At 43.6% G+C, this 122087-nt stretch overlaps 3 protein-coding genes across 7 annotated transcripts; 2 read left to right on the top strand and 1 right to left on the bottom strand.

Moving 5' to 3' along the window:
* The first annotated feature begins 10544 nt into the window (after positions 1-10544).
* LOC110537558 (rab GTPase-binding effector protein 1) lies at positions 10545-41653 on the top strand. Of its 4 annotated transcripts, none has more exons than XM_021623687.2 (20): positions 10545-10718; positions 12395-12523; positions 14565-14789; positions 15141-15304; positions 15594-15713; positions 16001-16136; positions 16289-16467; positions 20444-20551; positions 32949-33251; positions 33369-33521; positions 34943-35047; positions 35338-35454; positions 35689-35787; positions 36175-36315; positions 37307-37496; positions 38098-38109; positions 38805-38860; positions 39685-39783; positions 39893-40009; positions 40754-41653. In XM_021623687.2, the coding sequence occupies exons 1-20, from the start codon at positions 10673-10675 to the stop codon at positions 40853-40855; spliced, it is 2601 nt and encodes an 866-aa protein (XP_021479362.2). In that variant the 5' UTR covers positions 10545-10672; the 3' UTR covers positions 40856-41653. The 4 variants fall into 4 exon arrangements, with proteins under 4 accessions (XP_021479362.2, XP_021479363.2, XP_036793407.1 ...); XM_021623689.2 differs by having other exon boundaries at positions 10546-10718; positions 14586-14789; XM_021623688.2 differs by lacking the exon at positions 38098-38109.
* Positions 41654-53835: 12182 nt separating this feature from the next.
* Positions 53836-75850, bottom strand: nup88 (nucleoporin 88). Of its 2 annotated transcripts, XM_021623690.2 has the most exons (17): positions 75575-75850; positions 68985-69154; positions 68471-68596; positions 67998-68084; positions 67721-67897; positions 66429-66615; positions 66072-66222; positions 65793-65891; positions 65590-65677; positions 63732-63836; positions 63049-63201; positions 62647-62772; positions 56028-56093; positions 55316-55396; positions 54995-55121; positions 54782-54900; positions 53836-54141 (listed from the first exon to the last, which is right to left on the bottom strand). In XM_021623690.2, exons 1-17 carry the CDS (start codon positions 75836-75838, stop codon positions 54078-54080), a joined length of 2190 nt encoding a protein of 729 aa, XP_021479365.1. In that variant the 5' UTR covers positions 75839-75850; the 3' UTR covers positions 53836-54077. The 2 variants fall into 2 exon arrangements, 1 of the variants encoding a protein (XP_021479365.1); XR_005034970.1 differs by lacking the exons at positions 53836-54141; positions 54782-54900; positions 54995-55121; positions 55316-55396 and adding an exon at positions 55415-55864 and having other exon boundaries at positions 55931-56093.
* Positions 75851-76574: 724 nt separating this feature from the next.
* Positions 76575-118731, top strand: vps37d (VPS37D subunit of ESCRT-I). Its single transcript, XM_021623691.2, has 4 exons — positions 76575-76835; positions 88957-89128; positions 115320-115402; positions 117725-118731. Exons 1-4 carry the CDS (start codon positions 76713-76715, stop codon positions 118256-118258), a joined length of 912 nt encoding a protein of 303 aa, XP_021479366.1. The 5' UTR covers positions 76575-76712; the 3' UTR covers positions 118259-118731.
* Positions 118732-122087: the final 3356 nt, after the last annotated feature.

A 122087-nucleotide genomic window follows, 5' to 3' on the forward strand; every position in this document is an offset into this window, starting at 1 on the left:
CGATGACACCGATAATATAGAGCTGGCTGGGTTTTTCGTGCATCGGCAGGACAGAGCAGCTACGTTTGTAAGACGAGGGGCGGGGCTGTGTGTTTGTTTGTCAATAACTGCTGGTGTACGATGTTGAATATTAAAGAAGTCTCAAGGTATTGCTTGCCTGAGGTAGAGTACCTGATGATAAGCTGTAGACCACACTATCTACCAAGAGAGTTCTTATCTATATTATTTGTAGCCGTCTATTCACCACCACAAACCAAATCTGGAACTATGACTGCACGCAACGAGCTGTATAAGGCCATAACCAAACAAGAAAATGCTCATCCAGAAGCGGCGCTCCTAGAGGCCCGGGGACGTTAATGCAGGCAAACTTAAATCTGTTTGACCTCATTTCTACAAGCATGTCACATGTGCAACCAGGGGGGGGGGAAAAAACTCTAGACCACCTTTTTCTACACACAGGGACGCATACAAAGCTCTCCCTTGCCCTTCATTTGGCAAATCTGACCATAATCCTATCCTCTTGATTCCTGCTTACAAACAAAAACTGAACCAGTATGTACCAGTGACTCACTCAATATGGAAGTGGTCAGATGATGCGGATGCTACGCTACAGGACTGTTTTGATAGCACAGACTGGAATGTGTTCTGTGATTCATCCAATGGCAATGAGGAGTATACCACCTCAGTTGTCCCCACAGTGACCGTACGTACATATCCCAACCAGAAGCCACAGGCAACATCAGCACCGAGCTAAAGGCTACAGCTGCCGCTTTCAAAGAGTGGGACACTAATCCGGACACTTCGAAGAAATCCTGCTATGCCCTCAGACGAACCATCAAACAGGCAAAGCGTCAATACAGGACTAAGATTGAATCCTACTACACCGGCTCTGATGCTCGTCGGATGTGGCAGGGCTTGCAAACTATTATGGGCTACAAAGGGAACCATAGCCATGAGCTACCCGGTGACGCGAGCCTAACAGACAAGCCTTTTATGCTCGATTTGAGGCAAGCAAGAATGCGAAGGTAACCTACCTAGCACTCACGTCGGTAGCCATGAAGTGCTTTGAAAGGCTGATCATGGCTCACATTAACACCATTATCCCAAAACCCCAGACCCACTCCAATTCGCATACCAACAGATCCATAGATAAATCGCACTTCACACTGCCCTTTCCCACCTGGACAAAAGGAACACCTATGTGAGAACGCTGTTCATTGACTACAGCTCAGCGTTCAACACCATAGTGCCCACAAAGCTCATCACTAAGCTAAGGACCCTGGGACTAAACACCTCCCTCTGCAACTGGATCCTGGACATCCTGGCGGGCCACCCCCAGGTGGGGAGGGAAGGCAACAACACATCTGCCACTCTGATCCTTAATAACGGGGCCCCTCAGGGGTGCATGCTTAGTCCCCTCCTGTACTCCTGTTCACCCACAACTGCATGGCCAGGCACGACTCCAACACCATCATTAAGATTTCAGACGACACAACAGTGGTATGCCTGATCACCAAAAACGATGAGACAGCCTATAAGGAGGAGGTCAGAGACATGGCAGTGTGGTGCCAGGACAACAACCTTTCCCTCAATGTGAGCAAGACAAAGGAGATGATCGTGGACTACAGGAAAAGGAGGGCCGAACAGGCCCCCATTAACATCGACGGGGCTGTAGTGAAGCAGGTCGAGAGTTTCAAGTTCCTTGTTATTCATATCACCAACAAACTGTCATGGTCCAAACGCACCAAGACAGTCATGAAGATGGCACAACAACACCTTTTCCCCCTCAAGAGACTGAAAAGATTTGGCATGGGTCCCCAGATCCTCAAAAATTTCTTCAGTTGCACGATTGAGAGCATCCTGACACGTCGAAAAATCGCCTGGTATGGCAACTGCTTGGCATCTGACCATAAGATGCTATAGAGGGTAGTGCGTATGGCTCAATACATCACTGGGGCCAAGCTTCCAGCCATCCAGGACCTATATACTAGACAGTCACCAAAGTCATAGACTGTTCTCTCTGCTACTACACGGCAAGCGGTACCGGAGCTTTTACGCAGCAGCGTAAAAAAGGGGGGTGGGGGGGCACACAATGCAAATAGTCCGGGTAGCCATTTGATTGCCTGTTCAGGAGTCTTGTCCTAGACTTGGCACTCATGTACCGCTTGCCATGCGGTAGTAGAGAGAAAAGTCTCTGACTGGGGTGGCTGGGGTCTTTGACAATTTTTAGGGCCTTCCTCTGACAATGCCTGGTGTAGAGGTTCTGGATGGCCGGCGGTTTAGCCCCAGTGATGTACTGGGCCATACGCACTACCCTCTGTAGTGCCTTATGGTCAGAGGCCGAGCAAATACCGTACCAGGCAGTGATGCAACTAGTCAGGATGCTCTCGATGTTGCAGCTGTAGAACCTTTTGAGGATCTCAGGACCCATGCCAAATCCATTTAGTTTCCTTAGGAGGAATAAGCTTTGTCGTGCCCTCTTCACGACTGTTTTGGTGTGTTTGGACCATTCTAGTTTGTTTTTGATGTGTACACCAAGGAACTTGAAGCTCTCAACCTGCTTCACTACAGCCCCGTCGATGAGAATGTGCTCGGTCCTCCTTTTCCTGTATTCCACAATCATCTCCTTAGTCTTGGTTACGTTGAGGGATAGGTTGTTATTCTGGCACCACCCGGCCAGGTCTCTGACCTCCTCCCCTGTGTCCGGCACATGTGACAAATAACATTTGTTTTTATTTGAAAGTATGTGAACACCCCTTCAAATGAATGAATCCGGCTATTTCAGCCGCACCCGTTGCTGACAGGTGTATAAAATCGAGCACACTACCATGCAATCTCAGTAGACAAACATTGGCAGTAGAATGGCCTTACTGAAGAGCTCAGTGACTTTCAACGTGGCACTGTCATAGGATGCCACCTTTCCAACAAGTCATTTCATCACATTTCTGCCCTGCTAGAGCTGCCCCAGTCAACTGTAAGTGTTGTTATTGTGAAGTGGAATCGTCTCGGAGCAACAACGGCTCAGCCGCAAAGTGGTAGGCCACAAAATCTCACAGAATGGGACCGCGAGTGCTGAAACGGGTAGCTCGTAAAAACTGTCTGTCCTCTGTTGCAACACTCACTACCGAGCTCCACACCCCCTCTGGAAGCAATGTCTGCACAAAAACTGTTCGTCGGGAACTTCATGAAATGGGATTCCATGGCCGAGCAGCCGCACACAAGCCTAAGATCACCATGCACAATGCCAAGCATCGGCTGGAGTGGTTTAAAGCTCGCCGCCATTGGACTCTGGAGCAGTGGAAATGCGTTCTCTGGAGTGATGAATCACACGTCACCATTTGGTAGTCTGATGGACAAATCTGGGTTTGGCTAATACCAGGAGAACGCTACCTGCCCGAATGCATCGCGCCAACTGTAAAGTTTGGAGGAGGAAGATTAATGGTCTGGGGCTGTTTTTCATGATTCGGACTAGGCCCATTAGTTCCAGTGAAGGAATGCTACATCATAGAATGACATTCTAGACGATTCTGTGCATCCAACTTTGTGGCAACAGTTTGGGGAAGGCCCTTTCCTATTTCAGCATGACAATGCCCCCTGTGCAGAATGCGAGGTTAATGCAGAAATGGTTTGTCTAGATCGGTGTTGAAAAGCTTGACAAGCCTGCTCAGAGCCCTGACCTCAACCCCACTGAACACCTTAGGGATGAATTGGAATGCCGACTGCCAGGCCTAATCGCCCAACATCAGTGCCCTCACTAATGCTCTTGTGGCTGAATGGAAGTAAGTCACCGCAGCAATGTTCCAACATCCAGTGGAAAGGCTTCCCAGAATAGTGGAGGCTGTTATGGCAGCAAAGAGGGGACCATCTCCATATTAATGCCCATGATTTTGGAATGAAATGTTCGACGAGCACATACTTTTGGTAATATAGTGTAGGTTGACTCTCAATGTGTTATTATTTTGGGTGAAAGCACCACATACTAAATGAAATCATGACATCTAGAATATGATCTCTAGGCTGATATACGTACACCCAGTGTAGATCCCAGTTAAGCTACTATTATCATCGTTACCATCATCATGCAACTCCTCCGTTATGTTCCATTAGTGTTCACACATGCGTAGTGAGCTGTTTCTCCAGATTGTGAAATGTTGTCTGGAGGCTGGTAGAGCTTTGTGAGTCGACATGACATGGCGGCAAATTCAAGATACAAGAACCATTTGAACAGTTTGCTATTACAGAGGATGAAGGAGCGGAAAGAGCGTGGAGATGTGGAAATGGACAGTGAGGAAAAAAGAAAGGAGCTGAGTGTCGAGGGAACTGGTGTGGTGAGGAAAATTGGCAAAAATAAAAAATCTACTCCTGTAGAAATTGAACCTAACGAGAGTGAGGATGAATTACCTGCGGTGGCAGGTGCGCTGAAGACCACGAGTTAGAACCGGCGCTCTGCACCACATACTTCGGGACTTGCTTTGTTTTCCAGAGCAGGGTGTGATCACTGGAGTGGCATTAAGTGTTGAGGAGGATGAACTGTTTGATGCGTTTCAGGCCCGGTGGAGCGTGTGGTGAAACAGAGAAGACGGTCTGTCCTGCTGTTTTGAAACAAGCTTGGCAATGTGCGGGGGCACCGGTTAGTTGAGATAATTGAGGTAATATGTACATGTAGGTAGAGTTAAAGGGACTATAAACAGAGTAGCAGCAGCGTAAAATAGGGGTCTGGGTAGCCCTTTGATTAACTGTTCAGGAGTCTTATGGCTTGGGGATAGAAGCTGTTTAGAAGCCTTTTGCAGTAGCAGAGAGAACAGTTTTGGACTAGGGTGGCTGGAGTCTTCGACAATGTTTTGGGCCTTCGTCTGACACCGCCGGATATAGAGGTCCTGGACAGCAGGAAGCTGGGCCTCAGTGATGTCGGAATCCAAGCAGTTGCCATACCAGGCAGTGATGCAACCAGTCAGGATGCTCTCGATGGTGCAATTGTAGAACATTTTGAGGACCTGAGGACCCATGCCAAATCTTTTCTGTCTCCTGGGGGAGAATAGGCTTTGTTGTGCCCTCTTCACGACTGTCTTAGTGTGTTTGGACCATGATAGTTTGTTAGTGATGTGGACACCAAGGAACTTGAAGCTCTCAACCTGTTCCAATACAGCCTCGTCGATGAGAATGGGGGCGTGCTCTGTCCTCCTTTTCCCGTAGCCCACAATCATCTCCGTCGTCTTGATCAAGTTGAGGGAAAGGTTGTTGTCCTGGCACCCCACAACCAGGTCTCTGACCTCCTCCCTATAGGCTTTATCATTGGTGATCAGGCCTACCACTGTTCTGTCATCGGCAAACTTGATGATGGTGTTGGATTCGTGCCTGGCCATGCAGTCATGAGTGAACAGGGAGTACAGGAGGGGACTGAGCATGCACCCCTGAGGGGCCCCCATGTTGAGGATCAGAGTGGCGGATGTGTTGTTACCTACCCTTACCACCTGGGGGTGGCCTGTCAGGATTTTCAGGATCCACTTGCAGAGGGAGGTGTTTAGTCCCAGGGTCCTTAGCTTAGTGATGAGCTTTGTGGGCACTATGGTGTTGAACGCTGAGCTGCAGTCATTTAGTAGCATTCTAACGTTTTCCTTTTGTCCAGGTGGGAAAGGTCAGTGTTGAGTGCAATAGAGATTGCATCATCTGTGGACGTGTTGGGGCGGTGTTCTTGGGCACAGGGACTATGGTGGTCTGCTTGAAACATGTTGGTATTACAGACTATGGGACAGGTTGAAAATGTCACTGAAGACACTTGCCAGTTTATCAGCACATGCTCGGAGTACACGTCCTGGTAATCTGTCTGACCCTGTGGCCTTGTAAATGTTGACCTGTTTAAAGGTCTTATGGAGAGCGTGATCACACAGTCGTCCGGAACAGCTGGTGCTCTCATGCATGTTTCAGTGTTACTTGCCTCGAATCGAGCATATAAGTAATTTCGCTCCTCTGGTAGGCTTGTGTCACTGGGCAGCTCGTGGCTGTGCTTCCCTTTGTAATCTGTACTATCCAATGAGTGTCGGAGCCGGTGTAGTACGATTCAATCTTAGTCCTGTGTTTACGCTTTGCCTGTTTGATGGTTCGTCAGAGGGCATAGCGTAATTTCTTATAAGCTTCGGGTAAGAGTACAGCTCATTGAAAGCGACAGCTCTAACCTTTAGCTCAGTGCGGATGTTGCCTGTAATCCATGGCTTCTGGTTGGAGTATGTACGTACGGTCACTGTGGGGACGACGTCATCGATGTTCTTATTGATGAAGCCAGTGACTAATGTGGTGTACTCCTGAATGCCATTGGAATAATCCCGGAACATATTCCAGTCTGTACTAGCAAACAGTAGCTGTAGCTTCATCTGTAGTTGCTTCATCTGTCAACTTTCTTATTGACCGAGTCCTTGGTGCTTCCTGCTTTAGTTTTTGCTTGTAAGCAGGAATCAGGAGGATTTAATTCTGGTCAGATTTGACAAATGGAGGGCAAGGGAGAGCTTTGTACGCATCTCTATGTGTGGAGTAAAGGTGGTCTAGAGTTTTTTTCCCCTCTGGTTGCACATTTAACATGCTGATAGAAATGTGGTATAACTGATTTGAGTTTCCCTGCATTAAAGTCCCCGGTCACTAGGAGCGCTGCCCCTGGATGAGCGTTTTCCTGTTTGCTTAATGCCATATACAGCTCATTGAGTGCGGTCTTAGTGCCAGCATCGGTCTGCGGTGGTATATGTACAGCTCTGAAAAATATAGATGATAACTCTCTTGGTAAACAGTGTGGTCTTCAGCTTATCATGAGATGCTCACCTGAGGTAGAGTAAAACCTATCCTGCCGAAAAAGCTTACAACCCGCCAGCTGCATGTTAATATTGTCATTGTTCAGCAAAGACTCGGTGAAACAGAAGATGTTACAGTTTTTAATGTCCCGTTGGTAGGATATACGTGCTTGTAGTTCGTCTATTTTATTATTGATTTATTGTACGTTGGCTAATAGTACCGATGGTGAAGGTAGATTACCCTCCCGGCGATGGATCCTTACAGGGCACCCGGACCGTCGTTCATGGTGTCTGGAGTAAATCCTTCCCGCCCGACTCGTTGAAGAAAATAATTCCTCCAGTACGGGGGAGTAAACACTGCCCTGATATCAAGAAGCTCTTTTCAGTCATAAGCCATGGTGGCAGAATCATTATGTACAAAATAAGTTACAAATAATGCGAAAGAACATACACAATAGCACAATTGGTTACAGGATCGTAAAACCGCGGCCAACTCTTTCGGCGCCATTACTGTGTCAGTTATCCAGTTATCCTGTGAGGACGTTTGTACCAAACCCATTACAGCGTTTTAAGTGCCAAACTTATGGTCATGTTGCAGCAGTGTGTTGGAAGGAGATTTTTATATGTGAAGTGTACAGGAGGGCATGAGACAAATGAATGTGTAGTGTTGAGGGAAAAAGATGTGTGTGTTAACTGCAGGGGAACCCATGGTGCTGGAGATCAGAAGTGTCTGATGAAAGAAAGGCAGGTCGAGGTTGCCAGGATCAGAGTAGAACAGAAGGTGTCCTTTGCTGAGGCAATCAAGAGAGTAATAAAGGAAGATGGGTCCAGGGCGAGGGATCCTAAGAAGCTCCCTGTGAGTAGGTTGTGGCCAATATAGAGTGATAGGAATACTGTGTTTCAGTAAGGTTGGCTTCTTAGCGTTCATAGCCACGGTTATTTACTGTACCACAGAAATAGAACGTAAATCACAGAGAATAAATGTTGTGGTGGCAGGGAAGTACTTGGGTGTACGAGATTTTACTGCAGAGGAGTTACAAGGTGTGTTAAACGATAGTGTTCTGGCTGCTGGCCTGATGTTGGATCAGATAGGGCCAAGTAGTTGAATAGTGGTGAGGTTTTAATGGGTGTAGGGTTAGTTGGTAGGGCAATTTTTTTTCCCTTTTCCGCATCCTTTTGCCCCTCTCTTTCGTGTCACGAAGTGTGAGGAATTCACACTCCAGAACAGTAGGTGGAAACCAATGATGTGTATTAACTCTGAATGACTGACAGGGGCTGCTGTATTTAACCTACTGCACAGCCAGTTTGGTAATCTTGTACTAAAAATATTTAGAAATCCATTTATTAATGTCTACATTTGCCTTTGACACATGTATTATATCACAGACACCTTAATGCATACTTTAAATTATATTATGCGAGTAAAACATGAAAATATATTTATTTCCTTAAAGTTATTTATTTATTTAGGTTCTAATGTTACTGTCCCCACTTCAAGAACAAAATACTACAATTAATTTAATTGTGTCCTTGAAACATTTAATTGAAATATTGTAGAATTCCATTCATTCGTATGGAGGACTGCTCATACTCGGGAGTGCCAATATGGCCGACCGGTGGCTTCGAAGCCTCTCAATGGCCAATACATAGCATCAGCAATCCAGGGTTTATATACATAATTGGCGGAAACACAGGAGCCTCACAATCCAGTACAGTAGGTAGATCAATATCAATTTCTTGTTTTGCTCTTAGGAACAGGGCACAATTGAAAGGAGTGTTTTCTGGGGTAGCATTCATTATGTTATGCAATTGAAGTTGAAGATTCCGTGTGTTTGTGATGCCTGCCATTTGGTGCATGGCAGACCCAGTGGAGAGCGTGGTGAAACAGAGGAGTCACTGTCAGTCCCTTTGAGTGTTGAGTCAGTCTCTACCCAACAAAGTCATGTAAGGATATATTAGTTATCCTGTTAGAGCTTTTGTGCCGAATCCACTGCATTGTTCCATGGTCATGTTGCAGCAGTATATAGGAAGGAGATATGGGAAGTGTGCAGGAAGGCATGGGACATAGGATTGTGTAGTTTCGGTGGATAAAGTTGTGTATGTCAATTGTAGGGGTGCCCATGTTGCTGGAGATGGGAAGTGTCCGGTGCGAGAGAGGCAGGTTTAAGTGACCAGAGTCAGAGTAGAGCAGAAGATTGTCATATGCTGAGGCAGTGAAGACATTAGAGGAGGATGGTTCCACCTTTCAGTTGGTTGCGATCCACCAATACAAATGTAAAGAAGAGCTGTTTCTTGTACTGGCTATACAAGTACTTAGTAGTGGGGATGTTTGTGTTGTAGCTTCAATGAGCAAGGCAGAGGCAAAAGGCCTGATATGAACAGTGATGGTGCAAAGATGGCGGGAGCAGTGGAATATAGATACTAAGGGCAGTCATTTATTTCAAGTACAGAGGAAGTCTGGGAGGGGAGTTCGGCAGGAAAGGACAGAAGAGGGGAGGCGGGGACACAGCCGGTCACTTGAATAATTTACCTACTTATTTATAGATTCTCATTTAGCTCTCTTGTAGCTTTGTCAACTATGTGTGTGTTTTCTATACCTGTTCACACTTCCTCTCTGTAGGCTTTACAGACACTCCCCACCCCTTGGCTGCAATTCTTCTAATTTAGTGTACCCTGCAAGCACAACCCATGTGGAATTCCGGGTCTTTGGCAGCATTTGGAACTGCCTATTTGCTGTCAAGAACATCAAGTTCATCTCAGCCTATGCTGCCTTTCAGTACCTTGACGTTTTGGCCCTGACGGAGACATGGATCACCCCAGAGAACACTGCTACTCCAGCTGCTCTTTCTTCATTTAACTATGTTTTCTCTCATAGTCCGAGAACACCTGGTTGTCATGGTCGTTGCAAAGCTTCTAGTCGAAGCTCGCATCCACTACAAGACCATGGTGCTTACCTATGGAACAGCAAGAGGAACTGTCCCTCCCTACCTTCAGGCTATGCTCAAACCCTACACCCAAACCTGAGCACCCTGTTCTGCCACCTCAGGTCTCTTGGCCCTCCCACCCCTACGGGAAGGCAGCTCCCGCTCAGCCCAGTCCCAACTTTTTACTGTACTGGCACCCCAATGGTGGAACCAGCTTCCGCCTGAAGCTAGGACAGCAGAATCCCTGCCCATCTTCCGAAAACATACCTCTTCAAACAATATCTTAAATAATCCACATCACCTCAAAAATAAATAATAAAAATTAACCCGGACTTGCACTTGACCCCCCCCCCCCCCCATTCTAGCTCTGACTCTATTGATAGCTATGTTACTGAGGAAGAAAATGTACTTTCTACGCCTGTGCTATGTGGTTGTCCCACCTAGCTATCTTAAGATGAATGCACTAACTGTAAGTCGCTCTGGATAAGAGTGTCTGCTAAATACTATAATGTAAATGTAAAATGAATAAGACTTTAAATGTGATTGGAAAGCATCCAACAGGAATATGATTATTGCAAGGAAACAGAGACAGTGGGGCATGTGTTGATACCGTGTGGGCAGTATGAGAGGCTGAGATCTAGTATAAGGGAGAAGGAGATACAGTCAATTTTATATTGAGTATGTTGAATATAGTATATTGAGTAGAACGTCATTCGATACAGTCGCAAATATGTTTTTAAGAGAAACAGGGCTGGCTGGTAGGATTTAGTTTCACCCTGTCGCTGGCACACTGCAGTGCAGTAGGTGGCAGTAATGCACCATAACGTTGTATGTCAACCGCCGAAGAAGAAAAAGAGCTGTTTCTCCAATTATGTTGCCTTCCATGTAGCAGGCAGCCTGTTTTCTTGGACACTTCTATCTAGTTTTCTCCTACACCAAGCTGGTTATAGCATTTCCACCTCCCTGGAAACCATGGCCGAACAGGCCACGGAATCCGCCCGGCAGCCCCAGCACGACGGTAAAGCTTGTTCTTTTTTGGAAGTATATGATGTGGTGACGTTTCGAGCTAATCCCGATACTATAAGCGGCCTGTGAATCTTCGGTTTAGCTAGCACCAACCTTACCTATACTTGGCCATTATTTCACAATGGATGTATATAATACATAGCGAGCTTCACGGGCACCAAACTAGATGTGCATACTTTGTTAGAAAATACATGCATCGTTACATTTTGCGCGATAAGAATGGCATATGATTGCTGACCCATCTGTCTGGATCTATTTTAGCCACAGACGACGCTTACTAGATAGTCGAACTGTGTTGATGCTAACTACGTTAGCTAGCTAGCTGTCATTGTTGTTTTGCAGCGCTTGACAGGGTATGCGAGTTATTCGACGGAGTGGAAGTTGGATAGTGGTGGTTATATTTGTACATGTAGCAAACGTTTTAGAAAACAGTTTTTATTGACGCATGAATATTCAGTCATTTAGTTCTCCATCCCCTGCCCTGGTTTGCAAAATGTAGCGTCTAGCCCTAAAGTTATACAGGTAACGGTTTGGGGACGGGCCAATGTGTGACGTTTTGCTCCAGATTAGTTTAGTTCACTAGCAAGCTAGTAACGTTAGCCACACTTCACAGATAAATTATAAGCCAACATGTCTTTATACATTGAGCCTATGATTGAATTGAAAGGATTATTTTCTCTAACTAGCTACACCAAATCTGGTAATGGAGATAATGAAATCTGTCACGACAATGCCGGTGTTTACATGAATTTGCGCATGTGCCCGGTGATTTCAACGGTAGTACCGACGCTCTAAAAAGTCGGATAAATAATACTTTACAGTGGATATTTTGTCTAAAATTCCAACCCACTGAAGGACCAACCCCAGACAATCGGTAGATTTAAGTTCAAATGCAATTTTATTTAACATTCAAGCATGCTTTCCAAGTCATATTGATTTCTTAGGAAACCTACGTTTATGCTCTCCATAACGACTGAGATTGGTCTGTTGTCTTTTTGAGTAGTGAGTTGGGCTATGCATTATTAAGAATGGGGAAAAACTGTACAGTATGTAGCCTAAAGCTAGTTGGACAGATGGGCCTATACCTCAAGTAGGCCTAAAGCCCCAAATCATCAAAGATTGGAACTTGCAACTAGTGTACTTTCTGCGCTGGAAATTGACTCTAAGAAGTAGGCTATATAACCATTATGTTGGACACCAGGGAAGTTACTTTTCAGGCACCCCATGTTGTTTTATGTATAAACTTGAATCTCTGAACAACTTGGAAAACCTCGAGTTTGTTCTTTGGTAGGCTCATGTCATAGATCTTTGTTTAGTTTGCGTGTCTTAATGGTCAAACCTTTTGCTGGCACTGTCAGTATGCCAATACAGTCATTAATAGATCTTGCCCCTAGAATGCTGCTTTGTATTTTGTACTGCACAGGTGTCATCCTTTTTGATTGGCTACAATTAGTGAGATTGATTTGCTCTTTGTCCACCAGCAGTGCTTATTGTTGAAGTGAAGACCAAATTACCCTCCCACTCAGTCCTGCCTGGGCAATACTTGTTTTGACCAGATTCCCCCTTAAAATAAATAACATCCCCTCTTTCAGGCTGCTGGTTGTAAAGAGAAATACCTTTTTATTTCTGGAAGTTTCTTTAGTGTTCCTGTTTTGTCCTCTTCCTTAGTGGTGCTCCAGCAGCGAATGGCAGCCCTGGAGCAGGAGAGAGCAGAGTTCTTCAAGCTCAAACAACAACTGGAGTCTGAGTTCAACCAGAAACGGGCCAAGTTCAAAGAGCTCTACATGTCCAAAGAAGGTGACTGTTCAATGTAGGGGTGTGACCTGAATTGGGGATCATTAACATTTAGAAAAAAAACTTAATTGAAACACCCCTTAGCCTACAATTTCCATTTCCCTGCAGAAGTCTAACATAATAAAAACATCCCCATCAAAAGCTGTCTTTTTAAGCTAGAGATATATATTTTCTTGCATGGGTTGCTTCTCAATCCACTGCATCCACTGATATCTCCCTTCCGCATCTGTGGTAGAAGGAAGAAGAAAAAAAAACTTAACCCGACTCAACCTTCCTGCTCCTGCTGGCTTTCAGCTGATTCTGCTCTTCTGAAGTTGCTGGTAGTAGGCTACACGAGGAGGTAGTAGGCTACACGAGGAGGTAGTAGGCTACACGAGGAGGTAGTAGGCTACACGAGGAGGTAGTAGGCTACACGAGGAGGTAGTAGGCTACACGAGGAGGTAGTAGGCTACACGAGGAGGTAGTAGGCTACACGAGGAGGTAGTAGGCTACACGAGGAGTCGGCAACCTTTCTCATGTTGAAAAAAAATATTCTGATCTGCGTGCCATTATGGTATTTATATGCACATTTTTGTGGAACAGTTTAATTTCATTTGAATAAAGTTTAGGTACTGTATCTCAATCATTGTCATGTGGTTAATCAAAATTCTATCCAAATTAAAATGATACAAACCTAAAAAGTAACTTAATGCCAACTATTTAAAAATAGCCTACATAAAGGCAACAAATAAAAACATTGCAGCCTGCAGGTAGAAAATATTCAGATTTTAATAAAATAATCCTATAAATCACATTGGCTACGCATGGCGTGTCTGCAACAAACTTGAAACATTCTTTCAACTTGGGTCTGGCCTGAAGCTTGTGCTAACAAACTTGCAACATTGTATAAAATATTCTGGGCCCTCAGAATTTCCAGCTCCAGTGAGCTCGGGACATACACAGCTGTAGGCTATTTGCTCAAGGGATAAGTTTCCACTGGATCAGAGCATGACATTTTTTCCTTTCTCGCAGAGAGGGTATCGAAAGATTTTTCAAATACATTGAAATATTGACATTCTAAATGGATGTAAAAATAGACTTTGTTTTCTTGCTGTTTGTGGGGAAAAAAGCACCACAGCTCATTAGTCGTGGTGCGTTAAACCAATCAGAAATACTATCAGATCCTCTAATGAGAACATTTTATATGCCTACTTTTGCGTGCAGGCCAGGTAGCCTATAGGCCTACTTCTATGCGTAATCAGGTGCGTGTCCTTATTCAACATTGACAGGAGCGAGCGCACCAAACAAAAAACAATAACTAAATTGACAGCTTGTAAATGGAATGAAATAACCCAAAACTTGTTTCTCACAAGTGTAGCATAGGTTGTGCACTCTGCAAACTACATGTCAACTCTGAGAATGAATAAATGAGGAATAATAATATATTGAATGCATTAACAGAAATGACCCTAACCAAACACATTGCCTATTAGAAGTGATAGGAAATAATGTATATCACCAGTATTATATTTACCGTTATGTAATGGAAAATTGACAGACACTAACAGTCAAACGCAAACAATTTGCATGTTATGAAACAATGAATGTGCACCGCTTGTTTGGAGAGAGATGTGCATCTTAGCCACACTCTCCTTCTTGGACTGCCATCCCCACGGCCTTTGCAATGGAGATGAGCGCTATTTGGTCGGTAGTCAGAACTGTATTTCCCCCTAGCGGTCATATGCAGGACCATATCTGAGTTGTGATTTCACGTCACTTTATTATTTTTTTTACCAGATTTTTTAAAACGTTTGATCATTGAACTAGGGATGTTGACTATCATGCCATTTTGCTAATTGTAAACTCCCAACTAATTGTAAACTTCATGAATATGGAAGAGGGAAAGGGGGATACCTAGTCAGTTGTACAACTGAAATGTCTTCCGCATTTAATTCAACCCCTCTGATTCAGAGAGGTCCACGACATCCACGTCTTCGGCGCCCGGGCCCTGGTCTCCTGGAATATATCCGGCCTTATCATGGGGTAACTCTTGTATTTTCCTCAGTTCCTCAATTTTCTTCCCCAGAGGAGCTGAAGAGCCAGGCAGCGTCTCTGGAGGGGGCCCAGTCGGAGCTGAGTCGTGTCCAGGCCCAGCTGGAACAGGCCCAGGCAGACATGGAGAACATCAAGGCAGTGGCCACTGTGTCAGAGAGCACCAAGCAGGAGGCCGTTGACCAGGTCAAGGGACAGTGGCAGGAGGAGGTGACCTCCCTACAGGCCATCATGAAAGGTAGCTAGGCGAACTCTACTTTGCCTCCTCTGGCTCTCATTTTGCCATTCAGTATCTAGTTGGTGACACTGTTGGAAGACTTTCAGAAAAGCTGTAACCCATGTAACATTTAGTCTAGTCTAGGCCTTCATAAAAGGCAGTCATTCATTCTGTTACAGCCTTGATGACGTATCATCTTAGCCTGACATGCAGACATTAAAATAGAATAGGATTACAATTCTGTGGCTAAATAAGTTGAGTTGAAGAGTTAAGCAGTGATAAGCCTGGTTGCAAATGAACTGCTACGCTTTACACTGAGGATCAGTTTCAACACAGTACCAGTCAATGCTCACCTCCCCCCCCTCCCCTCAGACACAGTGCGTGAGTACGAGGTGCAGTTCCACCAGCGCCTGGAGCAGGAGCGTGCTCAATGGAACCAGTACAGGGAGGCGGTGGAGAGGGAGATGGGCGAGCTGAGACACCGCCTCTCAGAGGGTGGCCAGGAGGAAGAGAACTTGGAGAACGACATGAAAAAGGTAGGCTGGTTTCACACCTGGGGTGGGGGGGGGGGTCATCAGAGTACATGTATCCTTTTGTCAGGGTTGGGGTCAATTCCATTTCAATTCAGGAAGGAAACAGAAATACCAATTCCAAATCAATTTTCTTATAGAGAAGCGTTGACAAGAATTATAATTTTAGATTACTTCCTGAATTGACTGAATTCAAATGGAATTGAGCACTTTTGTTTTAGATTTGACTTATTTGTCTGTTTTGATTCAAGGTCAATAGAGTTGGACTTGATTTGAATGTCTTTTTTCCCCCAAGGCTCAGGAAGGTGCAGAGAAGCTGCGGTCGGTGGTGATGCCCATGGAGCAGGAGATGGCAGCTCTGAAAGCCAAGCTGACAATGGCAGAGGATAGGGTAAAGGAGCTGGAAGCCTCAAAGGTTAGTCAACGGGGACTGGAAAGGAAAATGGATGCTGTGGAAGTTAGACTTTTACAATACAAAAACTCCATGATGCTAATTTTATCAACAAAACAATGTTATCCATCCAAAATGTCAATTGAGGTATGGGTTATATCCTTTGCAAAGGAACATGTTTTTGTGTTGATTATTTATGACATTTATAGGGAAAACTGTCTGAAGTGATACAGAGGGGGGAAAAAATGTCTAAAAATGTCTTACAGTTGAAATATGTCATATGAGTTAGATGACAAATTTTCATTCTGTAGGTAAAGGAGCTCAATCATGTCCTGGAAGCAGAGAAATCCTGCCGCACAGACCTGGAGATGTACGTGGCGGTGCTCAACACTCAGAAGTCTGTCCTTCAGGAGGATGCAGAGAAACTACGTAAAGAGCTCCATGAAGGTGACTCACTTGTAAAGCTTTATTCAAATGCATGCTGTAAAACTTTAGGAAAAAAGATGAGACTTCAATACAAGAGTACAGCACAGTATTCTTTCTCTACCTCCACTTCTCTCAATCTCCCTCCCCATTTTCTAAATATCATATTTTCTTAGTTTGTCATCTGCTGGAGCTGGAGCGGCAGCAGCACAACCAGCTGAAGCACACGTGGCAGCGGGCCAACGACCAGTTCCTGGAGTCCCAGAGGCTGCTGATGAGGGACATGCAGAGGATCGAGAACGTGCTCTCCTCCGAGCAGCTCCGCCAGGTGGAGGAGATCAAGAAGAGGGACCAGGTACACACACTAACGATAAATTACCATTATTTTTTTTACAGAAGTGCTAGAGCTGGGTGATATGGACTTAGTCATATTGTGATGAATGTAACTATTTTGCTTGATTACAAATACAACGATAAAACAAAATGTCTTTATGGACAGTTATTTTACATTACCGGCAGAGCTCTAGACAAAATGCTTTCAGTGCCAAGTAAGAACTGATGGTAGCCTATGTTGAAAAAGTAAGCTATTTCATCTAACATATCTAGGGAATGCATGATTTTACATTTTGAAGGGCAACCTGGCAAAATAAAATCCAGAAATATCAGATTTATTTTGGGATCTTCAGAGAATTTGCTGACATCTTGCTCCCGAGTGGCGCAGTGGTCTAAGGCACTGCATCTCAGTGCAAGAGGTATCACTACAGTTCCTGGTTTGAATCCAGGCTGTATCACATCCTGCCGTGATTGGGAGTCCCATAAGGCGGCACACAATTGGCCTCGCCCGGGGTATGCCATCATTGTAAATAAGAATTTGTTCTTAATGGACTTAACTAGGTTAAATAAAGTAAGCTACAGTGGCAAGAAAAAGTATGTGAACCTGTTGGAATTATCTGGATTTCTACATAAATTGGTTATAAAATTTGATCTGACCTTCCTCTAAGTCACAACAATATTTACACAGTGTGCTTAAACTAATAACGCACAAACAATATGTTTTCATGTCTTTATTGAACATACTGTGTAAACTTTCACAGTGTAGGGTGTAAAAAGTATGTGAACCCTTGGATTTAATAACTGGTTACCCACCTTAGGCAGCAATAAACTCAACCAAACAGTCAGGAGGAATTTTGGACCATTCCTCTTTACAAAACTGTTCCAGTTGAGCAGTATTCTTAGGATGTCTGGTGTTAACCGCTCAAGGTCATGATACAGCATTTTAAATTGGGTTGAGGTCAGGACTCTGACTGGGCCAGTCCAGAAAGCGTATTGTCTTCTGGTGAAGCCATTCTGTTGTTGATTTCCTTCTGTGTTTTGGGTCGTTGTCCTGTTGCATCACCCACTTTGGCGGACAGATAGCCTTACATTCTCCTGCAAAATGTCTTGATAAACTTGGGAAATCATTTTTCCGTTAATGATAGCAAGCTGTCCAGGCCCTAAAGCAGCCCCAACCATGATGCTCCCTACACCATACTTTACAGTTGGTTTTGATGTTGGTGTGCTGTGCCTTTTTTTTCTCCACACATAGTATTGTGTTCCTTCCAAACAATTAAACTTTAGTTTAATCTGTCCACAGAATATTTTGCCAGTAGCGCTGTGGAACATCCAGGTGCTCTTTCGCTAACTTCAGACGTGCAGCAATGTTTTTTTTGGACAGCAGTGGCATCTTCCGTGGGATCCTCCCATAAAACACCATTCTTGTTTAGTGTTTTACATATCGTAGACTTGTCAGAGATGTTAGCATGTTTCAGAGATTTCTGTAAGTCTAGCTGACGCGCTAGGATTCTTCTTAACCTCATTGAGCATTCTCCGCTGTGCTTTTGCAGTCATCTTTGCAGGACAGCCACTCCTAGGGAGAGTAGCAACAGTGCTGAGCTTTCTCCATTTATAGACCATATGTCTTACTGTGGACTGATGAACATCAAGGCTTTGAGATATTTTTGTAACCCTTTCCAGCTTTATACAAATCAACAATTCTTAGATCTTCTGAGACCTCTTTTGTTTGAGGCATGGTTCACATCAGGCAATGCTTCTTGTGAATCGCAAATTCTAAATTTTGTGAGTGTTTTATAGGGCAGGGCAGCTCTAACCAACATCTCCAATCTCGTCTCATTGATTGGACTCCAGGTTAGCTGACCCCTGACTCCAATTAGCTTTTGGAAAAGTTAGCAGCCTAGGGGTTCACATACTTTTGTGTGAATGTTTAAACGTAGTTTATTTTTGTCTAACACACAAATTATTGTAAACACACTGTCGTGTCGTTGTGACAAATATGACACATTTATGCAGAAATCCAGGTAATTCCAAAGGGTTCACATACTTTTTCTTGCCACTATATTATTCCCCACCTCAAAACACTTAGCTAGATTGCTAACTCTGAATCCAATATTGCTGCTATATTGATTGATTTATCAGTAAATGTAAACTCATGTCCTACAACAACTTTCTAGACCTAGGCTACTTGATGTAGGTCGTTTTTCCTAGCCACCATGCTAATGCATTGCTTGCTCTTTGGGGTTTTACGCTGGGTTTCTGTGTAAGCACTTTGTGACAACTACTGATGCTTGGGATTTATAAATAAATTAGATGTAGTCCTATTAACTGCAAATGGCGCGTTTGTCCCTGATCCACTCCAAGAGTGTTTATTCACTATGTAAATAAACACCCTTGCACAGAATAACTTTTGCGGCTCCACCATCTTTTTATTTTGATAGAGGTTAGGTTTTCCAGTTTAGCCTTCTGGCCTACTCTACGTGACATAGGAAAGGTACCTGAAGTTGAAACGGGGTGGAACACCATGGAATCGTCTGGTGAAGGAGAGGTAAAGTATGAGGAACTAGGAGCCCGACCAAGGGGCCAAACACAACCAGAACCGTTTGAGCTACCAGTTGAACCAGCAGATAGTCATAAAAGACCAGCTGACTGAAGGAGCAGTTAGGGTACCAGAACCACACCCAACCATGGTAGCCCTTTTCCAGCAACTTTTCACCTGCCTTGAGAGGAGGGATGAATTCACTGATTTGCGGTGCGCCATCCCACCGCTGCCACCATATGTCATGTAGAGTAGGCCAGAAGGCTAAACTGGAAAACCTAACCTCTATCAAAATAAAAAGATGGCGGAGCCGCAAAAGTTATTCTGTGCAAGGGTGTTTATTTACATAGTGATTCCAGAAGAAAAACAACAGTACTGCCTTCAAAAGTATACCTGATGGGGACAGCTTAAAACAATGCTGCCCCATCCACAGCTCAATCCAAAATGCCTTCCTCAATGAACTGAAAGAGAGGCTCCTTTTGTAGGGGTAGCCCCACCCATCAGAACAATTAACACTAATTAATTAAGCAGTTACCTATTCAAACCAACATTTTCCATTCAACTTAACATACTAAAGTATATACATTGCAACATATTTTTTATGAAACAATATCCCAATATAACATTTACAAAATCATATCCCTACTGACATGGTGTCTTTTAATATGCCCATTTACATTAACGAGCCATTTGGGACAGGCACTACAAAGTCAGCCCGATTCCCTTAGCTCTGGTCCTTATCAAGCATACCCGGAAGCTACAGTGATGGAGAGAGGAACAGAACCAAACCAACAAAGTGCTCATCCATAACATTGATGAGTATAATAAACATTGCTTACATTAAACATGAAAGCTTATCTGTATGTTCTTTATACCATAACCGGGTTATTGATGGGAGGTAAGTGTGAAATGTATGTACTAAGATGGGGACGTTAACTTATGTGTCGACCCACATTATTAACGTAGCTGATAATGGAGCAGGGAGGCGTGATGAGGGTGTGTGTGCGTGTTAGTGTACCAAATGCTGCCTGGGGCCTGTGACGGACTTCTCCGTCACAGTGCCATGAACTCCATATTAAGAGGTAAGAAATAAATGATATACTCCCAGAATGCTGTGACTTATCAGACGTACAATAAATGCTTCAGTAAGAGGAAGGCAATGTTGTTGTATGTCATTTTAGGTTTATCATCCCAGGTTTAACTCACACCCAGAGTCAGAGGGGTGTGTGTGTGTGTGGTGTGGGGGGGTTGACCGTGCAAGGGTGAATCAGACGGTACATGAGAAATAGAGTAAATACTGTGTCAGCTTGACAGTGTACTGACATTTATCAACAGGATATTGTGCACTTATGGGAATGCAAGCCAGTTGATAAGGTAGAAAGACCCTGTCAAAGTGTAACATTGTTTACAAGTCGTATTTACATGCTCAGACTATTTATTGACATTGTTTGCTTCCCCCCAGGAGGAGGATGATAATGAAAGGATCATCCAGGCTAAGGAGCAAAACGAGGAGGACGGGACAGAAACCGAACCTTTAGAAGACTCATTTCTTGGGCTCAGTACTGAAGAGGTAGGGGGATATGACGTCACCAACACCTTACCGAGAGCACATTACTCCAGACGCACACGATTCTCTGAGGTCAACCGCTCCATAAAACATTCTCGTTCATATTGTATATTTGACCCACCACCTGGATTCCGTCCTATGCAACAAAATCTGAAATAGTGTTTTTTACATTGTATAAAAGTAGATGGGCTACAAAATGGTATACTGAACAGAAATGTAAACGCAACAATTTCAAAGATTTTACTGAGTTACAGTTCATATAAGGAAATCAATTTCATCTATGGATTTCACATGACTGGGAATATAGATATGCATCTCTTGGTCACAGGTGGATAGCTTTAAAAAAACATGTATCTGGTGTGACCACAATTTGCCTCATGCAGTGTGACACATCTCCTTTGCATAGAGTTGATTAGGCTGTTGATTGTGGCCTGTGGAATGTTGTCCCACTCCTCTTTAATGGCTGTGCGAAGTTGCTGGATATTGTCGGGAACTGGAATGCGCTGTCATACACGTCGATCCAGAGCATCCTACACATGCTCAATGTGTGACATATCTGGTAAGTATGCAGGCCATGGAAGAACTGGGACATTTTCAGCTTTCAGGAATTGTATACAGATCCTTACGACATGGGGCTGTGCATAATCATGGTACAACATGAGGTAATGGCAGTGGATGAATGGCACGACAATGTGCCTTAGGATCTCGTCACGGTATCTCTGTGCATTCAAATGTCCATTGATAAAATGCAATTGTGTTCGTTGTCTGTAGTTTATGCCTGCCCATACTATAACCCCACCTCCAACATGGGGCACTCTGTTCACAACATTGACATCCGCAAACCACTCGCCCACACAACACCATACACGCGGTCTGTGGTTGAGAGGCCGGTTGGACGTACTGCCAAATTCTCTAAAACGACGTTGGAGGCGGTTTATGGTAGAGAAATTAACATTCATTTCTCTGGCAACAACTCTGGTGGAAATTCCTGCAGTCAGCATGCCAATTGCACACTCCCTCAAATCTTGAGACATCTGTGGCATTGGAGTTGTCACAATTGCACATTTTAGTGGCCTTTTATTGTCCCCAGCACAAGGTGTACCTGTGTAATGATCTTGGAGTTTAATCAGCTTCTTGATATGCCACACCTGTCAGGTAGATGGGTTATCTTGGCAAAGGATAAATGCTCACTAACAGGGATGGAAACATTTGTGCTCAATTTGAGAAAAGCTTTTTGTGCGTATTGAACATTTCTGGGATCTTTTATTTCAGCTCATGAAACATGGGACCAACACTTTACATGTTGCGTTTTTATATTTTTGTTCAGTATATATCATACACTGCAGTTGAGAAACAATGAAAGTAATTCTGCTTTTAAAGTTGATAAACATCTAACCCCACTTTTGATAAAATAGCCCGTGAATGTTTTGGTACAGCTACATGAAGTAGTCACCTGGAATCAGTTTCATTTTTATCAAAAGTGGGGTGTGCCTTCGTAAAATTACGAATTTGTGGAATTTCTTTCCTTAATGCGTTTGAGCCAATCTGTTGTGTTGTGACAAGGTAGGGGTGGTATACAGATAGTCCTATTTGGTAAATATTATGGCAAGAACAGCTCAAATGAGCAAAGAGAAATGACTGTGCCATTATTACTTTGACTGACTTATGTCTTAATGTGGAACATTTCATTAACTTTGACCGTTTCTTCAAGTGCAGTCGCAAAAAAACATCAAGCTCTATGATGAAACTAGTTCTCATGAGGACTGCCACAGGAAAGGAAGACCCAGAGTTACCTCTGCTGCAGAGGATAAGTTCATTAGTTACCAGCCTCAGAAATTGCAGCCCCCCAAAAATGCTTCAGAGTTCAAATAACAGACACATCTCAACATCACCGGTTCAGACGAGACTGAGTGAATTAGTCCTTCATGGTCGAATTGCTGCATAGAAACCACTACTAAAGTACACCAATAAGAAGAGACTTGCTTGTGCCAAGAAACGCAAGCAATGGACATTAGACTTGTGGACATCTGTCCTTTGGTCCGATGAGTCTAAATTTGAGATTTTTGGTTCCAACCGCTGTCTTTGTGAGACGCAGAGTAGGTGAATGGATGATCTCCACATGTGTGGTTCCCACCGTGAAGCATGGATGAGGAGGTGTGGGGTGCTTTGCTGGTGATGCTGTCTGTGATTTATTTAGAATTCAAGGGACATTTAACCAGCATGCTACCACAGCATTCTGCAGCGATAAACCATCCCATCTAGTTTGCGTTTAGTGGGATTATCATTTGTTTTTCAACTGGACAAGGTGCTATTTCATAGTTTTAATATCTTCACTATTATTCTACAATGTAAATAATAGTAAAAATAAAGAAATGAATGAGTAGGTGTGTCCAAGCTTTTGACTGGTAATGTATGTGATTGATGATGGTGTCAATATTGGAGAGGTTGGCCAGAACCTTGGGCAGGAGGGAGTTGATGTCATGGACACGGGCTCCTGGGTGTCAGTGGCTCTTGGTCCGTCAACACAGACTGTAGGCAGGCCAAAATCTCTCACCATCAAGATGCCCACAATGATGGTGGTTGTGATGGAATCCAATGAAGGAAGAGGGGGAGCAGGATGGGAATGCCTCGGGCAGGGCGGATGAAGGCTTCGAGCCAAGCTAGCCAGACTTTTCGCACCCGCAACAGCAGATGGTGTCGGAAACCCCAGCAAGTTGGAAGATGGCCCGAAACCCTTCAGCAGGTCACAGACTCAAGACAGAGCTGTTTTGGCTGTGAGGGAGGGTGCCACAGGGAGGCCGCGGGCTGGTGGTATACTCCCAGGATCCATGCTGACTCCCGGGGCTGGTAGGTCCGTCTCAAGTGGGCCAAAGCTGTTTGATAGCTGGATCGGGTAGATGAAGGGGGGCCAGACTGCCTCCCCGATCTCCTACGCCTTGCGAGTGTCCAGTCTCCTATGGGCTGCAAAATTGAGCTTGACATCTGTCTGTTGGCTTGGGACAGATCACTGCCACCCGACTCATTGACAGCTTTGCAATAGGAGGCATTTATAACTGCGATTGGGTTTGCTTGGGCTACAGTGAGTTCGGTGTACTTAGAAAGCAGATTATCCTTTTCTCGGAGCCGGAGGATCTCTTCCTCTAAGCCTCTTGGTGGTGCATTTAGGGCAGACAAATCCTTGTTAATTCGTCAGTTTGACCTTATCTTCATCTTGTGATTGTGTGGAAATCATCTCACACCTAAAGCATTGGTGCCCAGCTGTGGATAACAAACACCGGTGAGCTAGCACTGCTAGCGTTAGCTTGCTCAGTTTTTATGAATGCTAGCAGCTAACTGCTACTTAACACTAGAACCGCCTGGCCTTTCAGCATATAAGTACCCGCTAGAGAACGTTGCTGGGCGTCTCCTTTAGCATATGCATCAGATGCATATCAACTTACAAGGTGCGCAAACACGCTTGATAAATAGTCTGTATTGTAAAGGATGAATTGCATAAAGGAACATTTGTGGAAATATATAGATAGGTTTTGTATAGTTCTAAGTCCTAGAAAAAAACCTAGGCCTCTAACACATGTTTGTTTCCCTTACACGAAAAACATTTGTGTAATCCATTTGATCAACTTTATTTATATTTATTTTATTTTTAATTCCTTTTTCTCCCCAGTTTCGTGGTATCCAATTGTCTCATCGTTGCAACTCCCGTATGGACTCGATAGAGGCAACGGTTGAGAACCGTGCGTCCTCCGAAACACAACCCAACCAAGCTGCACTGCTTCTTGACACAATACCCACTTAACCCGGAAGCCAGCTGCACCAATGTGTCGGAGGAAACACCGTGCACCTGGCGACCGTGTCAGCGTACACTGCGGCCGGCCCGCCACAGGAGTCCCTAGTGTGCGAACCCTCCCCTAACCCGGACTACGCTGGGCCAATTGTGCGCCGCCCCGTGGGTCTCCCGGTCGCGGCAGAGCCTGGACTCAAACCCAGTATCTCTAGTGGCACAGCTAGCACTGCGGAGCAGGGTGCCTTAGACCACTGTGCCACTCGGGAGGCCCTTTGATCAACTTTATTTGTAGATTTGATTAGTAATAGATATATTGTAATTCATTAAAGGCCTGTTACAGCTTATTTTGACGAAGTAGAAACTAAAAAGATGATAATATAACCAGCCAGGTGCGCAAGTGAAATGATTTGCTGTATTCCTAAACAAAAGTACCAGTGCATTGACAATTGTAAAGAATGAATTTCATAAAGATATATTAATGACAAGATACAATCAACAAATGACTTTTTTTTTTATCAGACACTGTATTGTGCCCTTATACACCGGCTCTTACGCATGTTTCAATCTCGTCTTCTCTTTATGCTTCGGGTCCACAGTCAGCACACAGCTTCGGGGCTGCCGACGTGTGCACCTGCCGACGTGACATTTTCGTATTTTTCTAGAGTGGTAGCTGTGGTGCTTGGGGAAGAGGGAGAGCAGGACCTGCTGCCTGCTTGGCGGCCTGCTTGGCGGCTGTAGTTTCTTTCTTGGTGTTCATGTGGTTCTCACGAAGCTCACATGCCAGATCCATGATGAAGTCTCTCCAGCTGACTGTCTTGTTAAGGCATTGCTTGTACAACATGTGCACGTTGATAACAGCCATGTCGAGCACTTTGTAGAACACTGCTACAGGCCAGCGGCTAGTATCTTCTTTTACAGAGTACAGTCTTGCCATCTTGTCGAGTGCATCCACACCAACCTATTGCATAGAATATAATATAGGTTATAATTATATGGAATAATATTAATGTAATAAAAGGAGATAATATTTGGTGTTTGGCAAATGGAAAGGCTATCTGTATATGGCAGATGGCAACAGTGGGATGCAAGGTGCTGAGGATCCAAACACTTTAGTTCATTATATATCTGTACACCACAAGTGTTGCTTTACCACTCTCTCTCACTGATGTACAGTACAGCTCCGCTGGTATGTTTTGCAATTAACTTGTCTGCCAGGGAAATTGATGTGAAGAAGTTGTCCATGGTCACCTTTCTGCCTTTGCCCATTTTGTAAGGCTCCCAGTTTTAAAACCACAGTCTGTCACTCACCCGCTGGCATGGTTTAATCTTTCCCGTAAAACGGCACTGAGCTTTTGTTGAGAACAGTTGTTCATCAACCTTTACGTTCTCTCCTGGCTTGTAAGAAGCAAAGAAATCCGTCACGACTTTTCAAGGTGTCTGAGACGGCAACAAACTTGTCTGTCTGCACGCGTATTGGTGATGTCTCCTTGTCATCGTGACACAAGTGTTGCATAATCTGTCTTTAAGCAGTTGTGTGGCATGGTCTCTGGGAAAAAGTCCACCCTATACCTATCAGACCAAAATGACTCCACATCATGCTCTTTCCGCTGTATGCTCTACGGACATACAAGAGTGTTATAAATGTTTTGAGTTCATTGATAGACATGTCCTAGGTACGGTTTCCTTTTCTGTGCGCATAAGCGACGGCACAATCTACAATGTGCTGCAACATCTGCATGTCACAATCAAAAACATGTTGAGTGCACTGGCAATTTGTGTCTTTGCGTGAGGTGTAAGGCCTACTCTCTGAGAATATTCTGCACTCTTGTCACACTTTCCACCCAAACCGTGCCATCCCTCCCAGACTCCTGTCTCACCGTGGCAGTTGAAGTCAGAATCGGATGAAGACTCTTCATCAACGTTGATTTCAAGCTCAATATCCGATCCTCCATCTGACTCCAACTCATCTAAATGAGCTAAGTTAATTTGTTACGTGCGCCGAATACAACAGGTGTACTGTAGACCTTACAGTGAAATGCTTACTTACAGGCTTTATCCAACAGTGCAAAAAAGGTTTTAGGTGAACAATAGGTAAATAAGTAATAATAAGTAAAGAAATAAACACAACAGTGAAAAATAACAGTAGCGAGGCTAGTTAGTCGGACTGATTTGAGGTAGTATGTACATGTAGATATGGTTAAAGTGACTATGCATATATGATAAACAGAGTAGCAGCAGTGTAAAAGAGGGGTGGGGGGGGGCACACTGCAAATACACTGCTCAAAAAAATAAAGGGAACACTAAAATAACACATCCTAGATCTGAATGAATGAAATATTCTTATTAAATACTTTTTTCTTTACATAGTTGAATGTGCTGACAACAAAATCACACAAATTATCAATGGAAATTAAATTTATCAACCCATGGAGGTCTGGATTTGGAGTCACACTCAAAATTAAAGTGGAAAACTACACTACAGGCTGATCCAACTTTAATGTAATGTCCTTAAAACAAGTCAAAATGAGGCTCAGTAGTATGTGTGGCCTCCACGTACCTGTATAACCTCCCTACAACGCCTGGGCATGCTCCTGATGAGGTGGCGGATGGTCTCCTCCCAGACCTGGACTAAAGCATCCGCCAACTCTGGGGAATGGGCGGGCCAGTCCATAGCATCAATGCCTTCCTCTTGCAGGAACTGCTGACAAACTCCAGCCACATGAGGTCTAGCATTGTCTTGCATTAGGAGGAACACAGGGCCAACCAGCATATGGTCTCACAAGGGGTCTGAGGATCTCATCTCGGTACCTAATGGCAGTCAGGCTACCTCTGGCGAGCACATGGAGGGCTGTGCGGCCCCCCAAAGAAATGCCACCCCACACCATGACTGACCCACCGCCAAACCGGTCATGCTGGAGGATGTTGCAGGCAGCAGAACGTTCTCCACGGCGTCTCCAGACTCTGTCACGTCTGTCACGTGCTCAGTGTGAACCTGCTTTCATCTGTGAAGAGCACAGGGCGCCAGTGGCGAATATGCCAATCTTGGTGTTCTCTGGCAAATGACAAATGTTCTGCACAGTGTTGGGCTGTAAGCACAACCCCCACCTGTGGACGTCAGGCCCTCATGCCACCCTCATGGAGTCTGTTTCTGACCGTTTGAGCAGACACATGCACATTTGTGGCCTGCTGTAGGTCATTTTGCAGGCCTCCGGCAGTGCAAAAAGGCGGAGGTAGCGGTCCTGCTGCTGGGTTGTTGCCCTCCTACGGCCTCCTCCACGTCTCCTGATGTACTGGCCGGTCTCCTGGTAGCGCCTCCATGCTCTGGACACTACGCTGACAGACACAGCAAACCTTCTTGCCACAGCTCGCATTGATGTGCCATCCTGGATGAGCTGCACTACCTGAGCCACTTGTGTGGGTAGTAGACTCCGTCTCATGCTACCACTAGAGTGAAAGCACCGCCAGCATTCAAAAGTGACCAAAACATCAGCCAGGAAGCATAGGAACTGAGAAGTGGTCTGTGGTCACCTCCTGCAGAACCACTCCTTTATTGGGGGTGTCTTCCTAATTGCCTATAATTTCCACCTGTTGTCTATTCCATTTGCACAACAGCATGTGCAATTTATTGTCAATCAGCGTTGCTTCCTAAATGGACAGTTTGATTTCACAGAAGTGGGATTGACTTGGAGTTACATTGTGTTGTTTAAGTGTTCTCTTTATTTTTTTGAGCAGTGTAGTTTGGGTAGCCATTTGATTTCCTGTTCAGGAGTCTTATGGCTTGGGGGTAAAAACTGTTGAAGCCTTTTTGTCCTAGACTTGGCACTCCGGTACCGCTTGCCATGCGGTAGTAGAGAGAACAGTCTATGACTGGGGTGGCTGGGGTCTTTGATAATTTTTAGAGCCTTCCTCTGACACCGCCTGGCTAGAGGTCCTGGATGGCAGGCAGCTTAGCCCCAGTGATGTACTGGGCCGTACGCACTACCCTCTGTAGTGCCTTGCGGCCGGAGGCTGAGCAATTGCCGTACCAGGCAGTGATGCAACCAACATGCTCTCAATGTTGCAGCTGTAGAACCTTTTGAGGATCTCAGGACCCATGCCAAATCTTTTTAGTTTCCTGAGGGGGAATTTGTCGTGCTCTCTTCACGACTGTCTTGGTGTGTCTGCAACATTTGCAATGCTGTCAGTTCATCCATTAATTTGGTTCGGCTTGCCATTGTGAACATTGTATGTTGTACTCAGTCTCTAATTTGACTCCTGAGGGGAGTCAATAAGCTATTTTAAGTTTGTTACTAGTTTTTTGCTATGTAGCCAGAGCAATGAGGCCTCGCAAGTGTTCATGTGCTGTAGGCATTGACAGCACGTATATTTTCGTTAAGTGGATTTTGGAAATGGTTGCACCTCTTGAATTGTGAGAATTATTTGACAAAGGTAAGTGTCAGAAACGGCAGAATGTGCTCATTCTGATACTATATAGAAATCACAATCTTTTACCTGCATCTGACTCTGAAGGACGATTTGATGAAGTGGTGGTCTTTTCCCTGCGTCTGTCAATTACAAAATGCACCCATCCCTTCATGTACAATTTGACAAATAATAATAATAATAATTTAATCAGATTACATTGTTTGTTTCCTGCTCAGCAACTTGGATAGAGTCAAGGGTCGCGGACGGTTACGACAGAGCCTGGGCGTGAACCCAGAGTCTCTGGTGGCACAGCTGGCGTTGCAGTACAGCGCGCTTAACCACTGCACCACCCGGGAGGCCCTTACAATACATTTTATTTGTAATAGTTATTTTTATGGGACTGTTTTATTTACTGTATTTTTACGAAGTAAAAGAGAATGGTATCAACCCGCAAGGCACATGGTCAAATTAACATAAGCGCCAATAATGATAAATGGGCATTACACAAACTCATCACACTATTGTTCTAAATTAAATTGACCTCTTCGCCCTCATCATTCAGTTAAGCCTAATTTACATTTTGATTGTGAAGTAACTTGCACAAGTATCGCCCATTCCATCCATTGGCCATTAATTCAGTGGGCATCGTTTGCGTCCCTTCGCTCATCAACTTCATCAACTCGGATTGTCAAGGATATGTTTTGCATTATTCTAAATGCCTACTACAACATGTAGTATTTTATTGTTTCCGTTACAATAAATGTGATTAGTAATAGTTAACGTAAATAAAAGTCCCATAACAGCGTATTTTCATAAAGTAAGAGGTAATAGAGAATATCAACCTGCAAGGACATGTGGGCAAATTATTTGCTGCTGATAAATAGGCATAACACACACACACATTACACTGTCTTTCTAAATTCAATCAACCACTTCAACATCCTTATCATTCAGTTAAGCCTTATTTAAATTCCATTGTTAAGGTGTGCAATTATCCTCCATATGTCATTCAGTGTGGGGTGGGACTCATTAGTGCCAACATCCTACTGTGCATTGTCTGGGCGTTTTAAGTTGGGAATAGGTGTGAAAAAATGCTCAATACTTTTCTGTTTGCTCATTTGTCAGAATTTTGAAATCACAATGTAAAATACAAACATTTAGATAGTCAGGGAAGGTGAAGGACATTGCCTTTTGGGGGGGATATTTTTTTTATTTACAAAGGTCAGAGGCCATTGTCGTTTGATTATGGCGGTTCCAGTGTTAACAGTAATCCAGCGCACAAACTTGCAGTCCCAGCCATGAAAGCTAACCGTGTTGTGGAATCTGTAGCAATAAGAACTTGAGCTATGATTTTAAACTATTTAATGAACTATTTCATTAAAACAACAAACCGAGTATAGATAGTACGTCAGAGTGTGCAACAGAACGTCTGTTGCGTGATGACGTACAAAGAGAGAGAACTGAGGACTGGAGTGGCCATAAACTCAGGATATTAACTCCACGTCTTCACAATGACTTCTCTGTGACGGTAGAATGTTCACTTTTCCACCTAATCCTCTGTGACAAGCATGGTCAATTGTGGTCTGAAATGCTATCTCCTTAAGTGGCTTGGAGAATTCCTGACATAAGTATTCAAGAAATTGGTCTAAAGCATGTTAAAGCACTATTCTCTGCTGACAATACACTTTTAATTTCCAATCTTGACACTGCAGTTTTGCCATCGCTCAACCACAGCACATCCCCACTTTTTCTCTCCCTCTTCTCTCTTTCTGTGTTTAAACAGCCACCCGAAGAACCAAAATTGTATTTTTTCTATATCCTATATATTTTTCTGACTGTCCAGCAACAGGTGCTGTATAGATTACAATATAATTTTTCTGACTGTTTGGAACAATGTAAACAACAATAAATCAAATATAAGGTTACCAGAGAGTCTGTAAGGTTTTTTGCTAAGCCTTTATTACAGCAAAGACTAAACAGTCACATTCATTAATGCAATTTCAGAAATAAAACTGTTTATATATTATTTAAGCTAATTGGTCAAGGCTCACTTTATTTCAACTAAAATGCTTGATTGCATTTCATGAATGATTAATTGATACAGTAGCCTATATACAATGCATTCGGAAAGTATTCAGACCACTTTACTTTTTCCACATGTTACGTTACAGCCTTATTCTAAAATGGATTTAAAAAATAATGTCCTCATCAATATATTTTTTACATGGAACTTTTAACTAGGCAAGTCAATTAAGAAAAAATTCTTATTTACAATGACGGCCAAACCCGGACGACGCTGGGCCAATGTGCGCCTCCCTATGGGACTCCCAATCATGGCCGGATGTGATACAGCCTGGATTCAAACCAGGTACTATAGTGACACCTCTTGCACTGAGATGCAGCGCCTTAGGTTGCTGCGTCACTGTTACACGCATTACCCGTAGTGACAAAACGAAAACGGGTGTTTTTAGACATTTTTGCAAATGTATTAAATACATACTTTATTTACATAAGTATTCAGACCGTTGGCTATGAAACTCAAAATTGAGCTTAGGTGCATCCTGTTTCCATTGATCATCCTTGATGTTTCCACAACTTGATTGGAGTCCACCTGTGATAAATTCAATTGATTAAACATGATTTGGAAAGGCACACTCCTAAGGTTCTACAGTTGACAGTGCATTTCAGTTCAAAAACCAAGTCATGAGGACGAAGGAATTGTCCGAGACGACAGGATTTTGGCGAGGCACAGATCTCGGAATGGTACAAAACATTTCTGCAGCATTGGAGGTCCCCAAGAACACAGTGGTCTCCACCATCCTTAAATGGAAGAAGTTTGGAACCACCAAGATTCTTCCTAGAGCTGGCCTTGGTCAGCGAGGTGACCAAGAACTCGATGGTCACTCTGACAGAGCTCTAGAGTTCCTCTGTGGAGATGGGAGAAACTTACAGAAGGACAACCATCTCTGCAGTACTCCACCAATCAGTCCTTTCAGGCCAGACAAAGCCACTCCTCAGTAAAAGGCACATGACAGCCCACTTGGAGTTTGCCAAAAGGCACCAAAAGAACTCTGATGAAACTAAGACTGAACTCTTTGGTCTGAATGCCAAGCGTCACATCTGGAGGAAACCTGGCACCATTCCTACAGTGAACCATGGTGGCAGCATCATGCTGTGGGATGTTTTTCAGTGCAGGGACTTGGAGACTAGTCAGGTTTGAGGAAAAGATGAACAGAGCAAAGTACAGAGAGATCCTTGATGAAAACCTGCTCCAGAGAGCTCAGGACCTCAGACTGGGACGAAGGTTCACCTTCTAACAGGACAACGACCCTAAGCACACAGCCAAGACAACACAGGAGTGGTTTCGGTACAAGTCTCTGAATGTCTGAGTGGCCAAACTGCCTCTGGAAGCAACGTCAGCACAATAAATGTTCGTCGGGTGCTTCATGAAATGGCTTTCCATAGCCGAGCAGCCACACACGCCTATGATCATCATGCACAATGCCAAGTGTCGGCTGGAGTGGTATAAAGCTCGCCGCCATTGGACTCTGGAGCAGTGGAAACGCATTCTCTGGAATGATGGAGGAATTATGGTCTGGGACTATTTTTCATGGTTTGGGCTAGGCCCTTTAGTTTCAGTGAGGGGAAATATTAACGCTACAGCATACAATGATATTCTAGAAGATTCTGTGGCAACAGTTTGGGGAAGGCCCTTTCCTGTTTCAGCATGACGATACAGAAATGGTTTGTCGATCGTTGTGGAAGAACTTGACTAGCCTGCACAGAACGCCAACTGCGAGCCAGGCCTAATCTCCCAACATCAGTGCCACGACCTCACTAATGCTCATGTGACTGACTGGAAGCAAGTCCCCGCAGCAATATTCCAACATCTAGTGAAAAGCCTTCCTATAAGAGTGGAGGCTGTTATAGTAGGAAAGGGGGGACCAACTCCATATTAATGCCCATGATTTTAGAATGAGATGTTCGACGTGCAGATGTCCACATACTTTTTGTCATGTAGTGTATGTAGGTGGAAATCAAGATCAGATTCCATGTGCTTTTTTTGCTGTTTACACATTAGGGAATAGTTCAGATAGTAATCAGATATGCAAAAGATCTGAATTGGGCTTCCAGTGTAAATGCAGCCTGAGGTGTTACTCATCTACCTCTCGTCATTACAACCACTCACTTACTCCCTCTTTTCTCCTCCAGCACCACAGTGCCCACGGGTCCATGTACTCCTTAGACACAGACCTGGTGGCAGGGGGCCCCTTGGACTCTTACAAAGACTGCCTGCGGAGGGTCCAGTCCACAGACAGCCTGGGTTCCTCTCCTGGTCTCCAGGGCCTGGGGGGCCACAACCATAAGGCTAAGTCGGTCAGCCATCTGGACGAGTCCGACTTTGGGCCCCTGGTGGGGGCGGACTGCGGGGCCTCTGAGGGCCTGGCGGGCTTTGGGGACACACTATCGGTCAGCTCCATCCAGCTGACGGCCGGCCACTTCCTCCTCACCAAGGTCTTAAATCAACCTTTATTATACTTTAATTTATTGCGTCTGTAAAATGTATAGTTTTTTTTTTCATGCAGTTTTAAGTAATAATTTGAGTAATTTAAATAATTTGATATAATCCAGGACCAGGAGAAGGCCATCAAGGCCATGACACCGGAGCAGGAGGAGACGGCCTCGCTGATTTCCAGCATTTCTCACGCCCCCGACACTGCCTTCCTTTCCCCATCAGGCTACCGGTTGGTCAGCGACCAGGAGTGGAACCTGCTACAGCAAGAGGTCAGACAGTTTTCATAGTGTTTTGGTTCATTAAAATTTTATGATATTTTTGTTGGGCTTTGTTTTCCAGTTCGATATTGTACTCTAAACCTTGTTTACATGGTAACAGTTGTTGGCTTGTAATTCCATAATCACATTGGTTCAAAATCACCACTAAGTACCACTTATTACCAAGCAGGGTTTCCGTTAGGAAAATGTGGTCCCGAGTATTTGACAGGCAGTGTTTTAATTGACCGGGTATTTGAGAAATTTACCGGACCATATGCATTGGGTGCTTAACCTGATTAGGGCGTCCGCTCACAGTGCTCAGAATGACAGAAATCCCATTTAAATTATGGTAATTCATATTAACAGAACATACCCACCTAGACAAAAGGAACACCTATGTGAGAATGCTGTTCATTGACTACGGCTCAGCGTTCAACACCATTGTTCCCTCTAAACTCATCACTAATCTGAGGACCCTGGGATTAAACACCTCCCTCTGCAACTGGATCCTGTACTTTCTAACAGGCTGCCCCCAGGTGGTGAGGGTAGGCAACAATACGTCCTCCACGCTGACCCTCAACACTGGGGCCCCTCAGGGGTGTGTACTTAGTCCCCGCCTGTACTCCCTGTTCACCCACAATCCCCCCCCCCCAAAAAAATCACATTGTGCACAAGACGGTAGGCTACGGCGCAAATGTTTGTTCCATAATGCAATTAGCTGGAAAACTCTCAAAAGCCAACTGCACATGTGAGCGGTTTGTGACAGAGAGAAAAATATCTATTTGAAATTTAGAGGGGAGATCTAATATGCAACAACCAGCATGGGTTGCTAATATGACTAGGATTGTGCTTTGGGCTACTGGACAATGAAAGAAAGTTTATATAAAATGATTGCTTTCATGGATATGTTCTGATTTTGGCTAGGCTGCTTTGAAGCAAGGTAAGACTTGACTCATATGTAGTAAAAACATTTGCTGTTTGAGATGCAGCAGCAGCTCTTGCGCTGTCTGACAGATTTTATGCTCAAAGGTACCATGTGTATGCTGCACACGTGCCAATTTCATTCCCCTAAATTCTGCAATTAATCTATAGTCCGATAAGCATGACCAGTCAAATGTATTTCCATCAATGAATAGGCAAAAAATCATTATTTTGTCTCCTGGACAATTTGTCTAGCGCCGATTTGATTAATCAGCTCTTCAATTTTTTTGTCGGCCAAAAGCCGGCTATTACCGGCTAACGGAAAAATACAATGTAGGCTAAGTGTTGAAATGGTACTGTAGAATAAAGTAAACAATCTTCACACTGCTATGAAATGTGTACAGTTTAGTCTGCACTCATGGACAGCCCACAGTTTCTATATACATCTTTCTCCTAGACGTATTTACCATGTGGTATTCCTCCTAAGTGGTTTCTTGGCCGTCTGTCACTAGGTGAAGAACGCAGGGAGGAAGTTGGGCCGGCGGTGTGACATGTGCTCCAACTACGAGAAACAGCTGCAAGTCATCCAGGGCCAGGAGGCAGAGACACGTGATCAGGTAACTCCCTCCCTGAGACACTCCATTACAGTTGGACTTTCTGAAATCTTTACTAAATGCCAAGGATACTTAAAGAGAAGGTAAATCTCAAAATCAAAGTCCTTTATTAGAGATTATAGATAAATGTGATCTTTAGTCTTTCCATATTCAATGGCATATGTTGTGTGGCTATATGAATTCGAATAAATATGTCGACAAGAATCCTAAATGAATAGAAAATATTTGCACCATCTGATTTAGTGTGTTAACTGGTGCCGATCTCTCCCATTCATTTCTCTGATACTTCTCAGGTAAAGAAGCTCCAGGTGATGCTGCGGCAGGCCAACGACCAGCTGGAGAGAACCCTGAGTGAAAAACAGGAGCTGGAGGACTCTGTGAAAAAGGGAAACGAGGAAACCACTGCCAAGGTCTGTCCTGATTACACACACATACGCACAATTCCGAGTTCTTATGCAAAAAGCGTAAAGTAATCTTTATGCATAGCTCTTACGTTGTTTGAGTAGTTAGTTATGATCTTCAAAGAATGTACAATGCTCCCTGTTGGAATGTGGATAAATCAGCATACATCATTCCTTTTCTGTAGATTGTATGTTTGCTCAGTTATCCCTTGGAGCCTGCTGATTTCTTTCTTTGTGTCTCAGGTCGCTGCTCTCATGCAGAGAGTCCACGAGTCGGAGTTGCTGCTCAACACACTACAGGAGGCCTTCAGTCAGGCCAAGAGGAACACACAGGAACAGATGGTGAGCAGCACGTCTCTACTACACCTTCTCAATATAGCCTTTGTTTGGCCCTCCAGTGTCTTAATAATGTCTGTCTATGCCAGAAAGACTGTGTAAAAAAAGATGGCAGCCAAAGCATTTGGACATTCCATCACTGCATGTGCCTTTGATTTAGTGATGCAACTGGCTTTTTTCTGGAATTAAGGAGGATGTTTCTCCTGCCAAAGAGATAGAGCTGGTGGAAATGTGATGGAGTGTTCTGCCAGATGGCAGACGTTTGGCCTCTATTTGCCAGTGAATCACACCTGAAGACTGTGGTCGGCAGTTCCATTTTACAGTACATTGAATCATCAGGAGGAAAGAGGGTGATGACATGATTTGATGGAGTGCTGTTTTTGCCATAACCAGGCAGTGCTGATGCAGTCTAGGGAGCAGGTGGCAGACGAACTGAGCAGACTGCAGAGGGACAACGACAGCCTAACAGGCAAACACAGACTCCACTTATCTCTCCAGCAGCAGGAGGACTTCAAACTACCCACCACGGTGCAAGTACGAGACAATCATTCACAGCCACCGTTTTGAGAATTGCTCTCAGGCGCATCTCAATACTGTAAACCATAGCCCTCGATTTGTTTTGTATGTATTTTGTCACACACATTCATAGATTTACAGAATGTCTCTTGACATCTGAATAATAAACATGAGTTCATTTCAAGAACCATCCAGGCTCTTAATTTCCCCCCAATGCTTACATACCATGCTTTCTTAGCATTGACAAAGAAGAAAACCACAGTAATATTCAAGAGGTAAATCCAAGACAGATAATGTAGTGTATATTTTAAGCCTAGATTTAGCTTTGTCATATTCTAAGACTTTGGTTGCGTTCCAGATGCACTGATTCTGCACACATTATAGGAGTGTCATGTTGATGTGGTTTCTGAGATGTTAAATACTTCTCCTAGAATTGTAAAGGTCTAGTAATGTTAGCAGACCTGCACAGAATCTGTCTTTTAGAAATGAAACAATCCACTTGTCTGACCAGGTAATATATCACTGACTTTGTTTGATGTACTAGGGCCCTTCAGGGGTGTTAAAGATTCTATAGTGTATTTCTTGACCGCTTTGACATGAACAAGTCTTTAGATTGAATCCAAACCTTGATGAAAGTGCGGTAGCTAAACCCTCGTAACCACCTAACTGATTATTTTTTCCCCATCCCATATAAACTCATATTGCCGTATTCAATTACTTAAAATAGATTTTAAAATGAGGAATAGAAATAGGAATACGTTGGCGTAAATGAAGAAAACAACAATCTTGGAAGAACAGAGTAACCAGTATAAAAGGGGTGGAAGCAACTGAAATGTATGAGTAAATCATCACCATACACTTCTCCACACGCACAGTCCTCAGAAGCAGACTACCATCTCTGGTTCACACCATCGAGCTATTTACATGCCCATCAGGTAATTCTTTCACCATTTATACCTAGTGTGACTCACTTAAATTGGTACGTGCAACTATTTCTGCTGCCCTCTAGGAACTACAACCACTGGTGCTGCAATTGCGGGAGGACATAGTTGCGGTGCGCACGGCTGCAGACCACCTAGAAGAGAAGCTGAAGGCGGAGATCCTGTTCCTGAAGGAGCAGCTCCAAGCAGAGCAGTGCTTCAAAGAGAACCTGGAGGACACACTACAGATGGAGATAGAGGGCTACAAAGAGGAGAAAGGTGAGGCTCCCCTTCCCATTCCCGAGGCTTGACACAAGGATAGGTCAGAGAAGGGTGAGAAGAACCATGGATGTATATTTGGCATTCACGAAAAGTTACTTAGTTGCGCTATAATCGTCATGCTCATTAATCAAGATATCTATTGATTCATGTGCCAGATTTACCAAAAGTTTAATTTTGATCTGTATTTACTGGGCCGGTGTAATGGTTATCTATGGCTCTGAGTTGAGATGTCTGGACACCCAATGAGGAAACTGTAGGTGCAGAGAGTGAATACGAGCAATAAAGAAAATCTTCGAAGTTGCATTTTCCAAGAGCCAAAGATGCTAAATATCACCGTTAGCTCAAACTTGTATGACTTAGTTGTGTCATTAGTACACATCTGAGTAGAGTTAAGGGATAAAACGTGCTGAGCAAGTGTTCAGCTTCACGGCCCCATAATGGAACTCTTCAGCGCAACTGAACTCTGCTTTTCCTTTGAACTTCATAAAAGACCCTGGCTTTCACATTTTCTGAAGATGTTTTTCCCCCTCCTTTCCTTTGTACCCTCTCAAACCTGTCTTTTTCTCCTGTCCTTTTTTCTCGGTTGGTGATTGTTCAGACATCTTGGAAGGTATGAAAAACACTGTCTGACGAACCTACTGAGGCTGTTTGTGTGTGTTAATGCTGTAAATGTTGGACTAATGACTGTAGGACACAGAAACTCACTCGCTGCAGTAATTTTTCTGAACATGTTGCATGCCAAATTGGTATAGGATTTTTTTATATTATGGATGTCACAGCACATACATTTTAGTAATTTGGCAGATGCTCTTATCCAAAGCGACTTACAGGTGCGATTCGGGTTAAGTACCTTGCTCAATGTCTTAGCCATTCACATCGCTCTTCTTAGTCAGCATGGGTATGATAAAATAACATGCCTCACTGCTAGTAATACCATTCATGTGGCATCACAGCTTTGTTTTTGTCTATTTTGTTTTCAGAAATGTTCAAATGAAATACACTGCTTAAAGTGCAGTGCAGAAAACCCATGTTCTGCAATGGCTGAATTCTGGCCCAAGTTATCAACACTTCCTTGATTGCTCTTTGTGTCAGTCGAATAGTTTGGAGGAGCACTGTGTTTGCTTGCTTAGTAGCCCACACATCACTCCCCTTGGCAAACCGTGCTGATTCATTATTCATGAGTGATGAGTCATTTGCCAGGAACCACATTAGAATGCTAGAACGCATGTCTGAGGTTGATGTTCTGATTTACCATCATAATGGCACTGTAATAAGCCTTCTATCTCTTTTCTCTCCTTCCGCCAGCATCATTCTCGAGTCTGAAAACCGAGCTGGAGCGCGTGAAAGATGAGAAAGAACAGGTAAATGAACTGTAGGGAGTCTGCATGTGAATTCAGATTTCCTTGAGTGTCTGCCTTCAATAACATGATCCCAGTTTAGGCCTAAAATCACTGGCTTGTTAGAGTAGTAGTTGCTGTTTTGAAATGTGTGGAATAAGGTGAACAAATGTAGGTGTGAGTGATTTTTATTTACCATCACCAATGTGTCAATGTGAATAACTCCTGGCCAATATCAGTGGTCACTGACTATAGATGTGTAGAGCTACAAGGTGTGTAGGCTTTGGCTCAAGCCTTATATGTACACAACTGAATTAACGAAGGTCTTGATGTTTAGTTGAATTTGACGTTTGAGTTCTGAGCTGGAACAAAAGCCTGTGCACCTAACTCTACCAGGACCAGGGTTGGAGGCCACTGGCTTAACGTTGTTTTGCAATGCAGACTGTTTGTAGCCTTGTTGGCGTGCAGACCATGTGACACAGCAAGAGGATCGGTGCCCCACTGGTCTGGACAGGTGGCAGTTATAATTCCATATTCCACTCTTTTCGAGAGTGGACGCATTGATTGGTTCTCTTAAATGTTTTTTTTTTTTCCTGGGGGGTTGGATTTGAAAATCCAACACTTGTAATGGAGGGAGGCGGATCTCGGGGACTGTGTGGATGTCCATGTGGGTGTTTGAGTGAGAAAGACCGAGGAGAACCACTAAGGCACAGCCCCTTTCATTATCGACGCATCGTGCTGACATCTAGCAGCCTCCTCAGAATTAAGTCAGGAGGACTTCAAGTTTGGTACTAGACTATTTGTGCCAGTAGTTATTAATAAGCCTGATTGATGTGCTAATTTCCCAGCTGGAGAGCAGCTTGGCAGAGACGAGCAAGACATTAGCGAGTGTCCAGGGTCTGAAGAGCAGTCTGGAGGAGCAGCTCAGAGATCTCACCACAACCAAGGTCAGAGGTTAAAACTGGCCACTGCTGTTCCTTTCTCACCTATCTGTGATAAGTCTCAACATCCTGTGGGAGTAGTGATACTGTGTGTGTCTCTGTGTGTGGGGGGCAGACTTCCCTGGAGGCTCAGGCTTTGGATGAGAAAGACAAAGCACAGCGCTTGCAGACAGAGCTGGACGTCAGTGAGCAGGTGCAGAGGGACTTTGTCAAGCTCTCCCAGAACCTCCAGGTACGGACCGCAATGCCGCCTGGTTACCATGGCAACCAGTTTGAGATCGCAAACTGGTTACTTAAGTTTTTTGTCTTCAGACTAGTGTTTAACATTCATAGATATAGGACAGCAAATACACCTCCAATTATGTATTATAGGTTATGTATGACCATTCCGCTTCCATTGGTAAGCAATGCATGCCTTCCCCTAGAAATAGATGAGCACTTACTTACTTGTAAAATGCGTAAAAGTATTTGATCAGGATTTTTTATTTAGATCTTAGACATAACTTTGTATTTGACAAAAACTGATCTTTACCTTGTCTGACCTTACATTTGATAGGTCCGCATGATCGTGGTGTTACTATGGCAATGGTACTCCAACTGCTAAAGTACACCTCTTACCATGGCAACCATATTCCTCCCCGGCAACCATATACAGCACCTCATTGGTGCTTTTAAGACTATTTGATAGTGGCTTATTTTACCCTATCTCTGATGTGCTGCCCCTGATATGTGAGATGTAACCTACATGGCTCTATGTGTATTTCTAGATCCAGGGTATACGAGGCCTGGAGCCTGCTGGTTTTCTGTTCTACCTGATAATTAATTCCACCCACCTGTTGTCCAAGTTCTAAATCTGTCCCTGATTAGAGGGGAACAATGGAAAAAACACAGTGGAACTGGCTTAGAGATCCACAGTTGAGTTTGAGGGTTCTAGGTTATCTGGTAAATTCAATCATGCAATCACTCTTCCCCTCAGGTCCAGTTGGAGCGGATCAGACAGACTGACTCTCTCGACCGTATCCGAGCCATCCTCAACAACACCAATTTAACTGACATCAGCCAGCTCCCAGAGACATGATACCCATTGCTGAAGAAACTGCATTCCCCCTCCTCCCACTCTATCTCACTGGCCTAATGAAATTCTCCTACCCCCCCAAATGGAAGGGCTCAGGATGGATAAGAGCGGTGTGGGTGTTTTTTAAAATAAAGCCTAAATCCAAGGTGGAGGATGAAAAAATACATTGTTTGTACAGGAGGATTTGGAGCATACCAAGGCAGGAGTGAACACTACTACTAAGAGGTTGCAAATAACTAAATGACTGTTTCCTGCAGAGTGGCAATTCCTGCCTGTTTATCTGTCCTGTGTTTTTACTGTAGATATTGGACTGACCATACTAGCCCAACCAAAGGAGGCGTTTGTAGCCTTCTAAGGCACTTTCTTCTACAACAGGGATCATCAACTTGATTCAGCCACGGGACAATTTTTTTCTTGAGTGGATGGTCAGGAGGTCGGAACATAATTACAAATAATTGTAGACGGCAAATTGACCACAAGAAGCCTAAACAGATATTTGACTAAAACAATCATTTAAAACCTTGCTTAAGTTTTTATACCATCACATAGATCTCTCTGTGTCGGAATACTTTGGAACATAGTTCAAAAATTAAAATCACTTGGAGCTTATTTGTTGGCATTTTTACACTATTTTATTTCCAACAAATATAATCACCACTGGCCAAATTTGGCCTGTGGGCCGCCAGTTGGGGAACCCTGAACTCCAACTTCTTTCAGGTAATGGGAACAAATGGATCCACAAAATTTCTGCCATGTCTGCAAGTGGTTAATAAAATGCTCCCACTGTTTCTCACTCACACACCCTTGGGTTTACTCTCTTTCTCTCTCCATGCTTTTGTAGTTCATTTTCACCCTGTTGGGCCTATGGCAAAGACTTAATGAAGGAGATTCATAGAAATATGTGTACATAATAATGTAAACAGAATATACACAGTATTAGGTAAACCACCCTTTCACAAAAATGGTTCACTCCTACAGACTGAGTCATGTGGCCATCTATATAAAGCAGGCAGCGGGTATCGGGGCATTCATTCAGTTACTGTCCGATTGAATGTTCGAATGAGCTAAATGACTGACCAATGCGACTTTGAGCGTGATGATCGCCAGGCGCGCCCATTACAGTATCTCAAACTGTCAGCCCCCCCCCCCCCCCACACACACACACACACACACAAACAGGCAAATAACGGCGCAGTTCAACAGTGGTGTGCAGACGGCATCTCGGAACGCACAACTCGTCGGTCCTTGTCACGGATGGGCTATTGCAGCACACCACCACACCGGGTTCCACTCCTATCAGCTAAAAACAAGACGCAGCAACTCCAGTAGGCACGCGATCACTGGACAATTGAGGAATGGAAAACATTGCAGTGTCCAACGAATCCCGGTCCCTGATACGTCATGCAAGATTTGACATAAGCAGCATGAATCCATGGCCCCATCCCGCCTGGTGTCAACGGTACAGGCTGCTGGTGTAATGGTGTAGGGCAGGTATTCCCAAACTGGGGTATGCGCAATGCCATCCGGGGTACAGCAAATAAAAGTGATTCAAATGTTGTTTTTAAATGTGGATTATTTTCTTCACATTTTCAAACATCCATTTACATTTTCGAACAGGACTATACGTTTGGGTGAGGTTTTTTTTTCTCGCCTGAGTAGCCTCGCTTCACTGCCAAATATAAAATTAAACCATCTAGTGTTCAGCGAAATAACACATTGTCAAATGCAGGTAGCCTAGTCAAATAATTAACATCCAATCACATGAACCGTTACACTCACGGGAATTCCACAACGGTCCGTATGTAGCCAAATGTAGCTGCTGCTCATTCCGTTTGCTCGAAAATTGATTAATGGTTAAAATAAGTAAGGCCGGTGTCCATAGAGACACATACCAGTTCTACAGGTAGTACTGCTACCACTACCAGCAGTAGTGCACCTGGCGACTACACAAGTTGTTCTGCTTCCACGAGCACATCCAATGCTAGCATCAGTAATTCTACATTTGTTGTTAGCCCAGCTAGCATGGACACTGACAGTTGTGAATCTGATGAAGCCGAAGAGCTACTGCCACCTTACCCCGGAAAGCACCGAACAACAGACAGTGTCGTTGAACCATCAAAGATGCGCAAATATGATGACTACATTGATTTGGGGTTCACTTATATTGGGAGTAGTGCCTTTCCTCAGTACCTTTGCACATATAACACACTGGCTATCTCACAACTAGATGAAACCTCCACTCTTGAGCAGACATTTAGAAACAAAACATGCCAATTTCAAAAATAAGATACAGGAGTTTTTTGAGCCAGAATTAAGACGACTTTCGAGTAGTAAGACATGTATAAAAGCAACAGATACCATTAATAAGAAGGGGCTAGAAGTGTAATATGGTGAGCTACTGTGTGGCTAGGACAGTCAAGCACCATACTATGGTGAAGGACTTCATTCTTCCTGCTACCGCAGATATGGCTGGGACAATGCTGGGGAAAAGGCCCAAAAAACTATACAGACAATGTCTTCATCAAACAACACTGTTTATCGACGCATCAGTGACAGGGCAGGAGATGTTTTGAAACAATTACTGCTTCACATACAAGCCAGTGAATTTGATGCGTTACAGCTGGATGAGTCAACAGAAGTGGCGGGCCTTTCACAGCTCCTGGTATATGTCTGTTATGTTTATGGGGGTTCCATTAAGGAAACCAGGACAACAGGAGAGGATCATTTTAAAGTACTGGGCAGCTTTGTGACATCAAATGGACTTTGGTGGTCAAAATGTGTTGGCATCTGTACTGATGACACAAAAGCCATGACAGGGAGACATAGGGGAGTGGTAACGTGCGTGCAAGCAGTTGCTCCCAATGCCACTTGGGTACACTGCAGCATCTACCGAGAGGCTCTTGCTGCCAAGGGAATGACTGACAGCATAAAAGAGCAAGGCCCCTGAACTCTTGTGTATTTTCTGTATTATGCAATGATTTGGGCAGCAACCATGTAGTGCTTTTTACTACATACAGAAGTGAGCTGGTTATCAAGGGGCAAAGTATTGACATGTTTTTTTTTAATTGAGAGATGAGCTTTAAGTTTTCTTTACTGACCATAATTTTCACTTGTCTGACTGCTTGCATGATGAGTTTCTCACACGACTGGCCTATCTGGGTGATGTTTTTCCTCGCCTGAATGATCTGAATCTAGGATTACAGGGACTCTCCAACAATATTCAATGTGCGGGACAAAATTGAAGTTGGTGCCCTTCTCTGCATTAACAAGGACAACACAGGTCTTATCATCATTGTATGTTTTGTGTGCAAATTAACTCAAGCTTACGGACAATGCCAAATGTGATATAGCGAAGCACCTGAGTGAGTTGGGTGTGCAATTACCCAGGTACTTTCCCGAACGGATGACAAACAACTGGATTAGTTATTCCTTTCATGCCCTGTCTCCAGTCCACTTACCGATATCTGAACAAGAGAGCCTCATCAAAATTGCAACAAGCGGTTCTGTGAAAATGTAATTTAATCAGAAGCTACTGCCAGATTTCTGGATTGGGCTGTGCTCAGAGTATCCTGCCTTGGAAAATCGTGCTGTTAAGACACTGATGCCCTTTGCAACCACGTACCTATGTGAGACTGGACTTTTGGCCCTCACTAGCATGAAACTAAGTACAGGCACAGACTGTGGAAAATGATTTAAGACTGAGACTCCAATACAACCCAACATTGCAGAGGTATGTGCATCCTTTCAAGCACACCCTTCTCATTAACCTGTGGCGAGTTATTCACAATTTTCAATTAACAAAAAATGGTTTATATGTAAGATGGTTAAATAAAGAGCAAAATTATTATTTGTGCCCTGGTCCTATAAGAGCTGTTTGTCACTTCCCACGAGCCGGGTTGTGACAACTCACACCCATTCTTGTGTTTAATAAATGTATCATATAGTGTGTGTGTGTGACCGGCTTACAAGGATAGCAAAAAGTATTATTTGAGAGTGCACTGACCCTGGTGCTAGAGGGGGTACGCAGCTGGAGGTTGAATGTTTGAAGGGGTACGGGACTATAAAAAGTTTGGGAACCCCTGGTGTAGGGAATATTTTCCTGGCACATGTTAGGTATCTTTGATATCAATTGAGCAATGTTTCCATGCCCCAAAGAATTCTGGCTGTTCTGGGGACAAAGGGGGGGGGGGGGGGGGGGTCTGACCTGGTACTAGAGGGGTGTACTTAATAAACTGAGGGGTGTACCTAATAAACTGTATGTAAACCCAGCAACAAAAAAAAAATATCATCTCACGATCAACTGCATTTATTTTCAGCAAACTTAACGTGTAAATATTTGTATGAACATAAGATTCAACAACTGAGACAAACTGAACAAGTTCCACAGAAATTGAATAATGTGTTCCTGAACAACGGCGGGGGTCAAAATCAAAAGTAAGTCAGTATCTGGTGTGGCCACCAGCTGCATTAAGTACTGCAGTGCATCTCCTCATGGACTGCACCAGATTTGCCCGTTCTTGCTGTGAGATGTTACCCCACTCTTCCACCAAGGCACCAGTAAGTGCCCAGACATTTCTGGGGGGAATGGCTGTAGCCCTCACCCTCCAATCCAACAGATCCCAGACATGCTCAATGGGATTGAGATCCGGGCTCTTCGCTGGCACTGGCAGAACATTGACATTCCTGTCTTGTAGGAAATCATGCACAGAACAAGCAGTATGGCTGGTGGCATTGTCGTGCTGTCATGTTAGGATGAGCCTGCAGGAAGGGTACCACATGAGGGAGGAGGAGGTCTTCCCTGTAACGCACAGCGTTGAGATTGAGCTTGTCATTGCAGGCAGTCTGATGCTGTAACACACCGCCCCATGACAGACCCTCCACCTCCAAATCGATCCCGCTCCAGAGTACAGGCCTTGGTGTAACGCTCATTTTGATAAATTCACATCCGTCCACCCCTAGTGAGACAAAACCACGACTTGTCAGTGAAGAAGAGCACTTTTTGCCAGTCCTGTATGGTCCAGCGACGGTGGGTTTGTGCCCATAGGCGACGTTGTTGCCGGTGCTGTCTGGTGAGGACCTGCCTTACAACAGGCCTACAAGTCCTCAGTCCTGGCCCTCTCAGCCTATTGTGGATAGTCTGAGCACTGTTAGAGGGATTATGCATTCCTGGTGTAACTCGGGCAGTTGTTGCCATCCTGTACCTTTCCCGCAGGTGTGATGTTCGGATATACCAATCCTGTGCAGGTGTTGTTACACGTGGTCTGCCACTGTGAGGACGATCAACTGTCCGTCCTGTCTCCCTGTAGCGCTGTCTTATGTGCCTCACATTAAGGACATTGCAATTTATTGCCCTTGCCACATCTACAGTCCTCATGCCTCCTTGCAGCATGCCTAAGGCACGTTCATGCAGATGAGCAGAGACCCTGGGCATCTTTCTTTGGGTGTTTTTCAGAGTCAGTAGAAAGGCCTCTTTAGTGTCCTAAGTTTTCATAACTGTGACCTTAATTGCCTACCGTCTGTAAGCTGTTAGTGGACCGTTCCACAGGTGCATGTTCATGAATTGTTTATGGTTCATTGAACAAGCATGGGAAAGTGTTTAAACCCTTTACAATGAAGATCTGTGAAGTTATTTGGATACATTTCTTGGAATGCCATTATAGTTGAGGCCAGTAGGCCGTCGTTGTAAAATAAGAATTTGTTCTTAACGGACTTGCCTAGTTTAAATTTAAAAAACTATGTATATACGTTTCTATGTTTACACATATACAGTACTAGTCAAAAGTTTGGACACACCTACTCATTCAAGGGTTTTTCTTTGTTTTTACTATTTTCTACATTGTAGAATAATAGTGAAGACATCAAAACTATGAAATAACACACATGGAATCATGTAGTAACAAAAGTGTTGAACAAATTAAAATATATTTTATATTTGAAATTCTTCAACGTAGCCACCCTTTGCCTTGATGAAAGCTTTGCACACTCTTGGCATTCTCTCAACCAGCTTCATCTGGAATGCTTTTCCATCAGTCTTGAAGGAGTTCCCACATATGCTGAGCACTTGTTGGCTGCTTTTCCTTCAACTCATCCCAAACTACCTCAATTGGGTTGAGGTTGGGTGATTGCAGGCCAGGTCATCTAATGCAGCACTGTCGTTTCTATTTGCTTAATTGAGCTGTTCTTGCCATAATATGGACTTGTTTTTTTGTTTTACCAAATAGGGCTATCTTCTGTATACCACACCTATCTTGTCACAACACAACTGATTGGCTCAAATGCATTAGGAAGCAAAGAAATTCCACATTAACTTTTAACAACACACACCAATGCCAAGTGTGCAAATCTGTAATCAAGGCGAAGGGTGGCTACTTTGAAAACGTTCAAATATATTTTTGATTTAACACTTTTTGCGTTACAATATGATTCCATGTGTAATTTCATACTTTTGATGTCTTCACTATTATTCTACAATGTAGAAAATAGTGAAAATAAAAACCTTTGAATGAGTAGGTGCCTAAACGTTTGACTGGTACTGTATATGTTATACATATACACATACATACATATTTCGTTGTTTTATTTAACCTTTATTTAACTAGGCAAGTCCGTTTAGAACAAATTCTTATTTTATATTGACGGCCTACCGGCCTCAACTGTTATGGCATTCCAAGAAATGAATGAGGGCAGGGTAACAACTTCAATGCAATATATATATACACACACATACATACATACATACATACATACATACATACATACATACATACATACATACATACAATACCATTTCAATAAAACAGCTACAGCTCCAATACTATGGTCTCTTACCCCATGCCTGCATCCAGTAGTAGTTCTGATCTGCCTCAGCCTGTGGTCTCTGATTTGTAGAATGGAAGGAGGGCCAAACATACTTGATTGGTTTGTAGGCTGTATCCCAATAGTATGAAATAGGTTCATTTTGCTTTACTAGTCTCCTTTTCTTTAGGACCTCAGGCAGGTGAAATGACTGGTGCCTTGCGAAAGTATTCGGCACCCTTGAACTTTGCGACCTTTTGCCACATTTCAGGCTTCAAACATAAAGATATAAAACTGTATTTTTTTGTGAAGAATCAACAACAAGTGGGACACAATCATGAAGTGGAATGACATTTATTGGATATTTCAAACTTTTTTAACAAATCAAAAACTGAAATATTGGGCGTGCAAAATTATTCAGCCCCTTTACTTTCAGTGCAGCAAACTCTCTCCAGAAGTTCAGTGTGGATCTCTAAATGATCCAATGTTGACCTAAATGACTAATGATGATAAATACAATCCACCTGTATGTAATCAAGTCTCCGTATAAATGCACCTGCACTGTGATAGTCTCAGAGGTCCGTTAAAAGCGCAGAGAGCATCATGAAGAACAAGGAACACACCAGGCAGGTCCGAGATACTGTTGTGAAGAAGTTTAAAGCCGGATTTGGATACAAAAAGATTTCCCAAGCTTTAAACATCCCAAGGAGCACTGTGCAAGCGATAATATTGAAATGGAAGGAGTATCAGACCACTGCAAATCTACCAAGACCTGGCCGTCCCTCTAAACTTTCAGCTCATACAAGGAGAAGACTGATCAGAGATGCAGCCAAGAGGCCCATGATCACTCTGGATGAACTGCAGAGATCTACAGCTGAGGTGGGAGACTCTGTCCATAGGACAACAATCAGTCATATATTGCACAAATCTGGCCTTTATGGAAGAGTGGCAAGAAGAAAGCCATTTCTTAAAGATATCCATAAAAAGTGTTGTTTAAAGTTTGCCACAAGCCACCTGGGAGACACACCAAACATGTGGAAGAAGGTGCTCTGGTCAGATGAAACCAAAATTGAACTTTTTGGCAACAATGCAAAACGTTATGTTTGGCGTAAAAGCAACACAGCTGAACACACCATCCCCACTGTCAAACATGGTGGTGGCAGCATCATGGTTTGGGCCTGCTTTTCTTCAGCAGGGACAGGGAAGATGGTTAAAATTGATGGGAAGATGGATGGAGCCAAATACAGGACCATTCTGGAAGAAAACCTGATGGAGTCTGCAAAAGACCTGAGACTGGGACAGAGATTTGTCTTCCAGCAAGACAATGATCCAAAACATAAAGCAACATCTACAATGGAATGGTTCAAAAATAAACATATCCAGGTGTTAGAATGGCCAAGTCAAAGTCCAGAACTGTATCCAATCGAGAATCTGTGGAAAGAAAACTGAAAACTGCTGTTCACAAATGCTCTCCATCCAACCTCACTGAGCTCGAGCTGTTTTGCAAGGAGGAATGGGAAATAATTTCAGTCTCTCGATGTGCAAAACTGATAGAGACATACCCCAAGCGACTTACAGCTGTAATTGCAGCAAAAGGTGGCGCTACAAAGTATTAACTTAAGGGGACTGAATAATTTTGCACGCCCAATTTTTCAGTTTTTGATTTGTTAAAAAAGTTTGAAATATCCAATAAATGTCATTCCACTTCATGATTGTGTCCCACTTGTTGTTGATTCTTCACAAAAAAATACAGTTTTATATCTTTATGTTTGAAGCCTGAAATGTGGCAAAAGGTCGCAAAGTTCAAGGTGGCCGAATACTTTCGCAAGGCACTGTATGTACAAAACATATTGCTCACGTCTATACATTTGTGGGAACCGTTTAGGACTATTGAGACACAGCCATAGGGACAGTAATGACCAATTATCACAATGGAATGGACAGGGTTGGGGAGTAACGGATTACAAAAAATGAAATGTAATCCATTACCAGCTAAAATTGTACTCAACGTTACAGATACTTCTGAAAAACTATATAATTACTTCAACCATTACTTTTACATTCAGAAAGGATGTTTGCAAAAAAAAAACGATACTTCTCTGTTTACTCAATGACATTCAAATCAGCATCTAAAAAAGCCACAAGCTTTAAGTTTGTTCCACGTGAGCGAGTTTGACCACAAGGCAGATACCCCTTTAATGACACACCAAATGTGTTTGATGGATCGTGGAAAAAGAACAGGAATAGGCTTTTGTAGGCTACAGTCCAAGCTATGTCTTCCAATAGTGCGACTGCTGTCGGCATCCAAAGATTATCCAACTTGAATAAATCAAATCAAATTTGATTTGTCACATACACTCGCATTAACATCTGCTAACCATGTGTAACGAAATGCTTGTGCTTTTAGTTCCGACAATGCAGTAATAACCAACGAGTAATCTAACCTAACAATTTCACAACTACTACCTTATACACACAAGTGTAAAGGGATGAAGAATATGTACATAAAGATATATGAATGAGTGATGGTACAGAACGGCATAGGCAATATGCAGTAGATGGTATAGAGTACAGTATATACATATGAGATGAGTAATGTAGGGTATGTAAACATATAAAAGTGGCATTGTTTAAAGTGGCTAGTGATACATTTTTTACATCAATTTTTCCATTATTAAAGTGGCTGGAGTTGAGTCAGTATGTTGGCAGCAGCCACTCAATGTTAGTGGTGGCTGTTTAACAGTCTGATGGCCTTGAGATAGAAGCTGTTTTTCAGTCTCTCGGTCCCAGCTTTGATGCACCTGTACTGACGTCGCCTTCTGGATGATTGCGGGGTGAACAGGCAGTGGCTCGGGTCGTTGTTGTCCTTGATGATCTTTATGGCCTTCCTGTGACATCGGGTGGTGTAGGTGTCCTGGAGGGCAGGTAGTTTGCCCCCCCGGTGATGCGTTGTGCAGACGCTGTCTGTGTGGGTGGACCAATTTGTCCGTGATGTGTACGCCGAGGAACTTAACTTACCACCCTCTCCACTACTGTCCCGTCGATGTGGATAGGGGGGTGCTCCCTCTGCTGTTTCCTGAAGTCCACCATCATCTCCTTTGTTTTGTTGACGTTGAGTGTGAGGTTATTTTCCTGACACCACACTCCAATAAACGCTCGGAGGTAAGGATGACAACAGTGGTGTAGTCCGGCGATACGGAAATCACTTCATATATCTACATAGATCATTGATGTGAATCACTCCTGCTCTCTCATTAAGCTATTTATGCCTTACGGAGTGTGGTTGCAGATGTCTGTTCACAAATCTAAATGTGTATTTGAATCCAATAAGAGTTGAATTCAATTAGCTTAAGCTGCCGATCAATCAATGTTTTTGAAATCAATGGACAGCCAACCCATAAAGTAAAATGTAACATCCATGGCCAGCTAAAGAGGCATTATCATTGATTTATCCTGCAATAGATGTGGTTCAATTGGTAACATACATTGTCTTCTAATGCCTCTTAATAAAGGGACAGTAATGGAATTTAATCCGATTGTTACAGAGTTTGGGTAATCCAAAAGTTACGTTACTGATTACAATTTGACAGGTAACTAGTAACTAACAGATTACATTTAGAAAGTAACCTACCCAACCCTGGGAATGGGTAATCCGTAGAACTAACTGACTTCTGAAGGGTGGATTTTTAAATGGTCAGGATCACTGTTGACAATATTCCTTTTGACATTTTCAGTGCGTCTTTTTGTGCGACAGGCCTGGATGTTAATAGTAAATTGTTTTTGAAAATATAGTCTGACTTGTTTCTCTTGCAAAAAATGATTCTCGCTACTTGATATTTTGTATTTCAGTTCACATGTATAGTTTTGTTCTGGCTGCATCACTAGTCACCAATACTCTTGCAACCTCAAGTCATTTGAGGGGGGCAATGACATAATTAGTCTTTCTGTAAAGTCTGTCCACATTGAACATTATCTGATTCACCAACACTGTCACTAGTTTCATGGAGTTTCTGGCACATAACTTCTTGAGCACCTTCTGACGTTTCTCTAATATCAGTGGATAAAACATAACCGCTCACCTCTACTAGGGAATAGAGAAGGCATCTTGGTCCGCTTAAGTGTAGGTGTCACATCTCAGTGGAAATTATGAATAGTGTGAAAAATCAGTTGGCTCATCATGGTTGTATCCTACTTTGAGTTTTACTTTGTTTCCAAGGAACTGGTTGAGTACTCTTCCTGTTGGTTTCATGTCCCTTGGACAGAACGGTCAAATCATTGACAAATGATCACTGGGCATGGATGGAAGATGGAATTTTTGGATCAGAATGAATATGGTTTTGGCAATGAGGGTTATGATCATTACCAATAGCAAAAACTGTACAAAAAGGTCAGTCCCTGGCATCATAAAAGCTAGTTCAGCAGCATAGCACATTTTCAACATGGGTTGTTCAAGGAATCTCAACAGGCAGTTAACGTCAAAGAATGGTTGGCTTTGGAGAAGAAAAAGCTTATACATTTTGATCTACTTAACAGACTTTTCCAAAAATGTAATGCACCGTGAAGAACTATTTGCATTTGAATGTTTCAGCTCATTTCTCTAGTCAGTTTTAAATGCTGGTAGTTAAGATCTCTGTAGGTAAAATGCTTTATCACTCATAGGCTGATGTGACTGGGGTTCTTAGGGTGATTCTATGGAAACTCTTTAGACATTGATGTATTGCTTTTAATTGTTGTAAAACAATACCTAGAAAAATATTTCCTGCTGCTTAATCTTGGTTGAACATTGTTGTATTAATGTGTTTAAGAATACGTTGGAGCTCATTGATTATTTGACTTGCATGTACTACAATATCAACTCAAGACATTTAGATGTATCAAAGAATTCTGCTATGTTTTGTCCATCTAATAGTTTGAGGATATAGTTTGAGGATATGAGTAAGGAAGCCAGATGAACTTGTACTGAAAGATAAATGAATGTTTATTGCTTGTAAAAAAAAAAAGGGATTCCGTGTAATATTTTTAAATTCACTTCACTCCCTGAAAGTTTGATCTGGCACAGTAGGACTTCTATACTGTGCGTGTGTTGGATATCCATCAAGAGACCTCTTGCATTGGGTTGGTGTGTTCGTGACAATGTTCCCCATTTGGTAGTGACAGCAGAAATTGAACCAAATTACCCAGAAAAGGGTTGATTCATATAAAGACATTGTATTGGTCACATGCGCCGGATACAACAGGTGTAGACTTTAAAGCTTAAGTGTCTAAGCCATGTATTCTTAACTCCTTCACTACCGCATGCTCACAGCACATTTATTTGTAAAGCATTGAATTCTTAACAGTCGGACTTAAAAGACGTTGGGGTTCTATCATTTTTATAGAATAACTCGCCTACCCTTCCCTTGGATAGTGCTACTGTGTGTAATTGTCTCAAACAACCCCTTTATTTGGGCTGGCCATAAACAAGGCCGTGGCTTTCATTTTAGGATTTCACTGTGGTGTAATGTTGCCTGCAGAACAGTAATATTGTGAGGAATCTAAAGTAAATCATGAGTTCTCTGCATGCTTCTGCTAGGCCCCCCTTCACAAAAGTCTATACAGTACTGTGTATTTCTGTATTATCTAATAAATCAAATTGTACTTTATGGTATGCGTGACTGTCCCTCAAAAACAATGCTTTGATGGAGGGCAATCCTCAAAGGCTCTTAGAAGCTATAAAACAAATGGCATTTCCGATACTAAAATAAATGGGAAATGCATCTTGGGCAGAAAGCTCATCCACCCAAGGGTCGAAGATGGGTATGCTATGGAAAACGAGTATTAGGGCTAGATTCAATCTTGACCTTGAAGATCATAGCGCAATTTAAAAAAGGTCATTTCCCATTGACCCGACATATGCAGTATTTACTGTGAATGCAGTCTCCACAAATGCAGGATCATTGCTTTTAAATTCAAATCGTGCTATTTAGCGGATTGAATCTCCCTTTGTTTTAAGACCATGAATAGATTTAGCTGGTCTAACCTATGCATCAAAAGGTATGGCGATGCATGGTTCATGTCACACTGACGGAGGAGTAAATCACACGACAGATTAACTGAGATAAGGATCCATTGTCTAATGGTGACACTGAAGAACATCTCCACCAAGGCCCGTATGCAGAGCTAACTGTTCATGCAGTTAAAATAGGCAGTACTGTACACACATTTTATTCTCCAGATAGACAAACATACATAGTGTATAAAACCTTGGTGATTTTCTCATTTCAACTACTGGTTCCAAAAATGTGACTGGCAGACACAATGACTAGCCTTATAAGACAGACTATTTTAGCAAGCGTTGACTGAATATTCACAATAGCGCTTCATTATTATTATTTTGGTTGTTTGGAAAGCAGTGGTACAGCTGTGGATGAAAGATGGCTCCCTTAACGGCTCAGACACTGAAATGGTTCTTGATGTCCTTGATCTGTTTCATCATTTCTCCTATGTGCTCTCCCCTGGAAGAGAGAAGGAAACAAGGCTGTCAGGAAAGAACACTGCAAGTGTTACGGATGTCGCCTCTTCGGCTCCTAGATAACTTGAACTTGGGTACTCTGCTTGGCTAACACGTGACCGCCCGCAAACATTCAAACGGTTTGAAAGCTACAAATTGGATGGCTCAATCAATCTAGCTGTGGAGTGCGCTTATGGTACGTTCTTCACTCTGTTACACTCACTCACATTAAACTTGCCACAGTCACCCCAGCCGCCGAGCTAAGCCCAACTACGCACCGGAGTCACTCGGCACCATTGTTACACATGTCACATTGCTTGCTTAGCGAGTACCCCTTCCCTCTCTGATTCAGTTCATACCTGGCTCGAACTTGAGACCTCTGCTTTGCTAACACGTGACCGCCCTCCTTAACAACATTCCAATGGTTTGAGCCACCCAAAAGGTACCAATGTCTCCCATCTGCAACATTTCAAGCTAGCTGTGGAGTGAGCTTATGGTACATTAACTCCGTTACACCAGATCATATTAGACAAGACTCAGGACCAACATTAAATTCTACCAACAAAGGAGATCATTGGGTGCCATAAGGTCAACAGGCTGGCAAAAACTAGTATGCCACCCAGGGAAGAGCTGCCCATACTCACTGTTCCTTTATCACTCCCTGGACACACTTCCTCTGGTGGGGGTTGAGGGCGACAGTAGCTCTGGCTGGAGACAGCCCTTTGTCCATCTGTTTCTTCTGGTACTCCTTCTTCATATTTACCTGGAAGAAGATAAAACACCAGTCCAATTATTACTGTGAACCAGTACGAGGCTCTGTGATGATGACGACGATAGACCTCAAGAAGGCAGCCCACTTGTTTGATGCCATTGCCCAGGTGACGCAGCTGGTCGTTGATGGTCTGCAGCTCTTTCTTCATGTCCTTCTCGCTGTCAGACAGAACGGGCAGCTGACTGCGCAGACTGCCCAGAACCTGCTTCACCCTGGAATAGTACAGAACACAAGTCAGAGAAGGAGGAAATAGGGTCATATCTGTTATAATAGAAGCTCTGAAGCAGATCGCATTAGTTTTGAGATGAAGCCAGTTATGTTGCTTGGGCATCTGACCATTTCAATGACTTCTGAAACTAAAGCCCGGAAGAAAGATTAGATTTGAAAGACGAGCGTATCTAGCTACCTGTTCATGGTGGCTTCCTGGCGATACTTGGCGTCCTCGTACTTATCAGCCAGAAGCTCTGCAGACTCTCGCAGACTTTTCCTATTGATAAAATACACAATGAAGAATAGGTCTCAAGTATATGAAATGCAGGTGAAGCTCATATGAAGCCTCTGTACTTCAAATGCTTCGGTTTTGTACTCTTGTAGGAAGCAGTAACTGCCCATTGCTGACCTATACTTATAACTGGGCTCAGAGGTGCAACTTTGGTTTTAGAAACAGCCTACCCAACCGCTCGGAGGCGTCTGCATGGTCCTAAAGCCAACCGTTGCCTCTATCACATTCAAATGATAAAACTGGGGGGGAAGGACGACATGCCCCAGTCCCTAGTGAAAATTGAGCCACCTTACCTGGCTAAACTGATCTGAATAGGGCTTTCATTCACGTGATTGAAAGACCGCTAGTAGGGACTACCCACGCTCTGGCTCTGCCTACAACAAAATCAGACTCGATCTTGTAAAGCTAGATTTTTCTCATTAAAATGTTGATTCAATCAGAGAAAAAAATCTATATAGTGCAAACTAAAACTGGGCGAACTCAGTTAAGTTCGATCTCTTGCATTTCTTCTGCGCGGCAGTCTGGAGGAAGTGCGCAACTGCGCACATATTTAGAGGGAACATTGGCCATGGACATCAAGTTCTATGTTTTTTTGGGAAACTTGTCCCGATTTCACCTTTCCTCTCGGCACAGGGCTAGGTCCTCCAGCTGCTTGTTCTTCTGTCCGGTCAGCAGTTTCACCCTGAAAAAGAAACCAGTCAACAACATGCTTCCTCACATGGACACGTGTGTGTGTGTGTAAAATCACATTTTAATTGGTAGTGTACGCATATTTTGCAGATTTTATCACATGGGTGGTGAAACACTTATGTTTCTATATTCAACAGTGCAGTAATACCTAATACACACATCCCCCAAAATAATGATATCAGAATAGGAATGTCAGATGGCAAGAACAGCTCAAATAAGCAAGGAGAAACGACAGTCCATCATTACTATAAGTCATGAAGATCAGTCAATCCAGAAAATTAAGAACTTTTACATTTTAAGTGCAGTCGCAAAAACCACAGGAAAGGAAGACCAAGAGTCACCTCTGCTGTAGAGGATAAGTTCATTAGAGTTACCAGCCTCAAATTGCAGCTCAAATAAATGCTTCAGAGTTCAAGTAACAGACACATCGAATTGCTGCATAGAAACCATGACTAAAGGCCACCAATAAGAAGAGACTTACTTGGAAGAAGAAACACTAGCAATGGACATTAGACCGATAGAAATCGGTCCAAATGTGAGATTTTTGGTTACAACCACTAACTTTGTGAGACGCAGAGTAGGTGAACGGATGATCTCCGCATGTGTGGTTCCCACCATGAAACATGGAGGTGGTGGTATGATGGTGCTTTGCTGGTGACACTGTCAGTGATTTATTTAGAATTCAAGGCACACTTAACAAGCATGGATACCACAGCACTCTGTAGCGATAGCACAAACCAGATGGGATGGCGTATCATTTGTTTCTCAACAAGGCAATAATTGAAAGTCCAAGAACACAGTGGCCAAAGAATTTTAGAACCACCAACTCTTCCTAGAGTTGGCCGCCCGGCTAAACTGAGCAATCGGGGGAGAAGGGCCTTGGTCAGGGAGGTGATCAAGAACCGATGGTCACTCTGAAAGAGCTCCAGAGTTCCTCTGTGGAGAACCTTCCAGAAGGATAACCATCTCTGCAGCACTCCACCAATCAGGCCTTGATGGTAGAGTGGCCAAATGGAAGCTACTCCTCAGTAAAAAAGGCACATGACAGCCCGCTTGGAGTTTGCCAAAGGGCACCTAAAGGACTCTGACCATGAGAAACAAGATTCTCTGGTCTGATGAAACTAAGACTTAACTCTTTGTCCTGAATGCCAAGCGTCACATCTGGAGGAAACCTGACACCATTCCAACGGTAAAGCATGGTGGTGGCAGGATCATGTGGGATGTTTTTCAGCGGCAGGGACTGGGAGACTAGTCAGGATCGAGGGAGAGATGAATGGAGCAAAGTACAGAGATCCTCCATGAAGTCCTGAGCGCTCTGGAGCAGGTTCTCAGACTGGGGAGAAGGGTCACCTTCCAACAGGACAACGACACTACGCACACTGCCAAGACAACGCAGGAGTGGCATCGGACAAGTTTCTGAATGTCCTTGAGTGGCCCAGCCAAAGCCCAGACTTGAACCTGTTCGAACATCTCTGGAGACCTGAAAATAGCTGTGCAGCAACGCACCCCATCCAACCTGACAGAGCTTGAGAGGATCTACAGAGAGAAAAAAATGGGAGAAACTCCCCAAATACAGGTGTGCCAAGCTTGTAGCATCATACCCAAGAAGACCCGAGGCTGTAATCGCTGCCAAAGATGCTTCAACAGAGTAAAGGATCTGAATACTTATGTAAATGTGATTTCAGTTTCAAATTTCCAAAAAATGCTAAAAAAAAGTTTGGGATTTGTCATTATGCGGTACTGTATAGATCAAGGGAAAATACACAATCAACTTTAGAATAAGGCTGTAACGTAACAATGTGGAAAAGGTCAAGGGGTCTGACTACTTTACAAATGCACTGTTATACACAGTACCTTGAAAGTATTCACACCTAGACTTTTTCCAAATTTAGTTGTTACAGCCTGAATTTAAAATGGATTTAAAATTGAGATGTGTTGGCCTGCCAAGTGGAGCAGCAGTCTAAGGCACTGCATCACAGTGCTAGAGGCATCACTACAAAGTCGGGTTCGATCCTGGGCTGCATCGCAACCGGCCATGATCGGGAGTCCCATAGGGCGGCGCACAATTGGCCCAGTGTTGTCTGAGTTAAGGGGTGGGTTTGGCCGGGGAGCAGTGAATTTCCTACAGATTCAACCACAAAGACCAGGGAGGTTTTCTAAAGCCTTGCAAACAAGGGCACCTAATTGGTAGATGGGTTCAAATAAAAAGCAGACATTGAATATTCCTTTGAACATGGTGAAGTTATTAATTACACCATCTCAAGTGTATCAATACACCTAGTCACTACAAAGATACAGGCGTCCTTCCTAACTCAGTTGCCGGAGAGGAAGGAAGACGCTCAGGGATTTCACCATGAGGCCAATGGTGATTTTAAAACAGTGTTTAATGGCTGTAATAGGACAAAACTGAATCAACAACATTGCAGATACTCCACAATACTCACCTAGATGACAGACTGAAAAGGAAGCCTGTACAGATTTTTTTTTAAATCCTCCAAAACATTCAAGGCACTAAAGTAAACCTACCAAAAATGTGGCAAAGAAATTTACTCCTGGTCCTGAATACGAAGCGTTATATGTTTGGGGCAAATCCAACACAACACATCATTGAGTACCACTCTTAATATTTTCAAGCACGGTGGTGGCTGCATCATGTTATGTGTACACTTGTCATCGGCAAGGACTAGGGAGTTTTTTTAGGATAAAAAAAGAAAACGGTATAGAGCTAAGCACAGGCAAAATCCTTGAGGAAAACCTGGTTCAGTGTGCTTTCCAACAGACACTGGGAGACAAATTCACCTTTCAGCAGGATAATAACCTAAAACACAAGACCAAATATACCCTGGAGTTGCTTACCAAAACGACATTTAATATTTCTGAGTGGCCTAGTTACAGTTGACCCATCAGCTTGAAAATCTATGGCAAGACTTGAATGGCTGTCTAGCAACGATCAACAACTAAATAAAACAGAGCCTGAATAATTTTAAGAATGTGCAAATATTGTAAATTCCAGATGTGCAAAGCTCTTAGACTTACCCAGAAAGACTCAGCTGTAATCGCTGCCAATTTACATAAGCATTCACATATTGTGAATGCTTATGTAAATTAGATCTGAATTTAATACCTTTGCAAACAACATTTCCACAAGCATGTTTTCACTGTCATTATGGGTTATTGTGTGTAGATAGGTGATTAAAAAAATATTTAATGCATTTTGAATTGCGGCTGTGATAACAATGTGGAATAAGGGGTATGAATAGTTTGAAGGCTTGTTTGAATATTTGAATAATATAGTTTGAATATAATTTATATGTACATAGGGCAGAAGTCTAAGGTGCAGGGTTGAGTACCAGGTGGTAGCCGGCTAGTAACAGTGACTAAAGTTCAGGGCAGGGTAATGGACATAGGCCGGCTAGTGGTGGCTGATGATCTGGAGATAGCTGTTTCTCAGTCCCAGCTTTGATGCACCTGTACGGTTTCCACCTTTTAGATGGTAGCGGCGTGAACAGCCTGTGTCTCCGGTGGCTGAAGTCCTTGATGATCTTCTTGGCCTTCCTGTGACACTGGGTGCTGTAGATGTCCTGGAGGGCAGGCAGTGTGCCCCTGATGATGCGTTGGCCTACCACACCACCCTCTGGAGAGCCCTGCAGTTGCAGACAGTGCAATTACTGTACCAGACGGTGATGCAGCCTGACAGGATGCTCTCAATGGTATCTGTAGAAGTTTGAGGGTCTATGGGGCCAAGCCACATTTTCTCAGCCTCCTGAGGTTGAAGGGGCCCTGTTGTGCCTTCTTCACCACACAGTCTGTGTGGATGGACCATTTCAGGTTGTCAGTGATGTGCACACCGAGGAACTTGAAGCTTTTCAGCCTCTCCACTGCAGGTTTGTTGATGTGGATGGGGTGGTTGTGGATGGGGCGGTATGCACATTGTAGTGGGTCTGGGCCGGCAGCCTTGCGAGGGTTATTGCGCTTAAATGTCTTACTCACGTTGGCCATGAAGAGCTCACAGTCTTGTGAGTGGAGGTGGCCAGCATCGGCAGTTCTGTTTTTTTCCTCGAAGTGGGCAAAGGTGTTTATGTCTCGGAGCGTGGCGTCGGTAACATGGCTGCTTGTGAGCTGTTGCAGTGTCGGGGAGGGGGGTATACAAGGCTGTGACGATGACCAAAGAAAATTCTCTCAGGACCTAATGCGGTCAGCATTTGATGGGGAGGTATTACAGATTGGGAGAACAAAAGGACTTGAGTTCCTGTTTGTTACCACAGTCACACCATGAGTAGTTAATCATGAAACATACAACACCTTTCTTTCTTCCTGTCTTAGTGATCGACGGAGAACCCCGCTGGCTGAATGGACGGGGATAATATATCCGGAAGGAACCATTCTGTAAAACACTATTTTACAGTCCCTGATATCTCTCTGGAAGGAGATCCTCACCCTGAGCTCATCTACTTTCTTGTCCAGGGACTGAACATTAGCGAGTAATATTTGGGAGTGGTGGATGGTGTGCACGCCTCGTGAGTCTAAGAGCCCACTCCAAGTTCCTCTTCTCTGGCGATGGCAACTTGGAGCAGCCCCCGGGATTAATGGAATTGCCTCAGAGTTCAAACAAAGGATCCAATTTAGGAAATGCAAATTTCTGGTCAAAATGCTGATGAGTGACCGCTGAACTAATATTCAAAAGTTATTTTTGGCTGTAGGTAATAATGCAAAAAAACATTCTAAAGAAATACTGTAAAGTTGGCTAGGCGCTAGAAACAGGGCGACTATGTCCGACGGAGCCATCATGATGTGTGGGTATCAGAAAGTGCTGAGCAGTAAGTGCATTTTGAGGCCAGTTTGATCATTTTTTAAATCGATTTTTAAATCAGTTTGATTGCAAATAAAAATTAAAAAATGCATAACGGACATTAAAATGATTTTAGAGCTCCCCTCAGTCATCGTCTGCATTTTCCATGACACCGACAGTGGGTGGAATACTAACACAGAATAAAACAATTCATAAGAGCCCCATGATGGTAGTGAATGCCCATTACTGCTCATCACTTATTAACCATAATTCATTCACATTTCAGTTGTATACATTACTAGGTTTTAATTTGATGACTTTAAAGAATGAAAAATAAGTCATCATCTCATCTCTGCTCAGGCAGTATGTGGCAGCCAGCCAGCCATCTGTTATCATCTCTGTGCTCCCCATTCGAACAAGTCATCCTATTTGGCTAGGCTAGCAGTAGCTTTCCGGGTGACAAATTATTTTGACTAGTTCTTCAAAGTAGATAAGGCATACTTTCAAGACTGTTTTTTACCAACTACTTTAACTAACAATCGGGTAGAGCTACCTTACGAACTGTCTCTATCCCTCTCGTCATTGTGTTGTCATTACTCTCTCATGCAGTCTCATATGATGTGCCTGTAACAACCTCTGTCTGTGACCGGAAAGAACAGGTGCAATGGATTATGGTAATTGTAGTTCATTACCAAGTTTATGCTGAACTAGGTTAAATATTTACCTAAACTTCCAATTACCTAAACTCCCAATCAGCTCAGCGTCCCACATAGTTCTTGACTTAATTTCACTCCCTCTTGAATGATCGTACTTTGAGTTAACATAATTCAAGTGACGTCGGTCAATTAGTTGATTTAAAAATTTAAAAAAAAAACAGAACAGCCCTTCGAAATGTTGGTTAAACGCTCAGCACTAATATCCAAACTAAAACTTCAAGTGATCATATGTGTTATTGATTAATTATACAGTACCAGTCAAAAGTTGACACACCTACTTTCATTCAAGGGTTTTTATTTGTACTATTTTCTACATTGTAGAATAATAGTGAAGACATCAAATCTATGAAATAACATTATGGAATCATGTAGTAACCCAAAAAAATAGTTTGAAAAATCTCAAATATATTTTGATTTGTTTCTAAGTAGCCACCCTTTGCCTGGACAGCTTTGCACACTCTTGGCCTTCTCTCAACCAGCTTCACGGGGCGGCAGTTAGCCTAGTGGTTAGAGCGTTTCGGTTGCTAGATTGAATCCCCGAGCTGACAAGGTAAATCTGTTTCTCTATGCTTATTTGAGCTGTTCTTGCCATAATATGGACTTGGTCTTTTACCAAATAGGAATATCTTCTGTATACCACTCCTACCTTGTCACAACACAACTGAGTGACTCAAACTCATTGAGGAAAGAAATTCAAAAAATGAACTTTTAACAAGGCACGCCTGTTAATTGAAATGCCTTCCAGGTGACCACTTCATGAAACTGGCTGAGAGAATGCCAAGAGCGTACAAAGCTGTCATCAAGACAAAGGGTGGCTACTTTGAAGAATCTCCCATATAAAATATATTTTGATTTGTTTAACACTTTAATTACTTCATGATTCCGTGTGTTATTTCATAGTTTGTCTTCACTATTGTTCTAAAATGTAGAAAATAGTACAAATAAAGAAAACCCCCTGAATGAGTAGGTGTGTCCAAACTTTTGACTGGTACTGTATGTGTGTATGCATTAGTGTATCTGTTAATGGGAGTGACATTTACCTTCTTTGCATCTCCTCACGGGCAATGTCCTGTTTGAGGATGTACTCCTCCCTGAAAACCTGGGTGGCTCTGCTCAGCAGCTGGAGACACTCTGGAGGAGGAGACGATGTGTCCTTGTCCCCTGCCCTAAACACGCAGGACAACAGGACCGAGTACACACACTAAACCAAGGCTAACAGTGTTCCTTTGTGCATGTTATAGGGGGAGTTTTATCTAACCTTTATCAGGTCAGGTCATGGAGAAACAATTGTCCTTCACAAAAACAGCAACAAGGGAGGATACTACATGTAAAACATAACACAGCATGACACCAAAGCATGTTGCCATGAAGTCAATTGGGATCTGTGCAAATCCAAGATCTCCTCAAGGGGTGTTTTCAATGCACTGTAGTGAGTGCGTTACCTGAGCATGAGAGGGTTGGTGGAGCTCCGGGCCAGGATGTTGCGGATGTGCTGCTCAAAGGAGTCGTCATGCAATCCACGCAGAGGAGAGCTAGCTGAGCCTACCCCCGGGTGGGAACACAGCAGGGGAGGAGAGGGAGGCCGAATGGAACTCCTAGGCACACACAGACATCCACCATCAGCCTATGACACAGTTTCCCATCTATAGCAGTTTCAATAATTGAACTGATATAATAATGAATCTAAAAATAATAGGCTATTATCATTCCAGAATCAAAAGCACCAGCTGTCAGATCACTGCACCTGTACATAGCCCATCTGTAAACAGCCCATCCAACTACCTCATCCCCATACTGTATGTATTTATCTTGCTCCTTTGCACCCAGTATCTCTACTTGCACATTCATATTCTCCACATCTATCATTCCAGTGTTTAATTGCTATATTGTACTTACTTTGCCCACATGGGCTTACCTCCCTTATCTTACCTTATTTGCACTCACTGTATATAGACCTTTTTTCTACTGTATTATTGACAGTATGTTTGTTTATTCCATGTGTAACTCTGGTCGCAGTTATAGATGAGAACTTGTTCTCAACTAGCCTACCTGGTTAAATAAAGGTGAAATAAAATAAAAAATAAGTGTAATTGACCAAAACACTTGAGTCCATACTGAACCGTACAGGAGAGGCAGTAGTAGACACTCATAGGTGCTGGTAATGCAGATCATGGTTGCACCCAAAGACAGGTCTGACACGATCAAGAAGCCCCGTACTGGAGCTGACAAGCTGGAGAGTGAAAAAGAAAGAAAGAGAGTAGATAATTGTTCAATAAACAACCTTTACTGCCAAGCTGACAATCAATGACAACAGTCAGCTGGTTCTCCTGACTTGATGTCATTAATATCTGATGCCTTGATAATTGTGATACAGTGCCTTGCGAAAGTATTCGGCCCCCTTGAACTTTGCGACCTTTTGCCACATTTCAGGCTTCAAAAATAAAGATATAAAACTGTATTTTTTTGTGAAGAATCAACAACAAGTGGGACACAATCATGAAGTGGAACGACATTTATTGGATATTTCAAACTTTTTTAACAAATCAAAAACTGAAAAATTGGGCGTGCAAAATTATTCAGCCCCCTTAAGTTAATACTTTGTAGCGCCACCTTTTGCTGCGATTACAGCTGTAAGTCGCTTGGGGTATGTCTCTATCAGTTTTGCACATCGAGAGACTGAAATTATTTCCCATTCCTCCTTGCAAAACAGCTCGAGCTCAGTGAGGTTGGATGGAGAGCATTTGTGAGCAGCAGTTTTCAGTTCTTTCCACAGATTCTCGATTGGATTCAGGTCTGGACTTTGACTTGGCCATTCTAACACCTGGATATGTTTATTTTTGAACCATTCCATTGTAGATTTTGCTTTATGTTTTGGATCATTGTCTTGTTTGAAAACAAATCTCCGTCCCAGTCTCAGGTCTTTTGCAGACTCCATCAGGTTTTCTTCCAGAATGGTCCTGTATTTGGCTCCATCCAGCTTCCCATCAATTTTAACCATCTTCCCTGTCCCTGCTGAAGAAAAGCAGGCCCAAACCATGATGCTGCCACCACCATGTTTGACAGTGGGGATGGTGTGTTGCTTTTACGCCAAACATAACGTTTTGCATTGTTGCCAAAAAGTTCAATTTTGGTTTCATCTGACCAGAGCACCTTCTTCCACATGTTTGGTGTGTCTCCCAGGTGGCTTGTGGCAAACTTTAAACAACACTTTTTATGGATATCTTTAAGAAATGGCTTTCTTCTTGCCACTCTTCCATAAAGGCCAGATTTGTGCAATATACAACTGATTGTTGTCCTATGGACAGTCTCCCACCTCAGCTGTAGATCTCTGCAGTTCATCCAGAGTGATCATGGGCCTCTTGGCTGCATCTCTGATCAGTCTTCTCCTTGTATGAGCTGAAAGTTTAGAGGGACGGCCAGGTCTTGGTAGATTTGCAGTGGTCTGATACTCCTTCCATTTCAATATTATCGCTTGCACAGTGCTCCTTGGGATGTTTAAAGCTTGGGAAATCTTTTTGTATCCTAATCCGGCTTTAAACTTCTTCACAACAGTATCTCGGACCTGCCTGGTGTGTTCCTTGTTCTTCATGATGCTCTCTGCGCTTTTAACGGACCTCTGAGACTATCACAGTGCAGGTGCATTTATACGGAGACTTGATTACACACAGGTGGATTGTATTTATCATCATTAGTCATTTAGGTCAACATTGGATCATTCAGAGATCCTCACTGAACTTCTGGAGAGAGTTTGCTGCACTGAAAGTAAAGGGGCTGAATAATTTTGCAGGCCCAATTTTTCAGTTTTTTATTTGTTAAAAAAGTTTGAAATATCCAATAAATGTCGTTCCACTTCATGATTGTGTCCCACTTGTTGTTGATTCTTCACAAAAAAATACAGTTTTATATCTTTATGTTTGAAGCCTGAAATGTGGCAAAAGGTCGCAAAGTTCAAGGGGGCCGAATACTTTCGCAAGGCACTGTACCTGCTACTTAGAGGCCTGGTACAGAGAATGTGCTCTACGATGCAGCGGTGCTCAGCAGCCAGCTCCTGGAGACTATCCTTGTCCTCATCTGTGGAGAAAGAACATTATGACAAAGCAGGCAAATTAATGCACTAACCACCTCTGATTTATATGGTAAACAACACAATTGTATTGACACCCCCATCTGGACATGAAGGACTCACCTGACTGGAGGAACTTGTGTAGTTTGTTGAACCAAGTGAGCCCTACACTGTGCACTCCTGCCTCATGTGTGCAGTGGTATCTGTGCTGGCACAGGGGGTCTGAAATTGGGCATAAAGCAAGTTTCAATGAAACAAAAGACACCACAGAAAGAAAACCACATTGAAAGTACATTAGACAAACATAATGATGGGGTGTGGACCTTTGAGACTTGGTGGGAAGTATCAACGGATCCAATTTTAGCATTAAACTATATCAGCAAATCAGCATGACCCACTCACCTCTGTGCAGTCGGATTGGGCAAGTGAAGTCGGACTCCACAGGCTCTTCCTCCTCCCCGGCGGGCAGTTTGAGGGTGAGCTCCAGCTCCACACACTCAAACACGTAGAGAGAGGGCACTGCCTCCGAGCCCCGCAACCACCGCTCCACTGCCTGTCAATCACACACAGAGAAGAAAAGTCCTCAGTGTACACTCCTGAAGTGTATTCAGTGAGGTGAAATTGTCAATGTTGCAGATATATATGTAAAGAATACAGCCAACAAGTTCCCTGTTCTAACGGATAGACAATCATAACTATTCTACACAGAACATTTATATCTGAATATTCTGTAACGTTGCACTCTAGTACAGTACTTACTCCAGTCTCCTCCTCCTCCTCTGCTTCCAGCACCACGCAATGGTACAGTGTGCCTGTTTCTGTGGCGATGACCAGGATATTGGGAACGCAGGGCAGGCAGAGCACGGCACAGGCGTCATAACCATAGTTATCCTCCGCCGCGGGGTACATGGGTAAGGGCCCAATGGGCTTACTGAGGCTTCCCAAACTGAAAAACAGAAGAACACGGTCTAGGGATGAGATTCAAATAAGATTCTTACTAATGGATGATTTTTATTAAAATGTCCTCAAACAGTGGCATAATATATTTATAAAGGTCCACTGAATAAGCTTAACTGAAATTCAGTCAGACAAAACTAAATGTTAAGCTGACCTACAGTACCAGTCAAAATTTGACACATCTACTCATTCAAGGGTTTTTCTTTATTTTGACTATTTTCTACATTGTAGAATAATAGTGAAGACGTAAAAACTATGAAATAACACATGGAATCATTAAGTAACCAAAAGTGTTGAACAAATTAAAATATATTATATATATATATTGGATATTCTTCAAAGTAGCCACCCTTTGTAGATCTGTGAGTATAACAGAACTTATTTGGCAGGTGAAACTCTGAGGACAAACCATCCGGGATTTTTTTTTTTAGGAATTGCACCTGGTTGCAGTTCCTATGGCTTCCACTAGATGTCAACAGTCTTTAGAAATTGGTTGATGCTTTTCTTTTGAGTAATGAAGAAGTAGTCCTGTTGTTGCCATGTGTTAAGGACTCTTTTGTTTGGTGCGCGCGACCTGGAACTCGCTCCACTTTGATTTTATCCGCTATTTGACCAAGGAGAGTGATGGCGTGCTGTATCAGATGACCTGGCCGCCACAATCACCCGACCTCAACCCAATTGAGATGGTTTGGGATGAGTTGGACTGCTAAGTGAAGGAAAAGCAGCCAACAACTGCTCAGCATACGTGGGAACTCCTTCAACTCCTTCAAGACTGTTGGAAAAGCATTCCTCATGAAGCTGGTTGAGAGAACGCCAAGTGTGCAAATCTGTCATCAAGGCTAATTTGAAGAATCTAATATTTATATTTATTTGTTTAACACTTTTTTGGTTACTACATGATTCCATGTTTTATTTTGTCGTTTTGATGTCTTCACTATTATTCTACAATGTAGAAAATTGTAGAAGATCACACTTTCAAGTTTAGAACTCAGGAAGCATCCAGTTTTCAGGCTTTGCCTCTTTTCCCTGCTTTCCCCCTGAAAACCAGATGCTTCCAGTTTCTAACGTCCTGCTGAGGGTGCTAAGCCACTTACCTGTGTGCGAGGCTGGTGTAACTCAGATAGGTCTCTCCGTTCTCGTAGAGGATGTAGAGGGGGTACACCAGCACATCCTCCTTGGACCGCTGGCCTGTGAGCTGTTGAGGGGCGCCGGCCACTGGCCCAAAGTCAAAAGCCACAGCGATCTCGCCCAGAGAGGCTGCATAGGAGCGCCTAAGGAGGGGTGAGAGACAGATCTTATTAGTAAACTACATAGCAGGGTGTAGGTCAATTCCATTTTGATTTGGTCAATATAGAGGGTGAAATAACTCACCCACGAGTGTGTACACTGCTGTCCTCCTCTGACTGGGAAACTGATAGTGCTCTAGCTGGAGTCTGAGGCTCTTTCAACCCGTAGAACCTATACACGACAAAACAATGTCAATGCAGTGCAATAGTATGGTCAATAAGGTATAAAACTATCAAAAAGAAAGGAGGACCAAGGCACCCTACATATAATTAATTAAAATTCCTTTATTTGTATGCCATGTTCCATGGAACCAACAGACACATTTCAGCTGCATGGCCTTTGTCAGGGAGTACAAAAATACAATGAATATTAAACTATTAATACACACATACATCACCTGCAGGACATAGGGCCCCAGATAACTAGGGGCCCTATAGTTAACAAACCCATTGATTGATGAGACATAAAAAATACATTCTAAAAGAAAACACTATCACAACAAGTCATTTCATCAATGAATTGAAATTGTGCTTTGTAAATGGTCCATGTATGTTTACCTGATGGTGTTGTCAGAGGTCAGTAGCACTAGGTGGGGCTCCTCCGTCTCACTGGGGAACCAGGCGGCCTGCCGCAGGGTCACGGAGGCTGAGCTGGTGAAGAAACGCTCAGCCACAGGAATAGTCCTGGTAGAGAGGAAACAACCAAATCTTTAGTTAATCTACTCCATTGATTAGAGTCAACACAGGATTTGGAGTGGTGTAAAGAATGTTTATTTCATATGGACTGAAATTCGTTTTCCCTATAACTCAAGACAATGAGTGTGGGATGGGGATCCTTTCTTACGGTAGGCTATATGGGTGAGTTAGTTCCAGCCCACGGCACGCTTCAGTTATACAGAAAAATAAACTAATGAACCAGGTTCTTCCTAACTGTTCTAGTAGGCACCCCGCTGAGTGCTGACAGTGCTCTATATATATCCCTAAAGGGACCAGCATAACCTGAAAAAATGCTTTGATGGGTCAGATAGTTATTTATGTTAGATGGGGTATTGGGCTAACATTTCATACTCACTTGCAGTTAACTTCACTCCGTCCTCCTTCAAACTCGGACCTCTTGCCCCACCGCTGTGGTAATTCTAGAACGGTGACACCCCGTTGTCCAATGAGTGCAACATGGTACTGTGTCGGGCTCAGCAACACCTGGCACACTTCAAACCGTGGTGGATTGATGCACAACAGAGTCTGAGGAAAGAAATGAAAGTCAACTGATGTTAGTCTTCAACTTCACCGGCTTGGGTGATATTACAACAGCATTGTCTATTGACAGCCATCGTTGATGGTGACGACATCTTGATGTGTCAGATAATGGTTCAGCCTATTTGAACTAAAATCGCAGCACACAGCAGGGCAGCACACGTGCCATTCCGAGTAATTTGCCTATTACTGTTTCAATAAATATGTTATATGGCCTACGGAACGCAAGAGAGGAATGCAGGCCAGACAGAGCACTGTCCACAGGGTATTGCATGGCGTTGCAAAATGGTGTGATAGCCTTCCTTCTTCAAGATCCCTTTTACCCTGTACAAATCTCCCACTTTACCACCACCAAAGCACCCCCAGACCATCACATTGCCTCCACCATGCTTGACAGATGGCGTCAAGCACTCTTCCAGCACATTTTCATTTTTTCTGCCTCACAAATGTTCTTGATCTGAACACCTCAAACTTGGATTTGTCTGTCCATAACACTTTTTCCCCAATCTTCCTCTGTCCAGTGTTTCCCATCTTAATCTTTTCTACTTATTAGCCAGCCTGAGATATGGCTTTTTCTTTGCAACTCTGCCTAGAAGGCTAACATCCCGGAGTCACCTCTTCACTGTTGACGTTGAGATTGGCGTTTTGCTGGTACTATTTAATGAAGCTGCCAATTAAGGACTTGAGGCTAGGCACTAATTTGTATTTATTTTATATTTTTATTTCACCTTTATTTAAACAGGTAGGCAAGTTGAGAACAAGTTCTTTTTTACAATTGCGACCTGGCCAAGATAAAGCAAAGCAGTTCGACAGGTACAACAACACAGAGTTACACATGGAGTAAAACAAACATACAGTCAATAATACAGTAGAAAAATAAGTCTACATACACAATGTGAGCAAATGAGGTGAGATAAGGGAGGTAAAGGCAAAAAAGGCCATGGTGGCGAAGTAAATACAATATAGCAAGTAAAAAATAAAAAACACTGGAATGATAGATTTGCAGTGGAAGAATGGAAATAAATAAATAAATAAATACAGTAGGGGGAGAGGTAGTTGTTTGGGCTAAATTATAGATAGGCTATGAACAGGTGCAGTAATCTGTGAGCTGCTCTGACAGCTGGTGCTTAAAGCTAGTGAGGGGGATAAGTGTTTCCAGTTTCAGAGATTTTTGCAGTTCGTTCCAGTCATTGGCAGCAGAGAACTGGAAGGAGAGGCGGCCAAAGTAAGACTTGGTTTTGGGGGTGACCAGAGAGATATACCTGCTGGAGCGCGTGCTACAGGTGGGTGATGCTATGGTGACCAGCGGGGTGAGATAAGGGGGGACTTTACATAGCAGGGTCTTGTAGATGACCTGGAGCCAGTGGGTTTGGCGACGAGTATGAAGCGAGGGCCAGCCAACGAGAGCGTACAGATCGCAGTGGCGGGTAGTATATGGGGCTTTGGTGACAAAACGGATGGCACTGTGATAGACTGCATCCAATTTATTGAGTAGGGTATTGGAGGCTATTTTGTAAATTACATCGCAAAAGTCGAGAATCTGTAAGATAGTCAGTTTTACAAGGGTATGATTGGCAGCATGAGTGAAGGAGGCTTTGTTGCGAAATAGGAAGCAGATTCTAGATTTAATTTTGGATTGGAGATGTTTGATGTGGGTCTGGAAGGAGAGTTTACAGTCTAACCAGACACCTAGGTATTTGAAGTTGTCCACATATTCTGAGTCAGAACCGTCCAGAGTAGTGATGTTGGACGGGCGGGCAGGTGCAGGCAGCGATCGGTTGAAGAGCATGCATTTAGTTTTACTTGTATTTAAGAGCATAATGTACTTGTCCTCTTGCCCAGTTGTGCACCAGGGCCTCCAACTCCTCTTTCTATTCTGCTTAGCGCTGTTCTGTGAAGGGAGTAGTCCACAGCAATGTACGAGATCTTCAGTCTCTTGGCAATTTCTCACATGGACTAGCCTTCATTTCTCAGAACAAGAATAGACTAACGAGTTTCAGAAGGAAGTCCTTGTTTCTGGCCATTTTGAGCCTGTATACGAACCCACAAATGTTGATGCTCCAGATACTCAACTGGTCTAAGGCCGTTTTTTATAGCTCCTTTAATTAGTACAACAGTTCAGCCGTTTCCAGCTACAATAGTCATTTACAACATTAACAATGTCTACACTGTATTTCTGATCAATTTTATGATATTTTAACATTGACAAAAAATGTGACCCCAAACTTTTGAACGGTAGTGTGTATGTATGTATTATAACAGACACTCCTTAACCATCTTGTGTCTAGCTGTTTATATTAAAAAATATATATATATCAAATCAAATGTTATTGGTCACATACACATGGTTAGCAGATGTTAATGCGAGTGTAGCGAAATGCTTGTGCTTCTAGTTCCGACCATGCAGTAATATCTAACAAATAATCTAACAATTTCACAACAACTATCTTTCACACACACAACTGTAAAGGAATGAATATGTACATATAATATATGGATGAGCGATGGCCAAACGGCATAGGCAAGATGCAGAAGATGGTATAGAGTACGGTATATACATATGAGATGAGTAATGTAGGGTATGTAAACATTATTTAAAGTGACATTGTTTAAAGTGACTAGTGATACATTTATTACATCAAATGTTTTATTATTAAAGTGGCTAGAGATTTGAGTTAGTATGTTGGCAGCAGCCACTCAATGTTGGTGATGGCTGTTTAAAAGTCTCTCGGTCCCAGCTTTGATGCACCTGTACTGACCTCGCCTTCTGGATGATAGCGGGGTGAACAGGCAGTGGGTCGGGTGGTTGTTGTCCTTGATGATCTTTTTGGTCTTTGTGTGACATCGGGTGATGTAGGTGTCCTGGAGGGCAGGTAGTTTGCCCCAGGTAAAGTGTTGTGCAGACCTCACTACCCTCTGGAGAACCTTACGGTTGTGGAAGGAGCAGTTGCCATACCAGGCAGTGATACAGCCCGACACGATGCACTCGTTTGTGCATCTGTAAAAGTTTGTGAGTGTTTGCCAAATTGAAGAGGCGCTGTTGCGCCTTCTTCCCAACGCTGTCTGTGTGGGTGGACCATTTCAGTTTGTCCGTAATGTGTACGCCGAGGAACTTAAAACATTCCACCTTCTCCACTACTGTCCCGTCGATGTGGATAGGGGGTGCTCCCTCTGCTGTGTCCTGAAGTCCACGATCATCTCCTTTGTTTTGTTGATGTTGAGTGTGAGGTTATTTTCCTGACACCACACTCAGAGGGCCCTCACCTCCTCCCTGTAGTCCGTCTCGTCGTTGCTGGTAATCAAGCCTACCACTGTAGTGTTGTCTGCCAACTTGATGATTGAGTTGGAGGCGTGCATGGCCACGCAGTCATGGGTGTTCAGGGAGTACAGGAGAGGGCTGAGAACGCACCCTTGTAAAGCCCCAGTGTGGAGGATCAGCGGGGTGGAGATGTTGTTTCCTACCCTCACCACCTGGGGGCGTCCCATCAGAAAGTCCAGGACCCAGTTGCACAGGGCGGGGTCGAGAACCAGGATCTCAAGCTTAATGATGAGTTCGGAGGGTACTGTGGTGTTAAATGCTGAGCTGTAATCGATGAACAGCATTCTTACATAGGTATTCCTCTTGTCCAGATGGGTTAGGGCAGTATGCAGTGTAATTGCGTCGTCTGTGGACCTATTGGGGCGGTAAGCAAATTGAAGTGGGGCTGGGGTGTCAGATAGGGTGGAGGTGATATGATCCTTAACTAATCTCTCAAAGCACTTCATGATGACGGAAGTGAGTGCTACAGGTGATAGTCGTTTAGCTCAATTACCTTAGCTTTCCACGACAATGGTGGCCCTCTTGAAGAATGTGGGAACAGCAGACTGGGATAGGGATTGATTGAATATGTCCGTAAACACACCAGCCAGTTGGTCTGCGCATGCTCTGAGGGCGCGGCTAGGGATGCCGTCTGTACGCAGGCAAGAATCAAACATTGCCAAACAAAATCCTGGCAGAGGTTTATAAACGTTTTATACCACGACCATGTCTTCCTGTGGGGTTTCGACTAGTTACCACAGCCACAAAGTCCATTAATGGCTATATTGTAATAATTTATGAAAACAAAAATGTTATTTTTAGTCTTAATATAGGGTTAAGGTTAGGCACAACGTTAGCAGTGTGGTTAATGTTTTACTCACGTTGGCTGCGGTGAAGGAGAGCCCGCAGGTTTTGGCAGTGTCGGTGGCACTGTATTGTCCTCAAAGTGTTTAGTTTGTCTGGGAGCAAGACATCGGGGTCCGCGACAGGGCTGGTTTTCTTTTTGTAGTCCGTGATTGACTGTAGACCCTGCCACATATCTCTCGTGCCTGAGCCGTTGAATTGCGACTCTACGGTGTCTCTATACTGACGCTTAGCTTGTTTGATCGCCTTGCGGAGGGAATAGCTACACTGTTTGTATTCGGTCATGTATCTCTTGCATCTCTTTCTCCAAATCAAACAATGTAATGGAGATCTCAAAAAGTTATTAGAATAGCCTAGAAACGTAAGGTAGCCAGAGGACTAATAATGAGAGAACAAACAATATCAATAGCCAGTAGAAAAATATAATTATCCTATTAAGAAAGAAATGATCCATGCATGCCCGGAAAATCCATCCATGTGAGGTTGAAAACCAAATGGCCAATTATCTATCCTCCCACTAGGCCTATCATAAAAGCTTTAAGACAAGTTAAAGTTATGAACAGTAGCTTATTTCCCAAATATTCTAGAATGCTAGGGTGTTGTCCTAAAGTTGTAGCTTTCAAAAATAACAAGAATGAATGTCTATAGCCTAAGCACAGGCCAACGTTTCCCAAACTCGGTCCTCAGGAACCCAATTGGTGCATATTTAGTTTTTTGCCCCAACACTACACAGCTGATTTCAAATGATCAAAGCTTGTTATTTGAATCAGCTGTGTAGTGCAAGAGCAAAAACCAAAATGCATAGGCTATTCTCAATCACAGCTTTATGAGGCAAATAAATAATATTATTTGTTATATTATTTTGTGAGGCAAATAAAGCAATTATTATCCCATTGTGCTTCTATTCAGCCCATGGTGTAGGCATATAAAATACTGTAGCTCACTATACGGCCATCATTACCGCATCACACAGACAGACACACAAACCTGTTCTGCTCCTCCGCCAGAAAGGAACAATAGAAAACACTTGCCATTGCCTGCACTTACCCTCTGCCCAGGCACTCAACATGATCTTTCATCATGATTTGTCCAATTGCATTACATTTCAGCTATAGACCAACGGTTGGTTTAGCTGTTTTTTTATATTAGATTTTTTGGGGGGTGGCCAATAGGGGCGATAGCATAGTATATCACAGAGTTTAATGGCTACATAATCACAATAGGATAAAGGTTGACATCGCTCAACCCCAATGCTTATCACCAAAAAATATATGGTAACATTGATCAGGAGCTGATGAAGTCAGTGACCTTGTCCAGCAGAAAACCTTAGCCCCTGAAGGAGAATTAAGATTTGAGAGGAGTTCATTAGGTTTAACTTTAGGCAATATGATAACTCCACCTTGCCGGGCTAGGTGGACTATTAGCTAGAGATTGGACGCTAGATATGTGCTAACTATGATTCCATTACTAGGCGTTTCAGGTTAGCTTATTCAAAATGCCATCATAAATGTTTAAACTAACCTGCTCTTGGCGATACGCTTTTCTCTGAATCGAGAACGAAGAGGGTGTCTTATAAAATACATGTGTCCAGTTGCTGTTGGTTCTACAAAAACCAGAGAAAAATCAACGACATTAAATTAATGTTTTTTTTTTAATCGAGTGAGAAATGCCTCTTACATGACCAGGTGTAGAAGTAGATGACAGTGCGACCAAAACAAATATCTAACAAGATCTTTGCTTGGGTCGCACCGTCTTCTACACGTGGCCATGTCGCATGTAAACGAGTAGTTCCTGCAAATATGATTGGAAATGCTAGATGTGTGGCAGCTAAGATGGTCAGGAACCTGTCGCGGTACAAAACATAGATGTAATATCTTTCTTACAGTATCCCCAAGAGCAGGTTAGTTGAAACATCTACTGGAGCGTTTTGTATAAACTAACCAGTAACGCCCAGTAATGGAAACATAGCTATCGCGTCTGGCGTAATTTACAATCTGTAGCTAACAGTAGTGGAATATATTCCATATGGTTTACACCTGTACAATCCTCCCATATCTCCACAAGCGAGTATGGGGACAGTACAGGGGTAATTATGGGTTGTTCTGGGTGAGGTCAATGTGAAATACAATTGCATGTTGCGCCAAGAATGAATGGGAGTCGCAGCTACTATTTTAGCTAATATAATACGTTAAAAAGATGAACAACCACCCTTTAAAATCGTTATCCATCGAGAATAACGTGCTCACCTGATATTTCACACTCTCAATGCTGTCCTCCGAATTCAGCTGCCTCAGGTTGGTCGTGTAAAAAACACTGTCTGCGTCGTTCCACACGAATATGTCACCATTGAGGCAAAATGTCAGATTCTTTGCAGTTTTCCTGCAATTCGCTTTGGGTTCCAAATCAAGTTTCTCTCGTAATTTAGAAAATATATAATGACTTGGTAGCTCGCTTCTCCATCGCTCGCCAGCAAACGCCGCCATTTTCCCGTCGTCTGAAAATGACGTCATCAAAAACGTACCAATGAACACGAACTTCAGAATACATACAACTCGATCAGCCAATCAGATCCAGCGGCAAACTAAAGGCGTACAAATAGTTTTTAGAGCCACTGAAACGAAAGTTGCCTCAAAAGTTGATACATAAAATACCGGTAGTTGCTACAAAATGATACAAAGTAACCACAGATAGAACAATAATTTATGTTATAACAGTCAGCGAAGTGAAAATGGTTTAAGCATTCCAGTTCCCAGTGTACATGCACACTCGCCTACATTACAAATAATTGTGAATGTAGGAAATACAAGTGTAGGAAATAGGAATGTAGGAAATAAAGGTTGTACGTAGGCAAGAATCAAATATTGCCAAACAAAATCCTGGCAGAGGGTTATTACTTTTATAACCTGCTTATAAACGTTTTATACCACGACCAAGCCTTCCCGTGGGGGTTTCGACTAGTTACCACAGCCACAAAGTCAACATATGACTATATCGTAAAAATTTATGAAAACAAAAATGTTCTTTTAAGTCTTAATATAGGGTTAAGGTTAGGCACAACGTTAGTAGTGTGGTTCAATTTGTGGTAAAGGTTAGGGTTAGGTTTAAAATCACATTTTAAGAAGAGTAATTGTAGAAATAGGCGGCGTGCAAGACTTCGTGGTTGTGGTAACTAGTGACGACGTTCTCGTGGTTGTCGGTAGCGTTACATTAGCTGCAATGCAATCGTGGTAAGTATGTGTCACTGCATCTTGTATTGACTCTGCCAACAGAAGCTTACTAGGGCATTTTCACTAGGCGCTTGTGGCTGTGCTATTCACTGCGAACGACATGGAACCAGATGGGCTTGCAAACGAACTCGTCTGAATTGCTTGTGAAGGAAATACAATGTCCAATTTTAAGGACACAAACTCTACCCCAGACGGGTATAGGGCTCTAAACATGAGTGAATTGCAGGAGCTTTTACAAGATAAAGAAAAAATGGACCAGATCGTCCGACTCAATGAGAAGGTATTTGGTTCAACAATGTGGCAACTATCGAATACAGCCACACAGTTTTGCTAAATATATCTGTGTGTTACATGTAGTTGATATTTCCTCTTCCATATATTGTATTCAAACTTAAATAGGTATACATTATGTTCTCTTCAAATTTCTATGATTTCTTTCATGCCTCATCCTATGGAACATGATATAGGATATGGCCAATGCATGAGCCGCTTTAGTAGCCTCCCATGACTCTCTGCATTATTGTCTGCGTGGCTTCCAATGGCTTTCGAAAGCCTTTCATTTTCCCCCCACGTTCTCCTTCGATCCTATGAAGTTCATGTGAATGTAAACTAAACGTAAGATAGTTATTTACAATTGGCTTTGTTCACATTCCATTCGTTTTTTACAGGATGTTTTTCCATACCACTGAACCCGAACAGGGAATTCCTGCTTGCCATTACAGGACATGTTCAGTGAGCAGCAGGATCAACCTATTCGAAATACTACAAAGGCACTCAAATTTAAATTTGAAAACAAATCTCGGTCTCTCTGTTGCACACACACACACACACCCACCCACACACACACACACACACACACACACACACACACACACACACACACACACACACACACACACACAGTAAACACATATCTCACACACTTGTACATTCAAATGCACCTCTTTCTATATTTCTGTCTTATTCCTCACTAGAACAAATATTCCTGAATGTAATGTTAAATTACTAGGGCAGTTTTTTATTTTCCTATTTGAACCCGCAGTCTTGCACAGTTCCAAAACATTGTCATTCATGGTACATAGCCCTCTGTCTGAAATCATCAGGTGTGGCATTCATTCTTGGACAGAGATAAAATCGTTACTCATTTGGGAATGGACGTGGGTGTGTCCAATTCAGAGCAAGACATGACATTTGAAACCTTCCTCGCTGCTGCAGCAAATGAATTAGAGCGATGTTTCCAAAGTGGTCGCATCTCACCGAGAGAGGCCATGGAATTCTCTCAAGGGACTGGATCAGAATTACTTAGCTAGAGCCATGGTCGGGATTTCAGTAATGGTTGTAGTTGCAATTATATTCGACTTGACCAAGACGTTTAATCGAAAATAAATGTACAAAGTGTTACATGCCAGTAGTTCGTTGAGACATTCACACACACATTCTCATTTACACTGTGTGTAACTAAACATCACTAGGGTGTCTGGGTGTGCTCCCCTCCCATTGCCCTTCCTGCAGATGCCATTACAGTTTAATAAAGAACACATATGCGTAGTTGGCTAACATGTGATGGTAGTTGAGCTCATTGTAGTGGATGGCTCCACAGCCCCTATGATCCACTGGTGAGCAGCGCTCCAATTCAGTAACGCGTTGGGGTCTCCGGCGGCAATCACCCAGTCTGTGGTGGTATGTAGCTGTCTACATACACACACACACAGGTCAACAATCACAAGGCCGCAGGGCCAGACAGATTACCAGGACGTGTACGGCGAGCATGCGCTGACCAACTGGCAAGTGTCTTCACTGACATTTTCAACCTCTCCCTGTCCAAGTCTGTAATACTAACATGTTTTAAGCAGACCACCATAGTCCTTGTGCCCAAGAACACTAAGGTAACCTGCCTAAAGAACTACCGACTACTCACGTCTGTAGCCATGAAGTGCTTTGAAAGGCTGGTCATGGCTCACATCAACACCATTATTCCAGAAACCCTAGACCCACTCCAATTTGCATACCGGCCTAACAGATCCTCAGAAGATGCAATCTCTATTGCACTTCACACTACCCTTTCCCAACTGGACAAAAGGAACACCTTTGTGAGAATGCTATTCATTGATTACAGCTCAGCGTTCAACACCATAGTGCCCTCAAAGCTCATCAATAAGCTAAGGACCCTGGGACTAAACACCTCCCTCTGCAACTGGATCCTGGACTTCCTGACGGGCTGCCCCCAGGTGGTAAGGGTAGGTAGCAACACATCCACCATGCAGATCCTCAACACAAGGGCCCCTCAGGGGTGCGTGCTCAGTTCCCTGCTGTACTCCCTGTTCACTCATGACTGCACGGCCAGGCACAACTCCAACACCATCATCAAGTTTGCCGATGACACGAAAGTGGTAGGCCTGATCACAGACAACAACAAGACAGCCTATAGGGAGGAGGTCAGAGACCTGGCTGTGTGGTGCCAGGACAACAACCTCTCCCTCAACGTGATCAAGACAATGGAGATGATTGTGAACTACAGGAAAAAGAGGACGAAGCACAACTCCATTCTCATCGATGGGGCTGTAGTGGAGCAGGTTGAAAGATTCAAGTTCCTTGGTGTCCACATCACCAACAAACTAACAATGGCCCAAGCACGCCAAGACAGTCGGGAAGAGAGCACGACAAAGCCTATTCCCTCTCAGGAGACTGAAAAGATTTGGCATGGGTCCTCAGATCCTCAAAAGGTTCTACAGCTGCACCATCGAGAGCATCCTAACTGGTTGCATCACTGTCTGGTATGGCAACTGCTCGGTTTCAGACTGCACTGGGTCCAAGCTTCCTGCCATCCAAGACCTCTACAACAGACGGTGTCAGAGGAAGGCCCTAAAAATTGTCAAAAACTCCAGCCACACTCGTCATAGACTGTTCTCTCTGCTACCGCACGACAAGCGGTACCGGAGCGCAAAGTCTAGGTCCAAAAGGCTTCTAAACAGCTTCTACCCCCAAGCCATAAGACTCCCGAACATCTAATCAAATGGCTACCCAGACTATTTGCATCCCTCCCCGTCCATCTCTTTTACACCGCTGCTACTCTCTGTTGTTATCATTTATGGATAGTCACTTTAATAACTCTACCTACATGTACGTATTACCTCAAGTAATCGATGCCCCTGCACATTGACTCTGTACTGGTACCCCCCTGTAAATAGTCTCGCTATTGTTATTTTACTGCTGCGCTTTAATTACTTGTTAAAAAATTTTTACTCATATTTTTAATCATTTCACTGTAAGGTTGTACCTGTTGTATTCGGCGCATGTCACTAATACAATTTGATTTGATTTAATGACATAATAAGATGGATGCTTGTGTAAATAGCCCACATATCACCAGCTAGCTCCTTGTGGAGAAATGTTCTAAGCCTTCTGACTGGCGGAATTGCTATCCTCTAGTGGCTCCATAGGATTTGACATGGGGTATTAGCCGAACTGTGAAAATTCAATTAAAGAAATCTGGACACTGTCACTGCTACATTTTAAAACACTCAGTGACTCCTTGAGCACCTCGTCTTACCACAAATGGCAGTGAAGGAGAAGAGTAACACTCAAGCCCTTTCCCCCCCAAAACAAATCTATCTGATCGATTCTAGCAGGTTGACTTGATGGAAAATGAGCCAGTATTCTTAAGCTGGCATAATAAATCACATTTTTCACATTTTATAATATTCAGTGCATTCGGAAAGTATTCCGACCACTTTACTTTTTCCACATTTTGCTATGTTACAGCCTTATTCTAAAATTAATTAAATCAATATTTTTCTTCATCAATCTACACACATTGCCCCGTAATAAGAAGGCGAAAACAGGTTTTTTGAAATGTTTGCAAATTTATAAAATAGAAAAACTGAAAATACTTTATTTACATAAGTATTCAGACCCTTTGCTTTGAGACTCAAAATTGAGCTCAGGTGCATCTTGTTTCCATTGATCATCCTTGAGAAGTTTCTACAACTTGATTGGTGTCCACCTGTGGTAAACTCAATTGATTTGAAAAGGAACACACTTGTCTACATAAGGTCCCACAGTTGACAGTGTATGTCAGAACAAAAACCAAGCCAATACGTCAAATTAATTGTCCGTAGAGATCCGAGACAGGATTGTGTCGAGGCACAGATCTGGGGAAGGGTACCAAAACATTTCTGCAGCATTGAAGGTCCCCAAGAACACAGTGGCCTCCATCATTCTTAAATGGAAGAAGTTTGCAACCACCAAGACTCTTCCTAGATCTGGCAGCAAGGCCAAACTGAGCAATCGGGGGAGAAAGGCCTTGGTCAGGGAGGTGACCAAGAACCCAATGGTCACCCTGACAGAGCTCCAGAGTTCCTCTGTGGAGATGGGAGAACCTTCCAGAAGGGCAACCATCTCTGCAGTACTCCACCAATCAGGCCTTGATGGTAGAGTGGTCAGACGGAAGCTACTCCTCAGTAAAATGCACTTGACAGCCCGATCAGTAAAGGGCACCTAAAGGACTCTCAGGCTATGAGAAACAAGATTCTCTGATCTGATGAAACCAAGATTGAACTCTTTGGCCTCAATGCCAAGCGTCACGTCTGGAGGAAACCTGGCACCATCCCTACGGTGAAGCATGTTGGTGGCAGCATCATGCTGTGGGGATGTTTTTCAGCGGCAGAGACTGGGAGACTAGTCAGGATCGAGGGAAAGATGAACAGAGCAAAGTATAGAGAGATCCTCCATGAAAACCTGCTCCAGAGGGCTCAGGACCCCAGACTGGGGCGAAGGTTCACCTTCTAACAGGACAATGACCCTAAGCACACAGCCAAGACAACGCAGGAGTGGCTTCGGGACAAGTCTCTGAATGTCCCTGAGTGGTCCAGCCAGAGCCCGGACTTGAAATCTATCAAACATTTCTGGAGAGACCTGAAAATAGCTGTGTAGCGACGCTCCCCATGCAACCTGACAGACCTTGAGAGGATCTGCAGAGAAGAATGGTAGAACTCCCCAAATACAGGTGTGCCAATCTTATAGCGTCGTACCCAAGAAGACTCGAGGCTGTAATCACTGCAAAAGGTGCTTCAACAAAGGACTTATTAAAGGGTCTGAATACTTATGTAAATGTGATATTTCAGTTTTCTAAAAAACTGATTTTGCTTTCTCATTATGGGGTATTGTGTGTTGATTGATGAGGGAAAAAACATTGGAATCAATTTTAGTATAAGGGTGTAACTTAACAAAATGTGGAAAAAGTCAAGGGGTCTGAACACCTTCCGAATGCACTGTATATATCCCAATATCAAATGTCGAACAATTATATTTTGTACTAGGTTCACATCCATTTGTATTGTATTTCCAGTTTTTGTGTCTTCACACATTGACCCACAAAAACTAAACAGTACATTTTCAACTCGAGAAGTGCAAACAACATCTTTTCATATCCAAAGTGCTCTTCAAGTGTTGTTTGTCAGTGACGGTAAACACTGTCAGGTTTGCTTTACAACCAGTGCATCATACCAAGCACACTGTCCCGGGGGCTCCTGGAATTCTCTCTTCAATGGTAAACAGGGGTATGAGCAGCCACAGCAGGAAATGGAAGGTCTGTTGCGATTCCTGTTTAGGGGAAAACTTCTGGTGAATATGAATAGCCACGGATGACACGGATTTGGAGTGAAATGAGCTGTACAGTGTACTTGTAGTCACAGGAAATTCAAGGGAAAACAGTGGATTTGCAGTGGATTTGTGTACAAAGTGCTTCTTTTGAATGGGCCAAATGCTCTGGATTCCACAGAACCTGGGGCTCTGATTGCCTTGCAAATGTTCATTATACAAACCACAAGTGTGAGAGAAATGCACAGTGCGACACTTGTGGATGGACTGAAGTAGCCCAGTTTTGAGGGAGACATTTGAAAAATATTTGGAGCTGAATCACACATCTTTAGATCACTTTCAGATTGGCTGCTAAGATATGTGGTCTCTCTAAATTGCGTGCGAGCCACACAGTGTGGTGTCATGGAATTATAATACTCTACAGACTTTGCCATCTTGCCTGCTGTGATGTGACAAAGCAGATATTTCAAGCTGCATCCATGACAAAACTTAAGCATGCACAAAGAGGTGTGACAAGCCTAAAAGCTCAGCCACACCGGTAGGATTGTCAAACATTTGCCTGCCAAAAGTACTTAGCACCTCTGACCAGAGTGTCGGCAGTCAATCTCTTTTGTGTTTACACAGCAAACACCTTTGAAGTCATCAGCCTCTCAGCGTTGTTAAAAGAGTGCCCCCTCTGCTGTCTCTTGAAGTCCAAGATCAGCTCCTTCATTTTGTTGATGTTGAGGGAGAGGTTATTTTCAACACTCCACCAGGGCCCTCACCTCCTCCCTGTAGGTGGTCTCGTTGTTGTTGGTAATCAGGCCTACCAGTGTTGTGTCATCCATATACTTGATGATTGAGTTGGAGATGTGCGTGGCCACGCAGTCATGGGGGAACAGGGAGTACAGGAGAGGACTGCGCATGCACCCTTGTGGGGCCCACGTTTTGAGGATCAGCATAGTGGAGGTGTTGTTGCCCATCTTCACCACCTGGGATCGGCCCGTCGGGGAGTCCAGGCCCCAGTTGCACATGACAGGGTTCAGACCCAGGGCCCCGAGCTTAGTGATGATGTTGGAGGGCACTATGGTGTTGAAGGCTAAGCAGTAGTCGATGAACAGCATTCTTACATGGCCAAGTCTCTTGATGATGTTAAGGGAGAGGGCTGGGTCTTAAGCAGTTCTGAGAACGCCCTTTTATTCATTTGAGGATGGGGGCCCTTGTTATAAAGTCCCTATTTCTAAGACCTCTTATTTTCCTCCATTTGATTAATAATGAAAGAACACAGCTTAAAGACTTGCTCGTATGTCAGCCCATCATAGCTAACTGAAATACTTTTTTCTAAGTGCTTCATCAACCTCAAAGTCTGAGACGATTACGGGTTTAAGTATTGGGGAAATAAATGTATTTTGGACCCACAAAGTTTCTATGATTATTACAGTGCAGTGTTTCTAAAAAGCCTCATATGTCCAGCCAGACACTTTCCACTGAACTGGATTCCCGGGAGCAATGATATAGTTTTGAAGTTGGCCAAAGTTAGAAACAGACGTCTTCATGCTGACTGCCGAGAGAAGCTTTAAATTAGCAATTGATTATCACCCTGATCCAGACGTCTTGGACTTTCAGTGTGAAATGTTCTCTCATTCCCTCCAATTACAGAAGTCTTATCTAACATTTTGCTCTGTGGTTTCAGCTTGCGGAAATGGAAGCATTCAATCCGAAGAACACTTTATCTCCCCTTCCATTTTGGGAGGTGTGAGGTATACAAGGCACCTTTTCTCAGAGACCATGATTGGATCATTGGTTTCTGATTTGCTCTGGTTGGGGAGTGGCAGTAACTTCAGTTTCCTGTTGCAACAAGCTCATGTGGTTTCAGTCGAGAAGTGAAGGTTATTCGTAAATTTTGAAGTTGAAAGAAACCACAGTTGAGCCAGGACCGTGCCCTGAACTTTAGTCACTGTCACTAGCCGGCTAACACCCGGTACACAGAGAGATTTCCGCTCTATGTACATAGTCATGGAACACTGGTCACTTAATAATGTTTACATACTGTTTTACCCACTTCATATTTATATATAATGTTTTCTAGTCTGGGCCTATCCTATTTAACTATTGCTGGACATGCACTATTCTATCCTACATATACTACATATACAGTGCCTTTGGCAAGTAGTCAGACCCCTTGATGTTTTCCACATTTTGTTACGTTACAGCCTTATTCGAAAATATATTAAATTAAAAAAAGATCCTTAGCAATTTACACACAATACCCCAAAATGACAAAGCGAAAACATTTTTTTAGAAATGTATTCTAAATAGTAAACAGAAATACTTTATTTACATAAATATTCAGAGCCTTTACTATGAGACTCAAATGATGATGTGCAAGTAGAGATACTGGGGTGCAAAAGAGCAAAAACATTTATAATATGGGGATAAGGTAGTTGGGTGTGCTATTTACAGATGGGTTTTGTACAGGTACAGTGATCGTAAGCTGCTCTGACAGCTGATGCTTAAAGTTAGTGAGCGAGATATGTCTCCAACTTCAGTGATTTTTGCAATTCGGTCCAGTCATTGGCAGCAGAGAACTGGAAGGCCAAAGGAGGTGTTGGCTTTGGGGATGACCAGGGAAATATACCTTCTGGAGCGCACACTATGGGTGGGTGTTGCTATGGAGACCAGTGAGCTGAGATAAGGCGGGGCTTTACCTAGCAAAGACTTATAGATGACCTGGAGCCAGTGGGTTTGGCGATGAATATGTAGCGAGGACCAGCCAACGAGAGCATACAGGTCACAGTGGTGGGTAGTATATGGGGCTTTGGTGACAAAATGGATGTCACTGTGATAGACTACATCCAATTTGTTGAGTAGAGTGTTGGAGGCTATTTTGTAAATTACATCGCCAAAGTCAAGAATCGGTAAGATAGTCAGTTTTACGAGGGTATGATTGGCAGCATGAGTGAAGGAGGCTTTGTTGCGAAATAGGAGGCAGATTCTAGATTTAATTTTGGATTGGAGATGCTTAATGTGAGTCTGGAAGGAGAGTTTAACGTCTAGCCAGACACCTAGGTATTTGTAGTTGTCCACATATTCTAAGTTAGAACCTTCCAGAGGAGTGATGCTAGGCGGGCAGGTGCGGGCAGCAATCAGTTGGAGAGCATGCATTTAGTTTTACTTGGATTTAAGAGCAGTTGGAGGTATTTCGAAATGGTCAGTGATCTGTTTGTTAACTTGGCTTTCGAAGACTTTTGAAATGGCAGGGCAGGATGGAAATAAGTCAATAACAGTTTGGGTCTAGAGTGTCTCCCCCTTTGAAGAGGGGGATGACCGTGGCAGCTTTCCAATCTTTAGGGATCTCAGACGATAATGAAAGAGAGGTTGAACAGGCTCGTAATAGGGGTTGCATCATCCTTGAGATGTTTCTACAACTTGATTGGCGTCCACCTGTGGTAAATTCAATTGATTGGACATGATTTGGAAAGGCACACATTTGTCTATATAAGGTCCCACAGTTGACAGTGCATGTCAGAGCCTAAACCAAGCGATGAGGTCGAAGGAATTGTCTGTAGAGCTCCGAGACAGGATTGTGTCGAGGCACATATCTGGGGAAGGGTACCAAAAAATGCACCATTGAAGGTCCCCAAGAACACAGTGGCCTCTATCATTCGCCAATGGAAGAAGTTTGGAACCACCAAGACTCTGCCTGGCCGCCAGGCCAAACTGAGCAATCGGGGGAGAAGGGCCTTGGTCAGGGAGGTGACCAAATACCCGATGGTCACTCTGACAGAGTTCTAGCGTTCCTCTGTGGAGATGGGAGAAACTTCCAGAAGGACAACCACCTCTGCAGCACTCCACCAATCAGGCCTTGATGGTAGAGTGGACAGACAGAAGCCACTCCTCAGTAAAAGGCACATGACAGCCCGCTTGGAGTGCCAAAAGGAACCTAAAGAGGAATCCAAGATGGCCTGTATGCCAAGCGTCATGTCTGTGAGGAAACCTGGCACGACCCCTACGGTGGTGGCAGCATCAACCTAAGAGACTGGGAGACTAGTCAAGATCAAGGCAAAGATGAACAGAGCAAAGTACAGAGAGATCCTTGATGAAAACCTGCTCCAGAGCACTCAGGACCTCAGACTGGTGCCAAGGTTCGCCTTCCAACAGGACAACGACCCTAAGCACACAGCCAAGACAATGCATGAGTGTTTTTGGGACAAGTCTCTGAATGTCCTTGAGTGGCCCAGCCAGAGCCCGGACTTGAACCCGATCAAACATCTCTGGAGAGACCTGAAAATAGCTGTGCAGCAACGCTCCCCATGCAACCTGACAGAGCTTGAGAGGATCTGCAGAGAAGAATGGTAGAACTCCCCAAATACAGTTGTGCCAAGCTTGTAGCATCATACCCAAGAAGACGCGATGCTGTAATCGCTGCCCAAGGTGGTTCAACAAAGTACTGAGTAAAGGATCTGAACACTAATGTAAATGTGATATTTACGTTTTTTTAATTTTTTTTATACATTTGCAAAAATGTCAAAAAAATAATTTTTGCTTTGTCATTATGGGTATTGTGTGTAGAAAAAACCGATTTCATCATTTTTAGAATAAGGCTGTAACGTAACAAAATATGGAAAAAGTCAAGGGGTCTTAATACTTCCGAAGACACTGTATATGACATGTACTGTCAATAATGTCTATACATCCCATCATATACATATATATATTTATATTCTGGATTCTGATATTGCTCATCCTAATATTTGTATATTTCTTAATTCCATTATTTAACTTTAGATTTGCGCGTTTTGTATTGTTAGATGTAACTGCACTGTTGGATCGTAAGCATTTCGCTGCACCCGGAAGAACACCTGCTAAATATGTGCATGCGACCAATAACATTTGATTTGATTTGACTGAGCATTTCAAATCCATAATTCAAGCTGCAAGAAAACTCAATGCACCCTCACTGCATCATCGACAAAGATCACTATTAGTGACTGTGACTCAGTAACTTACCCCACTTTCTGATGTCACTTTGTTGCGTGTTTGATTGTAGAAATTACGCAATGAACATAAATTCTCACATCCCTGTAAGCAAATCATTTCAAGTGGAGGCTTTCCACATGGATACAGCTAAACTGTGTTTTGGTCTTAAAGCAGAATATCATGTGAGGCAAAAATCTCATATTCTTTGAAGTAATAAATCATTAATCCTTTATGCTTTGGTGAGCTCAGCCAGAGTTAACAATATCCTGAGTTTTAAACAGTGAAATTGGCAGCTATAAAAACTAATTTCACTTCAGGCAGATGGAAAATAGTGAATCTTTATAAAACCTTCATGCTCTTTTGGCCTCAAACAATTGGAGTTAACAGTGGGGTTTGTGGTTTGCTGTCCTGTCTGTGCTATGCAAATGTCTTCCATGACGACATTCTTGAATTCCTCCTGAGCTCCATAGCTAAAGGTTGCCTGTGGCTGTTGGATTCATCTCGAAGGAGCCTTTTGTGTCGTTTTGGGAACAAAATGGAGGGAGCCCCCAATGACAGGCCACAGAATCTCTTCATCATTTTTCTAATTTGGTCCAGAGCGATGCATAGTAAAAAAGCAACTGGAAATGCCATTAGGTCCTGACCGTTGGGGCTGGCCCTTTAAATGGAATACTTCTCAATGCATCATTTCTAATTGTCCTTCAGTTTGGGGGTTATTGCCATATATGGATGCTTACTTAAATGCTAAATGGATTTTTGCTTAATTGAAGCCTTAGTCTGCGGAACTGTCACTGTTAATTACTGCGCATATATGAATGTTCTTGCTTGTGGTATGAGGATTGATGAAAGTGTAAGCAATAGCCTGAGTTTAGTCCTGAGTTTGGTTTTTAAACTACTTTAAAGGGCTGATATGTGAAGTAAGCAAAATTGGACTTCACTCATGCCAAGTCATCAACTGAATGCTCCCAGTGTGTATGACAAAGCCACAAGCGTAGCCATGCTTTCCATGTGTAACACGAGCAAGGCTCTTGACCAGGAATTCAGTCCTCTGTTTGACAGATGTGGAAAGTCACATTGGTTTTGGGAATGTGGCCTATAAGTATTTATTTTTAACACCAACTTTTATTTATCTTGTTTAACACATCTTTACTTAACCATCACATGAAAGTAGATTTGAGACGGGCTGAGTTGCTCTTAGTATTATGTGCCCTCAGCTTTCTTTAGCCTGGCTGAGAACCACTTTTCATACATTCAATATGTAGCATAGACTTACTGGCTGAAGTTCACACCACGGAACAAGTTTTGTTCTTAAGTAACTGGCCGTCAAACATGTATGTACTGTATATACACCCTTGTTCCTTCCTGTGTTTCTAACCCCCAATAACTCTGTTGTTTCTCACAGTTTCATACTTTCCCCTTTGACTCATCCCCTTGCTGTTGCTTTCTCTGCTCAAACCCTATGAGACAAAGTGTTCCAGCTCACCACATTTCAATTTTAGTGTGTAGAGCATTTAATGCGGAGTGAGGTTAGCCTTGAAGATCTGTTGTTGCTTGACAAGTGTTTGATTAACTATACATTCTGGGAAGGCTCAGTTGAGCAGATTTGTTAACATCAATCTCTAAACAGCTAAATAAATAAGTACTTTTCAACTGTTATGCCAATGTTAAACTCCTGTTTATCAAGATGTTATAAGTGGGTTGATACACCAGTATTACTGGAATACTATTTTAAACATGGCACGCCATCATCACAGTCTGCTATTGTTTTAGTTAATCAATTGACATTTTCTTTGTGTGTGCTGAGCTGTACATCCTCAGGGTCCTGATGCCATGTTTGTCTCCAGTTTCAGGAGCTGCAGGTGAACAGAGCGATCCTGCTGACCTCCAACCGGAGCTTGGCCGAGGAGAGCATCGCCAGGCGACCTCGCCTCAACAACGGAAAACTCCAGCTTGCCGAGAAGTACAAGGAGCTGGCCAATCTGGCAACCATCTGTTGGGAAAAACAGAGCCGGCTCGGTGAGTCTACATGTGCCCAAGAGAGACAGAGGAGAAAGGAAGGGAAGACTGTCTTTGTTTCTTTTCTGTTACCAGATGTTCAGGGAATAATGCTGTCCACCATGAGTCAGGATTAAGAATATACACAGACATCTGGATAAGAATGTATGTAAATATATGTCTTATTGTCTGTGTGTGGTGTGATCATAGACCAGGGAATGAGGTTTTGATGAGCTGTTCTAGCAGACTATTTTTTATGTAAGCTGCAAATGGTTTATTAATAACATTCAAACAACCCCAGGGCGTGTGCCTTTGTGTCGGTGGAAACACATCACAGAGCAACAAGGTTCCATAACAACACACCCTAATGTCCACTGTGTTTAATTTATGAGGCAGCTATGAACAGTGTCACAACCTCTTGTGTGGATTGTTATCCCATATGGCTGGTTGGCTGGGTGAAATCTGCTGGCATTTTTGGGATCCAAACCATGGTCCACCCTTCTCCCATCCCGTCCCCCTCATGGGTGTGAGGGTTGGAGCCAGAGGCGGGGGTGTAGCAGAGCTATCGTATCCCCATAGGTGAGCTCAGGCCCCACCTGGCTGTTCCACCCCACTTTCAACACTAGCCAAGAATAACCACTGGAGCAGGTATGAAATAGAAGTCCTGCTCCACATGAGCCTGTTTCACTTCCCAAACAGTGAACAGGGTCGCTCCTCTACTAAGGGAGCTCATTTGGCCAAAATGATGAAATATTATTGTGTTTCTCCCTGTTAAAATCTAATTTTATTAGTCACATGTCCCTAACCAACATTACAGTTTAAAAAACGTATATGAGTAAGAATAAGAAATAAAAGTAACAAGTAATTAAAGAGCAGCAGTAAAATAACAATAATGAGACTATACACAGGGGGGTACCGGTACAGAGTCAATGTGCGAGGGCACCGGTTAGTTGAGGTAATATGTACATGTAGGTAGAGTTATTAAAGTGACTATGCATGGATAACAACAGAGTAACAGCTGTGTAAAAAGGGGGGGAAACAATGCAAATAGTCTAGGTAGACATTTGATTAGATGTTCAGGAGTCTTATGGCTTGGGGGTAGAAGCTGTTTAGAAGCCTCCTGGACCTAGACTTGGTGCTCCGGTACCGCTTGCTGTGCGGTAGCAGAAAGAACAGTCTACGACTAGTGTGACTGGAGTTTTTGACCATTTTTAGGGCCTTCCTCTGACACCGCCTGGTGTAGATGTCCTGGATGGCAGGAACTTGGCCCCAGTGATGTACTGAGCCGTACGCACTACCCTCTATAGTGCCTTGCAGTCGGAGGACGAGCAGCTATACCAGGCAGTGATGCAACCAGTGCTCTCGATGGTTCAGCTGTAGAACCTTTTGAGGATCTGAGGACCCATGCCAAATCTTTTCAGTCTCGTGCCCTCTTCACAACTGTCTTGGTGTGCTTGGACCATGTTAGTTTGTTGGTGATGTGGACACCAAGGAACTTGAAGCTCTCAACCTGCTCCACTACAGCGATGAGAATGTTTTCTTCTTGGCTGTGTAAGAAACTGACTGTTTTCTCACAGTCAGACAAACTTACACATCTCAGAGTCATCTTTGGCTCGCTGAACCAAATAATATGTTATTCAAACAGACAAAAACAAATGTAAACAGAATAAAGTATAAAATAATGTTTCATTGATATGGTACTGTTCATGCATCTTGTTTAGCTACACACAAGGCCAAAGGGAACGGCAGAAACCTCAGCACCCGAAGAAGAGCAATCACTCTAACCTCATCAGGCTGAGTAATTGCATGGTTTAGTCCGCAGTGGCCCTCATTGTCTTACCTCGTTTTAGGTAAGAGACAAAGGGGCACTTATTGAAGCGGTCCTGCCGAGGCTTGAGAGAGAAAGCTTCATTCTCGCTTTCTTTTCTTAAGCGGTAATCTCAGATTGAACTCGTCTTGGAATCTTCTACACCCCGGTTTCGGCACACTGAGAATTAATGATTTAGATTATGAAAATTTAGGGAGAGCACAAAAAAACTAACAAGGTCTAGAGATTAGCTTTAAGTCTCCCAGGTGCATCAATTTATACAGTCGATATGAGGACAAGCATAGGAATGAGATTGCAACACTTCCCCATCCTACTTCCATTCAATCCTGACCCACATTCTCCTACAGCCTCAGCCAGTGTTCTAGCATTCAAAGCAGACAAGGAGATATGAGTTAAATGTTGACTTTCAACCCCCCCTCTCCCCTCCCCACCATTGTACAGTCCAAGTGGCAGTGGTGGAACAAGTACCACATTTTCATACTTGAGTAAAAGTAAAGATATCTTAAAAGAAAATGACACAAGTAAAAGTGAAAGTCACCCAGTCAAATACTACTTGAGTAAAAGTCTAAATGTATTTAGTTTTAAATGTACTTAAGTATCAAAAGAAAAAGTATAAATCATAAAATATTTCATATATTAAGCAAACCAGACAATCTGATTTTCTCGTTTTTTTAAATGTACAGATAGCCAGCAGCACAGTTCAACACACAAAATTCCCAAACAAAGTATTTGTGTTTCGTGAGTCTGCCAGATCAGAGGCAATAGGGATGACCAGGGATGTGCTCTTGATAAGTGTGTGAATTAGACAATTCCTGTCCTGCTAAGCATTCAAAATGTAACGAGTACTTTTGGGTGTCAGGGAAAATGTAAGGAGTAAAAAGTACATTATTTTCTTTAGGAATGTAGTGAAGTAAAAGTTGTCAAAAATATAAATAGTAAAGTACAGATACCCCAATACCTACTTAAGTACTTTACACCGCTGCCAAGTGATGCAGCAAATCTATTTGTCAGGCCTTTTTGCCTGCTGCTATCGGGGATTTCAAAGACAAGGGAAAGTTTCACATGACTGTAGAGAACTGTTTCCAAAAGCCTCTGAAGGCAGGTGGCCCACTCCACAGGCTCTGTTGTCTCTGCTGTAACTGTGTGCAAGCTCACCAGCTAATGGTCATGGTAAATATTGGGTGCATCAATGCCAGCAGGAAACTGAACCGTTGTCAGGGGATTTTTGGAGGTGGAAAGGTGCCTTGTCTTTGCTTAGCAGATTCATGCTGTTGACAGGACAATAGTAGAGCTGCACCAGTAGGGTATGTGAGAACTCTTAGCTTTAGCAGAACAGCAGCCGCTCAGTAGGGGACATTTTAAACCCCTCTTCCTGAATCCTGAGCCTCATGGGTGAAACTCAGAAAAATGTTACTCTTCATGAGTCGGGCTGAAGCAGGTGCTGTTCAGCTCCACGTGTTTAAATCAGTTAACTATTTTGACGTTTAGACAAACTTATCCATATTATGTACAGATAGGAAATCTCAAAACCAGCAGATTTAAACTGATCCTTGTGTACAACCAGTGTAACAATCGTCGTTGGAATGAGGTGAGGACCAAAGCGCAGCGTGGTAAGTGTTCATCATATATTTATTAAACCGAGAACACTAAACAAAATAACAAAGGAGAAACAAAACGAAACAGTTCTGAAAGGTGACATACACATAACAGAAAATAATCACCCACAACTCAAAGGTGAAAACCAGGCTACCTAAGTATGGTTCTCAATCAGGGACAACGATTGACAGCTGCCTCTGATTGAGAACCATACCAGGCCAAACACAGAAATTCCAAATTATAGAAAAAAGAACATAAACTGCCTACCCCAACTCACACCCTGACCATACTAAAACAAAGACAAAACAAAGGAACTAAGGTCAGAACGTGACAGTACCCCCCCCCCCCCCAAAAGGTGCCGGCCGCAAAACCTGAACCTATAGGGGAGGGTCTGGGTGGGCGTCCGTCCGCGGTGGCGGCTCTGGCGCAGGATGTGGACCCCACTCCACCATAGTCTTTGTCCGCCTCCTAACCTGCCTCCGTGGCCTCTTTAGAGCGGCGACCCTCGCCGCCGACCTCGGACTGGGGACCCTAGCCACGGGTCCCGAATGGACGGGAGATTCCGGCAGCACCAGACAGGCGGGAGACTCCGGCAGCTCCGGAGTGAAGGGCAATTCCAGCAGTGCCGGAGTAACGGGCGATTCCGGAAGCTCCGGAGTGAAGGGCAATTCCAGCAGTGCTGGAGTAACGGGCAATTACGGAAGCTCCGGAGTGAAGGGTGATTCCGGTAGCACCGGAGTAACAAATGGCTCTGGCAGCTCCTGACTGACCGGCGGCTCTGGCAGCTCCTGACTGACCGGCGGCTCTGGCAGCTCCTGACTGGCGGGCGGCTCTGGCAGCTGACCGGCGGCTCTGGCAGCTCAGGACAGACGGGTGGCTCTGGCAGCTCAGGACAGACGGGCGGCTCTGGCAGCTCAGGACAGGCGGGCGGCTCTGGCAGCTCAGGACAGGCGGGCGACTCTGGCAGCTCAGGACAGACGGGCGACTCCGGCAGCTCAGGACAGACAGGCGACTCCGGCAGCTCAGGACAGACGGCTGACTCTGGCAGCTCAGGACAGACGGGCGAATCTGGCAGCTCAGGACAGACAGGCGACTCTGCCAGCTCAGGACAGACGGCTGACTCTGGCAGCTCAGGACAGACGGGCGAATCTGGCAGCTCAGGACAGACAGGCGACTCTGCCAGCTCAGGACAGACGGCTGACTCTGGCAGCTCAGGACAGACGGGCGAATCTGGCAGCTCAGGACAGGCGGGAGCACTTGTAGGGAGGAGACGGAGATACAGCCTGGTGCTGGGGGCTGCCACCGGAGGCCTGGTGTGTGGAGGAGGCACTGGATAGACTTGACCGTGGAGGCGCACTGGAGGTCTCGAGCACCAAGCCTGCCCAACCTTACCTGGCTGGATGCTCCCCGTAGCCAGGCCAGTGCGGCGAGGTGGAATCGACCGCACTGGGCTGTGCTGGCGAACCGGGGACACCATGCGCAGGGCTGGTGCCATGTACCCCGGCCCGAGGAGACGCACTGGAGACCAGATGCGCTGAGCCGGCTTCATGGCACCTGGCTCGATGCCCACTCTAGCCCGGCCGATACGAGGCTCTGCTATGTAACGCACCGGGCTATGCCTGTGCACTGGGGACATCTCACGGCATAACACAGTGCCTGCCCGGTCCACCTCTCTCCACGGTAAGCACGAGGAGTTGGCGCAGGTCTCCTACCTGACTTAGCCACACTCCCCGTGTGCCCCCCCAATACATTTTTGGGACTGCCTCTCGTCCCAGCCGCGCTGCCGTGCTGCCTCCTCATACCACTGCCTCTCGGCTTTTGCTGCCTCCAGCTCTGCCTTGGGGCGGCGATATTCTCCCGGCTGTACCCAGGGTCCCTTGCCATCCAAGATCTCCTCCCATGTCCAGGAGTCTGGAGATCGCTGCTGCTGCCCGTTACCACGCTGCTTGGTCCTTTGGTAGTGGGTGATTCTGAAACGATTGTCGTTGGAATGAGGTGAGGACCAAAGCGCAGTGTGGTAAGTGTTCATCATATATTTATTAAACCGAGAACACTAAACAAAATAACAAAGGAGAAACAAAACGAAAACAGTTCTGAAAGGTGACATACACATAACAGAAAATAATCACCCACAACTCAAAGGTGAAAACCAGGCTACCTAAGTATGGTTCTCAATCAGGGACGATTGACAGCTGCCTCTGATTGAGAACCATACCAGGCCAAACACAGAAATCCCAAATTTTAGAAAAAATAACATAGACTGCCCACCCCAACTCACGCCCTGACCATACTAAAACAAAGACAAAACAAAGGAACTAAGGTCAGAACGTGACAACCAGCATGTTTTGTAGCCCGGCATTTCTCCCCTTTTCTCCCTTTCTACAGCCTTAGCAGCTGTCCAATGATGGAAGGAGGGTGGAATGTTCACCTTCCTGCCACCACACACACACACACACACACACACACACACACACACACACACACACACACACACACACACACACACACACACACACACACACACTGTACCAACACTCCAGCTGCACCAGCAAAGCAGGATGGGTGGGAGTCCTTCCTTCCTCCACAAAACATCTGATTCTCATTTGGCCTGATGACGGGGAAAAGACGGGGAAAAATTGTGGGAAAAAAGGAAGAATTCCTGAGGCAAGCAATCGCAGAGGAGTTAGAGTCTAGCTGTTAGACTGTCTTTTGGCTCAAGGTAAAGACCTATTGAGGAATGCGGCTTGCTTAGAGATGGAAGACATTGAAGGGATAATCCAACCCCAGAAAAAATAATCATGAAACTCCTGTCAATTTGGTGAAAGCCTATGTTCTATCAGTGGGTAAAATAATTGTTTTCTCCATGATTTAAATTCTATGTGGTCCGGCTTGAAATCAGGAAATTGTGTAGGAGCCAATCATAGCTACATGGTTCTCGTAATAGTAGATAGGGGATAACACACTATAACATTCTATAACGCTTTTAAAACAATTGCCTGCACTCTAGATCACCAAATTAGCCAATAGATGGTATGTGCATACCCATCTAAGACTCACATCCATCCATTTATATCATCATGACAAAGTATACAGTGCCTTGCAAAAGTATTCATCCCCTTTCATTTTTCCTATTTTGTTGCATTACAACCTGTAATTTAAATGTATTTTTATTTGAATTTCATGTAATGGACATACACAAAATAGTCAAAATTGGTGAAGTGAAATGAAAAAAACAACTTATTTAAAATAATTCAACAAAAAAAAAAAAGGAAAATTGTTGCGTGTACGTGTATTCATGCCCTTTGCTATGAAGCCCCTAAGTAAGATCTGGTGCAACCAATTACCTACCGAATTCACATAATTAGTTAACTAAAGTCCACCTGTGTGCAATCTAAGTGTCACATGATCTGCCACATGATCTCAGTGTATATACACACCTGTTCTGAAAGGCCCCACAGTCTGCAACACCACTAAGCAAGCGGCACCATGAAGACCAAGGTGCTCTCCAAACAGGTTAGGGACAAAGTTGGGCAGAAGTACAGATCAGAGTTGGGTTATAAAAAATGTCAGAAACTTTGAACATCCCATGGAGCGCCATCAAATCCATTGTTACATTTTTTTAAGAAAATAGCACCACAACAAACCTGCCAAGAGAGGGCCGCCCACCAAAACTCACTGACCAGGCAAGGAGGGCCTTAATCAGAGAGGCAACAAAGAGACCAAAGATAACCCTGAAGAAGCTGCAAAGCTCCACAGCGGAGATTTGAGTATCTTGTCATAGGACCACTTTAAGCCGTACAGTCCACAGAGCTGGGCTTTACAGAAGAGTGGCCAGAAAAAAGCCATTGCTTAAAGAAGAAAAATAGCAAACACGTTTGGTGTTCGCCAAAAGGCATGTGGGAGACTCCCCAAACATATGGAAGAAGGTACTGGTCAGATGAGACTAAAATGTAGCTATTTAACCATCAAGGCAAACGCTATGTCTGGCGCAAACCCAACACCTCATCACCCCGAGAACATCATCCCCACAGTGAAGCATGGTGGTGGCAGCATCATGCTGTGAGGATGTTTTTCATCGGCAGGGACTTGGAAACTGGTCAGAATTAAAGGAAGGATGGATGGCGCTAAATACAGGTAAATTCTTGAGGGAAACCAGTTTGTCTTCCAGAGATTTGAGACTTGTACAGAGGTTCACCTTCCAGCAGGACTTGAGTGGTTTAAGGGGAAACATTTTAATGTCTCGGAATGGCCTAGTCAAAGCCCAGACCTCAATCCAGTTGAGAATCTGTGTTATGACCTACAAATTGTTGTACACCAGCGGAACCCATCCAACTTGAAGGAACTGGAACAATTTTGCCTTGAAGAATGGGCCAAAATCCCAGTGGCTAGATGTGCCAAGCTTATAGAGACATACCCCACGCTCAAGTCTTCTGTTTTTTTGTCTTATTTCTTGTTTGTTTTACAATAAAAAATATTTTGCATCTTCAAATTGGTAGGCATGTAGTGTATATCAAATGTTTCGAACCCCCAAAAAATCTAATTTAATTCCAGGCTGTAAGGCAACAAAATAGGAATAATGCCAAGGGGGTGAATACTTTCGCATGCCACTGTATACAGTACTTCGCTTAGATGTGCTCAATCTAAACAGTGTACCAAATTATTCAGCTCAGTTTCTCCTTCTCGCAATGCTACTTGAAGATGAAAACATACGATTTCCCTGTGTGTCTGTTAGGTGGTGGGCTGAAGCCAAAAAACGTGAAGTTGATTGATCCCCGTCGAGGGAGGAGCTGACTTATTTTTTATATGGCAGTAAAACACTCTTAAGATGAATATGGCATTTTATTGGCACCTTCAATTTGTGCAAATTTGCTCATAATAAGTATATTTCAAAACTGTCTGCTTAGGCAAATTTGCCAAACTGCTTAACTTGGAACCAATCAGAACTCCCGTACATACCACTTGTGATGTAAGCACAGCCTCTTGTGAAAATGCGAGCTGCTGTCTGATGAAGAGGACAGATATAGTTAGCTCCCAAAGACTTAAATAAGATAAATATCTGTTTTCGAGTACACTTGAAATATGCAGCATGCAATACGATTTGTCCTGACTGTATGAAGAGATAACTCCGTTGACCATTTAGCCAATTTATTGAAAGCTAGTTTGACTAGCCTAGCCAGATACTGTAAATGACCATTTGTCTTTCATTAGCTATCTCTGTCAGTGAATAACATTTACGAATCATGTTTTGGCATGATTATATGTCTCATTTTAAGTAACTAGTTGCAGGTTTAAAGAAACATTCAATCATATACTTTGCATAGAAACCAGGGGTGAAAGTAGATTTTATTTCTTACCGGTATGGGGACCTCATGTGTGCACACGCTTTATTTTGTTATGGGCTTAATCATTGAAAGATATAGAATCCCTATTAATTTAATAGGATCTCTATGGACCTAGTAGTAAAGTAAAGATTTGATGTTTCCTGATGTTTTCATCTGATAATCAAACAATTATGCTACTTCAAAAGGCTCATGTAGGGTACATGTGCACATTGTTCAGGGACGGTGGAAAAAATGCATTTGTTTTTAAGACTCATTTAGCTATTTTTATGTTTATATTTTCTGACATTTGGTAAGTTATTTGTTAGTCAACTTGTCTATATATAAGGGCACAAGGCGTGACCCAGATGCAGATGGTTTGAGTCTTGATATTTATTAAACAATCCGAAAGGGGTAGGCAAGAGAATGGTCGTGGATAGGCAAAAGGTCAAAACCAGTTCTGAGTCCAGGAGGTACAGAGTGGCAGCAGGAATGGTCAGGCAGGCGGGTACGGAGTCCAGAAAACAGGCAAGGGTCCCACTGTGAGCACCCCCACACCATCACACTTCCTCCTCCATGCTTCACAGTGGGAACCACACATAATCCGTTCACCTACTCTGCATCTCACAAAAACAAATTTGGACTCATCAGACCAAAGGACAGATTTCTACTGGTCTAATATCCATTGCTCATGTTTCTTGGCCCAAGCAAGTCTCTTCTTATTATTGATGTCCTTTAGTAGTGGTTTCTGTGAAGCAATTCGACCATGAAGGCCTGATTCACACAGTCTCCTCTGAACAGTTGATGTTGAGATGTGTCTGTTACTTGAGCTGTTCTTGCCATAATATGGACTTGGTCTTTTACCAAATAGGACTATCTTCTGTATACCCCCCAACCTTGTCACAGCACAACTGATTAGCTCAAATGCATTAAGAAAGAAAGAAATTCCACAAATTAACTTTGAACAAGGCACACCTGTTAATTGAAACTCATTCCAGGTAACTACCTCATGAAGCTGGTTGAGATAATGCCAAGAGTGTGCAAAGCTGTCATCAAGGCAAAGGGTGGCTACTTTGAAGAATCTCAAATATATTTTGATTTGTTTAACCCTTTTTTGGTTACTACATGATTCCATATGTGTTATTTCATAGTTTTCATGTCTTTACTATTATTCTACAATGTAGGAAATAGTACAAATAAATAATACCCCTTGAATGAGGAGGTGTGTCCAAACTTTAGACTGGTACTGTATACTGGAAGGAGCTACCAAATGTAATGTTTGGTGAGTTTGGACATTTACAAGTGAATGTGAACAAGAGACATTGTGCAAATTAACAAAGTTTTGCAGCGTGTTTGTCTGATGGAAGAACGGTACTGGCTCTGGTTCAGCATGTGTACACGCTGTGTCTGTGTGGAGTCTGGAGTCGCTAGGGCAACAGGCCTGCCTGCTCTGCTCGGGAAAAGAGGGGGGGGGGGGGGGGGGGGGGGGTGCAGATGGGCCGAGAATGGAAAGGAGAAAAAAAAGCAAGAAAATCAAGATAGCATTGGCAGCTGTACAGATTTCTCAAACATGGCAGAACGCTAACACTATATCATGTTATCATAACACCCCATCTGCTTATTAATTCAGCCACTTACTTTGATAACTAGCAAGTTAAACTTAGGAGTCACGTTAACGGCGAATTCAGCATTTTTCAACCAGAGAAAAAATATAAAACGCACAATAAATATCTTGCTTGAATGCAGATCTAAAATGCTTTTTATTAAGCAAAACATTAGGAATTGTAGCTGGCTACATTCTTTCTATGATTAACTTTGCAAATATTATGGCCATGCATTGTAATTGCACTCCCTGATCACTCTGTTGAAGCAAAAAACGTGCCATATAAAGTGTTGACGTGCCATGTAAAATGCGACCCGTCAATACACAGCTGGACTCACCTGCTCCCGCTTTCTCCCTTTATGCTATTTACAAACAAACACGTGACTGGCTCAACAGTTCGGGGGAACTATGGTAAGTTTCACAATGTTAAATAATGTGACAGGTTAAATGAAGAACGTGATCTGCTTTATCTCCTATCTACTTCAAATCTAGCTACAAATATAAACATTTATTTAAAAACTTCAAAGGAATAGTTACCGGTATTGGCGGCATTGAAAAACCATCTTGTGGCTATTTCCAAATACCCAATATATGGTATACATGGTATATCGCCGAAAGCCTGATCACAGCAAAGGAATGTAGTTTGTGAGCTTGAAAATGAACATCCTGACAGTCTGAGTCAGGGTGCTCTGCAATCATCCTATTATTGACAGGGGTAATGTGGCATTTCTTATTTGTCAGAATGAAATGAGTGGGTCCTGCCTTGATGACTGTATTAGATTTACACTACTTGTTCTATACATTTTTAAAATTATTACTTGGAATAAACTGATAAACTGATAGCTAGTTCTTGTTCCGGAATGACATGCTAGCTAGTAGGGCTGGGAATTGCCACGATATGTATTGCGATTCTCATGATTCTATAGGAATTGTGATTTGATACTGTGATTTTATTGCGATTCGACAAGAGAGCCATGAGATAACAAGTTTTGATCAGAAAATGTAAATAAAAGTGTTTAGCACCCCAATACTGGAGTTTTAATGCAGGTACCACCATCTAGTGCAAAGATAATATTGCGATATTGTTGATCATGTTATCTGTATCTAACTTAGAACACAGCAAGCTAGCCACATTACATTACTAAAGTTGCTGTGTTCTAAGTTGGGAGTCATTTTACAGCTTGAATTTATGGTATCACGTTTCTATAACTAAATAGTTAGATTACAAATCAATAAAAAAATACTTTACCTGATAGCAGTTTGTTGGACGAAGATCTGTCTCGAGATGTCACCAGCTGTCTACTACCTTAGATACAGATAACGTGATTGGCAGACGAGATCAACAGAGATAGTACCATGGATAGTACACGCGTTATCTGGTTTACGGTTTAGTACTCAGCGGCGTTGTCCTGTCCAGCTAGCGAACATGAAAGTACGTTTTCAGAGAATTGGCATTGCCAACAAACAGAAATGTGTTCAAAATAAAAAAAAATACACAATATGTAAAAATCTGTTCCTCCCTCGACAAAGATCAATCACCTCGACAAAGATCGATCATCTCGACAGAGATCGATCAAAGAAAAAATATGAAGGGACCCCCTCAGGTGGGTAGAAGAATCAGGTGTGATTACAAATGCAAATGTGAAAAGAAGGACCTAGACAAATGAAATCCACTTTGAGTGACCTTTAATGGCCGCTCACGCACCCACATCTTTAGACTGATCGGAAGCCAGCTACTTTAGTGTGAAGGTGTGAGATCGCACAGTGACTGGTGGAAGAGTCAAAAATGTCTCAGTTTCATTTTGGTATGGGTGTTGGTAGGGGTAGTTATCTAAGTTGGATTAAGGCTATTGAACTCCCCTTACACTACTCTTCACCACATGGGGGGAGAATGGGGCCCTTTGCAGGCTTTAGTACTCGATCCCCCTGACAATCAAACCACAACTGCCAGCTAGACAAAGACAGCCCTCACTTATATGTAAGCATTCCAATGGAAATTGTGTACCCATAGTTTTGTGCAATTTAGCAAAGATCACAATAAGACTCATATTCAGGGGTTTTATTATGTAATGATTATGTAATTATGTCAACTTCCGGAGGATGTCCTCCAACCTATCAGAGCTCTTGCAGCATGAACTGACATGTTGTCCACCCAATCAAAGGAACAGAAAATGTTTCTAATACTGAATGCATAAGCTACAATTAGCACTGCAGTGCATCACATGTGGTGAGTAGTAGACTCAAAGAGAGAGAAAGACAATAGTTGAACAATTTTGAACAAATTAATTTATTCCAAAATGAAGGAAAACCGAGAGAGAGAAAGCTAGTTTTGGTTTTATTTTTTAAAACTTTCACTTAGCTAGCAAATGCAGATAGCTAGTTTAGCCTAGTCAAACACCCGGCTTAAACAGAGCGGGGTGCTATGTTAGCTAGCTAGCTATGGCTATCCCAACACTGGAACTCTTCCAAGTCAAGGTAAGCTTTTGGTTTGATTAATTTATTGCTATCGGGGCCTGCCTGTGTAACTGCTGAACTGCTTATGCAGCTAGCTAGTTCAGCCAAGTCAAACATCGGACTCAAACAGAGAGGGGTGCTATGTTAACTAGCTGTCTATGGCTATCCAACACAATAACTTTCCCAAGTCAAGGTAAGCTTTTGGTTTTATAAATATATTGCCACCAGGGCCCTTCGGTTTAACGGCTAAACTGCTTTCTGACTGTACACAGCACTGCATGATTTTAGCGGGTTTACTAACATGTTAGTTCTATTAGTTCTAGTTGACTATGACATGACAACGATGTATGCTGTGTGTAGCAGTTAGCGTTCATGATATGAAGTTTTGGCTTGGAAAGGTTTTTTCGCCTGGTTACAGACAGCTGATGTGTTGTGCACTAAAGTCCACAAGCAAAGGGAGAAGGTGAGAGAAGGAGAAGGCATAAATAGTTCCGAGAAGAAATTATATATACAACGAGCAAAGTGATCATGCTGTCTTTATGTGGCTGCTATGAAAGTGAACGGTTTGCTTCTGATCAGGGGTGTATTCATTCCGCCGATTCTGTTGAAAGCGCTTCTTAAACGGAAGCTAAAGGAACAAAACAGCGATAAACATACCTGAATTTGTCCAATAGAAACTCTAATTTGCAACTGTTGGACTAATGATTACACCCTAGATCAGCTAGATGCAGGTAAGAGTCTGCGAGGCTGTATTGAATGTGTCACTGTCTGTCACCTTGATTACTCAAAATTCTTTCAACCTGTGGACCTACGTTTTAAACTTTAATTCAATGGCTAGATTGTAGCAACCTCATGATGGATACCTGGAAAAGTCAAGTATCAAGTAGTAGCCTGAACCTATCGATGTTACATTGAGCTGGGTGAATGGAATATGAATGACAGTCATCCAATATTCTGTAATCATCCTCCCTAATCTTAAACGGCACCACTGCATGTTATGTAGACTCAAGAGCACTGGAAAGCACAGCCCAAGAAGCAAAAAGACTATCAGCATACATTAAGGTAAAGGATGATAAACACACACACACACACACACACACACACACACACACACGTGTGAGAGGCCTCCATTCCTTCACACAGTATGTAGGCCTTAAAGTTGTCATAAAGAGATTGTGAAATAGAGCTTGTGAAATAATTAGCTCAATATCTCATACTGTAAGGAGAAAATAAAAGTCCCAACAAATGTGATATAGTGGTGAGCTATTAAAGCACACACTGTAGGACGTTATCTAGAAGCAAAATCCTCCACCTTTCAACTAGCCCAAAGGTGTAATCTATCTTGCTGGATTTGTCTAAAGAATGCTTTTCATGTTATTTTTAGCTGCAGTGGAGAAACAGCTATGTTGTTAGCTGCTGAAGGCACTGGCTGCTAACTGTGTTGCTGTTGTCAGACTGTGGTAAAGTAAAGCTGAAGCCACAGAGTTGCTACACACTCAGCGTCAGTCTGGAGAGCAAGCACTATGCTCTAACCTCGCTATGCTCTAACCTCTAAGCTCGCACGCTGTCTCTTTTGATCTGAGAAAACATTCTGTACAAATGACATTGCACAAGATGCTGGTGTGCATTTTCTCTGCCTCATCTACATCCTAAAATATTTTTGGGAAGTCTCTACCAAACTTGTCATAGGGAGAAATAGATGATGTCAGCACAGTGTATGGTGTTATAAAAGCTTTGAGGAGACAGGGTGACACATTCAGGAAACATGCGTCTCTTTGTGTGAAGCCCATCAAGCTCATTTTATCATCCCCAGTCAAGCGGAGCAGCACCAGTCATCAGTATTTATCTCCACAGACCAAATAACACCCACTGTTATTGACAGGAAGAGTGTGTGTGTGTGTGTGTGTGTGAGGGGGCTTTCGTTTCGCTGTATGAAGTGGCCTCGGAGCTTGCGTGCTTTGTCTTTTTCATCCTGACCTAATTTGAGAGAGAAGACATGTTGGTCTATGTAGGCATCTAAACTGGGCCAGGGTCCTGCAGGGTTATAATTTACTGCTGACCCACTGGCTGATTCTGAACATTCAAATATTCCAAGCCCTGCGAGGCCCCATCTGTGATACTATGACTTATTTTCATGGCATCAGTATGAGCTGATAGGTACAGTACATTACCATTGGAAAATATGAGATTCCTTTGGACACATGGCCTTATATTGGTGTCTAGCTGCGGTGCTTCAGGCATACCAGTCAGCAGAAATTCTATCTAATAGCCATTGATGAGACGATGTCAGCTGCAGTTCAGTCATGAAATTGGTCTTCTTTCTGTTGGCTTGCTTGGAGACCTTTATACTGTATGCTTTACTGAAAGAATTGTCCAAGGAAGTTTTCAAAGGATTTCACAAAATGTTCAGTATGCTGCATTCTCTTTTTCAAATGTATTATTAATAACCAGTTCATTTACAGATTAACATGGGCTTGTTTCTACTGTGTTCAGTGTTTTGTCAGTAAAATCCGTCACCAGATCTACCACTTCAGTGCGGCGGCCAGGATTGGGGAGTAACGGATTACAAAAAATGGTATATGTAATCCGTTACGTTACCAGCAACAATATTGTAGTCAGATTACAGATATTTTTGAAAAACTAGATGGTTACTTCAAGGATTACTTTTAAATTCAGAAAGGATGTTTGCGGCAAAAAAACAACCTTTGACCGCAAAAAAATAACCTTTTCTCAATGACATTCAATTCAACACTGAAAAAAGCCACAAGTTTAAGTTTGTTCCACCTGATTGAGTCTGACCACAAGTCAGAGACCACTACGATGACACAGCAAATGTTTTTGATCAATCGCGGGAAGAGAGCAGGTATAGGCTTTTGTAGGCTACAGTCCAAGCTATGTCTTCCAATAGTGCGACTGCTGTCGGCATCCAAAGATTATCCAACTTGAATAAACGCTTGGAGGTAAGGATGACAGCAGTGGTTGTAGTCTACGGTGATACGGATATCACTTATTATTGATATCAACATAGCGCATTGATGTGAATCACACTGCTGCTCTCTCATTAAGCTATTTGCGCCTTAGAGATTGTGGTTGTTGTGGATGGCTGTTCACAAATCTAAATGTGTATTTGAACCCAATAATGGTTGAATTCAAGAAGTTTAACCTGCCTAACCAGTGGACAGTGTGTGAATCAAAACCTATGGATTAAAAGTTGGGTTTTTATTGCTCAAAATACATCCATAGGCCCAATGGACACATTCTCAAACTCACACACTTTTGATAGACTTAATGGGGCAATCTGTAGTTGCTACATCCATTTTTAGACTTATAAATTATATATATATATACACACACCCTATCGTTCAAAAGTTTGGGGTCACTTAGAAATATCCTTGTTTTTGAAAGACAAGCACATTTTTGTCCATTAAAATAACATCAAATTGATCAGAAATACAGTGTAGATATTGTTAATGTTGTAAATGACTATTGTAGCTGTAAACGGCAGATTCTTTTATGGAATATCTACATAGGCGTACATTATCAGCAACCATCTCTCCTGTGTTCCAATGGCACATTGTGTGATTAAAAGGCTAATTGATCATTAGAAAACCCTTTTGCAATTATGTTAGAACAGCTGAAAACTGTTGTTCTGATTAAAAAATAAATAAAACGGTCCTTCTTTAGACTAGTTGAGTATCTGGAGCATCAGCATTTGTGGGTTCGATTACAGGCTCAAAATGGCCAGAAACAAAGACCTTTCTTCTGAAACTCACCAGACTATTCTTGTTCTGAGAAATGAAGTGTAGTCCATGCGAGAAATTGCCAAGACACTGAAGATCTCATATAACTACTCCCTTCACAGAAATCAAATCAAATCAAATGTATTTACATAGCCCTTCGTACATCAGCTGATATCTCAAAGTGCTGTACAGAAACTCAGCCTAAAACCCCAAACAGTAAGCAATGCAGGTGTAGAAGCACGGTGGCTAGAACAGCGCAAACTGGCCCTAACCAGAATAGAAAGAGGAGTGGGAGGCCCTGCTGCACAACTGAGCAAGAGGACAAGTACATTAGAATGTATTTGTTACGGTGCGTGAATGAGGACCCAAAAGCGAATTAACTTAAACAGAGCTTCTTTAATTACCAAACATAGGTAGGCTCAGACGGACCGGCAGATTCCGACAGGACAAGACAAGGTTACAGCAAACATGACGACAGTCTGGTTCAGGCATGAAACACAACAAACAAGAATCCGACAAAGACAGGAGCAGAAACAGAGAGCGATATAGGGACCTAATCAGAGGGAAAAAGGGAACAGGTGGGAAAAGGGGTGACGAGGTGGTTAGGAGGAGACAAGGCACAGCTGGGGGAAAGAGGGGGAGAAAAGGTAACCTAACAACGACCAGCAGAGGGAGACAGGGTGAAGGGAAAGGACAGAGACAAGACACAACATGACAGTACATGACAGTACCCCCCCACTCACCGAGCGCCTCCTGGCGCACTCGAGGAGGAAACCTGGCGGCAACGGAGGAAATCCTCGATCAGCGCACGGTCCAGCACGTCCCGAGAGGGAACCCAACTCCTCTCCCCAGGACCGTACCCCTCCCAATCTACGAGGTACTGGTGACCACGGCCCCGAGGACGCATGTCCAAAATTCTACGGACCCTGTAGATGGGTGCGCCCTCGACAAGGATGGGGGGGGGGGGGGAAGACGAGCGGGGGCGCGAAGGACGGGCTTGATGCAGGAGACATGGAAGACCGGGTGGACGCGACGAAGGTATCGCGGAAGAAGAAGTCGAACTGCGACAGGATTAATGACCCGAGAAATACGGAACGGACCAATGAACCGCGGGGTCAACTTGCGAGAAGCCGTCTTAAGGGGAAGGTTCTGAGTGGAGAGCCAAACTCTCTGACCGCGACAATATCTAGGACTCTTAGTTCTACGCTTATTAGCAGCCCTCACAGTCTGCGTCCTATAACGGCAAAGTGCAGACCTGACCCTCTTCCAGGTGCGCTCGCAACGTTGGACAAAAGCCTGAGCGGAGGGGACGCTGGACTCGGCGAACTGAGATGAGAACAGCGGAGGCTGGTACCCGAGGCTACTCTGAAAAGGAGATAGCCCGGTCGCAGACGAAAGAAGCGAGTTGTGGGCGTATTCTGCCCAGGGGAGCTGTTCTGACCAAGACGCAGGGTTGCGAAAAGAAAGACTGCGTAAGATGCGACCAATAGTCTGATTGGCCCGTTCTGCTTGACCGTTAGACTGGGGGTGAAAGCCGGAAGAGAGACTGACGGAAGCCCCAATCAAACGGCAAAACTCCCTCCAAAATTGAGACGTGAATTGCGGACCTCTGTCCGAAACGACGTCTGACGGAAGGCCATGAATTCTGAAAACATTCTCGATGATGATTTGTGCCGTCTCTTTAGCAGAAGGAAGCTTAGCAAGGGGAATGAAATGAGCCGCCTTAGAGAACCTATCGACAACCGTAAGAATAACAGTCTTCCCCGCTGACGAAGGCAGTCCGGTGACAAAATCTAAGGCGATGTGAGACCACGGTCGAGAGGGAATAGGAAGCGGCCTGAGACGGCCGGCAGGAGGAGAGTTACCGGACTTAGTCTGCGCGCAGACCGAACAAGCAGCCACGAAACGACGCGTGTCATGCTCCCGGGTGGGCCACCAAAAACGCTGGCGAATGGAAGCAAGCGTACCCCGAACGCCAGGGTGGCCGGCTAACTTGGCAGAGTGAGCCCACTGAAGAACGGCCAGACGAGTAGGAACGGGAACGAAAAGAAGGTTCCTAGGACAAGCGCGCGGCGACGGAGTGTGAGTGAGCGCTTGCTTTACCTGCCTCTCAATTCCCCAGACAGTCAACCCGACAACACGCCCCTCAGGGAGAATCCCCTCGGGGTCAGTGGAGGCTACTGAAGAACTGAAGAGACGAGACAAAGCATCAGGCTTGGTGTTCTTAGAGCCCGGACGATAAGAAATCACGAACTCGAAACGAGCGAAAAACAGCGCCCAACGCGCCTGACGCGCATTAAGTCGTTTGGCAGAACGGATGTACTCAAGGTTCCTATGGTCAGTCCAAACGACAAAAGGAACGGTCGCCCCCTCCAACCACTGTCGCCATTCGCCTAGGGCTAACCGGATGGCGAGCAGTTCGCGGTTACCCACATCATAGTTACGTTCCGACGGCGACAGGCGATGAGAAAAATACGCGCATGGGTGGACCTTGTCGTCAGAGAGGGAGCGCTGAGAAAGAATGGCTCCCACGCCCACCTCTGACGCGTCAACCTCGACAACGAACTGTCTAGAGACGTCAGGTGTAACAAGGATAGGAGCGGATGTAAAACGATTCTTGAGGAGATCAAAAGCTCCCTGGGCGGAAACGGACCACTTAAAGCACGTCTTGACAGAAGTAAGGGCTGTGAGAGGAGCTGCCACCTGACCGAAATTACGGATGAAACGACGATAGAAGTTCGCGAAGCCGAGAAAGCGCTGCAGCTCGACGCGTGACTTAGGGACGGGCCAATCAATGACAGCTTGGACCTTAGCGGGATCCATCTTAATGCCTTCAGCGGAAATAACAGAACCGAGAAATGTGACGGAGGAGGCATGAAAAGTGCACTTCTCAGCCTTCACAAAAAGACAATTCTCTAAAAGGCGCTGGAGGACACGTCGAACGTGCTGAACATGAATCTGGAGTGACGGTGAAAAAATCAGGATATCGTCAAGGTAAACGAAAACAAAGATGTTCAGCATGTCTCTCAGGACATCATTGACTAATGCCTGAAAGACAGCTGGAGCGTTAGCGAGGCCGAAAGGAAGAACCCGGTATTCAAAGTGCCCTAACGGAGTGTTAAACGCCGTCTTCCACTCGTCCCCCTCCCTGATGCGCACGAGATGGTAAGCGTTACGAAGGTCCAACTTAGTGAAAAACCTGGCTCCCTGCAGGATCTCGAAGGCTGAAGACATAAGAGGAAGCGGATAACGATTCTTCACTGTTATGTCATTCAGCCCTCGATAATCTATGCAGGGGCGCAGAGACCCGTCCTTCTTCTTGACAAAAAAAACCCCCGCTCCGGCGGGAGAGGAGGAGGGGACTATGGTACCGGCGTCAAGAGCTACAGACAAATAATCTTCGAGAGCCTTACGTTCGGGAGCCGACAGAGAGTATAGTCTACCCCGGGGGGGGGGGGGTGGTTCCCGGAAGGAGATCAATACTACAATCATACGACCGGTGTGGAGGAAGAGAGGTGGCCCTGGACCGACTGAACACCGTGCGCAGATCGTGATATTCCTCCGGCACCCCTGTCAAATCACCAGGCTCCTCCTGTGAAGAAGAGACAGAGGAAACAGGAGGGATAGCAGACATTAAACATTTCACATGACAAGAGACGTTCCAGGAGAGGATAGAATTACTAGACCAATTAATGGAAGGATTATGACAAACTAGCCAGGGATGGCCCAAAACAACAGGTGTAAAAGGTGAACGAAAAATTAAAAAAGAAATGGTTTCACTATGATTACCAGAAACAGTGAGGGTTAAAGGTAGCGTCTCACGCTGAATCCTGGGGAGAGGACTACCATCCAGGGCGAACAAGGCCGTGGGCTCCTTTAACTGTCTGAGAGGAATGTCATGTTCCCGAGCCCAGGTCTCGTCCATAAAACAGCCCTCCGCCCCAGAGTCTATTAAGGCACTGCAGGAAGCTGACGAACCGGTCCAGCGTAGATGGACCGACAAGGTAGTGCAGGATCTTGAAGGAGAGACAGGAGTAGTAGCGCTCACCAGTAGCCCTCCGCTTACTGACGAGCTCTGGCCTTTTACTGGACATGAAGTGACAAAATGACCAGCGGAACCGCAATAGAGACAGAGGCGGTTGGTGATTCTCCGTTCCCTCTCCTTAGTCGAGATGCGGATACCTCCCAGCTGCATGGGCTCAGCACCCGAGCCGGCAGAGGAAGATGGTAGTGATGCGGAGAGGGGGGCAACGGAGAACGCGAGCTCCTTTCCACGAGCTCGGTGACGAAGATCAACCCGTCGCTCAATGCGAATAGCGAGTTCAATCAAGGAATCCACGCTGGAAGGAACCTCCCGGGAGAGAATCTCATCCTTTACCTCTGCGCGGAGACCCTCCAGAAAACGAGCGAGCAAAGCCGGCTCGTTCCAGCCACTGGAGGCAGCAAGAGTGCGAAACTCAATAGAGTAGTCTGTTATGGATCGATTACCTTGACATAGGGAAGACAGGGCCCTGGAAGCCTCCTCCCCAAAAACAGATCGATCAAAAACCCGTATCATCTCCTCCTTAAAGTCCTGATACTGGTTAGTACACTCAGCCCTTGCCTCCCAGATTGCCGTGCCCCACTCACGAGCCCGTCCAATAAGGAGAGATATGACGTAGGCGACACGAGCAGTGCTCCTGGAGTAAGTGTTGGGCTGGAGAGAAAACACAATATCACACTGGGTGAGGAACGAGCGGCATTCAGTGGGCTCCCCAGAGTAACACGGCGGGTTATTGATTCTGGGCTCCGGAGATTCGAAAGCCCTGGAAGTGGCCGGTGGATCGAGGCGGAGATGGTGAACCTGTTCTGTGAGGTTGGAGACTTGGGTGGCCAGGGTCTCAACGGCATGTCGAGCAGCAGACACTTCCTGCTCGTGTCTGCCTAGCATCGCTCCCTGGATCCCGACGGCTGAGTGGAGAGGATCCGAAGTCGCTGGGTCCATTCTTGGTCGGATTCTTCTGTTACGGTGCGTGAATGAGGACCCAAAAGCGAATTAACTTAAACAGAGCTTCTTTAATTACCAAACATAGGTAGGCTCAGACGGACCGGCAGATTCCGACAGGACAAGACAAGGTTACAGCAAACATGACGACAGTCTGGTTCAGGCATGAAACACAACAAACAAGAATCCGACAAAGACAGGAGCAGAAACAGAGAGAGATATAGGGACCTAATCAGAGGGAAAAAGGGAACAGGTGGGAAAAGGGGTGACGAGGTGGTTAGGAGGAGACAAGGCACAGCTGGGGGAAAGAGGGGGAGAAAAGGTAACCTAACAACGACCAGCAGAGGGAGACAGGGTGAAGGGAAAGGACAGAGACAAGACACAACATGACAGTACATGACAGTATTGTTTGAGAAACAGATCCCTCACAAGTCCTCAACTGGCAGCTTCATTAAATAGTATCCACAAAACACCAGTCTCAACGTCAACAGTGAACAGGAACATCCGGGATGCTGGCCTTCTAGGCAGAGTTCCTCTGTCCAGTGTCTGTGTTCTTTTGCCCATCTTAATCTTTAATTTTTATTGGCCAGTCTGAGATACGGCTTTTTCTTTGCAACTCTGCCTAGATGGCCAGCATCCTGAAGTTGCCTCTTCACTGTTGATGTTGAGACTGGTGTTTTGCGTTACTATTTAATGAAGCTGTCAGCTGAGGACTTGTGAGTTCAAACTAGACACTCTAATGTACTTGTCCTCTTGCCCAGGTGTGCACCGGGGCCTCCCGCTTCTCTTTCTATTCTGGTTAGAGCCAGTTTGCGCTGTTATGGAATTCTAATAGACTTTGGTTTTTAATGGGAAGATATCATTTAATCATGTTATTATATGTAGTATAAAGCGATGGGTTAGAAGATGCATACATAACCAACCACTAAAGTCAAAGCCTTTAAATTGTTTAAATTGCCACATCCTGACTGATGGCAGCCCATTCTTGCATAATCAATGCTTAGAGTTTGTCAAAATGTGTGGGTTTTTGTTTTGTCCACCTGCCTCTTGAGTTCTCACGTATATGAAGGTACATGTTCACGCAGCTCTTGCCAGTAGAGGCCTTACTGTTGCTTTGGATTATTCATGTTCAAACAATGGAGAGACATGAACGGGGTGAGTAGGGGCAGAGTTGTGATGGGCTTGTTGTTGGAACGTCCACTATGGTTTGTTGTTTTATGTGTGAACCCACTGCCTGTGGTGCTCAGAATGAACCATTATCATGCTAAAATGCATTACCATTGTTTGACTGAAGTGACTTGTTGGCTCATTAAAGGGAACAGCTTGTGGAGACACGTTCAACTAAAACTGGTACAAACACCAGTCAATGAATCAATCAAATGTATTTTTAAAGACTTTTTTTACATAAGCAGATGTCACAAAATGCTATACTGAAACCCAGCCTATAAAACCCCAAATTGCAAGCAATGCAGATGTAGAGGTGCGGTGGCTAGGAAAAACTCTCTAGAAAGGCAGGAAACTAGGAAGAAACCTAGAGAGGAACCAGGATCTAAGGTGGACTGGGGACAGCCAGGAGTCATCAGGCCATGTAGTCCGGGAGGGGAGGTAGAGAGGATTATATATTTTTTAGCCTTTTTCTCCACAATTTCCTCGTATCCAATTGGTAGTTACAGTCTTGTCTCATCATTGCAACTCCCATACGGACTCGAGAGAGAGGCAAAGGTCGAGAGCCGTTCGTCCTTTGAAACAAAAACCAACCAAGCTGCACTGCTTCTTGACACAATGCCCACTTAACCCGGAAGCCAGCTGCACCAATGTGTCGGGGGAAACACTGTACACCTGGTTGTACTGCTAACCTACAAAACATTACATGGCTCGTCACTACCTATCTCTCCAATTTGGTCCTGCTGTACATACCTACACAAACTCTAAGGTCACAAGACGCAGGCCTCCTTATTGTCCTTAGAATTTCTAAGCAAACTGCTGGAGGTAGGGCTTTCTCCTACAGAGCTCAATTTATCTTCGGACTGGGCCACAGTGTCCCCCGACCCACCCCTGTCTCAGTCTTAAGTATCTATGCTGCAATAGTCTATGTGCTGGGGGGCTAGGGTCAGTCTGTTATATCTGATGTAATTCTCCTGTCTTATCAGGTGTCCTGTGTGAATTTAAGTATGCTGGACACTCGAGTGGTACAGTGGTCTAAGGCACTGCATCGCAGTGCTAGCTGTGCCACTAGAGATTCTGGGTTCGAGTCCAAGCTCTGTCGCAGCCGGCCGCGACCGGGAGACCCATGGGGCGGCGCACAATTGGCCTAGCGTCGTCCGGGTTAGGGGAGGGTTTGACTCGGCAGGGATGTTCTTGTCCCATCGCACACTAGCGACTCCTACGGCTTGCTGGACGCAGTGCACGCTGACACGGTCGCCAGGTGTACAGTGTTTCCTCCGACACAATGGTGCGGCTGCCTTCCGGGTTAAGTGGGTATTGTGTCAAGAAGCATTGCGGCTTGGTTGGGTTGTGTTTCGGAGGACGCACAGCTCTCAAACTTCGCCTCGGAGTTGCAGCGATGAGACAAGACTGTAACTACCAACTGGATACCACGAAATTGGGGTAAAAATGGGTAAAAAATGACAAATGGATACATGACAAACCAGTTACAATTTTAAAAAATAATGATAAAATGTATTTAATTAGAAACAACAATGCTATTAATAACATATTTATAAGCTTCTATGAAAATCTTTATAAATCAGAATTAAATAATAGTTGGACTGATCCTATGTTTCAGGTAAGACCCAGATGCAGACAATGTCGAAGTAACAATAGTTTATTAAATCAAACAGGGGCAGGCAAAAGGCAGGTCAATGTCAGGCAGAGGTCAGTAATCCAGAATGGTGGGGCAACAGTGAAGAGGCGAAAAAAAAAAAAAAAAAGACATATCTCAGACTGGCCAATAAAAATAAAATATTAAGATGGGCAAAAGAACAGACACTGGACAGAGGAACTCTGCCTAGAAGTCCAGCATCCCGGAGGCGCCTGTTCACTGTTGACGTTGATCTTCAGTTTCTTGGAAATTTCCCGCATGGAATACCCTTCATTTCTCAGAACAAGAATTAGTCTGGTGAGTTTCAGAAGAAAGGTCTTTGTTTCTGGCCATTTTGAGCCTGTAATCAAACCCACAAATGCTGATGCTCCAGATACTCAACTAGTCTAAAGAAGGCCAGTTTTATTGCCTCTTTAATCAGAACAACAGTTTTCAGCTGTGCTAACATAATTGCAAAAGGGTTTCCTAATGATCAATTAGCCTTTTAAAATGATAAACTTGGATTAGCTCACACAATGTGCCATTGGAACATAGGAGTGAGGGTTGCTGATAATGGGCCTCTGTACACCTATGTTGATATTCCATAAAAAATCAGCCGTTTTCAGCTAAAATAGTCATTTACAACATTAACAATGTCTACACTGTATTTCTGATCAATTTGATGTTATTTTAATGGACAAAAAAATTGCTTTTCTTTCAAAAACAATGACATTTCTAAGTGACCCTAAACTTTTAAACAGTAGTGTATATTTAAAAACATTTTCCTTAGTATAATATTTTGAAAGTGCTAATGTTACTGTCATTACACTTTTTGGTGTTTTGTAACAAATGTCTCGAGTGCACAGTTCAATGTTTGGATGCTGGAATTATATTGTAGTGGACATACATGCGCAGGTTGTCACACCCTGACCATAGTTTACTTTGTATATTTCTATGTTGTGGTTGGTCAGGGTGTGATCTGAGTGGGCATTCTATGTTACATGTCTAGTTTGTCTAGTTCTATGTTCGGCCTGATATGGTTCTCAATCAGAGGCAGGTGTTCGTCATTGTCTCTGATTGGGAACCATATTTAGGTAGCCTGGGTTTCACTGTGTGTTTGTGGGTGATTGTTCCTGTCTATGTGTTTTCACCAGATAGGGCTGTTTAGGTTTTCGTTACGTTCATCACGTTCTTTATTTTGTAGTGTTTGTACTGATTCGTGTTTTACGTTTGTTCATTAAAACATGGATCGCAATCTACACGCTGCATTTTGGTCCGACTCTCCTTCTCACCAAGAAAACCGTTACACAGGTAGCATACTTTTTAAGTGATTTGTTGTTCAATAAGATTACGTTATGTTCATGCCAAAATAAAAAAGCTAATAAAAAAAAATTATTATATGATGTCTTTACTATTAGGCCCAGAAAATGTTTAGGTTCCATTAAGAAAATAGAGACCCCCGAATTTCATTGTTTAATTCGTACTCTGCCTACCGATGACACTGCAAACATTATTCAATGGAAGTGGAACCTTGATGTGTGGACGCCTCTCTCATGGGTTGGTTGACAGACTGAGACAGAAGCGACTGGTTCTTCTTCTGCTGAACAAACCTCAATGTTTTGAAATGTTTGCTCACAGGCAACGTTTGCAGCTCCCTAGCCCCTCTCTCCGAGCCCAAAAAAATGTCCACCCACCATCTCCCTTTACAACCCTAAAGGTTCTTTGTGTTTTAAAATGATTTAATGTCTCCTGGTTTCTCATTGACTGAACCACCCTCAGTCTTGAGCTAGACACAAGTCACTCTTTTTGGTAAGCTCTTTCATGTAATTAACTGATCCCTCTGTCACTGTCATTCCTTGTGAATCAATTATGTTTCCTTGTCCTTGCAGTGCCCCACACACAGAAGCACAGCCTCCAAACAGCACAAAATCTTCTCCAAGAAGATGTGGCGCGTGCTGAGGAACAGTCTGAGGTAATTCCAAAGCCTGAGCTCTATTGTTGGGTCTTAGCATAAACCACTGAGTGTGTTCTTTGCATTGTCAGCACTAGTGTAGAATCATTGAAAAGCCTCCACGTAAGTCGACAGCCAGGCCACACTTGTTCATTCTGCGCTCCATTAAAATCGGACAAATTCTAGGAATAGTCTATGAAACTCATGCATACTTGAGTATTCAAGCCTGCAGGAGTTAGGATCCACACTGAACTGGTTGCCTTTTTCAAGCGAGATCAAACAAAGAATTTTGCCCAAAGTTTTCTGTGCACTATATTACATCTGGCCACGATTTCAATAGAAATGTCTACAATTTGAAGGAGAACATTTTCCTTGACCTATTGATTTAAAAATATTCAGGTCTTTCAAATGTTCATTTGCTTATTAAACACATAATGTTATAGATGACTAGACGGTTAATAGAAATACACACAGACCTCACGATACGATATTATCATGATATTTAAGTGGCGATACGATATGTATGCCAATTCTCACCGATACTGTGATATTATTGTGTTTCAATGTTTCAAAAATATTGCTCACCATATATCTGCTTCAGAGGGACATGAGAGAGCCACGAGAAAAAAAATGTTTTGATCAGCCATGGAAAAACAAAAGGTTTCCATATTTAAAAAGATAGAAAACAAGCTATGATGGACAAATACTGGAGTTTTGTTGTAGCTACAGCAAACTAGCGCAAAAATAATATTGTGATATGGTCAAAATTGTACGATACAAAAATAATATTGTGATGTGGTCAAAATTATACGATACAAAAATAATATCCCGATATATAAGTGTAGTTTTGTCACCCGCATCAGCTACTTTTTTAATGTGCACTGCACGTTGACTGTCACGGTTTACTGAACCATTTAAATACCTCATTAACCTACAGCTACAATTTTCATACAACTACATTCAGCTCCTTCATTACTTTAACCAAGACACTACACAGCAAACATGCCCACATTGGTATGTTTTTACCCTTGTAGGAAAGTTTTTTTTTTACAGGGCAATTGGTGCAAACTATACACATTTAATCCGACCTCATACTTTCCTAGGTGATATAACATTTTATTTGGAGAGGAATGTATGGCACTACACATTTATTGAGCTTGATCTATTAGCAAGTGGCCCTTGTAAACCTTTATTTCACAAACCATATCCTGTAAGGAAGTGACTGTATAACCGTGCACAGACTATAGTCCTATACAGCACGTTCCCATAATGAGAAAGGCTTACTACCATAGACTATCCCCCCCACACACAATCCTTCCAACATATATCCATGAAAGGCCGTCCAGCCAGTGGCCATAATAAATGGCCCATTTGTTTATTAAATGGATTTCACACCATCAATGTACGTATCTAATGAATGGCAGTAAGGGTGGGTTCTTTTGTGTGTTCCAGCAATTTGGTTTTATGTATCGCCAGTGCCACTCATTAATATCTTTAGCGGCTCCCTGTTGAAGCTGACAGATTTCAGCCCCCGAGGCCGAAGGTAACATCATAGGGAGTTGATTGTGTAGGGTTAGGCGGTATCCAGATTTCATACCGGCATACCGTTTCTGTACAATACCGGGGTATAGTGTATTACCGAATGTGCACACAAGGTGATTGAAAAAATATATTAATATATTGACGCACAAAACAATTTAGGCAACAGGGATCTTGATCCAGGATGGGATTGAAAAAATATATTAAACCGTTGGTATTTCGAAATACCCCAGTATACAGGTAAACGGTATATCACCCAATATACAGTATATCGCCCAAGCCTAGTGTCAAGCCATCTACAGCTGGCAACTTGCTACGCAGACAAACACCATTTGTGCTGCTCTGATATGGAAGATACACAGTAATGACCCAAACCTTTTTTGTCTGCATAGCCGGTCGCTTCCTGCTAATTGAGTTCTTCCCATTGACTATGCTCAGGCAGAGGTTAGAGTGGGGAGGTGGGCTGTGCAGACTGTAATCAATTATTCACTCCCCCAATACTAGGCTAGACAGGTTTTTCCACCTGCTCCCAATGACTGGGGGTACAGTTGCCAGTCAGACTGATTACAGTCATTCTAGGGCTGTTCCAGTGGAAGTGTTACTGGATATACCATTTTGGCCCATGTAAAATAATATATCTTGCAATTAAATTATCAACACATCTGTGTCAAAGTTCATGGCAAGCATTACAAGTCAATGTGAAACCCCGTTTTACATGTGGGGCTGTGTTTACACTGTTCCCAGGGGTTGTGAATCCTTTTGTTAGACTTCCTGTCTTCTGATACCTTGGCCTCTGCTTCACAGGACCTCCTGGAGAAGTTCATGGAAGGGAACGTGCCCTTGGAGGGGTTCCTGGACTCCTTCCAAAGCTCCAGGAAGAGCTACCACATCCGCCGTGTTCAGGCAGAGAAAATCCAGGAGCTCAGCCGAGCCAAAGAGAATTCCAGCAAACCCAAAAAGCTAGAGGAGCGAGAGGACAAGGCGCGGGAGGTGAAGAGAGACGAGCACCCTGAAACCCAGCAGCCCAACGGCTTCGTGGCCCAGGGCCCGCCCCGGGTCTTCCAGCTCCGCTACGGCCTCACCCCCGCCATCCTGCTGCCCCACTTCCCCTTGCCAACCACCTTGCCCTCTGCCCCGTCCCACGCCAGTCTACCTCCGCTGGACTCCCAGCCGGGCCAGACCCACATCCTGAGCCCAAATGCCCAGTTCTCGGGACATGGGCACCCTGTGAACCTACGGGTCATTGGACAATTACCCGGTGGCTGGCCAACCAGACCGGTGCGGTTACAGCAGCTCTATAGACCTGCCACTCACCAGCCTGAGCCTCTATACCGATAGCTGAGGCATGGGCCCTGGAGGTCTCTAGACATGGAACCAAACAGCGGCTACCAGACTCATGCACGCAAAGATGGCCTTTGAAGACTTTGTGGAATTGATCTGACACATACGTTCTCCAGCCATGACACAAAATGTAAACATACCTAAAAAGGGAGATAACCAGAAGCCATTAAGCATGGAGTAAGTGTAGTTGAAAGCAAGCAAGTTAATGAATGAATGAAGGAGCAACAGGTTGTGGTTTTCATTGTTGTTCGTTTTTTTCTTTGAATGTTACACTGTCAGGGCGTCACATGGTTGTGAAGCACAGCAATGATATGGAAATGTCTCAAATGGAGTAGTGCCTCCGGGTTGTCATAAAGGACCCCATTGTCCATTCCTCCGACTAAGAACTGCAAGGCTTCTATGAAATGGCCTGGTGTCGTTTTGCTGATGATCAATAAAGTACAAATGGTGGTGTTTATTATTAACCTAAATCCCTGTTGTTACTTGTTTCATAGTTCTGCCCAAGCGATGCAGTCGTATTTCTGCAATTTTGGAATAATTTCCAAGCCATTTTCCTGATGCGCAAACACAAGACATCACAACATAAAGATGAACAAAGAACACTGAATATGTGACAGAGTGTTTATGCAGCTTCCCCTTTCAAATGCATATTTAGAGCAGATGGTCTAATATTTATTATTTATCCGGCCAGTAGATATATACTGGCAACATGACTGTTTGCTCAGGCTTTTCAAATGTTTTATTATCACATGGATAATGATGATGATGAATATATCGCTGAGAGTGGATTTGGGGGAACAGTAAAATTGTTATCTTTGGACCGGCTCCCAAATAGGGCTACATTTTCTATAGGGTCACCAGGTTTCTCAGCCGAAGTTGGTTACCGTCACAAATAAACCTCGAGGAGCGCACAACTCTGCTTTTGTTATTTCCCAAACAGTGTGTCGAAACATTCACATCGGTGAATAGTTTACTTATTTATGGAAATCCTATTTTAAATGCCCAGCTTCAAAGGCTTTTGTTTACTCTGATAAATGAGAGGCTGTTTTTCTTTCAGGGCTTCCTGAATGTTTTTATTTCTCCTCCGAACTGAGAATAAGAGCGTGTAAATTGAATCTCTGTGAGAAAGTCAGCCTTCTGCCGGAAGCACGTACTGTTATGATTTAATATGAAACAATTGCTAACCTCTTTAATTTTCTTACTATCAGTCCAGCATAGAAGTGCACTTTGGGGTAAAAAGGATAATTGGTCATTATAACGTCCTGGTTTTGCGCTTCAAATCAATGGGGCACAACATTTTCAGCAATAAAATACATTTCTCCAATGATGTGATTAGCATCATATTCATTGTGAGAGAACTACTATCACAGCAGGTCCATGACATCAGTGGGCACAGGAATCTCCATGTGACAAGGCAGGCTTCCAACCAAACAAAACACATTGTTTAGCTCTCAGGATCAATCTAAGGACATGGTTGACGAACTAAAAGGTGAGCGTGAATTTAGAGCCTTCTCCATAGGAGACCAATGCCAAGGCATGCCAAAGAGAACGACCATGACTGGGAGGGACTGTAGTCACAAACAAGCAAGTTTTTCCCTATGTCCTAATTTTTTTCACGGCAGGAAGATTGTACAGAGTTCATGTGTAACCTAAGGGATTACAATAAGATTACTTTAATTAACCCACATTGTTTGTGTACCAGGCGAATTGACGTAACTCATGTTTTAACACTTTTGCAACAGCGAGGTCTACTGTCACCCTGAAGTGAAGGTTACCATAAGTATCAACCAAAGCCACTGGAGAGGGTTTTCAATTCTAACCCAGATATTAGGCCTAATGATAATAAACAGAATCTATCACAGAAAATCTTTATGAAGGGGAATGGTGTGTTATATCTATGCGGGATATTCCTTCTGTTTCAGGATCACATCTAAAGCTTTTTACATTTTGTCCAGTACAGTATATTTCCCTTCCCTTATCAAGGTAACCGAATACTCCTTCAGCTTTCCTGTAAATGGAGGGGAATATGGTGATGACTCACTCGGACGAAAACTATACTATTGACATGAAAAGACCATAGCTTTTCATGTCAGTGGATTGTGGTTGCAAGCACAATGTCAAAAAGTATTGAAAATCCATAGAAAATTAGCTATTAATAATAAAGTCAAGTCAATTTCCCCTTTCTGCCTGTTCTCAGTATGAACACGTGTGGCATATAAAATATGAGTGCTAAGAGAAAGCGCCCCCAGGGCAGGCCTCTCCGAATAAGATCATGGTGTCTCATTAGGGAAATGTCAATTGGAATGGATGTCTGGACACTGAACTGCCAGTGACCTGATTGCTTGAGGTGGAGAAAAAACATTGTCCCCGTTGTGTGTGGAAACACATTTACATTTGACATTTTAAGTCATTTAGCAGACGTTCTTATCCAGAGCGACATACAGGAGCAATTTACACGCTACATGCCTGATTCACTACAATACACCACTTACTATGAGATCTCATAATTTCAACCTGGCCTACATTATCAAATCTTAACAAACAAAGTAGAAATACACACAATGTTCGCAAATTAAAGATGTTGGCCTTATTTGTATTCCTTGTAGGCGACACGGCCGGCCTGGCCGTCTATCGGCTGGACAATGGGTAGTGGCACAGTGATTGGGTGGGCCTTCAATATCCTTGAGCTTAAATCCAGTTATAATCCTTTTCATTCACACCAAGAAAATCATCAGCCATATTTAATAGTTGAAAGATACATTTGATCTATGAAAGCATATTTGCCTTTTTCCTATGCATGTATATTTAAGTCAGGTGAATGTTTAATTGAGGCAGACATTTTTAAATATTTGTTTTCCCTTCCAACTATTCACAGTATGGGATCAGGTGAAAGTGTGTGCGTGTGTGCATGCGTGTGCGTGCGTGTGTGCGCGTGCGTGCGTGCGTGTGTGCGTGCGTGTGTGTGCGTGCGTGCGTGTGTGTGCGTGCGCTGCTATTTAGCCCTATGAAAATGTTGTGGGGAGGAGGTGTTTATTCAAGGAAAGGCCCAACAGAAGACAAGAAAGGCAACATGGGGAGAAGCTGTAATGTTCCACCTAGATATTTATCCGCCTTTGGTCTTTTAGCAGCGTCTATCTGGTGATTGGTCTGGGTTAGAACTCAATTTGAAGAGAGGAAGAGGGTAGCCCTGATCGATCAATGTCCAATTCATGGGGGCCGTATCAAATGTATGTAAGTCCCTGCGCCCCCAAGACATTGGGCTGTAGCACAGCACAAACAGTACATCTCACTCAGTCTCCCTCTCTCTGGCTGAGGTTTTCTGGCTTGTTAATGCCGAACCCTTCCATCCATTCAGATTCATTTTGCGCCCATCTGCATGTTTTAAACATCACAGCGTGAATGTGCTGCATATTATGTAATTGGCACATCCTTGCTTACATTAAAATGCTGTGAGCGTAATGGGGAAAATTCAATCATAGAGACGAGACAATCTAGACCCTCTCTTCCTAAAATTATCCGCCGCCATTGTTGCAACCCCTATTACTAGTCTGTTCAACCTCTCTTTCGTAATGTCTGAGATTCCTAAAGATTGGAAAGCGGCCGCGGTCATCCCCCTCTTCAAAGGGGGAGACACTCTAGACCCAAACTGTTACAGACCTATATCCATCCTGCCCTGCCTTTCTAAAGTCTTCGAAAGCCAAGTTAACAAACAGATCACCGACCATTTCGAATCCCACGTACCTTCTCCACTATGCAATCTGGTTTCCGAGCTGGTCACAGGTGCAACTCAGCCACGCTCAAGGTCCTAAACGATATCATATCCGAC

This window comes from Oncorhynchus mykiss, chromosome 12, assembly GCF_013265735.2.
Source record: "Oncorhynchus mykiss isolate Arlee chromosome 12, USDA_OmykA_1.1, whole genome shotgun sequence".
Lineage (NCBI taxonomy): Eukaryota > Metazoa > Chordata > Actinopteri > Salmoniformes > Salmonidae > Oncorhynchus > Oncorhynchus mykiss.

Coding starts and splice junctions, on each gene's coding strand:
- LOC110537558 (XM_021623687.2), top strand. CDS start 10,673: ATGGCCGAACAGGCCACGGAATCCGCCCGGCAGCCCCAGCACGACG. Junction 14,790..15,140: donor CCTACAGGCCATCATGAAAG/GTAGCTAGGCGA, acceptor CCCTCCCCTCAG/ACACAGTGCGTGAGTACGAG. Junction 38,861..39,684: donor TGAAAGATGAGAAAGAACAG/GTAAATGAACTG, acceptor CTAATTTCCCAG/CTGGAGAGCAGCTTGGCAGA.
- nup88 (XM_021623690.2), bottom strand. CDS start 75,838: ATGACGTCATTTTCAGACGACGGGAAAATGGCGGCGTTTGCTGGCGAG. Junction 68,085..68,470: donor ACCTCTGACAACACCATCAG/GTAAACATACAT, acceptor TGTCGTGTATAG/GTTCTACGGGTTGAAAGAGC. Junction 66,223..66,428: donor AGGAGGAGGAGGAGACTGGA/GTAAGTACTGTA, acceptor TGTGATTGACAG/GCAGTGGAGCGGTGGTTGCG.
- vps37d (XM_021623691.2), top strand. CDS start 76,713: ATGTCCAATTTTAAGGACACAAACTCTACCCCAGACGGGTATAGGGCT. Junction 76,836..88,956: donor TCGTCCGACTCAATGAGAAG/GTATTTGGTTCA, acceptor GTTTGTCTCCAG/TTTCAGGAGCTGCAGGTGAA. Junction 115,403..117,724: donor GTGCTGAGGAACAGTCTGAG/GTAATTCCAAAG, acceptor TCTGCTTCACAG/GACCTCCTGGAGAAGTTCAT.